At 44.8% G+C, this 144,179-nt stretch overlaps 2 protein-coding genes across 2 annotated transcripts; one reads left to right on the plus strand and one right to left on the minus strand.

Moving 5' to 3' along the window:
- Nucleotides 1–37,039: 37,039 nt before the first annotated feature.
- On the minus strand, nucleotides 37,040–81,305 carry FAM199X (family with sequence similarity 199, X-linked). The gene is made up of 6 exons (XM_073599303.1): nucleotides 80,925–81,305; nucleotides 67,784–68,003; nucleotides 66,669–66,818; nucleotides 51,733–51,894; nucleotides 49,971–50,231; nucleotides 37,040–42,725 (listed from the first exon to the last, which is right to left on the minus strand). Exons 1-6 carry the CDS (start codon nucleotides 81,089–81,091, stop codon nucleotides 42,555–42,557), a joined length of 1,131 nt encoding a protein of 376 aa, XP_073455404.1. The 5' UTR covers nucleotides 81,092–81,305; the 3' UTR covers nucleotides 37,040–42,554.
- Nucleotides 81,306–85,782: 4,477 nt separating this feature from the next.
- COMMD5 (COMM domain containing 5) lies at nucleotides 85,783–119,169 on the plus strand. The gene is made up of 7 exons (XM_073599304.1): nucleotides 85,783–86,041; nucleotides 90,929–91,089; nucleotides 101,228–101,256; nucleotides 105,376–105,426; nucleotides 109,260–109,355; nucleotides 112,051–112,126; nucleotides 115,672–119,169. Exons 1-7 carry the CDS (start codon nucleotides 85,885–85,887, stop codon nucleotides 115,771–115,773), a joined length of 672 nt encoding a protein of 223 aa, XP_073455405.1. The 5' UTR covers nucleotides 85,783–85,884; the 3' UTR covers nucleotides 115,774–119,169.
- The last annotated feature ends 25,010 nt before the right edge of the window (nucleotides 119,170–144,179 follow it).

Raw genomic sequence — 144,179 nt, forward strand, 5'->3', positions numbered from 1 at the left:
GTTTTTCTCTGGAGCTCTGGATCTTGGGGGCGGGTGGTGCCTGAACCTCCAGAAGTACCCGTGGAGTATTGTGGAAGTGACCCACTGATCTGTGCAAGTTTTCACCCAAACTTGAGCGAAAGTCCTGAGACGAGCCCCCACTGGACCGGTTTGGGTGGGCAGGAAGTCAAAAAGACTATTGGTTTTCGGTTGTAGTAAATGTAGTCTTCAGTTTTCCCATCTTTAAGAAGGTAGCCTGGGAACCTCTCCAGCCTCTTCTATATTCTCTCCCTGGCCTATATGACCTGGTGTCCTTGTTCCTCTGTTGAAAGGAAGAGCGAGCTGCAAACTTTTTCATCCTGCTCCCATCCTGAGTTATTAGGCCACTCTTTCCCCCTGTTACTCAGATAACGGCCATAACAAGCTTTTCGCCAAGAAGGGCTTTTCCGTCATAGGGTATACGGCACCATGTTTGTTTGGTTCTACCCAATGTGCCATGGTTTTACCCAATGTGCTCTTCTGGCGGTCGCTGAGTAGCATGGCTCCTGCGGAACATCTCAATGTATCGATGGCAGCTTCAGCCATAATATCTGAAGCCAATTTTAATCATTTTAATCAAGGGCTTTAATAATCTCATCTGACTCGATACCCTGCTTAAAAGCTAACTCGATATTATCAGTCCAAGCCTTTGTCTCTCTGGAAACCGAAGTCAGAGCTACTGCTGGTTTACAAGCCCCTCCAGCTGCTTGATAAGCTTTTTTGAGGTCTGCGTCAATTTTGCGATCAAGCACGTCTTTAAAGGAAACTGCATCTTCTAAGGACAGTGTTGTATTTCTTCCTAACCTTATGATAGAGGCGTCTACTGATGGTAAGGCTCCACCCCACTTCCCTTACCTTGGGCTGGCTCCATAAAAAAAAAAAGCATGAGTCTGTTCCTACAAGAGGGAACCTCTCCCAGCTCTGCACCAAGATGGCCGCCGACAGCTTTATGAAGCCACCGTCACATCTCACGCCACGTGGCTCCGCCTCTGAAGGGGATAAACAAGTCCCGGGAGGCGCGTCCATGATCCTGCAGGTTTGAGGACAGGAAAAAGAATGGTGTGTGGGGGGGCTGACTCTTTCTTTTATAGAGTTAAAATTGGTCCTGTGGGTTGATTGGGGGCGGAGTAACCAACCATGTGTATGCTGCCATGAAGGCACCAGGAAAGCTCTATTTGTGGGAAAAAAGGACATCAATTTTGCATGACCGTGCAATTGTCAGTTAACTGCTTGCCGCCCGTCATCCGTCATATGACGGTCAGGTGGCGCGGCTCTCGCTCTGGGAGGGGTCATATGACGCCCTGCCCTTTAAACAGGGAATGTGCGCGATCGTGCGCGCGCATCCCTGTACCCTCGGTGGCGGCGTGTCACGGAGGCACAAACAGAAGGGGGGGAACAGCCATTGGGCATGGCTGTTTACCACGTGATCGGCCGTGATGAAGTCACGGCCGATGACAGATGGTACTGCCCCCATTGTGCACGGGCATGCACGCGATTGGGAGCGCGCCGCACATGCACGTCGGTGGCGGCGTGTTCCCAGGAACACTGCTCGTCACCGACGATGGTAAACAGCCATTGGCCGGCGGCTGTTTACCACATGATCGGCTGTGATCCCGACACCCACCAGTGACCATCAGCCATCACCCGTCACCCTTCAGTGACATCAGCCATTACCCGACACCCATCAGTGACCGTCAGCCATTACCCATCAGTGACCATCAGCCATCACCCATCAGTGACCATCACCCATCAGCCATCACCCATCAGTGACCATCAGCCACCACCCGTCACACATCAGTGACGTCAGCCTTTACCCGTCACCCATCAGTGACGTCAGCCATTACCTGTCACCCATCAGTGACATCAGCCATTACCCGTCACCCATCAGTGACCATCAGCCATTACCCATCACCCATCAGTGACCGTCATCCATCACCCATCAGTGACCGTCACCCATCAGCCATCACCCATCACCCATCAGTGACCATCAGCCATCACCCGTCACACATCAGTGACGTCAGCCTTTACCCGTCACCCATCAGTGACCATCAGCGGTGCACCCATCACCCATCAGTGACCGTCAGCGGTGCACCCATCACCCATCAGTGACCGTGGCCTGTCACCATTCTGTGACCATCACCCATCACCATCCGTAGCCTGTCACCCATCAGTGACCATCGCCTGTCACACCATCATCACCTATCAGTGAACATCACCTGCCCCCCATCTCACAGCCCATCAGTGACCATCACCTGCCACCTGTCACACAGCCATCAGAGTCATGTCCAAAAGAGTTTACAACAGTGAGGAGGCGTTCCAGATCCTCTCCATGACTGATGAGAGCAACGGGGAGTTCTCATCAGATTCCAATTCTGATTCCGAATCAAATTCGGCATTTGAACTGAATAGTGAATGGGCAAATGATTCGGAGGAAGAATGGGTCCCTCCTAAAAAGAGCACAGCACTCTGGAAACCAGGATTATATTCCCAGGCCCAGTACCAGCACTGCCGCCAGCAATAGGCCCCAAGAACAAATTGGCAGCTCACTTGAGAGTGGAAGCAGGCAACTCTGAAAAAACAATGTAAAAAACAGCAAGAAGCGCCAATCTAAGTGCAGTATCATAAAACTTTAATGAGATTTTATAAACGGACAACAGCCAAATGGCTACTCACAAAGATGAAATAAGTTAAGGCAAGGACAAGTGATGGGTCCAGGGACGTCCTCCTCAGATGTGGGCAAAGTGCATGGTGCAGGTTCTCATGGAAGCGCTGTCCACGTTGTGATGTGCAAATGGTTCACGGGGTCACCGCTGGGCGCTGGGCTGCAAAACGATGGAGGTGTCCGCAAAGACAGCCAGCATCTAGGCGGACATGGAGAGCCAGAGCCGTCGCAGTAGACAGAAACCGGAAGACGGGGGGGCGTGACCGGATGCCAGAGTGAGAGGCGGTGTTAGCGGTCTCCCTCTGGCCTGATGCCTCCGTGACCATCCGCACCAGCTTGGCGGATCAAGCCCAGCTGGAAGCACTTTTCGTTCGCTGCAGAGCCTGGGGCCCGTTTGGCTGCCTGGCTCCCCTCAATCTTGCCTGTGCCTGCAAGTGCCGCTGGAACGCCGTCGCTACTGTTTGGACAGCAGCGCCAACGACCCCCTCTTTGGAGTGGCGAGGAGCGGCGAGGAGCGGCGCGGAGCGGCGAGGAGAGCGTGAGACGCCGGCCGTGTTTGGGAGAGTTGCCGGGGCGACGGCTCCGACGCTAGAGGCTCCGGCGGCGTTCATTGACAGTGGAAGAAGCGACCAGTGGGGAACGTCCCTGCACTGCCCAGGTAGCCTGGCAGTACTAAGGTATTGAGCATTACACAGGAGGCGGACTGTCTCTGCTTTTCTTCTCTCTCTCTCACTGGGGGCTGAATTACTGCCCGAAGCAGTGGGGTCGAGGTTCAGGCAACCTATCCTGCGATTAAAAGGTGGCTTTTCCTTGTGGGGGAGAGGAACACCCTGCTGGCTGAAGCTGGTATGCACAATTAAAGCAAATGTTTATTTATGGCAGAGAAAACAACAGCTTGATAATACGGAATTGTCCATCATACTAGGCTGGGTGCTAGTCCTGCTTGCAACCAAATATTAGAAAAATATAACTGGGACTGTGTTATTATTTTGACCTGAGAAAAGGAAGGGAAAGGCTAACTTGACGAGCCGTTAAAACCCCATAATTGTTCTCCTTTGGATTATATAACAAGCCATGACTAGAAAAAAAGGAGAGGAGCCGCAGCAGCACGAGAATACTAGTTCTCAAATCACTCGTACATGAAAAGAAAAGGGGAACCAGGCAGCAGCAGCAGCAGCGGCCAAGTTGGAAAAGTTTGCGCATCCCTCGACCTTATCACCATCTAAAAGCACCTCCCACCAGCAGGAGAAATCTCAAGTGGGGGGCTCTGGGGACAGGAAGAGCTTAGGAAAAGGGCCGACGGTAACACACACAACAAAAACCGCGAGCAATAAAGGCTCTGCGGGCGAACCCTCAGGAATGGCAACTAGCATTGCCGCCGAGCAAAATATATCTTTAACAGCGGAGCCTACATTGAAAGATGTCCTATGCGCTGTTAATTCCTGTAAAGCCTCCCTAAGTGAACTGTGCGACCAGCTGAAGGGGTTAAAGGAAGAGCTAATTACAGTAAGCCAAGAATTACAAAGGACTGCTGCTAGAACAACTATTCTAGAGGAGAGGATGAGCCAGGTTGAGGATGATCTGGCCCCACTGAAGCAAGAGCTTAAAGCAATGAAGACGCAGGTTGACCTGCATAAAGCTAAGATGGAGGAAATGGAAAATAGGTCTCGCAGCAACAACGTACGGGTGGTAGGCTTACCGGAGCGGTGTGAGGGTCCCCACCCCGAAGAGTTTATGGAGAAGTGGCTTAGGGGAACATTCGGGACGGAAACCTTTTCGCACCTTTTTTCCATTGAAAGAGCCCACAGAGTGCCAACTAGGCCCCCGCCACCAGGAGGATACCCCAGACCAATAATTATGAAACTCCTCAACTACAGGGATAAGGTCACATTGATGCGCAGGGCTAGAGAGAAAGGGGAAGTTTCACACAACGGGGCAAAAATCTTATTTTTCCCCGACTACTCCCCAGACCTGCAGAAACGAAGGGCCGAATTTAGGGACATTAAGCACAAACTACGGGACTACAAAGTAGAATATGCCCTGTTGTATCCGGCACGCCTGCGCATTACTGCCCTAGGGGCTACTCATTTCTTTGACACAACGACAGGGGCAAAAAAATGGCTCGAAGATAACAAAACGACTTTACAGAGCTAGGGGTTCTATAAGGCTGGTTAAATCATTACGCTTTATTTTGTTTTGGTTTCCTTTTTTTTTTTTTTTTTTATCATCATATAGCGGATGGCACGGGGGGGGGGGGGGGGCAGGGGGGGGCGTGATGGATGGAAGCACGGATGAAGAATGTGGTTTTACTAGGCTTATACACTTTAAGCATCGATCTGATGTTTTGGAATTGGGTTGGGGGAGGGGGAGAGGGGGGGAGGAGTTTGGAAGTGTGTCACGATGCACTTGGTCAGTATATGAGTGAGGAGTTTTTTTTTTTTTTTTTTTTGAATGGTTGGAAGGGAGTAAAAAGGTCACATGCACAACCCTTAGGGCTGGCCTAGCTAGGCAGGAGGGGGAGACACGAAAAGGGGTGGGGAAAGGGGGGATGGGTCAGGTTAAAGTTGGGGGGGGGGAGGGGGGTAGGTCAAATAGAGGGAGGGGAGGGGGGTGCACAATAAATTATGGGGTTAGATACTGTGGTGAACGAAAGGCACACGTATTCAGGGGGAGAGGGTCTACAAAAATAAAGCACATTTGCACATGTTGTTTACATTTACAATTAAATAACACTAGAGGAGGGGGCGGAGCGGTCCCTGGACGTGGGGGCCCTCACCCCCTCACCCTATTTTTCTTTTTTCTTATTTTTAATATAACCACAGAGACTATGGCAAGTTCTGTAGACACAATTGCACAAATGAATTATTATTTATTATTAAATAATATATTATTATATTATTTTTTTGAGGGGTTAGTTATTTTTTTCTTTTCCTTTTTTCTTTTTTTGTAAATGCCATCTAAAACCTTAAAAATAGGTTTGTGGAATATTAGGGGTATGAGTGACCCTGTCAAGAGGGCAGCTGTATTTTTGGTGATGGAAAATTATGGTGTCGAACTGGTTTGCCTGCAGGAAACCCACCTCACTAACGAGACTAAATTATATGTTCGGAGCAACAAATTCCAAGAACAGTATCACTCGGTTCATACCTCTTATTCAAGAGGGGTGAGTATCTTGGTGAGGAGAGGTACCTCATTTTCCTGCAGGGAAGCTAGGATAGACACGTTGGGAAGGTATGTCTTTCTGAGTTGTGTTGTGGAAAATAGACCTCTGGTGATAGCAAATGTTTATATCCCTCCTCCGTTTAAAACAGAGATCATGCTGGATCTGTTGGAGTTTGTGGATGGTATGGTGGGTATTCCTATAATAGCGGTGGGCGATTTTAATGCAGTTTTAGATAGCAGCATGGATCGATTTCCGCCTGTGTCCCGCGCGGAAAGAGTACCAGAGGGGCGATTAGCCCAACTGCTTGTAGAGATTGGATGGCGCGATCTGTGGAGATCTCATAATCCAAATATTCGGCAGTACTCCTGCCACTCAGGGTCATATTCTACTCTCTCGCGCATAGACATGGCAGTGGGTAATAATGAAGCCTTGCGATTAATAGGAAATATAGAATACAGACCGAGGGGAATATCGAACCACTCACCCCTGACTTTAACTCTAAATCTAAGCATCGGAACCAGTCAGAAGAGGTGGACAATAAACCCACTATGGCTGGACCTGATCAGTAGTCCAACAGAAATATCCTCCAAGTTAAAAGAGTTTGTAACATTTAACTCAGGCACAGCACCGGTAGGAGTGGTGTGGGACACCCTAAAAGCATACCTTAGGGGACTACTGCACCAGCAGGTCGCTATGGCAAAAAAAACATCAAGGGACTGGGAGGCGAGGGCCAGCAGGGAAGCCATGGAAGCAGAAGTGCAGTATGTGTTAGACCCAACCCCAGAAAAACAGGAGATTTGGCTCAACAAACAACAAGAGTATAAGGAGGTAATCAACAGAAGAGTAGAGAACAAGAGACTTTTCCAGAAACAAAATTATTTTGGGGAGGGAGAGAAAGTAGGCCGGATGCTCGCCCTTTTAATTAGGTCCAATCTATTCTCACCAACCATCTCCTCAATTAAAACATCGGCTGTAAATATTACATCTGATCCGGTCGAGGTTTTAGAAACTTTCTCCATATTTTATAGAGACCTGTACAGGTCCCGCCAGGGCTTGAACCAGCGCGAGATGGACAGGTTCTTGGAGGGAGTAGACCTGCCCATACTCTCGGAGAGGGATAGAAGCGAGGTGGATTCCCCTCTGACCCTGGAGGAGCTACAAAAGGCAGTCGCAGAATTGTCATGTCAGAAATCTCCGGGCCCGGACGGGCTACCACTGGAGATTTATAGGAAATATGGGGAGATTCTGCTCCCGGAGCTCCTAAAAGTGCTAGAGCAGACGACCAGGGATGGTAGGTTGCCCTTATCAATGTCAGAGGCTGATATAGTAGTGATCCCAAAGGAGGGGAAAGATCAATTGGAAGTTTCTTCATATAGACCAATATCACTGCTGTGCACAGATGTCAAGATCATCGCAAGGGTGCTGGCATCCAGGCTAAATAAATGTATTGACAAACTGGTGCACCCGGACCAATCGGGGTTTATCCCCGGTCGGTCCACCAGCACAAACATCAGAAGAGCTTATCTGAACCTACAGGTACCAACAGAGAATGTGGGATCCAGAGCCATATTGTCTCTGGATGCTGCCAAGGCTTTCGATAGCCTAGAGTGGGAATACCTCTGGAGGGTGCTAGAGAGGTTTGGATTCGGTCCTGTATTTATTAACTGGCTAAAAATTTTGTATAACCATCCAAGGGCAAGGCTCAAGATAAACGGTGAATACTCGGAAAGCTTTCCCCTCGAAAGAGGGACAAGACAGGGATGTCCCTTATCCCATTTGTTGTTTGTATGGCCATGGAACCATTAGCGGGAGCAGTGAGATCATCTACGGAAATACAGGGATTTCAAAGAAAAGGGAGAGAAGAGAGAATAGCACTTTTTGCAGATGATATCATATTTTTCCTGGGGGGACACGACCTCCTCGTTGGAGAAAGTGATGCATCTAGTAGAGGATTTTGGAAAGTTTTCGGGATTAGTTATCAACTGGGAGAAGTCATCGCTTCTACCGGTAGACTCAGTGGCCAACTCCACTCCAATGTGTCTGCCTCACCTGAAGATCACAGAGAAAATGAAATACCTTGGCGTGGTGCTGTCCAAGGACCCCGGTACGTTTATCAAGGATAACTTGATCCCCCTCTTACTAAAATTTAAGAGGAAACGTGATATTTGGAGCAGACTCCCCTTGTCTGTGGCGGGCCGAGACAATTTGATAAAAATGGTCTGGATGCCGCAGTTGTTATACCTACTTCATAATTCCCCAGTTTGGATTGGAGGGAAGTGGTTTCAAAAGATTCAATCCCTTTTTAGGGAATTAATATGGAAAAAAGGGCAGGCTAGGATCGGCCTACAAAAACTGCAGCGCCCAGACACTGAGGGGGGACTGGGGGTTCCACAACCATTTATGTACTATCTGGCAGCCCAGCTACAACAATTGGGAGGATGTGCCACTGAGAGAGGGGGAAACAATAACGTTAAAATCATTCTACAGGGGAATCCGCACAGCTCATTAGTGGGAGCACTGGAGGCAGACTCGCTACAAGGAGAAATCCCGACATTTAAAATGATCACCAGGGTCTGGCAGGCAGCTAAGAAAACAATGGGGTATAAAGGAATATCAGAACATGCGCCATTGTGGAATAATAAGCGATTGCATGAACTATCAACAGTAGATAGGAATAGATCGTGGGAAAGTTGCGGGATAAGCCGGTTGATACAACTATATGAAGGGGATACTCTGAAATCCTTTGAGGACCTAAGACACGAGTATGGGATACCAAACCAGGTATTCTACAGTTACTTGCAGATCAGGCATGCTCTTAGCAAGCAGTTTAGTAGGCAACCCCCAGTATGGTGTAGGACCCCACTCTTACAGACAATAATTAAATCAGAGACCACCAAAGGTTTAATTTCAGAGATATACTCCCAACTAACAAAGAGAGGAAACACAAAGGCAGGCCTATCAGGGGGAAGGGGTAAATGGGCGGCCGATGTGGGGGAGATAACGGACGAGCAATGGGAGAGGATTCTTGAGTTTGGATCAGAGGTGTCGGTCTCTCCCTCACAAAAAGCCTCCCACTTGATGCTGCTACACAGATCTTACTACACACCAAAAAGGCTGTTTATGTTTGGCCGTAGAACCAATGACGAGTGCCCTAGATGCAGAGGAACAGGCGACCTAATTCACATGGTTTGGAGGTGCCCAAAACTAGTAAGGTACTGGACTGAGATTATAAAGAAAATAAATGCTACGTTTAGAGTGGACTTAGAGCCCGATCCCAAAATCTGTGTGCTGGGCTACGTCAGTAGTGGATTGAGGGATAGAAGTACAGCCGTAGCGATAGCAAGATGCTTGTTTCAAGCTAGAAAATTAATTGCACAAGCATGGCAATCAAGCACACCTCCAACCCCGGAAGTTTGGGTCGGAACAGTTAACTCCACAATATGGAGCGAAAGGACATTCTACATAAGGCTAGGCAATTATAAAACGTTTGCGAAACTATGGAACCCATGGGTCCAAGCAATGCCATGCTCTTTTCCAGTGTTACTTCAGTGCCGAGGGCAATTGTCTTTTCACCAAGGCAGAGATGTTGCACCATAGTCTAGAGACCCGAAGTTAAGAGAGAATAAGGGAAAAAATAATAGCTAGATATAAGGTGTGCATCGGAATAGTGAGCGCAGGTTAATGGGGGGAGGGGGCGGGGGGGGGGGGGTTCACTAGTTTGGGCAGTTTGGAAAAAGTAAGGAAAAACACTGGCATGTATGTAAACAGTAAAAGATTGCGTGGCCGGCTGGCCGGGACATATATGGCGGGTGTGATCTTTTTTTTTTTTTTCCCTTTTTCTTCTTTCCCGTTTCCTTTATGTCACACTTTTGTATAATTGTAATCTTACATACTGAATGCATAAATTAAGAGAAAAGTCTGAATGGCCACAATGATGTGACTCGGCAAGAGACAAATATGACCATCAATCTGAAAGATGTCTCTGAATCAAGGTAACTGAAGTGGTCGAAAAAAAAAAAAAAAAACGGAAGACGAGCGTGGAACGCAAAGCACTGATCCAGGAACCAACAAAGCGTAAGTGACGTATGGACGTGTCGGATGACGCGTTTCAATGCTTCCGCATTTTCTTCAGCTTTGTCCAATCATAATTCTGAGAATTTCACCCGGAAGCGGATGTTGCTATGGAGATCAGTCTTGGCCCAGGAGTACTGGCAGAGTGACCGACCAATAGAGGCTGGGCTCGCTGTTGCCTAGTAACTGATTCCATAGCTCTCATAAAAGGACACCTGTTGTATTAGCCTATCGGATCTGAAGAAAATGCGGAAGCATTGAAACGCGTCATCCGACACGTCCATACGTCACTTCCGCTTTGTGTGTACACGGCATTAGGTTTTGATTTGTTAGTCCCATATGTTAAGTCCATCTAAATCTATTAGTTCATCTAACACCACTCTCTTCAGACAATGCTGCTGTCCAAGGGTATCTCAGTTAGTCCTCCATAGGTACAGGAAGTCCTCCATAAGACAGGAAGTTTGTTACTGCATAAATCACCAGGTGAAAATAAAGATTAAAAAAGCTAACTGAGAAAAGCAATGCAGCCATTACATGTATGGATTAGTAATCTGCAATATATTAAAAAATTTAGTTTTTGGATTTAGATACACTTTAATTGCTTCAATACCGGACACCTTTACCCCCTTCCTGCCCAGGCCAGTTTTCAGAGCTATCGCACTTTGAATGACAATTGGGGGTCATGCAACACTGTAGCCATATAAAATTTTTATCATTTTTTTCACACATACAGCTTTCTTTTGGTGGTATTTAATCACTGCCGTTTTTTTTTATTTTTTTGCAAAATAAACTAAAAACAACTCAAAATTTTCTTCGTCGGTTATAAAATTTTTCAAATAAATAATCTTTCTTCATAAATTTAAACCAAATGTGTACTGCTACATTTTTTTTTTGTGGAAATAACCCAAATAATTTCTTGAGACCCAAAAATGCCAGAACAGTACAAATATCCCCAAAATGACCCCTTTTTGCAAAGTAGACAGTCCAAGGTATTTAGTAAGAGGCATGGTGAGTATTTTTATAGCTGTAATTTTTTTTCACGATTTTTTAGAATATAAAGAAATTAAAAAAGAAAAAAAAAAATCACAGTTTTTTGCATACTGTCACCAGTGCAGTACAGCTGCATCATATGACTGGTGTGGTGGTGATCAGGGACACTTACTGGTGACAGTATGTAAAAAAAAAAAAAAAAAAAATTTTAATTTTTTTTGTTCTTTATTAGGGATGAGCTTCGTGTTCGAGTCGAACCCATATTCGACTCGAACATCGGCTGTTCGATCGTTCGCCGAATTGCGAACGATATGGGCCGTTCGCGCCAAATTCGTGTGGCGCGTCACGGCCCATAATTCACTGCGGCATTGCAGTGCATTGCTTGCTGATGATTGGCCAAGCATGCACTATGACCCGCATGCTTGGCCAATCACAGCGCCGCCTTAACAGAGAGCCATAACTGGCCAAAGCCAAGGAGGCTTTGGCCAATTATGGCTCAGGGGATTTAGTACACGCCCCACACTATATAAGGCCGCCTGCACGGCGGCCCTGTGCAGTGTGTTCCGGTGTGCTTAGAGAGAGAGAGAGACAGTGTCATTTCAATTGAGTTAGCTAGATTAGGCAGGACAGTCAGTCAGTTAGCTGCACTTAAAGTGTATTGTGTATATATATGCATCCCAGGTGTTGCATATATATATATATATATATATATATACACTGTATTCAGTTTAGCTAGATCCGTTCCTGTTATCTTCTAGACTATTTACATTTAGTGCAGTGCGTCCTGCTCACAGTGTTCAGCTAGATCCGTTCCTGTTATATTCCTACTGACAGGCAGGCTTGTCTTGTTACAGTATTTTGAAGAAAATTACTGGTGTTCTTTTGATCCTATTAGTACCACAGTCAGGCAGCTAGACTATTTACATTTAGTGCAGTGCGTCCTGCTCACAGTGTTCAGCTAGATCCGTTCCTGTTATCTTCTTACTGACAGGCAGGCTTGTCTTGTTACAGTATTTTAAAGAAAATTACTGGTGTTCTTTTGATCCTATTAGTACCACAGTCAGGCAGCTAGACTATTTACAGTTAGTGCAGTGCGTCCTGCCCACAGTGTTCTGCTAAACCTACAAGTAAGTGGGGTGCGTCCTGCTCACAGTGTTCAGCTAAACCTACAAGTTAGTGGGGTGCATCCACCCCACAGTGTTCAGCTAAACCTACAAGCTAGTGGGGTGCGTCCTGCTCACAGTGTTCAGCTAGATCCGTTTCTGTTATCTTCTTACTAACAGGCAGGCTTGTCTTGTTACAGTAAATACAGCTACCTGAAGAAAATTGCTGGTGTTCTTTTGATCCTATTAGTACCACAGTCAGGCAGCTAGACTATTTACAGTTAGTGCAGTGCGTCCTGCTCACAGTGTTCTGCTAAACCTACAAGTTAGTGGGGTGCGTCCTGCTCACAGTGTTCAGCTAAACCTACAAGTTAGTGGGGTGCGTCCACCTCACAGTGTTCAGCTAAACCTACAAGCTAGTGGGGTGCGTCCTGCTCACAGTGTTCAGCTAGATCCGTTTCTGTTATCTTCTTACTGACAGGCAGGCTTGTTTTGTTACAGTAAATACAGCTACCTGAAGAAAATTGCTGGTGTTCTTTTGATCCTATTAGTACCACAGTCAGGCAGCTAGACTATTTACAGTTAGTGCAGTGCGTCCTGCTCACAGTGTTCTGCTAAACCTACAAGTTAGTGGGGTGCGTCCTGCTCACAGTGTTCAGCTAAACCTACAAGTTAGTGGGGTGCGTCCACCTCACAGTGTTCAGCTAAACCTACAAGCTAGTGGGGTGCGTCCTGCTCACAGTGTTCAGCTAGATCCGTTCCTGTTATCTTCTTACTGACAGGCAGGCTTGTCTTGTTACAGTAAATACAGCTACCTGAAGAAAATTGCTGGTGTTCTTTTGATCCTATTAGTACCACAGTCAGGCAGCTAGACTATTTACAGTTAGTGCAGTGCGTCCTGCTCACAGTGTTCTGCTAAACCTACAAGTTAGTGGGGTGCGTCCTGCTCACAGTGTTCAGCTAAACCTACAAGTTAGTGGGGTGCGTCCACCTCACAGTGTTCAGCTAAACCTACAAGCTAGTGGGGTGCGTCCTGCTCACAGTGTTCAGCTAGATCCGTTCCTGTTATCTTCTTACTGACAGGCAGGCTTGTCTTGTTACAGTAAATACAGCTACCTGAAGAAAATTGCTGGTGTTCTTTTGATCCTATTAGTACCACAGTCAGGCAGCTAGACTATTTACAGTTAGTGCAGTGCGTCCTGCTCACAGTGTTCTGCTAAACCTACAAGTTAGTGGGGTGCGTCCTGCTCACAGTGTTCAGCTAAACCTACAAGTTAGTGGGGTGCGTCCACCTCACAGTGTTCAGCTAAACCTACAAGCTAGTGGGGTGCGTCCTGCTCACAGTGTTCAGCTAGATCCGTTTCTGTTATCTTCTTACTGACAGGCAGGCTTGTCTTGTTACAGTATTTTAAAGAAAATTGCTGGTGTTCTTTTGATCCTATTAGTACCACAGTCAGGCAGCTAGACTATTTACAGTTAGTGCAGTGCGTCCTTCTCACAGTGTTCTGCTAAACCTACAAGTTAGTGGGGTGCGCCCTGCTCACAGTGTTCAGCTAAACCTACAAGTTAGTGGGGTGCGTCCACCTCACAGTGTTCAGCTAAAGCTACCTGTAGAAGGTTGGTGGTGTTCTCATACTACAGGCAGGCAGTTGATTTTGCTAGCTGCAGTATCAGTACATATATATATATATATATATATATATATATATATATATATATATATCCCAGCTTAGTGCAGCTACAGGCCATTAGTATGTCTGGAAGGCCAAGAAGGAGAGGCAGACAGTCACAAGCCAATAAGAGAGGGCAAGCAGGCTCTGTGTCTAGTGCTGATCGTGGAGACGGTGCATCCTCATCAGCATGTGGCCATGGGACACGCTTGGCCTTTTTTTCGGCAGCTGGCCATGTTGAGCCGCAACATGCGGAAGACTTGGTCGAGTGGATGACCAAGCCGTCCTCATCCTCCTCATCCTCTCTCACCCATGCCCAGGGTACTTTGTCTGGCAAAGCAGCGGCCTCTTCCCTTGGCTCAATGTCATCAGTGACTCCTTCCCTAGCCCCACCATGTCCTCCTGAGGAGTCCCTCGAACTGTTTGACCACAGTGTTGGGTACATGCTCCAGGAGGATGCCCAGCGTTTGGAAGGCTCTGATGATGATACTGAGCTCGATGAAGGCAGTAACACGAGCACGGACAGAGGGGGTGCCCAAGAAGGACAGCAATCTGGCAGTCATGCTCCCCCTGCTGCAGCATACTGCCAGGTTTGCTCCAGTGATGAGGAGGGAGGGGATGATGAGGTCACTGACTCAACGTGGGTGCCTGATAGGAGAGAGGAGGAGGAGGAGGAGGCGGCACATCACCAATGAGGCAGGATGCCCTCCAGGGGCCAGCCTAAGGGCAGCACATTGACTGCATCACACCCCAAAGCTCCACATGTGCAGGGCGCTGCAGTCTCTGCGCGTTATTCAAAAAGTTCTTTGGTGTGGGCCTTTTTTGAGATGAGTGCATCAGATCGCACCGCTGCTATTTGCAACATATGTCTCAAGCGTATCTCGCGTGGCCAAAACATCTCCCGCTTGGGTACCACATGCTTGACCAGACATATGTTGACCTGCCATGCAGTTCGTTGGCAAGCGTATCTAATAGACCCACACCAAAGAACAAAGAGGACCTCTGCTTGCTCCTCATCAGCTGAGATTTCCAACCCCACTAGACCTTCAGTCCTCTCTGAGACCTGCACTGAGAGGAATGAAGGTGTAGAATTAGGTGTGTCACAGCCACGTACTTGTGGGCAATCTGATTTTGGTACACCGACGTCAGATTGTACCAGGCAAATTTCCCTGCCCCAGCTGCTGCACCGCCGAAAGAAGTTTGCTCCCAGCCATCCACATGCCCAAAGGTTGAATGCTAGCTTGGCAAAATTGCTAGCACTTCAACTGCTGCCTTTTCAGTTGGTAGACTCTGCCCCCTTCCGTGAGTTTGTGGAATGTGCGGTTCCTCAGTGGCAGGTACCCAAACGCCACTTTTTCTCACGGAAGGCAATTCCGGCTCTCTACCAGCATGTGGAAGGCAATGTCCATGCCTCGCTGGACAGGGCGGTCAGCGGTAAGGTGCATATTACCGCTGACTCATGGTCCAGCAGGCATGGACAGGGACGTTACCTAAGTTTCACGGCGCATTGGGTGACTCTGCTGGCAGCTGGGAAGGATGCAGGACAAGGTGCAGTAGTGTTGGAGGTTGTTCCGCCACCACGCCTCCAAAATGCTAATGATTGTCACACACCTCTCTCCTCCACCCCCTCCTCTTCTTCTTCCTCCATGGCCTCTTCCTCGGAACCAGCGGTGCTCCGTAGTCGTTCAAGGGGCTACGCAAGTACGCAGGCCAAAAGATGCCATGCGGTGCTTGAGCTGGTGTGCTTGGGGGACAGGAGCCACACTGGGGCAGAGGTTCTGTCAGCTCTGCAGGGGCAGGTTCAGAGGTGGTTGACGCCACGCCAACTTAAGGCAGGAATGGTGGTTTGCGACAATGGCACCAACCTCCTCTCTGCCCTCCGACAGGGACAAATGACCCATGTGCCCTGTTTGGCTCACGTCCTTAACTTGGTGGTGCAGCAGTTCTTGGGCAGGTACCCGGGCTTACAGGATGTCCTGAGGCAGGCCAGGAAAGTCTGTGTGCATTTCCGCTGGTCATATAATGCCAGTGCTCGGCTGACGGACCTCCAAAAGGAGTTTAACCTGCTCAAGAACCGCCTAATCTGTGACATGCCCACCAGGTGGAACTCAACGTTGGCCATGCTGCAGCGGCTGCACACGCAGCAGAGGGCCATCAATGAGTACCTGTGCGACTATGGCACCAGGACAGGGTCAGGGGAGCTTGGTTTTTTTCCCCACGCCAGTGGGCCATGATCAGGGATGCATGCACTGTCCTGTCACCATTTGAGGAGGCCACGAGGATGGTGAGCAGTGACAGTGCATGCATCAGTGACACTGTCCCCCTTGTCCACCTGTTGGAGCACACGCTGCGTGGAATAATGGACAGGGCACTTGAGGCAGAACAGAGGCAGGAAGAGGAGGACTTCCTTAGCTCTCAAGGCCCCCTTTATCCAGACAGTGTTCCTGCGTGCCCGCCGATCACACAGGAAGAGGACGAGGAGGAAGAGGAGGAGGAGGAGGAGGAAGATTGTGTCAGTATGGAGGTGGAGCCTGGCACTCAGCATCAGCAGCAGTCTTTAAGGGATCAGTCCCAAGAAACACATGGACTTGTACGTGGCTGGGAGGAGGTGGCTGCGGACCATGTCGTCCTTAGTGACCCAGAGGACTCCGGACCGAATGCCTAAGCAAACCTACGCTGCATGGCCTCCCTGATCCTGCAAAGCCTGCGTAAGGATCCTCGTATTCGTGGTATCAAGGAGAAGGACCAATACTGGCTGGCAACCCTCCTTGATCCACGTTACAAGGGTAAGGTTGCGGACCTTATCTTGCCATCGCAGAGGGAGCAGAGGATGAAACATCTTCGGGAGGCCTTGCAGAAAGGTCTGTGCAACGCGTTCCCAGAGACTGGGAGGTTACAAACTCCTGTTTCTGGACAACGTGTTGCTGAGGCTTCGGTCAGTCAAAGAAGGAGCGGTGGAGAAGGTGGCCGTCTGACCGATGCGTTCAGACAATTTTTTGGTCCACAGCCCCAAGGTATGATCGGTTCCAGCAACCATCGCCAGCGTCTGTTTTACATGGTGCAGGAATACCTAGGGGCAAGATCAGACTTGGACACCTTTCCCACCGAAAATCCTCTGGGTTACTGGGTCTTGAGGATGGATCACTGGCCAGAGCTTGCACAGTATGCAATTGAGCTACTGGCCTGTCCTGCATCCAGCGTTCTTTCGGAACGCACATTCAGTGCTGCTGGAGGCGTGGTAACCGATCACAGGGTGCGTCTGTCCACTGACTCGGTCGATCGACTGACCTTCATAAAAATGAATGAGTCTTGGATCACCACCAGCTACCAAGCACCTGATGCTGATGTAACCGAATAATTTTTTTTGAAATCTCAGATCCCTTCAAAGACTGCCTATGCTGATGCTGAGTGACTATCCCTGAGTAATTATCCTCTTCCTCCTCAATCATCACGCTGATAGCTTGTAAGAACATTTTTGGTTCTGGGTGCCACCACCAGTGCCTAAGGCACAATTTTTCAGCCCCTGTTTAACAGGGGCGTGTAATTACGATTTTTGATGTAATACTTTGCAGCAGGGCTCGTTCCTGCATTCCAACTAGAGTGTCTGTGAGGGGTTGCAGTGTTGTGGCACCAGCACCAGTGCCTAAGGCCTAATTTTTCAGCTCCTGTTCAACAGGGGCATGTAATTACAATTCTTGATCTAATATTTCACAGCAGAGCCCTGTGAGGGCTTACAGTGTTGTGGCCACAGCAACACCTAAGGCCCAAATTTCTGCTGAGTATATAGGGCAGGACCCTACTTTCAAACAACTAACTTACAAACGACTCCTACTTGCAAACGGAAGGAGACAACAGGAAGTGAAATCTACCCCTAGGAAGGGAAATTCTCTCCTGTAAGAGTTAATATGGGAAAAACATTTCTCCTTTCCACTGATGCTTTCCAATCCATTGGGACAAAAAGTGAGGTGAAATCTTCTGAAGAGGAGGAAAGACAGCAAAACAAATGTCACAGGGGTGATAACCCTTCCCTATGTTTTCCAAAAAGCTTAAAAAAGATTTTTTGGCTGGAGCTAAACACGTTAAAAATGTACCCGTTCAAAATTACAAAGAGATTCTACTTAACAACAAACCTACAGCCTGTATACTGCTGTTCAGAGTATATAGGGCCTGGTGGCCCCACACCTTTCCTTATTTTAATTTGGGTGCGGGGTTCCCCTTATTATCCATACAAGACCCAAAGGGCCTGATAATGGACTGGGGGGTACCCATGCCGTTTGTCTCACTGATTTTCATCCATATTGCCAGGAGTCAGGACCCGACATTACATTAAACCCGCAAGCAGTTTTAAATGAGATTTTTTCCTTTAAAAATGACATTTGGTGCAGGGACTGTTCTAAACACGGGAAACACGCGTCACTTTACAGGCATACTATAGACACCCCTCAGGTACAATATTTAAAGGAATATTTCACTTTTTTTTTTTTTACTTTAAGCATCATTAAAATCACTGCTCCCGAAAAAACGGCCGTTTTTAAAAGTTTTTTTTGCATTGATACATGTCCCCTGAGGTAGGACCCGGGTCCCCAAACCCTTTTTAGGACAATACCATGCAAATTAGCCTTTAAAATGAGCACTTTTGATTTTGAACGTTCGAGTCCCATAGACGTCAATGGGGTTCTAACGTTCGTGCGAACTTTCGGTCCGTTCGCAGGTTCTGGTGCGAACCGAACCGGGGGGGTGTTCGGCTCATCCCTATTCTTTATTATATATTTTTTATTTTTTTTACATACGGTGACCAGAGCAGGACAATGTTACCAAAGTAACACTGTACTACTCTGGGGAGGTGATCAGGATTTTTTTTCTTTACACTATAACTGCATGTTACAGTTAAAAGCAATCATTTTTTTCTGAATGAAAACTACTCATTCAGTGTTTACTATTGTGATTAGCTCTGATTGGCCACAGCTAATCACATGGTACAGGTGGGCTGTGATTGGCCCTGTCCGTACTATGTGATGACTGTGACCAATCACAGAGTTCATCACAATAGTACACAATGAAAGGCATGTAACAAAGCCTTTCGTTGTGTACAACTGTCATGTGATCTGCTGTGATTGGCCACAGCGGTCACATGCTACCGTCAGCAGGCCGGTACAGTGATCAGACATCGCCCATGTCCGGTGGACATGGCAGGTGACAGGTTTCATTGGAGCGCGGCTCGTGGAGCACAAGCCTGGGAGGACGGCATGTGATGTCCCCCCAGGACAACAGTGCAAGGGTTTAAAGTGGTATTAAACCCAAAACGAAAAATGTAATATTTGTAGCTTACAAATCTCATTAGATGGGGGGGCTGCATTAGTTTTCTTTTTTTAGGCTTTTTCCCCTGGTGATCTGGCCAGTAACACATCTCCTGTATTTTACAGACACCTCTCTGGATGAATGAGCTCAGGATGCAGATTTGGAAAGCAGCATTGTCAGTCTGGGGGGAGGGGAGTGTTAGAAATACTGGCAGATTTAAATACAGTAACAAATTTAATCCAGACTCTAGCGCACACTTTATAATCAGTTACAACAAATGTTTTTTTACAAAGGTTTTACATTATTAAATAAAAGCTGAGCATTTTAAGCACCCCTGTCCGTGTTAAATGGTTTGTATCATATCCTGTAAATGAATACATCTGTAAGACAGCTTGTTCTTTTGAAAAAAACAAACGACTTACTGGCTGGATCACCAGATTAAAATAGAAGAAAGCAAGCCTAAAAAAGGAAAATAATGCTGCCATCAAATCTAACTGGTAAGCTGCAATATAATAAACATTTGCTTTTGGGTTTAGTACTGCTTTAAGTCATGTAAAAATAGGCAGATATCGCTAGACTCATTGGGGGAAAATTCTGCATGTTTACGACCAGCATGGGTTACAAGATAAAGCCTGCGGATGCCTAGGAATCTAAAGGTGGCCAAAGATGTATCCAATTTGGACCAGTTCCCTGCTGACCCAGATAAATTTTGGTCCATGTGTCTACGTTTGTGTAGACTCCGCCCTTGTTCCTACCCCATATGACCCCACTCCATGTTCTGTAACTAAACAATCAATGAAGGAGGTAACTTGACTACACCTCTAGTAACAGGATCCAAGGGACCAAGTAATGTCTACCTCCTGGATATAAATTAACCATCACTCCACTTATCCGTTATGGGATAAGGAGTGTGTTCCTCTAGATAACTAGCAACATATATCAAAAATTGGACTAAAGGTCCGCAAGAATTCATCAGCAAGGAACAGCTGGTTTTACAAAAATACAAATAGTATATATAGCAGAGACCAGCTGTGGAAGTACTAAAAATAATCATAGACCCAGTAGAAATGATAGCTCAAAATAAGGATCAATGTGATAGTCCACTGGTCAAAGAGTATTCAACAATTGATAGTTTGCCTGTCACTCTCCCAGGATGTATGCATAGTTCACTTTGCCATTGGCCATATGAGACTGTAATGGAAGATATGTTAGAACCAAGTTCTGGGACAGTCATAAACCCCTGGGAAACAAAAGGGTCCCTCGCAGCCTAAGGCCCAGATCCTGGCAGACTTCCTGGCTGAGGAAAAAGCCCTTAGAGGGGCTTCCTTCATGACTGAGCCAATACTCAAACCTGCTGCAAGCAGATCTAGCTCTGGACTCTTGTCAAGAGGTGAAATCCATGTGAAGGAACATGGATGTAGGAACAACTTGTTGTCCGATTGGGCCACAGAATATGAATTACCCCTGGAAGTTCTGAAACCTCGAAAATAAAGACTAGCTGAAACACTAGAGAGATTTCTATCTACACAGGACATGATCATCTCTACCTCTCTCGGTAGACTGAACCCAGGGCCGTCTTAATGAGTGGGCATCCTTGCCCAGGGGCCCCAGGTGTGCATGGGACCCCATCAGGGCTGGACAAATTAGTATTAGCAGCGGGGCTCAGCAAGCACCGGCAGTCTGGCAGGGGGCGCAATTTTCTGTTCTGCCTGCCAGCTGGGCTGTCACCCTTCCTGAGCCTCCTAGAGTGAGTCACTATATCTGTGATCGATCAATGCTGAATGTCGGTGGCTCCGCCTCCAGGCTCCACACACTGCCCAGCTGGAACTTTGTGGCTGGGAGCGGGTCTGATGCACAGTGAACGGTGTTGTCTGCGGCTGTGCTGATCCTGTAACTCAATATCTCACTCACCCAAATCCTGTGAGTGAGATATTGAGAGACAGGATTCAAAGTGAATAGCCACAGGGGTGCTGAGTGAGAAGAGTCCTTGTAAAGTAGCCAATCCCTGACATGCCTGTGCTAGCAGCTCATGATTCTATTAAGACGGCCCCGACTGAACCTGCAGGTTCTGACTTGCCTCCTAATATAGTACACCACTGTCCTGTTTGTTCCAGAAATCTGAAATGTTCAAAATACCTTCCTGAATAGGGGAGTTCCACTGGCCATAGTTCTGCGTCACAGAAGATTTACTACTGTGCTGCCCAAGGCTTCTTCTGTTTCTCTGTGAGATATGAATAGCTTGGTGCATGACCACTGTTGCAGAAAAAAAATTCTAGACTGGGAGCCTCTTCCACAAAGCCTTCTTTAATGTAGGAATGAAAGAGACCATAGTCCCGATCATCACCAGGTATTGAGACGTTGACAGATGAAGAGAGGAAAGCCAGAATAATCCAGCGCCTTACCACTGGTATGCTCTAGTGGCAGAACTAATGTATTCCGAACCATGCTAAATAAGGCTCCCAGATACACTAGGACTTGTGTAGGTGTCAGATTACCCCCTTTTTTTTATTACTAGCCAGCCAACCTCCTGTATGGTTCTGAGAACCCCTTTTGTGTTTTGAAAAGGAATAGCTATGGAACCTACCCAACATACCTGTAAGCTGCATGATGTATTTGTGACGGGAGGGCCCGTGGAACCCAGAATCCCTTGGAAAGGTTGGAAAACCCTTGTTTCAGCTCCCCATGCACCTCTTATGTCTAAGTCAGCCTGTGCCATCCTGGCACAGGGTGACTGAGAACATATATCTTGGATTACTTAAAATGGGACAGTAATATTTATCAACAATATCTCCCAGGGTATATGTAAAGACTAATCTTGGTTTGTTCGATTCTGAACTCAACATGTTAGTTGAGAGAGCTGATCACATTGGCCTCTGTACAATGTAGGAGAAGGGCCGACTCCTGCTGGAGCTCCTACTATTGTGAGAAGGTGTCCTGTGTTTATACTTATGATAATATATAATCTACTGTGTGAAGCTCGGTGACAAGTCTGACCTGTAGTGAAATCCTGATTAATAATAACAATGCTCAGGAGGGCACAGAGTCACATCGGCTGCTTTAAGGGATTATTTAATTAGCTCATGTTAATTAGGTTTCTGATTACAGTTGTATTGAGCAGGAGGGGGACCTCCTCTTCTACTGTATATAAGACTTGTATTTTGGTTCTAATAAAACAGTCCATGTTGAGCAACTAAACAAGTATTGCTTTGTTTTGTGCTTGTGAGCGGTTGGAATATCTGATATCTATATTCAGACTGGGAGGAAGTGGTATATGACGAAAGCACTCAAGCGGAGTGTGGGACATTTCGTTACATTGGTGGCAAGCAGTGGGACGCTTCCTACAGTCTGAGACATCCAAACTTATAATAAATTTAAAATATTACAGCGCTGTCTAAAAAATATATATATTTCCAGGTAAGACAAGGTTATGATCACCCGTCTGTTCCAGGAGATATAAATACTGGGATCTTGCTGCAGTTTAAAAATATGAGATATCCACAATTAGCAAAAGAGACTGTGGCTGGGTCCTAAGCCAAAAAGCGGAATTGATCTCCTGATAAGAGATCTGGGCAGCTGGTAAGAGGCTGTGATTTTCCAGGTAGAAGGACTTTCCTACCTTCACATCACTATTTTCTGCGGTGTTTTCCAATTTGATGTCACCATTTTATATAAAGGAGAGACTCTTTTATATAATGACCATTAATCAACCAACATTATCATCAGCTCACTTCTCTTTATAATTAACAAATCTCACATGGACTTTGTATTACTTCGAGTTGTGATTTCCTTTACGATGTGATTATTTGCAACATCTTTGTGAGAGAATAGTGTAAGGCATAGTGATTTATTTAATTGCAATCTTTTATTCAGGTTATGCAGCACTAATTGTGAAATGACAATTTTTTTTTTATCTCATGTAGCGCAGTTTCTTCATTTTACACCCAAACTTCCACCTGGATCCAAGGTTCGGATAGAAAGAGAGGAGAGGTACAGATACCAGCCACCATGGAAGAGGAATTCAGAAGGAGGTTGCGAGAGATGCAGATACAGCATAGAGGACCAGTATCAGAGCAGGTCCTGCTGGGATGGTTAGATCCTATCCGCTGCAAACTCTGGAAGGAAGCGCTAGCCCGTGAGCAGTGACACCAGGGAAAAGTTCTCCCCTCCATCCAGGAAAGGTACTGGTCACAGTATGGATTCCAGGTGCTGTTTTTGGGAGAAAAAACGCACAAGGAGCAGACAGCTGAATTAAGCAGGCTGGTCTGGGCAGAGATGCGGCTGGATGAGAGCTACAGAGCCCTCCGGTGGCATGCATCCCAAGCATGCCCTTGGATAGCGCATGACAGCCCAATGGAAGGCTTTGGCTACGGCGGCCTGGGACTGTTGTATGCAGTGCTGGGAAAAAGTCATCCGGTGCCCAGGGCGAAGATGGAAAACTGCGCCCCCCCTGCTGTGAAAGCTACTGCGCCTACAAATGATGGAAATACTGGAAAAAATGTTTTATACTGGTATTGATGGTGATCAGCGACTTATGTATGGTTCACACTGGGGCCACTAAGTCGCCTGACACACCCCAGAACGCAAAACGAGTGTGGATGAGCCCTAAGGCTTTAAGGTGAAGCAGAGAGACAGAACACACAGACCCTGCATTCTTTTCTCCCAGGTAGAGATCTAATGTAAGAAACAGGATTACTGCTGGTTTAAAGGAATGCAAGTCTGTGTTCGGTCCCTCTGATGATGAAGATCTTTCACAGCCCGGTGTCAGGATGAACACGAACAGATCATAAGCGCAGGTCTTCCTCAGATCCTGTTCCCCTTTCTCTCTGCTGCCTACACTAAACAACCAACCTACCATGCTGCTGCCCCTCTCCCTATCACTGACTATCCATACTGCTGCTTTCTTTTCCTGAAGCAAAGGAAAAAAACTCACTGTGACTCAGAGGAGCAGAGGGGTCATTTTAGCCACTTCCTCCTCCTCTGGAACTGCTGCTTAAAGTTGTTCAAATCTGGCGGTAGTGGAAAGGGGAGGGGCTGGAGTAGCATGATAGGCTAAGAATTGGCACGTGACTGCACAGATCCCTCCCGATGCTGACCAAGCACTGGTATGACATAATCCTGCTGTGAGTTTTGCCAGCATAGCTTTCTGAGCATACAAGCAGGGGCGGGAGCGCTGCTCACTTCAGAAGCCGGATCTGCTGCAGTCATTATGACAAGCAGGAGACCTGGTCTGTGCTTCAATTGGCAGCAGATGGGCGGCCTGGCTGTGCGAGCGCCACTCGCAATAACATTGGTGTCAGAGAGGAGAGGGAGGGGGGAAGAAATCCACTGCAGGAGCTGACAGGCGTTCTCTCACTTGTGAGATTACTCCACCTGAAAGAAGTGAGGGGCAGGGCAGGACTGGTCTCAGGCTTGTGCCGGGTGCAGGAGCGCACTCGGCACATGCTGTTGTTATCTATGTAGCGCGGCCGGTACACCAGCACTTCTACTGCGGCCCCCCTTCCTCCAGTAAATGGTCCCCCCCCCCCTTGTACCGGCCCTGGTTGTATGTGAAGCTGACAGGGGACCCTGACTTAGTCCATCATGCTGTTGGGCATCTGGGCCGACTGCCCAGCATCCCTGAGGTATACAGGTGGAGACTGAAGTCCCATCCACCTTTACAGGAAATCCCTCCTCTGTTAGTTGAGGGCAGAGGCCAGCAGCACTCGGCCCTGTTGCTAGCCCTTCTGCAGAAAACCCCACACCATCTGCTCTGGCTAACTGTTGGGGAGGGAGGGTGACTGCCCTGGCTCCCTGGAACTCTGTAGTTGTTGCCGGTGCTGGGCAGAGGTTGGTAGCACTTGGCCTGGTTGCCAGCACTTCTGCTGGGTTTATGCTAGGGGAGACAGCAGGCACATCCACTGACACCAGATCAAGCTGCAGTTGTGAGGTGCCGATTGCATTCTCCTTGGGTCCTGATCTGCTGCTCGGGAGTGACCACCGCCTCCTCAACCTGGGCCTCCAGAACTGCCACAGATGTGGGGCAGAGGTCTTGGACCCTCTGTCTGGTTGCCAGCACTTCAGCTGGGTTGGTGTCATCATTCTAGGGCGCTGTCTGCTGTTGGAACTCCCTTTCACTGGTATTGTCTCCCAGGTGCACGAACCCTTGTTGGGGAGGGGAAATGGCTGCTTCTCCTCCCTGCATCTCTGAAATCCACTGGGAAAGATGAACCATCACCTTCTCACCTCGGGCCTCCGAAACTGCCATGGGTATGGAGCAAGGGTCTGCAGTACTCTGTCCTGCTGCCAGTTCTTGAGCAGGTGATGCATAATCTATAACATCCTCTGATGAACAGTCCTCAGCAGAAAAGTCTATCAAATCCCCTGTCTCTGCAACTAGTGTCTGGGGATAGAGGTTCACCATCTCCTGTCCGTGGAACCCAGAAGATGTTACCGGTGCTGGGCAGAGGTTAGCAGAGCTCTGCCCTGTTGTCAGCACTTCAGCTTTGGGGATGGCAATCTCCAGATTTTCCACTGCTGATTTTCTGGCATGTTGGTATTTCCTTGATAGTCCCAGGTAAAGGGAGCCCAGCCCTGGTGCTGAGCAGAGTCTAGCAGCCGTCTGTAGGCGATCTCCAGCTCCCATTCCTGAACAGCCAGAAACTCTATATCTTCCAGTGCCCAGTGCACTTCTGAGACGTTCAGCAGCCCTTCTCTGAAATCCATGATTTCGTCCAACCGCCACTCCAAATCACTCCCAAAGTTAGGGTCCCCTGTCAGCTTCACATACAACAGTCCCAGGCCGCCGTAGCCAAAGCCCTCCGTTGGGCTGTCATCCGCTATCCAAGGGCATGCTTGGGATACATGTCACTGGAGGGCTCTGTAGCTCTCATCGAGCCGCATCTCTCCCAGACCAGCCTGCTTAATTCAGCTGTCAGCTCCTTGTGCAGTTTTTCACCCAAAAACAGCACCCGCAATCCATACTGTGACCAGTACCTTTCCTGGATGGAGGCGAGAACTTTTTCTGGGTACCGCTGCTCACGTCCTAGCGCTTCCTTCCAGAGTTCGCAGCGGATAGCATTAAACCATCCCAGCAGGATCTGCTCTGATACTGGTCCTCTGTGCTGTATCTGCATCTCTCGCAACCTCCTTCCGAATTCCTCTTCCATGGTGGCTGGTATCTGTACCTCTCCTCTCCTGCTATCCGGACCTTGAATCCAGGTGGAAGTTTGGATGTCCCAAACTGCAGGAAGTGTCCCACACTCCACTTGAGTGCTTTCGTCATATACCACTTCCTCCCAGTCTGAATATAGATATCAGAAATTCCAACCGCTCACGAGCACAAAACAAGACGATACTTGTTTAGTTGCTGAACATGGACTCTTTATTAGAACCAAAATACAAGTCTTATATACAGTAAAAGAGGAGGTTCCTCCCTCCTGCTCAAATTACTCTAACAATACACCTGTAACCAGAAACAGAATTAACATGAGCTAATTAACTAATCCCTTAAAGCAGCCGATGTGACTCTGCGCCCTCCTGAGCATTGTTATGATTAATCAGAATTTCACTACAGGTCAGACTTGTCACCGAGCTTCACACATTAGTATAAACACAGGACACCTTCTCACAATAGCAGGAGCTAATTACAATTAACAATACAAACAGTGATCCCCCCCCATCCTCAGCCTAGGAGGCAACAAACTATAGTAGGAGTAGACTGTCCGGCTCCTACCCAGTTATAGAGGCCAATGTGATCAGCTCTCAACTAACATGTTGAGTTCCGAATGAAACAAACCAAGAATAGTCTTTACATATATCCTGGGAGATATTGTGGATAAATATTACTGTCCCATTTTAAGTAATCCAAGATATATTTTCTCAGTCACCCTGTGTCAGGATGGCACAGGGTGACTTAAATTTAAGAGGTGCATGGGGAGCTGAAACATGGGTTTCCTAACCTTTCCAAGGGATTCTTGGTTGCACGGGCCCTCCCGTCACAGTGGCAAATTATGAAATCTCCGAAGGCAGCGCACAATTCTCTTCTTCTTTAATGGGATAATAATGAAGCTGCTCTGCTGGTGATACTGATGGAGTTATTGCAAACGAATTTTCAAGGGCTTTTTTTTCTAGTGATATCAAGAATATTATTATGCCTTTTTTTTTTTTTTTTTTTTTTTTTTTTTTTGGGCAAGTTACCACAACACCATTATCCTGTAGTTTCTAAGATCAAAGATGTGTCCCTTGTCAATTTTACATTGTATATTTTTAAATTTAACTGCCTACTCCCAAACTGTCATTTGAAGTAAAACGCATAGCCAAGTATTATTCTACACAATTGTTTTATTGTGCATTAAAAAAAGAAAATAAAATTAGATATGCTGCTATCTGCCAATAGAACTTAACCAAAAAGTGCATTCTATGCATTCAAAAATATAGAAAATATATCAAATCAAATCATTATTCAGCCAAAAAATATTGTCAAAGCAATAACTCAAAGGCCAATAATAAATAACACGTTATCTCCTTCAATTCAGCAACATGTCTGGTTGACGAATGGCCTTTCAGAAACAAACTGAAAAGCACAAATCAACACTCAAACTTCTACTAACACAATATTAGCAGAAGGAGCCCAAAGGGGGGCGCGAAAGAGCTGAAAAACCACGTAGTACGTCACTACGTTCGTAATTGTTGACCAACAATTGTGTGGCCGTGTGTGTATGCAAGACAAGTTTAGGCCAATGCCCTTCGGACAAAATTCTACGGTTTTGTTGGCCAACAATTCGATCATGTGTACAAGGCTTAAGTCTCATCTGACCAAAACATCTTTTTCCATCTGGCCTCTGAATCCTCAAGGTGCATTTAAGGTGGTGAGATGAGACTGACATTAAACTGAATTTCCCTTAACAGTAACCACACGTGTGCCATCTTATAGACTGGTAACGGATGCACAATAAGTCAGAACCTATGGATCCTTTCTGAAAAGTGATATTAGCTCTCTGTGCGTGGGAAGTTTCCTTTTATATTTCTAGAAAAAAAAAAAAAAATTCACAAAAATTAAAGTTTTTTACTTTATAAATGAATGAATTTGATTAAATGTATTGAAACCTCATGTACAGTGATTAGCTAGCATCTTCATCTTCTGAATCATTATTCCACCTGGGAGTTTTGTCACAACTCCATTAGGATGTTCTAAAGCAGTCTGTCCTAAAGACAGGTATTATTAGTGCTCCCTCCAGTGGGCAAATAGTATAATTAAAAAAATCATGACAGAATTAAAAAGTAAATCTAGCAAAAACGTTTTTTTTATGTTTTATGTCCAGCTGTGTTATGCAGTGTATTACATATGAATTCCAAGGCTTTGTTTCTGAAATTAGTTCCCTACTGACAACCATGTAGAGTCACAGTGTCTTTGGACAATACATTTGCAGCAATCAGAATTCATTTTTTTTTTCTTTCTTACAATGAGAACAATGCTAGTCTCTATGTATTACAGGGCATTTTCTACATGGCAATAGCTATCTTAAAGGGGACGGGGCCTGCTGTCTGCCTTAATGGACACAGCAGTGGGACTCGTGAGGGTGCCCCTAGGGGAAGCGGCTCTTCGTGGGAGCACCCGATGAAGAGGAGGAGTGGGGAGCACCACCGGGGCACCCCAGAAGATCAGGGCTGCTCTGTAGAAAACCCTTGCATAGCGTAGGTAAGTATAACTTTTATTTATTTTTATTTAAAACAAACCTTTACAAAACACTTCAAGTCTTGTGTACCATAGGGAAGAGGAAGAAATTCTGTCATAGTTTATGGTCTGTGTCTTCACTGAAAATTTTAGTTGTGTTAGATGTGAGCCTCCCCTATTGGAGAGATTTACCCTCACTTTGTCTTGACCATCTTTATTATGACTGTATGTACTCCAAAAAGAACATATCTAGTAATAGAAATGTGAAAGGTGCCTATTCTTCCCCATACTATCCAAAACAGAAAAATCCAAAGTTAAAAACATATCAGTAACTCTCCAGGACAGCACATGAAGTAGGCACTACATCCAAAAGGAACAGGAAATACACCAGAAAATATCTAAAAATGAAGTCCCTCTGTTGAGCTGATCAGTATTAGATGAGAAACGAAGTACATGATCTGAAGCAAAACAGAACATATCACACATAACATATCTTCCAGGACATCCTGCTGGAAATAGAGTTACCAGCAAGTCTAACTCTAGATTTCCCAAATCGTCTTCCAGGACAAGCACACGAGGATTAGCAAGACCAGTGAGAGATCACCTCCCACCAGGTGGATCATGAGTAGTGCAGATATGGTGAATCCAGCTAAAAGTATTTCACAAAAGTGTGTACACCCCTCACATTTTTGTAAATATTTTATTATCTTTTCATGTGACAACACTGAAGAAATGACACTTTGCTACAATGTAAAGTTGTGAGTGTACAGCTTGTATAACAGTGTAAATTTGCTGTCCCCTCAAAATAACACCATTAACCACTTGAGCCCCGGAAGGATTTACCCCCTTCCTGACCAGAGCACTTTTTACAATTTGGCACTGCGTCGCTTTAACTGCTAATTGCGCGGTCATGCAATGCTGTACCCAAACGAAATTTGTGTCCTTTTCTTCCCACAAATAGAGCTTTCTTTTGATGTTATTTGATCACCTCTGCGGTTTTTATTTTTTGCGCTATAAACGGAAAAAGACCGAAAATTTTGAAAAAAAATGACATTTTCTACTTTTTGTTATAAAAAAAAAAATCCAATAAAATCAATTTTAGTCATACATTTAGGCCAAATTGTATTCGGCCACATGTCTTTGGTAAAAAAAAAATGTCAATAAGCGTATATTTATTGGTTTGCGCAAAAGTTATAGCGTCTACAAACTAGGGTACATTTTCTGTAATTTACACAGCTTTTAGTTTATGACTGCCTATGTCATTTCTTGAGGTGCTAAAATGGCAGGGCAGCACAAACTCTCCCCAAATGACCCCATTTTGGAAAGTAGACACCCCAAGGAAATTGCTGAGAGGCATGTTGAGCCCATTGAATATTAATTTTTTTTGTCCCAAGTGATTGAATAATGACAAACAAAAAAAAAAAAAAATTACAAAAAGTTGTCACTAAATGATATATTGCTCACACAGGCCATGGGCATATGTGGAATTGCACCCCAAAATACATTCAGCTGCTTCTCCTGAGTACGGGGATACCACATGTGTGGGACTTTTTGGGAGCCTAGCCGCGCACGGGGCCCCGAAAACCAATCACCGCCTTCAGGATTTCTAAGGGCGTAAATTTTTGATTTCACTCCTCACTACCTATCACAGTTTTGAAGGCCATAAAATGCCCAGATGGCACAACCCCCCCCCCCCCCCCCCCCAAATGACAGCATTTTGGAAAGTAGACACCCCAAGCTATTTGCTGAGAGGCATGTTGAGTCCATGGAATAGTTTATATTTTGACACAAGTTGCGGGAAAGTGACACATTTTTTTTTTTTTTTTTTGCACAGTTGTCACTAAATGATATATTGCTCACACAGGCCATGGGCATATGTGGAATTGCACCCCAAAATACATTTAGTGGGATACCACATTTGTGGGACTTTTTGGGAGCCTAACCGCGTACGGGGCCCCGAAAACCAATCACCGCCTTCAGGATTTCTAAGGGTGTAAATTTTTGATTTCACTCTTCACTGCCTATCACAGTTTCGGAGGCCATGGAATGCCCAGGTGGCACAAACCCCCCCCCCAAATGACCCCATTTTGGAAAGTAGACACCCCAAGCTATTTGCTGAGAGGCATGGTGAGTATTTTGCAGCTCTCATTTGTTTTTGAAAATGAAGACAGACAAGAAAAAAAAAATTTTTTTTCTTTTTTCAATTTTCAAAACTTTGTGACAAAAAGTGAGGTCTGCAAAATACTCACTATACCTCTCAGCAAATAGTGTCAAACTTGTGTCAAAATATAAAAAATTCCATGGACTCGACACGCCTCTCAGCAAATAGCTTGGGGTGTCTACTTTCGAAAATGGGGTAATTTGGGGGGTTTTGAACTGTCCTGGCATTTTATGCACAACATTTAGAAGCTTATGTCACACATCACCCACTCTTCTAACCACTTGAAGACAAAGCCCTTTCTGACACTTTTTGTTTACATGAAAAATTTTTTTTTTTTTGCAAGAAAATTACTTTGAACCCCCAAACATTATATATTTTTTTAAAGCAAATGCCCTACAGATTAAAATGGTGGGTGTTTCATTTTTTTTTTTCACACAGTATTTGCGCAGTGATTTTTCAAACGCATTTTTGGGGGAAAAAACACACTTTTTTAAATTTTAATGCACTAAAACACACTATATTGCCCAAATGTTTGATGAAATAAAAAAGATGATCTTAGGTCGAGTACATGGATACCAAACATGACATGCTTTAAAATTGTGCAGTGGCAACAAAATAAATACATTTTTAAAAGCCTTTACAGGTTACCACTTTAGATTTACAGAGGAAGTCTACTGCTAAAATTACTACCCTCGACCTGACCTTCGCGGTGATACCTCACATGCATGATGCAATTGCTGTTTACATTTGACGCCAGACCAACGCTTGCGTTCGCCTTAGCGCGAGAGCAGGGGGGACAGGGGTGCTTTTTTTTTTTTTTTTTTTTTCCTTTATTATTTTTTTGCTTTTTTATCTTATTATTAAACTGTTCCTTTCATTTTTTTTTAATCATTTTTTCATGTTATCCCAGGGAATGTAAATATCCCCTATGATAGCAATAGGTAGTGACAGGTACTCTTTTTTGAAAAAAAATGGGGTCTATTAGACTCTAGATCTGTCCCCTGCCCTCAAAGCATCTGACCACACCAAGATCGGTGTGATAAAATGCTTTCCCAATGGCGCTGTTTACATCCGGCGAAATCTAAGTCATGAAATGCTCGTAGCTTCCGGTTTCTTAGGCCATAGAGATGTTTGGAGCCACTCTGGTCTCTGATCAGCTGGCTGAATCACCGGCTGCATTCTCAGGTTCCCTGTTGAGACAGGAGAGCCAGAGAAAAACATGGAAGACGGTGGGGGGGGGGTCATTCCCTCCCACTGCTTGTAAAAGCAGTCTAGAGGCTAATTAGCCGCTAGGATTGCTTTTATATGAAAGCCGACCGCTGGCTGAAAAGAAAGATACCAAGATGATACCTAAACCTGCAGGCATCATTCTGGTATAACCACTCAAAGTCGTGAATTGCGTACCTGAAGACAAAAAAATGGTTAACAATAAAACACAGTAAATGGTAAAGTATAAAAAATTGCATACCTGAAAAGCAAACGTGATAAAACATAACAATAAAACATTATAGAATACAGTAAAAAAGAGAACAATATAGAGAGGAGAGAGAGAACAATAAAACGACAACTATTTTTTTTTATTTTATATACAGTATTTTTTTGTGTTTTTTTTCTTTTTTACACTTTTTTTTTTATAACTGTAACTTTTATAACGGTAACCGGTTCCAGGTTCGGGTCTCTCAAAATGCGATGGCATCTTGGGAGACCCTGTGAAAGTGTGCCTAGTTTGTGCAATGCTGTACACTACGCTAATACTCAACTAGTGTATGGTAGCGTTCAAAACATTCACCAATGCAAAGACCAGGATTATCAGGACAGGAGGGACAATAATCGCGGGTGTAACGCCTATATCCGCACTTGCTGCAGACACATCTTTTTTGGGGGGGTTCGTTGGGTAGGGGTACTCGGGAGGACATAAAAATGCCTCTCATGCAGCCGACTGCATTTGGTTGGGGATGTGAATGGGGGAAGTACAGGTGCTGCAGCGGTGGGTTCCCAATTATTAGGATTGGCGAATGCAGCAGGAAGGGCATTATGGGCACAACGGCCTGTGTTTGTCTTCTTCTTGGTGGCAGCGGGACACTACTTGTGCTTGCCACCTCACCAGCTTGAACTGCACTTATGGGACTCACCACATCACCAAGTGTTACTGCAGTGCTGGTTTGACTACGACCGGGGTGTACTAGGCCGCTGGTGCTTGCCAGTTCACCAAAACGCTACCAAAAAAACTGTTAGCAATCGCAGTGATCAGGGCTGACTATGCGAATGCTGCAGTTATGCGTTTAGTGTTTTGTAAGTGACAGTGATCGATCAATACTGCACTTGAGTGGGCTGGGCCGGGCCGGGCGGGGCGGAGGGGCAAAACGCAGGTTCTAGCAGGTATCTGGGCTGATCCCGCTAACGCTGCGTTTTTGGGAACCCTAAACTGCTGGGGACGCTAGTACAGATCTGATCGGATCAGATATTGATCCGTTCAGATACTATACCACTAAGGCAGGTGTATGCTGCGTGCGTGGGCGTTAGCGGTACTGGCGCTAATCTGACGCTGCCTGGGGCGACGCATATCACCGCCAACGATCAGGGGGCTAAACCTTTATTCGGTAATAAACGGCGGGTGCCCTGACACTATAAAAAATAAACTAACTAACCAGTGTCACCGTAACAGTTATACGGTGATCAGTGGTGAAAGGGTTAACTAGGGGGCAATCAAGGGGTTAAAACATTTATTAGATAGTATATGGGGGTCCCTGTCGCTATAAAATGCTGACGGCGAACCTAAATATTTACCTCCCTAACTAGCGTCACCAGTGACACTAATACAGCGATCAGAAAAACGATTGCTTAGTGACACTGGCGACGGGGGGTGATCAAGGGGTTAAAACTTTATTAGGGGTGGTTAGGTGGGTACCCTAGACCTACAGGGGGCTAACACTAACTGCCCTACCACACTAACTGTCACAAACTGACACCATGCAGTAATCAGAAAAAAAAAAAAAAAAGCTTGGTGTCAGTGTGACGGGGGGGGGGGGGGAGGGGTGATTGGGGGGTGATCAGGAATCGGGGGGTGATAGGGGGTTAAAGAGTGCCTGGCATGTTCTAGTGTGTGTGTGTGTGTGTGTGTGTGTGGGTGTTGGTGCACTCACAGTGAAGTCTTCTCTCCTCGGAGCCGGAACGGAAAATACAGAGCCAAGGAGAGATGACATCATTTCCTTTGCTGCTGTTTAGCATACAGCAGCAGAGGAATGATTCCGATTGGCTGGGAGCGATCGCCAGGGGGGGGGGCCACGAATGGATGGTCTCCCCCTCGCCTCTCATCGCTCCCAGACCAAAGCCGAACGCGGGAGGCAGATCACGTACAGGTACGGGATTCTGCCTGCCCGTGCCATTCTGCCGACGTGCATCGGCGTGAGGCGGTCGGCAAGTGGTTAAGGTCTAAACCGCTGGCAACAAAAGTGAGTACACCACTAAGTGCAAATGTCCAAATTAGCCACTTTCCCTCCCCGGTGCGATCTGACTTGTTAGTGTTACAAGGTCTCAGGTGTAAATGGGGAGTAGGTGTGTTAAATTTGGTGTTATCACTCTCTTATACTGGTCACTGGAAGTGCAACATGGCAAAGAATGCTGAGGATCTGAACAAAAAAAAAAAAAAAAGAAGATTGTTGCTCTACATAAAGATGGCCTAGGCTATAAGAAGATTGCCAAGACCCTGAAACTGAGCTGCAGCATGGTGGCCAAAAACATACAGCAATTTAACCACTTGCCGACAAGCTCACGCCAATATACGTCGGCAGAAGGGCACATACAGGCAGATTAAGGTACCTGTACGTTGCCCTTTAAGAAGCGGGTTGCGAGCGTGCACCCACCGCGACCTCCGTGAGTGTGATTGCGGGTCCCGTGGACCCGATGTCCGCGGGGATACCTGCGATCGTCTCACGGAGAGGAAGAACGGGGAAATGCTGATGTAAACAAGCATTTCCCTGTTCTGCCTAGTGACAGGACACTGATCACAGCTCCCTGTAATTGAGAGCGGTGATCAGTGTCGTGTCACACATAGCCACACCCCCCACAGTTAGAATCACTCCCTAGGATACACTTAACCCCTTCACTGCCAGTCGCATTTACACAGTAATCAATGCATTTTTAATTGCACTGATCGCTGTATAAATGTGAATGGTCCCAAAATCGCGCCAAAAGCGCCCGATCTGTCCGCCATAATGTTGCAGTCATGATAAAAAAAAAAAATAATAAAAATGCCATAAAACTATCCCCTATTTTGTAGACGCTAAAACTTTTGCGGAAACCAATCAAACGCTTATTGCGATTTTTTTTACCAAAAATATATAGAAAAATACGTATTGGCCTAAACTGAGGGAAAAATGTTTATATATTTTTTGGGGATATTATAGCAAAAAGTAAAAAATGCGTTTTCAAAATTGTCAGCATTTTGTTTATAGTGCAAAAAATAAAAACTGAAGAGGTGATCAAATACCACCAAAAGAAAGCTCTACTTGTGGGGAAAAAAGAACGTCTATTTTGTTTGGGAGCGATTGCTGCAGAGGCGGGGGGTCAGCCTGTCAGTGCTCACATCATACGCCGCACACTGCATCAAATTGGTCTGCATGGCTGTCGTCCCAGAAGAAATTATCTTCTAAAGATGATGCACAAGAAAGCCTGCAAACAGTTTGCTAAAGACCAGCAGACTAAGGACATGGATTACTGGAACCATGTCCTGTGGTCTGATGAGACCAAGATAAACTTATTTGGTTCAGATGATGTCAAGCGTTTGTGGCAGAAAGCAAGCGAGGAGTACAAAGACAAGTGTGTCTTGCCTACAGTCAAGCATGGTGGTGGGAGTGTCATGGTCTGGGGCTGCACGAGTGTTCCCGGCGCTGGGGAGTTACAGTTCATTGAGGGAACCATAAATGCCAACATGTACTGTGACATATTGAGGCAGAGCATGATCCCCTCCCTTCGGAGAGTGGGCCGCAGGGCAGTATTCCAACATAACGCCAAACACACCTCCAAGACGACCACTGCCTTGCTAAAGAAGCAGAGGGTAAAGGTGATGGACTGACCATGCGTGTCTCCAGAACTAAACCTTATTGAGCATCTGTGGGGCACTCTCAAACTGGAAGGTGGAGGAGCACAAGGTCTATAACATCCACCAGCTCCATGATGTCATCATGGAGGTGTGGAAGACTCCTCCAGTGGCAACCTGCAAAGCTCTGGTGAACTCCATGCCCAAGAGGGTTAAGGCAGTGCTGGAAAATAATGGTGGCCACACAAAATATTGAAACTTTAGGCCCAATTTGGACATTTTCACTTAGGGGTGTACTCACTTTTGTTGCCAGCGGTTTAGACATGAATGGCTGTGTGTTGAATTATTTTGAGGGACAGCAAATTGACACTGTTATACAAGCTGTACACTCACTACTTTAAATTGTAGCAAAGTGTCATTTCTTCAGTGTTGTCACATGAAAAAATAAAAAGCACTGTCATCAATTACCCCATTCCCCATCACGAGGGCTTCCCCTGATCCACCCCCCCCCCCCAGCACTGCCAGATACCATTCCCCGGCCCCCACCACCACTGATTACCCCGCCCCCTCAGCCCCAGCAACCAATGGGTGAGCAGAAATGATGTGCAGTAACTTCTGGCAACCAAATCAGCAAGTAGAAATTATGTGCTGCAACCTAGCCGTGATGGTATGCTGTAACCTCTGGCAAAAAAAATAAAAAAATAAATCACAATCACTGCCTGATTTGCTGCACTAAACTGATTGAGTTTAGGTATTTTCTGTCTCAGAGCAGGTAGAGAGCAAAATTGCATTGGGGGGGGATGTTTGACCAGGGTCCAATCAATATTAAAGACAGGCAGATATCCCTACACAGTATTGGGGGTGGATACAGGGCTACCTACACCAAATTTGTGTCCTTATGGCACTGTTGTAAACCCAAGTGTGTGGAGGCTGAGCATTAGGGTGCTGGATATAACTATGGTACATGCAAAAATGCTAGGGAATGCCAACGTTTGAAATTGGTCCTGCATCCAGCACCCGTACTGTGGAGTAGTATAGTGTTGAAAAAAAAAAAAATAATAAAAATTTACAAGCACACAGCCATGTATTTTTCTTTTAAACTTTAACCCATAGGGAGTAATTCCATCAAAAATCACATTTGTGTTGCAGACTAGGTCTAAGATTTGACTTGCATGTGTATTTGCTTGCATCTATCAAATAAAAGACACACATGGCAGGGATGAATCAGTTTTATTCCACAGAATAGAATGCACCATTTTTCTCAAAATGACAAATCACTTTACAAGGAAAATTGACACAAAAAAAATAAAATAAATCACAACAAAAATTTCTAGCTCTGGGTACATATACATACTGTACAAGTAAGAAAAACATCTTAGCATTAAGCCATCGGTTAAGCCAAGGCTTCCTTTCCTGACTAAATTATACATGTCAGTTTCAAGTTTTGCAGTTGTCATGTAACCGCAATCAAAACTGTAAGACTTCTTCACGTGAACATTACAGGCCTGGGTTAGTGACTCTATGGTAAATGGGGATCGGTGGTCTCTGAGCTTAGCAAGCACCTAACACATCCAGGAAATAAGAAAAGTAAAGAAGGACAGAGAACACACTGTTCTTCGCTCTGGTAACATCTTGTTTCCTGTTATGTTCAGTTCACACATAAAAAACGCATCACCAAGAGCAGAGACACCCATTTACAGACCTGCAATAGCCACAGACAGGTTATCAATGCCCATGAGCAGAAAGCCAGGGCAACGAGTGGTCATATACAAGGACTTTTCTTTAAAACCATCTGCAAATAACTTTTGTACATGCAATTTCTTGTGTATTTACACGATTGACAATATCTACAAGTCAGGCATTTCTGAAGAGCAGTTTCCTGCCATCTTCCACTTAACTATAAAGTTTATCGGAATTTCATAAAATGACAATGCAGATGGAATATAAAAAGGAGGTGTCTGCATACAATATTTTGCAGAATGAGTCATATGTCTGTGGACATGCTCACCTTTATAAATAGTAAAGATATGTTATTTAACAAATTAAGTATACATAATATACACAGTATGTAAGTTTCCATACCACAATAAAAGCACAAAGCAGAACCTTTGACTAAGTAAGATTTGATATCTAAAGTAAATCTGAAATATTTGATGCTTGCACATATTGCTAAAAAGCAGAAACAGCTGTGCAAGGATTATGAACATATAAAACACGGAATAAGAGCAACACATACTCTGACCAAATTGTTAGAGGAGATAGTTGCATTTAAGTGGATTACTGTACAAAATAAGGTGCAATGATAAGCTCCATCTAGGACTTCAAAATGTATATAAAGCATATTAAAATTCAGAGCATTCCATTGTTCAGCACATGTATAAAACACAATTTTCTTATACCCACCACCATCACACCCCCAAGGGTCATTTTTTTTTTTTTTAATTTTAACTTGGACCCTTTTCACACTGGGGCCACCCATACGCTAGCGGTATTTTAAAAACGGCACTGTTTAAGCAGCGCTTTTTGGCCGCTATTGGGGGTTTTTTATCCCTGGTTAGCGGCCGAAGGGGTTAAAAATGCCCGTGTTGCGGCGCTTCCGAAGTGCTGCCCATTCATTGCAAAGGGCAGGGGCATTTTGGGAACGCTGTATACAGCGCTTCCAAACTGCCTCAAAGGTGCTGCTTGCAGGACTTTTTCTAACGTCCTGCAAGGGCACCGCCCCAGTGTGAAAGTACTCGGGCTTCACATTTGGGCGGCCTGAGAGGCAGTATTCAGGCACCATTTCTAGCGCTAAAACGCATGAAAACTGCCTCAGTGTGAAAGGGGTCTTACTGCAATCTTAGAATTGGAGTGTTTTCATGTATAACAATACAAATGCTATACTGTTTACTCAGCAGTTTTTCAGCCATAGAACACAATTTTCACTACATCCTCGTGGAATATAGTACTGCTTCTAATCCCTCCCACATGTTCTTTTTGAACAGTAAGGCTATTCATCTGTTTGGATCAATGGGAATATGCAGGAGAGAGGCCAAGGCCAAACTCAACACTACCAGAGTGGAAAAACTTGACAGCTGCCCAGGTTTCAGATCACCTGGTCTAAATAGAGTGCATGTAAAAAAGGTATGTGCAGGCACCATCTGGTGCGTACATTACGGCACTTTAATAACTGTGTGTTTGCAGTTTTTTTCCCAAAAGTAAAAAGCATAATAAAAGCACTTACCTAAAAGGGTAAAACTCAAAATTAATTAAATGTACATATGAAAAGACTTTTCAATCATGTTTGATCATAGAAAAGTGTTTGTCTAGTTTTTCAACTATCAAGTAAATGCAAATAAAGAGTTTACTAGCAAGCCTGACACAGTGTAATAGGTACCTTAAGGTGTCATTTTCACCTTTATTGATCTTCCACTGAAGCTCAGTATAAAATACCAGTACTTCCAGCTAGAGGGCATATGTGCTAACTCCCCCTGAACCCCCACAATACAGTAATTGGTGGCTAAGCACAGTCACATGGAGAGAGTGACTAGTCCTATGCGAATAATAACTTTCAGAAAAATCAGTATTTACATAGGATTTCAAGTAGCTTTTAGGAGGCACAGAAAAGGTGGGAGCAGTTAAAGCATCAGACTTAATTTAAAGCAAGTAGAACTCCAGGATAAACTGCACTATTAAAAGATACCTCCAACGAAGATTATGCAAAGTCTGTAATAATGCTGATACCCACAGCGATGTTCTTCTGGCATGCAGCTGATAGCGCCAGCCCTTGTATATAGCGCGAGGATTGTGTCACTTATCCTCCATTTGCTCTCCCTTTGTCCATTCACAAAATGCCTTGTGTTCTGTTTACCAAATACAAGTTGTTCTGTGACGGACAAGCTAAAATCATGTCATCTACTTGGCCCTCCTCTGCTGTTGTCCATTCAAAGACGGTCTTATAGTCTGTCAACATAATACAGGACATTTTTGGTAGTAAACAACTTGTCCCCTACACTGTATTAGACAGAACTATCAGTCGCAGCATCAGAAGAGTGCTTAGGATAAACTGTCATTTCTACATTAAAAAGTAGTGCTGCAGACTTCGCATACTTGTTAGAGGTACTTTATTTCAATTGTGCGGTTTGACAAAAACAAAACAAAACAAAGAAAAAAAACAAACTGGCATTAAGCTTTACATTTTTTTTACTGAAACTAGTACACTAACCATTTTATATTTAGCACAACCCTTCTTAGAATTAGGTTCTCGGGCACTACCTTTAACCCCTTGGTGCAGATCGGGTGTCACATGATCGGAAAGCTCCCGAACGCAATCAGCGCTTGGGAGCTTTCGGTTAGCTGCCGGTAACGGTGCCAGGAGCATGCATGGTGCACGCTCTTGGCAGACTGTTTTGCAATGTAGCACGCAAATATGTGGCCACTCCACGCTAAAGGTCCACCTGCCGAGAGGCTGCATATTTGCACGCCGTTGGCACCAGGAGGTTCATAATCTTTTTCATTTGAAGGATAACAAAGCCATCAACAAACATAAAAAGAGCAGAAAAGAAATAATGCTGAATATCAAATATGAATAAAGTCCACGCATTTCCCACAGAACAGAAATGATCAGTAGAGATACTGTAACAGGGCTACAGGCCTCCTCCACTATGAGCAGCAGCTAATATACCTGGAGCGCAGAGACATTAGTATATACATATATACAGTTAAAGTAGTTTGAAAGTTTCCATCTTGATAATGTCTGAATTGAGCAAACCCCAAAGAAAGTACAGTGTTCTTCCTAAGTCTGTGCCAGATTTCTAAGACTCCACATTTTAGAGGGCAGCATACCCATTTAGTAAATGATTAAATAGTTGATCTATTATATTTCTCAGTTTAGCGTGTAGATCTTCAACAAAGTGGTGAAAGATGATTACAAGACACTTAAAGAAGAAAGGGGTTCCAAGTCACTTCTGACAGCAGACAAGACTTACTGATAACCAGCACTGCAGGGAATAACTAGCAGAATGCGGAACACAGCCAATATCTGGCATTTATTCAAGTATATTTAGGTCTTTCAATGTGCGCTTTCCCAATATTCTACCAATTTTTGATGTGGCTTCTGTGTACACTGATTTGCAGACTAGCTGAAGCTTATGTGAACATGGCTTTACAATACAAGATTTCTCTTTACCGGGTAGAGCAGTGGTTCAACTCCTGTCCTCAAGACACACTAACAGGCCAGATTTTAAGTATTACCTTGGAGAGATGCAGACTAGAATACTGCAATCACTGAGCAGCAAAACTATATCACCTGTGATGTATTTCAGTTATCTTGCAAACCTGGCCTGTTAGTGGGTCCTGAGGACCGGAGTTGAGAACCACTGGAGGTAGAGGAATGGCTACACTAATTAGCAACTTGTACAATGGCCCAGTCACACGTGTGTTTTACAGCAGTGAAACGCATGTGCCAACAGTACAGCACAATTAGCAAGTAAAAGCCATTCATTTAATGGATTCTATTAACACCATTGTGCTAACCTTTAAAAATGTTCTGCAGACTGAATCTGTTTTTTAAAACCACGTAAAGCGATAGTCAACTCTTTGGCAGGGGGAATAAAAAAAAAAAGTTTTCTCTTGCAAGGCAATATAATGTGCTAGTATGCACCACATACTAGCACATTATGAAGGACTTACCTTAAAACAAAGCCCTTCAGCAGCAAGCTGTCACCGCTGCAGAGGCTTCCATCCCCACCTGGTCTTCCTACCGTCTTCGGTCGCCACACTGACCGAGCTGCGATGATGTCGCTACGACGCATCTGCGCGGGAGTCCTGCGTCTGGCACACAGCTCTGAAGGAACAGCACAGGTATGCGTTTCTTCCGAGTGCATGCGCCAGTGATTTCACCAGCTGCTGCTTGCTAGAATATCTCCTAAATGGTGCATGGTTAGGATATGTTCATTTTACCTACAGGTAAGCTTTATTATAAGCTTATCTGTAGGTAAAAATAAAAGCAAGGCGTTTACTACCACTTTAAGTAGATAATTGCAATGGATGGTTTACACATAAAAATGACGGGTCTTATCTTTAACATTTTACCTAATAAGCATTGCTGTGAAAAAAACAAAAAAAAACACCTGTGATGAGAACTAGAACATCTTGCATTGGCATTGATGACTGACCTAATATAAATAAAGCCCTATACACCTGATGAGAAAACAATACAAATTCCTGCGATGATGTATTGTATTCTTTCGTTTCCAAGCATGCGCAGTTCTGGTCACTTGATTTTTTTTTTTTTTTTTTTTTAAACGGACAAATACTGTATTGATTGAAACACCAAAAATTGCATGTTTTGTTATCGTACGAGAAACATTTTCAGGTTTGTCCCTTTATATAATCTTGCATGAACTGTATTGATCAGCTCTCGAAAGCGGCGTATCAATGATCAGATTACTGGACAACTGCTCCGGAAGCAGTATTTTTCATCTGGATTTTCTCATTGTGTGCTCTAGTCATAAGAAAGATAGGATCTGAGACTACAGATGGACTAAAAGATTTCAGACAAAATCCAAACTAGCTTCTATACTCTACTTTGGTGGCAAGCAGGAAACACGGGCAACAGCACACATTGGGAGACCTAAAAATTAGATCCTACAGAAAATGATAGGAGACCCAATTTTTCCATATTTGATTCTACTTAAATACCCTGGCCTTATAGAAACTTATGAAGAACACTGCTATGTTCACCCTCGTCACATGAGTACATCTACATCTCCTTCATGATCTTCCTCATTAACTTTAAGTGACAACACTTCTTCATTTAGGAACAAGCCGCTGAGTCTCTCCTTTCGAGCCTGCCTCTGCTCCTTCAGCTGTCTCTTCCGCAACGCTTTCTGCTGCAGTTTTCTCTGTTTAGATCGTTTCTAAATAAAACACATAACATACAAAGTAAATTAGGATACAGAAAAGCATATAGCAATACAAAACTAAAAAACATATCAAATACATTACCTACTACTAATTTACACTAAGCAAAGAAAGACGATCTGCATATCCAGAAGCAAAACACAGAACTCATTTTAATAATCTGGTAGTGAAACATAAAAAAAAAAAAAAAAAAGGGTTGAACTTTGACCCAGTTTTTATATAAACTAGGGCTGCAACGATTATTTTCATAATAGATTAGTTGGCTGATTATTGAATCGACTAATCGGATACTAACCTTAAAGTGTGGTGTATAATTTAGTTAATATGTAAAGTTTTAAATAAAGGGCAATTTATTCTTAAATATCTCTATGCAGTGGTAAATGTAAATAACCAACTATATGGTTCAGGAGCAAAATCTCTAACCCACTGAGAATAACAGACAGAAGAGATATACTGTATATACTATTAGAGGTTGAATCTGGTAAATATCAGACTCAGATCAAATTTTTGATTAAAAATAAATAAATAAAAAATTAAAGACTCTTGTTGATTTTCAGACAGAACTGTAATATTATGTATGACAGACTCCTTTGTCATAGGCAGGTGGTTTGATAAAAGCTACCTGCGTCTGCTGTTACTTATGCCGGCCATACAAAAACAAAGTCTTCCTTTCGAAAAAAAAATTCATTTTAAGAACGTTCATTGATTTTCTAATTATTAGTGGGGTCAAAACGGCGTTCGTTTTGGACCACAGTGATGGGAAGATTTGAAGGAGCAGAATAGAAAACTTCTTGGTCAAAGGAATTTTCAGACAGTGTATGCGGTTTTCGTTCAGAAATTACATTCATTTTAAAACTGAATTTTAAAAACAAGTGAAATTTTCAAAAGGACATTCTTTCATTCAGCGAATGTACAAAGATTTTTCGTATGAATATTCTCGTCCGAAGATCGATACGTGTATGGCCACCATAAGGCTCTGTTCACACCTATGCAGTTTGCTTTTGATCTGTTTCTGCAGTGCTTTTGCTGTGCATTTTGCATTTTTTGCACATGCAAATTTTGCTGCGATTTGCGTTTTGCATTTTTTTATGCTTTTTTTTGGCCAATGTGTTGTTGTGCAGAGTAAAAAAAAACACAAGTCGCAGCAACAACGCACTACATGCTTTTCTGCGGCTTCTCTATTGAAGTCTATTGAACCAAAAAAAAAAAATTAAAAAGCACCGTTGTGTTGACAAAAGCCCTTGGCCTTTTCCAAATACGCAGCGGCTAAAAAAAAAAAAAAAAAGCATAGATGTGAACGTGTCCAATAGGAAACCATGTTAAATGAACTGTAAAGAATAAAACACCAAAAAAAACTAATAGGTGTGAACCAGGCTGATTATTCCCCACTGATTATTAAAGTCGTCCAGCCTGAGCTCATTTGGCTGGACTTATCCTAAGAGTCACAGGATTGCAAAACGTTTTGCACTTCTGTGACCCGTTTTCAGCAGAGAGTGGTCTGAAGTCCTACAATGCCCTTGTGGAGTGGGCTTTAATCCCCGGGAGGATCTTTGTTTACTGTCTTATACCCCTCTGCTATAGCTAGCCTAATCCACCTAGCTATGGTGACTTTAGAAGCTTTTTGCCCCTTACGTTGTCCGGAAAAAAGAACAAAAAGTGAATCTGAGATTCTGAATGGATTGGTTACCCTTGGATACACCTCCTCACATCTAATAAATGAAATTGTTTTTCTTTCTCGTTTGAAGCCTCCTGACAGAAAGAAGGGAGGACAATATCTTTTGACCTATGGGAATTAGATGCCACCTTTGGTAAGAACCCAGGGTCTGTCTTTAGGATGACTCTGTCTTCTAGAATTTGGAGGAATGGCTCTCTGACAGAGAGAGCTTGGATTTCAATAACTCTATGGGCTGAAGTGATTGCCACAAGAAGTACTGTCTTGAATGTAACCAGTCTTAGAGAGGTTCAAAAGGCGACCCCAAAAAGGCCTTTAGAACGATTGATAGATCCCAGGATGGAGCTATGTTAACTCTGACTGGTTTGCGTCTAGAGATTGGTTTACAGAACCTAGCAATGAAAGGATCTTCTTGTAACCTTTTCTCTAAGTATACACTTAGGGCAGCTATCTGAACCTAAATAGTACTAGGAGTTGATAAAAAAAAAAAATGATAAATTTTGGTGTCTATCTGAATCGCCATCCGAAGAAATTTCTGGCATTCTTTCCTTATTGGGATATGTAGATAGGCATCCCTTAAATCCAGGGTAGCCATAAACACCTATTTTTGGAGAAGATTCCTTATCGAGTAAATGGACTCCATCCGAAATTTTTTGTATCGGATGGAGAGGTTCAGAGGTCGGAGGTTCATGATTAGTTTGAACTTCCCAAAAATGTGAGAGTAAAAACCGTCCCCCTGTTCCTGAATAGGGACTGGTGTCAATACCTCTTGATCCACCATTTCCCCTATTAGCAAAGGTAAGGCCTTGGCCTTCTCTGAGTGTCTTGGAAGCTTTGTCACAAGAAACTTTGAGGGTGGATCGCTGTGAAATACCAGCGTATACCACTAACCTTCCTCCCACAGGAACCCTGATGTCACTGGGGTTTAGGGTTTGGATTGGGGCGGTTAAAGCGGAGTTCCACACAAAAATGGAACTTCCGCTTTTCGGAACCCTCCCCCCCTCCGGTGTCACATTTGGCACCTTTCAGGGGGGTGCAGATACCTGTCTAAGACAGGTATTTGCACCCACTTCCGGCATAGACTCCCATGGGAGTCTATGCCTCTTCCCATCCCCACCGCGCTGTCTGCTGGGAACACACAGCTCCCAGCAGAGAGCGGGGACCACTTGGGACGCGCAGCGCGACTTGCGCATGCGCAGTAGGGAACCGGGAAGTGAAGCCGCAACGCTTCACTTCCTGATTCCCTCACCTAGGATGGCGGCGGCAGCTGCCGAGAACCGAGCGGGTTCTCGGCGTCCCCTGCCGACAGCGCTGGACCCCGGGACAGGTAAGTGGCCATGTATTAAAAGTCAGCAGCTGCAGTATTTGTAGCTGCTGGCTTTTAACATTTTTTTTTTTTTGGCGGTGTGGGTGAACCCCCGCTTTAAAAAGTATGCTGCCTTTTCCTTTCCCTTTTTGGGTTTGAACTCCTTCTCTGACTTGGAGGGTTCCTTTAAGGGACGAAAAAATTTTCTTTGAAAATGTTTCTTTTTAATCGGAAAGGTTTTCTTTTTATCCGCCGTTCTAAGGCGGTATCTAATTCAGGCCCGAAGACTAAATCTCCTGTAAAGGGGACACTGCACAGGCGTGTTTTGGACGCCGTGTCTCCCCCCCAAGTTTTCATCCATACTGACCTCCTGGCTGCAACAGAAAGCGCCGCAGTTTTAGCCGTAAATTTTACGGAATCAGTGGAAGCGTCAGAGATGAAACTTGTCTCCTTGAAAAGCATAGGGAAGGTTTTCAAGAGCTCCCCCCTAGGCGTGCCTGCTTTTAAGTGTTCTTCTAGTTGAGACAACCAGAACTTCAGATTCCTAGCAACACAAGAAGTGGCTAGAGCTGGTTTTAAGCCCACCATAGAAGCATCCCAGGCGCACTTTAAGACTATGTCTGTTTTCCTGTCCATTGGGTCCTTTAAATGACCCATATCCTCAAAAGCAAGGTCAGACTGTTTTGAGACTTTGGACAGAGGGGCGTCTAGTTTAGGATTTTTATTCCAGACCGTCTCTGGGCTCTCATCAAAGGGGAATCTTCTTTTAAGGGAATTAGGAAAGAAGACTTTATCTGGCTCGGCCCATCCCTTGCGGACAAGGTCAGAAAGCACTTTATGTATAGGGAATACCTTAGCTTTCTTTTTCCCCAGAGCCTCATACATTTTATCATGTCTGGTCAATTGAGTTTCTTCCTCATCAATTTCCAGCGTATCATAAATAGCGCTCAACAGCTCGTCTACATCCTCAAGAGACAGCTTGTATTTTGCTGCTTTGTTAGCTACAACCTGATCCTCATCTTGGTCTGAGTCTGCGTCAGAGGATTCAAGGCTAACTAACATGGGGCTATGCTCCCTGACTGTACGGAGCTCCCCAGAACTGGGTGTTGTAAGGCATGGTGAGGAGGGAATCGCAGCTGCTTTACTGGTGGAAGCAGATGTGTTTACATCTGTGATTAACTACCGGAGAGATTTAAAGGTTGATGCCATCTCATCTTTAAAGGAGCCAAGGAATTTTGCCAAGGGAGAGTCTGCCTCTGTTTTAAGTAAGCCTGCAATACACTGTCTGCATAAGGCTTTGTTAGAGCCTGAGGACAACTTATTTCCACAATTAGGGCATTTTTTGCGGCCTGCCTTGTCTTCCCTCGTGGCCTCCTTAGCCTGAAAATAAAGAATAAATGATCTTAGCATCAGAAATCCTTTAAACTCTCATTAAAAAACACCTGTGCTGCAACCACCGCTGCATAAACCCGGGACTGTGAGGTAACCACCACCATGGGGTACTACAAATCCCAGCCTTACAACAAAACCCCAGAAAAAAACCACAGTAAGGGCTTGCCCAGCAGCCTACCTGGGTCTGGCTGGTGCCTGCATCCACCGGAGTGTCCTGGGGATTAGCCTCCATGGTCCCCCTCTCGAGCTCCGGATCCCGCCGCTAGTCCGGTATGGCTGGACGCTGGTCAGGATTTGTAGGCCCAGCGTGGGCTTTCTCCTTCCTCTTTGTGCCTCTAGAGACCCGGAAGTCTCGGCACACAGCGATGACGCGGTTCCGCCGGAAATGACACTCGGCGTCTGACCCCTACCGCCATTACAGCAAGGAGCTGGGATTGAAGAATCCAGCTACACTGCTCCTGGGGGGAACCTGCATCAACCTGCCACTGGCACACCTCGGCACTGGAAAGAGGGGGGTAACGGGTCTGCTCCTGTCAGCTGGACGCTACCCGAGCAAAAAGAAATAAGGTAGGACTAACCTGGAGACCGCTGGATAGGACCCGGTCCCCCTGTGCGGCTCTGCTCCCCTCAGGCAACCCCTGAGAGATAGAGTCCTTCTCCTGGTTCCTGGCAACATGTTCCTCCGACGGAGGAAACACAAATGACTGACCTGGGACCTGAGGGACCGCCTTTTGAACTGTTGGCAATGTGTTTCCTGGGTCGATGGGAGGGACTCCATCTCTCAAGGGCTGTCCTGGAAGGCAACTGGGGAAAAAAAAATTAACTGCCAAAGATTTGAGAAAAAAGCGTGAAGCTACCAGGAACCCGTTATCCTCCAGCGCTGTCATATTTCAGAACTGCAACCTACCTGGAGTGCACAGAAGTACAAGGTGTTCAGTGCTCAGCGACCTGGCCAAGGTAAGGTAGGCTGAAACCCAACCACCACTGAACAAGACACACAAGTTAAAACGTCAAGACTAGGCCAAGAAATCTGAAGACAGATTTTTCAAAAGGTTTTATGGACTGATGAGATGAGGGACTCTTAATAGACAAGATGAATGGGCCTGTGGCTGGATCAGTAATGGGCACAGAGCTCCACTTCAACTCAGATGCCAGCAAGGTGGAGGTGAGGTACTGTTATATGCTGGTATTATTAAAGATGAGCTAGTTGGACCCTTTTTGGGTTGACGATGGACTCAAAATCAACTCCAAAACCTACTGAGTATTTAGAGAACACTTTCTTCAAGCAGTGGTACAGGAAAAAGTCTGCATCTGTCAAGAGGATTGATATTTGTGCAGGACAATGCTGCATCGTATGCATTGAAGTTACTCCACTGAGTAGCTAGCCAGTAAAGGACTTAAAGTGTTGTAGAGCCCCCAGAAATTAAAAAAAAACAAAAAAACAAACACAACCACCTGCAAGATAAAGGCATAATGAGCTAGTACCCTGCTCCGGCCACATTGCTCCCAAAGTTACTTCCGGGTATCGTGGGCTCCGGCGCTGTGATTGGCCGGAGCCACGATGATGTCACTCCCACGCATGTGTACAGGAGCCACCGGTAACGGCATGCCATTGCTTTAGTGCGCATGACGTCGGCACATGCTGATACAGGAGATATCTCCTAAACCGTGCAGGTTTAGGAGATATCCAGGGTAGCTACAGGTAAGCCTTATTTTAAGCTTACCTGTAGTCAAAAGTGGTTGTAAAGGGTTTACAACCACTTTAAAGATGAAAGAACAACAACATGGTCCCCTTCCTCACCTGACCTAAACCCTATTGGGAACTTCTGTGCCCTTTTTAAAAACGGGAGATTTACAGCGAAGGAAAACCGTACACCTCTCTGAACAGTGTCTGGAAGGCTGTGGTTGCTGCTGCACAAAACAATGGGTGGTTATATTGGTCACTGATTTTTTTTTTTTATGTTGTAAATGTTGAGATGTTTATTGTTCTCACTTTAAACAGATGCAAACAAACAAGTGAGATTGGAAAATTTTCGTTTTTTGTTTAGTTGCATTATAATTGTGCACACTAATAATTGCCCAATAATTGTGCACACAGATATTCTCCTAAGAAAGCCAAAACCTCACTTATACTTTCCAAAAAAGTCAGGTTTGATGTTTGTTAACATTTTGGGTTGACCGAGAGCACTGTAGTTGTTCAATAATGAAATGGATCCTCAAAAATACAACTTGTCTAATAATGGTGCACACAGTGCATATTTTCTGAAAGCAGACACCCTAGAGAATAAAATAGTGGTAGCTCCAATTGTTAATGTCACATGATATTACAGCAAAGGCAAAAAACACACTAAAGGTAATTTTAGGGAGCACAAACACTTTGTTACTCAATTTTTTGGTAAAATATAAAAGCAGAGGTTGCATTGAGAAAATAGATACCAAACATGTCAAACCTTAAATCTGCACGCACCCGCAGATTTAAAATGGCGACAAACTATATTTTCTAGAGGCAACCCAATAAAAGCTCCCTATAGGTCATCAGTTTAGGTCTACAGAGGTGGTCTGGTGCCAGAATTATTGCTCTTATTCCAGCGTGTGTGGTAATATGTAACGTGTATCGTAATCAATGTTTTCAGGCATGGTTTTCAGGACCCTGGACGTCTCCCTTGTGCTCTACTGAATGTAATACAATGCAGATGTAAAATTGACCTGCCTGACACCCGGAAATGCATGTGAAATGCATCAAGCGACATCCCTGATTAATTAGGTTTGCACATTACTCCCTTAAAAGAAGTTAATGATTAAAGTCAGTCTCATTTACCTATACAACAATCAATTTATAGGAAACGTTGGCAATTAGAGAAATATTTTTACCTTTGAATCTCGTATTCTTTCTGCTGCACTGGCAGACAGATTGCTGTCACTGTGAGTTCGACTCATGTTGGCACTTGAGTTAGAAGCTGAGTGACCACCACTAGAACCAGTGCTGCTGGCTGTGCTGACCATACTGGCACTACTGCTACTCACGCTGGCTCCGCTCACACCACTTGTACTGGCTGTACTGTAACTGGTTCTTTTCCAGCTCTCTCGTGTGGATCGCTGTCGAGGACTATGCTCCTTGATATAGCTCCTGACCTGGGAACAAGAATAAAACCACACTTGTCATGCAAATGGGAAAGGGAAGCATACAGACCTAAATCAGATCAACTACAAGGGTCGACCGATCAAATCTAAAATAGATCTACCAATCATTCACAACTCTTGCATTTCTACCTTAAAGGATAAAGGATTCTTAAAGGATGCGTCTTCAGACACATGAGGACCACAAAAGGGTCATGCAGCATACAGTCAGGCATAATTCTCTGCCCAGGGTCACAGGTGCAGCTTACAGCCCACTGCCAGCAGCCTCTCAAAATCAGGGACAGCCTGAAATATGCAACAGCTTTACACCAATGTATGCACATCCAAGTGGTACAAGCTTACAGGAAAACATGCACTGCCCCAAACAGAATACTATTTAAAAGTACTTGAAAATAAGGTTTTACATACAAAATGTATTTACTTCATAATAAAAAGCCAGAATGTGGGCATCTCATATTTTAATGTTCTTTAGCACTAGTCAATACTTATTCAGCATTTTAAAACATTGCAATTTCACTAGGTCTTCACTGTATACAGTGATCTTTCCTGCTGCATTAACTCTAGCCATTACACAAAACTAGAAATGGCAGACCCCACACTTTTAATCTGCTTCATCTTCTACAAGAAATGGTCAAACCCTACATGCCAAGGGGAGCACCCACAGCAGGATCCAGTGCAAAGCAACAATCTAAACACAAATGTGGTCCAAGCACAGTCCCCCAGGGCACTGGTGGGGAGTCCAGTCCAGCAATCCAGAAGCTGCATAAAAAGCCACAGTGGCTATGGTGTACCTATGGGATGATAGAATAATCTTGGAACCCAATGATTCCCCATTCCTGTGCTATGTACTGTGAATTGTCTATAGTCAGAAATGTTCCAAATTAGAAAAAAAACAAGTCTTGCCTTGCCCATTAAAGGTTCAAGCTTCACCTGTCATGATGAGCATACCCCAGACAGGGTCTAACTACATGTGTTGCAACAACATGCCAAAGCGAGTGCCTAATACAGGACTCCAGTTCCCAAAGCAAACATTACAGGCTGGCCCCACACAGTGCAGAAGAGGTCCGTCAACTAATAACACTCGCAAAAAAAATTTGAGTCTTACGGAGTGAGTTGGGTTATATGAACATGCATTTGGGGCGGTCCTAGTAAAAGTCTATTGCCAGTGTCCACTTGAGGGCGGTCTGCATAACCCATAATTCCTGTATCCTGTACTGTACAATTAAGATAGGATTAAAAAAAAAAAAAAAAAAAAAAAAAAAAGAAGAAGGGGAGCTAAAGTCACCAGTATGCACAGAACCAAACAGACTACAGCATGTCAGCTTTGCATGTCAGCAATCTTATTGGATGGAGATCAAAACCAAGAGCAGTATCCAGTTTCTGCAGCATATGTGGTGTCTGATAACTTCATATTCTTCTAAAGAATGCGTTTTATGAAAGTTTTTGGTGTCATCTTCATTACATAGATTATCTATACGAGAGCTGACCAACAAACCTGTTTCAGTTTTTCATCAGTCAGACAGTTCAGTTCGATGATAAACTCGCTGTCTGTAGGAGAGATCTGCGCTGAAGGATCAATTATCTTTATAATGTCAAGCTGTTCTCGTAGACCCATCTCTGTGCTGACCTTTCGACTGAGATATTCAATGTATTCAACCTAGGAGAACAAAAGTATTAAAGATTAGAAAACCAGAAAAAACAAAAAAAACAAACATTCATTCACACATTTCACTGAATTTGTAATAAAAAAAAAAAACCCACGCACACACCACTTACTGGGCTTATGCAAGAATCACAAGATTCTGCCTTTGATAGCTAAATGTTATCCAAAGTCTGACCAGCAAGTGAAGGGAAATCTCCCAATTTCCTGTTTTACTGAGAGGTATCAAAACAGAAGTGAGAGGGACCTATGGGGTCATAGGTAATGCCATCATGTTCCCAATAGAATTAGAAAAGTTTACATCTTGTCAAAAAACTTATGGCTGAGTTGGGTCACAGTGCAACTTTCTACAGAAACACTATACTCCATATTTGCACATTAAGGCACACTTATCCCCCAAGTTTTCCCCTCCTGTGCATGTATGGAGCAAGCAGGCAACAAGCTTTAATGGCAGAAAAGACAAAGAACCTCTTCTGCCATAAAAATCTACCTGCAAGCAATTTTTCTATAAAAGCAACTAGTTCTACTTTGACTTGACATAATCCAAACTTCAATATTTCATGGAAAATTTTGAGATTATATTGCATTTGTGTGACTACTACTACTTGCCATGTGTACACTGCCAGTGTCCTAGCCATAAGTCATTTAGGAAACAGGGCACGCATCAGCTGACATTCTGGCAAGTAGGCATTGCTGTGATCATTACCATCCAGGCACCAGAAGTCCACAATCACTTCATGAAGAAATGGGTAGAAGAAATTCAATTTGTGCCATATGGAAGAACCGACAGACAATTTAAAGGACCACTATACACACACACACACACACACACACTCCAATGTATGGAGCATGTGGCTGCATTTTTTGCAACTGTACATTACTCATCTCTTAACAGTTGTACAGACAGCTGTGTGTGTTCAGAGCACAAATAAGGAAAGAATAGTCCACTTTAACCACTTGACGACCAGCGATATACAGGTGCGTCTCTGGACTTAAAGTCTAACGTTACCCCGGCAGGTCTGCAGCTGCGGGCATCATTCCAGTATCATTTTCTGAGCCAATGGTCGGCTCTCTTGTAAAGGCAATCCTAAAGGCCAAGTAGCAACAGGATTGCTTTTACCACAAGCGGGAGGTGCCTTCCTGCCCCCGCCACACACACACACACTTTTTTTGGGCTGTTCATAGAGGCAAATGGAGACCAGAATGGCTCTGTTTGCCTCTATGACAAAAGGAACTTGGAAGCAATGAGCATACATCACTTCCGGTTTCCCCAGATGTAAAACAGCGCTATTTTTAAAAATGAAAAGCATTTGATCACACAGATCTTGGTGTGATCAAATGCTTTTAAGGGCAGAGGAGGAAGATCTCTCCATAAAGAGTACTTGTCACTGCCTATTGCAATCACATAGGATATTTACATATTTCCTGTGATAATAAAAGTGATGATTAAAAACATTTTTAGGTTTTTGTTTTTTTTTTGTTTAAGCACCCCCGTCCACAGGCGAAAGCACGCACAGAAACTAATCGTCCAACACCACGCAAGTCACACCCACAAATGTAAACAGTGTTCAAATCACACGTGCAGTTTTGAAGTGAGAGTAATAATTCTAGCACAAGACCTCCTCTGTAAAAGCTATTAACTTTTTTTTTTTTTTTAAAGCGTCACCAATGGAGATTTTTTTAAGTACTGTAGTTTTTCACCATTTCACGAGTGTGCGCAATTTTAACCCTTTCATGACTAAGCCTATTTTTGAAATTTGGTGTTTACAAGTTAAAATCCGTATTTTTTGCTAGAAAATGACTTAGAACCCCCAAACATTATATATATTTTTTAGCAGAGAATCTAGAGAATAAAATGGCGATTGTTGCAATATTTTTTATCACACGGTATTTGTGCAGCGGTGTTTTAAACGCAAATTTTTGGAAAAGGGACACCTTCATGAATTTTAAAAAATCCAAACAGTAAAGTTACCCCAATTTTTTTATATAATGTGAAAGATGATGTTACGCCGAGTAAATAGATACCAAACATGTCACCCTTTATAATCGCACGCACTCGTGGAATGGCGAAAAACTACGGTACCTATGAATTTCCATAGGCGACGCTTTAAAATTTTTTTACGGTTACCAGGTTTGAGTTACAGAGGAGGTCTAGGGCTAGAATTATTGCTCTCGCTCTGACGATCACGGCGATACCTCACATGTGTGGTTTGAACACCGTTTACATATGCGGGCGCGACTTCCGTATGCGTTTTCTTCGCTGCGCGAGCTCGCGGGGACAGGGGCACTTTAAAAAAAATTAATTTTTTTATTTTATTTATTTTTTTAACATTATAAATCGTGTTTTAAAAAAAATTTTTTTTTTTTTTTTTACTTTTATTGCTGTCACAAGGAATGTAAACATCCCTTGTGACAGTAATAGGTGGTTGCAGGTACTCTTTATGGAGGGATGGGGGGTCTAAAAGACCCCCCATCCCTCCTTTACACTTCAAAGTATTCAGATCGCCAAAAACGGTGATTCTGAATACTGTGTATTTTTTTAAATTTGGCGCCATTGGCAGCCGAGTAAATGGGACGTGACGTCATGACGTCGCTTCCTCGCTTACAACGAGAAGGCTGGAACGAAGCCGCCCACAGCTTCGTTCCAGCCCGCCCCCAGCCGCCGAAGGTACCCGATTGGACACCGGGCCTCCCGATCGCACGGGAGGCCCGGTAACAGCGGCGGGAGGGGGGGGTTGTCCCCTCCCGCTCCTCCGGTATAACAACCGAGCGGCTTTTAGCCGCATCGGTTGTTATACACGGGTAGCCGATCGCCTGCTGTAAACAACGGTACTGGGATGATGCCTGCAGCTGCGGGCATCATCCCGGTATAACCCCGGAAAGCCGAGTACGCATATCTGCGTACGGTCAGCGGGAAGGGGTTAAACACGTTTCTTCCGCTAGAACTCTCGGGATGAGGTGAATCGGTGGAAACGCATAGGCCAAGTTGAAGGTCCAGGGGGTCTGTAAAAAGTCTACCGCCAAGGTTTGATCTCCTGTGCATAGCGAGCAGAAACTGGGAACTTTTGCATTCTCTTTGTTTACAAATAGCAGCTTACTGGGGGAAACCAGAAGTGGCACTATGTGGTCGAAAACTTCCGGGTGCAGAGACCACTCTTGGATTTGAAACTAGCTGTCGACTCAAGAAGTCTGCAGTGCAGTTCTTCTCCCCCTTCAGGTGTATTGCGGAGATGGATTCTAGATTGGATTCTGCCCACTGAAATATGTGCTTGGCCACCAACATTAGCCAAGGACTTCTAGTGCCTCCCTGCTTGTTTATATAGGCTACTGCCCTCATTGTTTGAACAGACCTGTAGATGGTGACCTTGTACCATGTCCTAAAACGCTATTAGAGCTCTAAGGATAGCTGTTAGTTCCTTCCAATTGGAAGATAATTGTTCCTCCTCTGGCGTCCACCCGCCCTGGGCCCAACAAGGGTTGAGATGGGCTCCCCAACCCCAACTGCTCGCATCCGTGGTAAGTGTGGATGTGATAGGCAGGACCCAGCGTACCCCCTTGTTTAAATTTTGTGTCCTTCCACCACCAGAGGGAACTTTTACTTTGGTGGGGATCGATACGTAATCTTCCAAGATCTTTGTCCTTTAACTGTTCCAACACAAACCTCTGAAGGTCTCTTTGGTAGAACCTGGCCCAGTGTACGGCTGGAACTGCTGCTGTCATAGGTCCTAATGCTGACATCACCTCTCTCACTGTACATTTGGTGCTGGTTTGAAGAAAGGACATCCTCTGCTTCAGATTCAATATCTTTTCTTCCGACAAGACTATCCTTTGGACAGGATCTTGTAGCCCAAATACAGAATATTCTGTGTTGGGGTTGTTTTGGACTTTTCCAAACTGATTATCCACCCCAATTGACTCAGGCTGAGTTGTGTTAACTCTAAGTCTTGACAAAGTTGTTTCTCCGAGTGGGCCATGAGGAGCAAGTCGTCTAGATACGGAATGATCGAGACTGACTGAAGGCTCAATGGAACTAGTGCTTCTCCGAGAACCCTGGTAAAAATTCTCGGAGAGGACGACAGTCCGAAGGGAAGTGCTCTGCACTGAAAGTGATAAACTTTGGTGTGTATCCGAATCGCCATACGAAGAAATTTCTGGCATTCCTTCGTTTTTGGTATAGGCAGATAGGCATTCCTTAAATCCAGGGTAGCCATAAACACCTCTTTTTGGAAAAGATTCCGTATCGAGTAAATGGAGTCGATCCGAATGGAGAGGTTCAGGGGTCCGAGGTTCACGATTATGAGATCTGAACTTCCCTGGCTTTTTTTTTTTTTTTTACCACAAAGACATGCGAGTAAAAACCGTCCCTCTGTTTCTGAATAGGGACTGGTGTCAATACCTCTTGATCCACCATCTCCCCTATTAGTAATGGTAAGGCCCTGGCCTATTCTGAGTGTCTTGGAAGTATTGTCACTAGAAATTGAGGGTGAGTCGCTGTGAAATTCCAGCGCATAACCTATTTTTATTATGTTTAAAACAAACTCGTTTGAGGTTATCTTTTCCCGCTGCGGGAGAAAATTTTCTAATCCTCCTCCCACAGGGACCCTGATGTCACTGGGGTTTGGGGTTCTGACTGGGGCTGTTAAAAAGTACACCCCCTTTTCCTTAAAGGCCCTGTCCAGTACTTTTTGGGTTTGAAGTCCTTCTGTGTTTTTGAGGGTTCTTTTGACGGACGAAAAAACTTCCTTTGAAAGTTTTTCTTTTTAGTGGGGAAAAACCCTAGTTAGACTTACCGGTAACGGTATTTCTACGAGTCTTTCAGGACAGCACCTGGAGAGAGCGCAGCTCCACCCACTTTTCCCAGGAAACACTGCAGTCAGTTTTTTTCTTTAAAGACCGGACACTTCCACCATGGCCTCAGTTGTTCATAGAGTACCTCCAGCCATGCTGAAATTAGATAAGCAGAACATAGCAATAACACCACATCTTTATAAACCAATTAAGGCGGGTCATCGGTGCTGTCCTGAAAGACTCGTAGAAATACCGTTACCGGTAAGTCTAACTAGGGTTTTTCTCCCCTCGTCTTTCAGGACAGCACCTGGAGATGAGAAAAGAGTACTTACTCTAGGGTGGGACCACCGCCTGCAGGACCTTCCTGCCAAACGATTGATCCGCTGCTGATAGCAAGTCCAACCTGTAGTGGCGGGTGAAGGTGGAGAAGTTTGTCCACGTGGCCGCTTTACAGATCCGACCTGGAGAAGCCCCTGCTCTTTCCGCCCAGGACGTTGCTACTGCCCTTGTTGAATGGGCCATTACCCCTGTGGGAGGATCAGCCCCTGCAGCCCTGTAGGCTTCACTGATCACCATTCTTAGCCATCTGCCTATAGTGCTTTTAGAAGCACAATGACCCTTGCGTAATCCAGAAAAAAGAATAAAACAGAATTTGTCTTCCTAAACTCTCTCGTAATCTCTAAATAATGGAGTAAACATTTTCTCACATCCAGGGAATGAAAAGCCTCCTCAGAGTTGGATGGTGTAGGACAAAAAGTAGGTAAAACTATCTCTTGTGCCCTATGAAAAAAGGTTGCGACCTTTGGCAAGAAACCCGGGTCAGTTTTCAGCACTACCCGGTCTGGAAATATAAAACAAAAGGGCTCTATTATAGATAGAGCTTGCAACTCACTTATTCTTCTGGCTGAGGTAATTGCTACCAAAAGAACCAGCTTAAGCGTCCATACTTTTAAAGTCGCTTCCTGTGTAGGCTCAAAAGGTGTTCCGATCAACCCCTGTAGCACCAGAGATAAATCCCACTTAGGGAAAGATCTGAAAGGTACCGGCCTAAGCCTGGACAATGCTTTGAAGAATCTAACTATAAATGGTTCTTGAGATAATTTTCTCTCAAGAAACATCGACAAGGCAGCTACCTGAACCTTCAGGGTACTGGCTGGCAGTCCCATCTCCATACCCTCATTGAGAAACTCAATATTGAGGGCAATTCCTGTGGTGAACATTTTTTAGTCATGCACCAGGAATTAAACCGTTTCCATGTCTTAAAATAAATACCCCTGGTAACCTTCTTTCGGCTACTTAACAGGGTTGACACCAGCTTATCTGAGAAGCCCCTTCTTTTTAGCAGCTGCTCCTCAGTAACCAACCTGTCAGCCTGAGCTGGTTGATATCTGGATGTTGAAGGGGTCCCTGTGATAGTAGATCCTTTCGAAGTGGGAGAACCCAATGTGGTTCCACTGCCATCCTCTGTATGGTTGCAAACCAGGGCCTCTTGGGCCAAAAGGGAGCCACTAGGATCATACTTGTGGTCTCTCGTAGTTTTTTCAACACCAAAGGGATCATTTGAAAGGGGGGAAAGGCGTAGCACAAGTGGAAGTTCCATGGTTGCGCCAGCGCATCCAATCCTTTCGCCTGATCTTGCCTGTTCAGAGAGTAATAGGCCTTTACCTTTGAATTCTTGTGGGATGCGAACAGGTCTATCTGCGGAGTTCCCCATTTCTCTGTTAATTCCTGGAATACCTCTTTGTTCAGACTCCACTCTGCCTCTAGTATCCTTTCTCTGCTTAGAAAGTCGGCCACTAGATTCAGCTCTCCTTTTAGGTGTACCGCTGTTAGGGACTTTACGTTGCCTTCCGCCCAGGATAGCATCTGAACTGACAAGGCTAGCAAGACTCTGCTTCTCGTGCCCCCCTGTCTTGTAACATATGCCACTGCTGTGGCATTGTCTGATAGCACCTGAACATGGTGACCCCGGACTATCTTCTCGAAAGCCCATAGTCCTAGGAGAATAGCTCTTAGCTCCCTCCAATTGGAGGATCTCCTGGCCTCTCTTTTTGTCCAATTCCCCTGAGCCATCTGTCCTTCCAGGTGGGCGCCCCAACCCCAGGAACTCGCATCTGTTGTTAATCTCCTCTCCTGGGGAAACCACCAGAGCAGGCCTTTGTCCAGATTGGAGTGACTCCTCCACCACCAGAGCTTCCTCTGAACTCGGGGGGATATTGTTATCATTTTTTCTAGGGACTCTCCATAAGACCAATTTTTCAAAATTGTCTGTTGAAGTTCCCTTGCGTGCAAACGTGCCCACTGTACTGCCGGTATTGCTGCAGTAAGGAGCCCCAAAACAGACATCACTGCCCTGATAGAAATTGGCAGGTTTGTCTGAGCCTTTTTTACAGCGTTCTGAAGCTTTACTATCTTTTCCTCTGGGAGGTAGGTTTTTCCCTCTATGGAATCGATAGTGTAACCTAGAAAGGTTATTGCCTGTGACGGGATCATGTTCGATTTTTCCTCGTTTATTAACCACCCTAGGCTCTCCAGATGACTCCTTGTCCTTTGCAGATCTCTCTCTAATATGTGCCTTGTTTTGGCAAATATTAGCAGATCGTCTAGATATGGGACAATCGAGATTCCTTCTATTCTGAGAGGGGCTAAGGCCTCTGCCAGAATCTTTGTGAATATCCTCGGAGAGGATGACAGCCCGAAAGGGAGAGCTCTGAATTGCAGGTGTATGACAGACCCCTCTATCCTGGTCGCAAATCTGAGGTGTTTTTGTGATGCTGGGGCTATAGGCACATGGAGATATGCATCTCTCAGGTCTATGGATACCATAAAGCAGTTTAGGGTCAGGAGACCCTTTACCGAAAAGATCGTATCCATCTTGAACTTCTTGTACCTGACCGCTCTGTTGAGAATCTTCAGGTTCAGGATTAATCTGAACTTGCCTGAAGGTTTCTTCACCAGAAAGATGTGCGAATAACACCCCTGTTCTACCTCGTTGGGGGGAACATTTACTACCACCTTCTGTTGAATTAACTCCTGAAGAATTGCCGACATCGCTGTAAGCTTTTCTGGGTCTTTGGGAGCCTGAGTTATATAAAACCGAACCGGAGGGGATTGGGCAAACTCCAGTCCGTAACCCTCCCTTATAGTTTTTAGGATAAATGGACTGTCTGTTATCCTCTGCCACTGTGGGAAGAAGGTCTAAAACCTTTCCTATCCCTAGGCAGCAAGACGCTTTCTATCCAGGCATCAGCTGCCTCAAGGACACCTCCTCCCTCCTCCTCCCCCCCTTCTGCTGCCAGGATCACACGGCTCTCCACTCCAAAAGGATCTCTACAGTTTGCAGCTGTGTTTACACACTTCTCCTGAGACAGGCACATCTAACAGCACCGCAAAAAGAAAATACAATCTATTTACATCCATAGAACACCTGGGTATGGAACTTGGAATAATCAATTGTCCATCACAGGACACATCCTCCTACTAGCAACACCACCTCTCCCCATGTACACATGTCGGCCTAATGGCCCATACAGACTGTGCTCCAGTTCTCCTGGCTCTGATGAAGAGGTTTTCCTCGAAACGCGTCAGCCTTTCTTAAATACCTGCCTCAATATGGGCACACCCCAATTTTAACTTCCTAGTACTTACTTTACCTGTTTTTCCTTTTTTTTTATATAATATTATGTAGTATTTGTATGATTTTATATCTATATGACTATATGTCTGTAGTCTTTTACATAAATAAACCATACATTTCCTGATGTAAGCGTCTGATCACGCGCTTTCCACCCATTCCTACTAAACAGTCCCACAGACGGGGGACCGTCACTGGCTCTTTGTACTTGGGGTAGGGGGGCGAAAGAGTACCCCTGGCTTGCCCCTGCCTCTCTGAGACCTCCAAGGTCTTTTATATCTATATATAGTCTCCTTTGAGTCTGAGGTTTTCCGAAAAGGACGAAAATTTTTGTTGCCCTGAGGAACCACCTTTTTCTTAATGGGGAAGGCCTTCTTCTTGTCGGCTGTTCTCTCAAGAATGGCTTCAAGACCTGGGCCAAAAACCAAATCCCCCTCAAAGGGTAAACCACATAACTTGGTCTTAGAGGCTGTATCCCCCGTCCAAGTCTTGACCCATAGAGCTCTGCGCGTTGAATTGATTAGAGCAGATGATCTGGCCGACATCCTAACTGATTCCGCCGAAGCATCTGCTAAATATCCAACAGCTTTCATAAGCACTGGCAAGGTCTCCAAAAGATCCTTACGAGGTGTACCTGCCTCGATATGAACCTTCAGCTGTTCCAACCAGTGCTCCAGGTTTCTGGCTACCACTGTTGATGCCATCGCTGGTTTTAGATTTGCTAGGGTGGAATCCCAAGCTTTCTTTAGCAGGGAGTCAGCCCTCTTGTCCATGGGATCCTTGAGGATACCCATGTCCTCAAACGCAAGGTCAGTGTTTCTCGACACTTGAGAGAAGGCTGCATCCAGTCTAGGCTTTTTGTTCCAGACTTGTGTGCTGTCTTCCTCAAAGGGAAACCTGCGTTTGAGGGATCTAGAAAAGAAGGGGGCCCTCTCTGGGTCCTTCCATTCTCTTTTAATTGTTTCTGACAGAAACTTGTGCACCGGAAACATTCTGTGTTTCACTTCACCCATGCCTTGAAACATCTTGTCGTGTAACGACAGCTGGGCTTTGTCCTCTGTAATATTAAGAGTAGTGTGGATAGTTTTTAGCAGATCATCCACCTCCTCTAGAGACAATTTATATCGAGAAGAAGAAGAAGAAGAAGATTCCTTCTCTTCCTCTGCTTCTTTCTCCGATTCCGTAGCCACGCTACGATTTTCCTCCTCCGAGTCACTGTCACCCCCTATATGCGGGAACAGAAGACTGGGAACGAGGTACTGAGCTGCCTGCGGCTGGATGTTTGTCCAGGTTCCTCCTCCGAGTCACTGTCACCCCCTATATGCGGGAACAGAAGACTGGGAACGAGGTACTGAGCTGCCTGCGGCTGGATGTTTGTCCAGGTAGGATTTAAATGACTCAAAAGTATCCGCCAAATCCTTCCTAAACGAGCTCAGTAAATCCTGCTGAACCACAGGTGCACTAGGAGTGGTTTTCCTCCTTCACTAAGTCTGCAATACATTCTTTGCATAACACTTTTGCCCAGGACTCTTTAAGCACATTTTTACAAGATGGGCATTTTCTTTTAACAGAAAAAGACGAATGTTTGGTCTTTTCTTTTGCCTTCTGAAATACACAAACAGAAAAACACCCATAAACAGCATGCTGAAAAGGACTGGAAGAGCTAACACTTTAACCCCCCTCCTTCACTCAGCCAGTAAATCCCCCCACAGATTTACTTCACAATCTTAAAACACATTTACTTCCTGTTTCAATACAGAGGAAGAATGCTGCAGGCTCTTTAAAATTTTTACCAAAGAGGGAACTAAAACATGCCCATAGAGTAAGTTACAGAGACACACTGTCCCCGCATACCTGGGCCTGGCTGACTTGTGTGGCTCCTGCCACCACCGATTGTTCCTCCTCCATACTGTCAGGATTTCAATGGCTTTTGGTGCTTGTTTTTTAAACTTTCTTGGTCCGCTCGCCGCTGCGAGGGCCGGAAATGACGTCAGCCGGAAGAGACCTGCCCTCCCCTCCTGCGTTCCAGCGGCCGGAACCGGAAGCCGCGTCGCTAGATGTCCCGCCCCCGGCCGTAGTGACGCGCTCGCCACCGGAACCCGGAAGGCTGAGCTATGGGGATAAAGAGGAGACGCCGCTCCTCCCAAGCTAGCCGCCGGTCTAAAGGAGCGGGGACCCCCAGCAGCCTGACCCTCGCCGGGTATGAAGAGGGGAGGACGCCGGAGCAACCTCCGCACGTGAAGGGAGGAAGCTGGGCTGGCCTGACCATCAAAAAGACACAAATACCGGTATGCCCCAAACTCTCTCCACCTGGAGACAGCGCAGCACACCCCCCGGTTCCCTGCAGCGCTTCCACCATGGCGGAGGAAACACTACAACTGAGGCCATGGTGGAAGTGTCTGGTCTTTAAAGAAAAAAACTGACTGCAGTGTTTCCTGGGAAAAGTGGGTGGAGCTGCGCTCTCTTCAGGTGCTGTCCTGAAAGACGAGGGGAGAAAGTTTTCTTTTTATCGCCCGTTCTTTCTAATGGCGGTATCTAATTCAGGCCCGAAGTCTAAGGCTCCTGTAAAGGGGACACTGAACAAGCGTGTTTTGGACACCGTGTCTCCCCCCCAGTTTTCATCCAGACTGACCTTCTGGCTGCGACAGAAAGTGCCGCAGTCTTAGTCGCAAATTTTACGGAATCAGTTGAAGCGTCAGAAATGAAACTTGTCGCCTTGAAAAGCATAGGGAAGGTTTTTAAGAGCTCCCCTCTAGGAGTGCCTGCCTTTAGGTGTTCTTGTAGTTGTGACAACCAGAACTCCAGATTTCTAGCTACACAAGTAGTGGCTAGAGCTAGCTTCAGGCCTGCCATTGATGCATCCCAGGCCCTTTTTTAAGACTACGTCTGTTTTCCTGACCATTGGGTTCTTAAAATGACCATATCCTCGAAAGCAAGGTCAGACTGCTTCGACACCGTGGACAGTGGGGCGTCTAGTTTTGGATTTTTATTCCAGACAGCCTCTGGGTTCTCGTCAAAGGGGAATCTTCTTTTAAAAAAATTTGGAAAGAAAGCTTTCTTATCCGGCTTGGCCCACTCCTTACGGACAAGGTCAGAAAGTACATTATGTATAGGGAATACTTTCACCTTCTTTTTCCCCAGGGCCTCATACATCTTATCATGCCTGGACAACTGAACTTCTTCCTCATCAATTTCCAGTGTATCATAAATAGCGCTCAACAGCTCGTCCACTTCCTCAAGGGACAGCTTGTATTTTATGGCTTTGTTAGCTACAGCCTGATCCTCATCCTGGTCTGAGTCTGCGTCAGAGGATTCAGGGCCCCGACTCTACGGGGCTCCCCGAAGCTGGGTGTTGTAAGGCCTGGTGAAGAGGGAATCACAGCTGCTCTACTGGTGGAAGCAGACGTGTTTACATCTGCGATTAACTCCCTGAGAGATTTAAAGGTTGATGCCATCTCATCCTTAAAATGAGCTAAGGAATTTAGCCAAGGGAGAGCCTGCCTCTGATTTTAGTAAGCCTGCAATACACTGCCTGCATAAAGCTTTGTTAAAGCCCAAGGATAACCTGTTCCCCCAGTTAGGGCACTTTTTGCGACCTGACTTTTCTTCCCTTGGAGCCTCCTTAGCCTGAGAATAAAAAATAGATGATCTTAGCATCAAGGCTTTACCCTCTTTAAACACCCGTGCTGCAACCACCAAACTGCATATTCCCAGGACAGCGAGGTATCCACCACCATGGAGTACTACTAGTCCCAGCCTTACAACTACCAACATGAAGAAAGCTCAGTACAGAGCTTGCCCAGCAGCCTACCTGGGTTTGGCAAGTGCCTGCATCCGCCGGAGTGTCCTGGGGATTTGCCCCCATGGTCCCCCCCACCCCGCCTCTTGCTCCGGATCCCGCCACTAGTCCGGTAATGCTGGACGCTGGTCGGGAATAGTAGGCCCAGCCTGAGCTTTCTCCTTCCTCCTTGTGCCCTTGGAGACCCGGAACCAGAAGTCTTGGAGCACAGCGATGATGCGGTTCCACCAGAAATGACGCAAACTGCGTCTCCAGCCCCCATGCAAGGAGCTGAGATGGACGAATCCACCTACACAGCTCCTGGGGGAACCTGCATTGCCCTGCCACTGGCAAACCACCGCACTGGAAGGAGGGGGGGTTAACGGGTCTGCTCCCATCATGCTGGACGGTACCCGAGCCCCAAAACAATAAGGTAGGAACTTCACTGGAGCCGACAGATAGGACCCAGTCCACCTGTGCGGTCTCCACTCCCTTCGGGCAGCCCCTGAGAGATGAAGTCCCCCTCTGGTTCCAAGCAACATGTTCCTCCGACGAAGGAAACACAAATGACTGGCCAGGGACCTGAGGGACCACTTTTTGAACTGTGGCAATGTGTTTCCTGTGGCGATGGGAGGCACTCCATCTCTCAAGGGCTGTCCTGGAAGACGACTGGGGAAAAAATGCTTATCTGGGTGATCCACTAAGAAACAAAAAGGCTTTTCCAGCAATGAATGGACAGGAAAGGTATGCACAGCTTGAGGAGGCTTTAGGGAACCAAAACACTCAGTTAAGGGTACATAAATGTGGAGCAGACCATTCAGCAAGAAATTGCACCATCAATCTTACAGATTGTGAAAGCTGATCCACCCGCATTTGATGCCTCAGAAGGAGTCATTAGCCTCACCATGGTCCCCTGAGGGAATTCATCTTCTCCCGCCCCCAGTTCCTCAGTTTGAGGGTCCTAGATAATGGAAGAGAACCTGACGCATTTTGTCCCACCCTGGGATGCGATTAAAGCAGCTAACCTTTTCTTTTTTTTTTTTCAATCCTATCATGGCTGAGGAAAAGACCTTTTTAGTAACATAAACAGGGGCTGCAGTGTTGAAAACAGTTGCAAACATTTCATGGCCCTGATGCTCACTCTGACCAACTACCCCCTCTCAGGGGAGGATGCCATTGTAGAGATGAGTAGGCTTTCCAGAGCTTGAGGGAGACCCTTTTAGCCCTTTTTTGGGGTTGTTTCAACCCCCCTTCTGACCTTAGCCCGATGCACAAAAGCAGAGGTACTATCAGAAGAAATCGCATCCACTGCTTAAGCAATAGTTCAGCCACTGCCGCTGCTATTAATGCGCAGCCTGAAGCAAATAGTAAATGCCTGTGTCACCAAACCACTTTTATGCCCCTCTTAGCTCTTGTGTCCCTCCGACAACTTGCAGGCAGCACAAATTGAGTTTTTACAACACACTTCTGCGCCGGCGATGGAGGACGCCAATGCCGCGCTAAGCCCCGCCCCCTCCGTTCTCTTTTCAAAAAAATAAAAATAAAGAAGAATGTTCCCGCGCAAGCCCGGGCCTCCAATCCTCCGGGATCGGCTTGTGTGGGAAGGAGGAATGGTGGGGAGGAGACCTGAAAGCCACTGCCGTGCAGCCTTGTGAAGAGGGGGAGAGTTCAGCCCAGGTGGGGGGGGGGGGGGGGGGGGGGGATTCGACGGGGGAGATTGGTGAAGCAAAAACCCCCCCGAACTTACCGGAGGTCTGCCTGTTAGCCGGAGGAAAAAAGCCTGCTGCTTCTGTGACACAGTGTGATCTCTGTGCAAAGCATGAGAAGGTACATGCTCCATACAGCCCCCAGTGGTGACACTTAGGCATGACAACATTTTAATATTTTAAAGGAGACATTTCATAAGAAAATGTTACAAAATTTCTTAGAAAAACTTCACTTACCTTTCCCGCCGCAGGGTTTTCTGTGGTAAAAACCAACAGACCCAATCTTCACCCTTCACGGTGGGTTCCGTTAACAAACCTTCAGGAACCGGGGACCCTCAGGGAACCCACACTCCTGGCCCTGTAATAGCACCCCGCCAGTAAAACTTTATGGCTCTAAAATACCAAAGTACTGGATCCCAGGATCTAGCTCTCTAAAAATAGGAGTTGTTACAGGTAAAACCTCGTTTCTTTGGACACGAGGCCTGGGTACCATTCAATTCAGCCTAAAAGACACTTTGAATGGATCCGGCTGCATAGCTGACCCCAGCAAGGATTGCTCCAGTGGAGCTCAGCACAGCACATCTTTACTCATGACCAACACCTTAGATACTGGTGAAAAAACTGGAGGTACTCCCAGTAGTGGGAGGGATTATATAGGGAGTGCACTTCCTGTCTTAGGGCGTGCCAGTGTCCATCACCTGAAGGTGACCTATAACCCACATGTTAACCACTATGGCTCTGTGTCCCCTGATGTACAATAAGAAACTCCAGTATTAGTACAGAAAGATTTACAATAAATCTTGAGAGCACTAAACAGGTTTCTAAACCAGAGATGAAAAGATATACAGTGTGTTGTTGGTATTACCTGTTCATCGTTTGTCATAGCACTCCATGGGAGTTCATCCAGATTCCGGTGTTTGTTCTTTTTCTTGGAGGGGAGGCAGGGAGAGCTGGGAATGCTGGGTATCACATCAGATAGCACATCACTACCACTTGCTATGTCACTTCCAGGTAACTAGAGAAAAAAAAAAAAAAAAAAAAAAAAAAAAGGGGGGGGGGGTTAATCTTAATTCTGCGCAGTTGAAAGGCAGGGCATTTCTGAAGGCTCCAAAAGCATGAAAAGAAGGTAATGGAAACTAAGCAAAAAGGTCCCATGTGGCATTTTATAGTGTTTACTATCCTGAGAGTGAAAGGGGATGTCTTACTTTTGTAGATATAGATACAATGGTTTGCTTTATAGACTATGTTCACCTTTTGTAAAAAAATAAAAAAGCACATTATAAAAATAAAAGCACATGATTTTGTTACTACCGTAGTTACTGTCAGACTCCTGCACTAAGCCCATACCTCCACACATCCTGAGAGTTATGGAGCCGGCAGAAGTGTCAGGGAACGCGGACATGTGATTGGAGTCCCAAACACGTGTGCGTGCCCTGCATTAGTAATAGGTTACTAAATGTAAACTTATCAAGGTTTCTATGGATTTGAGGTTACGGTTATAAAAGCTAATCACAGTGTGAACAAAAATGAACAGTTTATTTGCAGAGCACCCCTGAGATTCATGACAACCTATAAAGCATACACAGAGACCTACCTTTTCTTCTCCCCTTTTCCAACACACTAGTCAGTGAGGACACCCATCACACATTATGGTAAAGAGGGACAGATGAAGTATATGGGAACAGATATGTCCCAGAGCAACCATGAGGGACTTGGCCAATATATGCATTACAGGTCACCATGGATTTTAGGAGTACAGGGGTGCTTCAAGTCCTTTATAAATTTTAAAATCTAGTGATTTTAATTCAGATTCCTGCTGTGCACGTTTGCAGTATGGCACACGCTGCGATAGCTATTCAGGGTGACTTCTAGAATGAAATCAGTTTTTTTCCTGCAGTAGCTCAATTTTCACTAAAACTTTTGAACATGAGCAGGAGCTCTAGGTGGGTTTCACTTGTAAAATTTTACTCTGCAAATTACCTGCCATTCAAACTCGCTGTCAGACCAGTCCCAATATGTACTGATGGATGATGAGACATCACTGCACACACTTCCCTCTGGAAACAGATCAAAGGAAGTGAAGTCTTGGTCATCCAGAAGGGAATAGCAATCATCCTGATCCCCAACAGAGACCGAGGAAAATAATTCCTCACTGCATTCAGAACTTGCCACACTAGTTCCACAAGATGTAAGATTCCACCTGTAAATTACAAGGACAGACATTAATGCTTAGAAATGCCTTCACAGGATAACAGAATATTAACATGTTCCAGGAGCTCACTGTCCACCTGGGACCTGAACATCTTTATGTCAAGCAAATACAGCTCAACCCCAGCAAGACTTTTAGTTCAGAAAACATAGGTCAGTTTTAAAGAATACCTTTCCTGAGATAAACAGTGACACAGCCATGGCTGATTTTCATTCTGCAAATGCTAGTTGTCAGTTCCATGCCGGTCATGCTGACCCTCTGCAGTTAAGTTTGGATGTTACCGGATTTGCAAACTTATTCCAAGTCAGTGATCAGAAAGTAACACAGCCAGAGGGTTAGCAGAACAACCAGGAAATGGACATTTTCAGAAGGTGGTCAGCATCGGCAGGCCTATGGTTCTCCCAGGAAGTAATCTTTTTAAAGCAGACCCAGCATCAGATCTACTTTATTCATGCATGTATCCGATGACTGCCATGTGCAGCAAAGGAAAAAAAGTATTTGATCCCCTGCCGATTTTGTAAGTTTGCCAATGACAAAGAAATGATCAGTCTATAATTTTAAATGGTAGGTTTATTTTAACAGTGAGAGACAGAATAACAAAAATATCTAGAAAACCGCAATTCAAAAAAAGCTATAAATTGATTCACATTTTAATGAGTGAAATAAATATTTGACCCCTTCACAAAACCTGGCTTAGTACTTGCTGGCAAAACCCTTGTTGGCAGAGAGGTCAGACGTTTCTTGTAGTTGGCCACCAGGTTTGCACACATCTCAGGAGGGATTTTGTCCCACTCCTCTTTGCAGATACTCTCCAAGTCATTAAGGTTTTGAGGTGGACGTTTGTGGAAGGAGGAAGCTGCAGGTTCGAGCTACCATATTTTCTATGGGGTTAGGTCTGGAGACTGGCTAGGCCACTCCAGGACCTTAATATGCTTCTTCTTGAGCCACTCCTTTGTTGCCTTGGCTATGTGTTTTGGGTCATTATGCTGGAATACCCATCCATGAGCCATTTTCAATGCCCTGGCTGAGGAAAGGAGGTTCTCATCCAAGATTTGACAGTACATGGCCCTGTCCATCATCCCTTTCATGTGGTAAAGTTGTCCTGTCCCCTTAGCAGAAAAACGCCCCCAAAGCATAATGTTTCCACCTCCATGTTTGACGGTGGGAATGGTGTTCTTGGGGTCATAGACAGCATTCCTCCTCCTCCAAACATGGCAAGTTGAGGCCAAAGAGCCCGATTTTGGTGTCATCTGAGAACAACACTTTCACCCAGTTCTCCTCTGAACCATTCAGATGTTCATTAGCAAACTTCAGACGGCCTGTACATGCGCTTTCTTGAGCAGGGGGACCTTGCAGGGCGCTGCAGGATTTCAGTCCTTCATGGCTAGTGTGTTACCAATTGTTTTTTTGGTGACTACGGTCCCAGCTGCCTTGAGATCATTGACAAGATTCTACCGAAGTTCTGGGCTGATTTCTCACTGTTCTCATGATCATTGAAACTCCATGAGGTGAGACCTTGCATGGAGCCCCAGACCGAGGGAGATTGACAGTTATTTTGTGTTTCTTACATTTGCGAATAATCGCATCAACTGTTGTCACCCTCTCACCAAGCTGCTTGTAGCCCATTACAGCCTTGTGCAAGTCTACAATCTTGTTACCGACATCCTTAGACAGCTCTTTGGTCTTGGCAATGGTGGAGAGATTGGAATCTGATTGCTTCTGTGGACAGGTGTCTCTTATACAGGTAAAAAGCTGAGATTAGGAGCACTCCCTTTAAGAGAGTGCTCCTAATCGTAGCTGGTTACCTGTATAGAAGACACATGGAAGCCAGAAAACTTGCTGATTGATAGAGGATAAAATACTTATTTCACTCATTAAAATGCAAATCAATCTATAACTTTTTTGAAATGCGTTTTTTCTGGATATTTTTGTTATTCTGTCTCGCTGTTAAAATAAACCTACCATTAAAATTATAGACCGATCATTTTGTTGTCAGTGGGCAAACATACAAAATCAGCAGGGGGATCAAATACTTTTTCCCCCCTCACTGTATACCAGTCTAGCCCCGCGTCCGACAACTGCCAGGTATACCAGTCTAGCCCCGCGTCCGACGACTGCCAGGTATACCAGTCTAGCCCCGCGTCCGACGACTGCCAGGTATACCAGTCTAGCCCCGCGTCCGACGACTGCCAGGTATACCAGTCTAGCCCTGCGTCTGACGACTGCCAGGTATACCAGTCTAGCCCTGCGTCTGACGACTGCCAGGTATATCAGCCTAGACCTGTGTCTAGATGACTGCCATGTATATCAGTCTAGCCCTGCGTCTGATGACTGCCATGTACACTCACCGGCCACTTTATTAGGTACACCTGTTCAATTGCTTGGTAACACAAATTGCTAATCAGTCAATCACATGGCAGCAACTCAATGCATTTAGGCATCTAGATGTGGTGAAGACGACTTGCTGAAGTTCAAACCAAGCATCAGAATGTGGTAGAAAGGGGATTTAAGTGACTTTAAACAGTCATGCCCCATGGTATGGTTGTTGGTGCCAGACAGCTGGTCTGAGAATTTCAAAAGCCTACTGGGTTTTTCATGCACAACCATCTCTATAGTTTACAAAGAATTGTCAGAAAGAGAAAATATCCAGTGAGCGGCAGATGTGTGGACGAAAATGTCTTGAATGGGCAGACTGGTTTGAGATGATCGATAGGCAACAGTAACTCAAACCACTCGTTACAACCAAGGTATGCAGAATACCATCTCTGAATGCGCAACACATCAAACCTTGAAGCAGATGGGCTACAGCAGCAGAAGACCAAACCAGGTGCCACGCCTGTCAGCCAAGAACAGGAAACCGAGGCTACAATTCGCAAAGGCTCACCAAAACGAGACAATAGAAGATTGGAAAAAACGTTGCCTGGTCTGATGAGTCTTGATTTCAGCTGCGGCATTCAGATGGTAGGGTCAGAATTTGGCGTAAACACGAAGCCATGGATCCATCCTGTATCCTTGTATACACGGTTCAGGCTGGTGATGGTGGTGTAATGACGCAGGGGATATTTTCTTGGCACACTTTGTGTCCCTAGGTACCAACTGAGCATCAATTGATTATTGTTGCTGACCATGTCCATCCCTTTATGACTACAGTATACCCATCTTCTGATAGCTACTTCCAGCAGGATAATTGCACCATATCACAAAGCTCAAATGACCGCCATGTATATCAGTATAGCCTTGGGTCTGATGACTGCCATGTACAGTCATGGCCAAAAAAAAAAAAAAAAGAAGTCACCCCAGCATTTCTGTCAGATAATGCACCACTTCGCCCAGAAAATTGTTGCAATTACAAATGTTTAACCACCTCCCACCCGGGCCACTGCACATATATACGGCTGGGTGGGCGCTTCTTCCTGAGTGGACGTTCAGGAACCTCCCTCAGGAGGGGGATCGCGCACATGCAGCGGCGCGATCCCGATGTGCTCGTGTCACCCAGACATGGCGCATCTCTGATCAGCAGGAGGGCTCTGTGATTGGCCCTCCTGATCACATGATGGCTGTGTCCAATCACAGCCATCATGTGACATAAATAGAGAGCCCATTGCTAGGCGATCGGCTCTTCTCACACAGAAGTTGTCAGTGAGGAGGCAGAAAAGAGCGGATCGATGCAGCCAGCCAGTGATCAGAGAGTATGAGCTGTTTATTTTTTTTTATAATTTTTACACACTGATCACCGGCCCAGTGTCCCCAAAACACTTTCACCACACACGTCACCCACATATGTAACAGTAGAATCATATATCCCAATGATCATCTGCACACATGTCCTTGATCACCTGCACACATCTGTACATGATCATCTGCATACATCTGTCCGTGATCACACAAACCAATTATTATACACTTAATGGGATTTTGTTTTACCAAAGACATGTAGCAGAATACATTTTGGCTTAAATTTATGACAATTTTATTGGATTTCTTTTAAAATAGAAAGTAGAAAATATTCGGGGTTTTTTTTCAAAATTTCTGCTTTTTTTCGCTTATATCGCAAAAAATTCTTGAATAGAGTCGTGAATAAATACCACCAAAAGAAAGCTCTATTTGTGTGAACAAAATGATAAAAATTTCATTTGGGTACCGTGTTGCATGACCGCGCAATTCTCATTGAAAGTGCGAGAGCGCTGAAAGATGAAAACCCTAGTTAGACTTACCGGTAACGGTATTTCTACGAGTCTTTCAGGACAGCACCTGGAGAGAGCGCAGCTCCACCCACTTTCCCAGGAAACACTGCAGTCAGTTTCTTTAAAGACCGGACACTTCCACCATGGCCTCAGTTGTTCATAGAGTACCTCCAGCCATGCTGAAATTAGATAAGCAGAACACAGCAATAACACATCTTACAACCTTAAAACTTAGGGCGGGTCATCGGCGCTGTCCTGAAAGACTCGTAGAAATACCGTTACCGGTAAGTCTAACTAGGGTTTTCTCCCTTCGTCTTTCAGGACAGCACCTGGAGATGATAAAAGAGTACTTACTCTAGGGTGGGACCACCGCCTGCAGGACCTTCCTGCCAAACGACTGTTCCGCTGCTGATAGCAAGTCCAACCTGTAGTGGCGGGTGAAGGTGGAGAAACTTGTCCACGTGGCCGCTTTACAGATCCGACCCGGGGAAGCCCCTGCCCTCTCTGCCCAGGACGTTGCTACTGCCCTTGTTGAATGGGCTACTACCCCCTTAGGGGGCTCTGCTCCTGAAGCTTTATAAGCTTCGCTGATGGCCATTCTGAGCCATCTACCTATGGTGCTTTTGGATGCTCTATACCCCCTCCGTGGACCAGAGAAGAGAACAAAGAGCGAATCTGATCTTCTAAAATCTTTCGTTATCTCTATATAATGTAATAAACACCTTCTCACGTCCAGGGAATGGAAAGACCTCTCCTTAGCACTGGACGGGTTAGGACAAAAGGTAGGGAGAATTATCTCTTGTTCCCTATGAAATGCTGATGCCACCTTTGGCAAGAAACCCGGGTCAGTTTTTAGCACTACCCGGTCTGGAAAAATATAACAAAAGGGTTCTCTTATGGAAAGAGCTTGTAACTCGCTTACTCTCCTAGCTGAAGTTACTGCTACTAACAGGACTATTTTTAACGACCATAGCCTGATTGACGCTTCCTCTGGAGGTTCAAAAGGTCCTTTGATTAGACCCCGCAGAACCACAGACAGGTCCCATCTAGGAAAAAACTTAAAAGGTATTGGCCTAGCTCTGGCCAATGCCTTGAAAAACCTAATAATAAGCGGCTCCCTTGATAACTGCCTCTCAAGAAAAACCGATAATGCAGCTACCTGCACCTTTAGGGTGCTAGCTGCCAACCCCATCTCCATTCCCTCATGGAGAAACTCTAGCACTGGAGCGATTTCCTGTGGCGAAAGTAACCTAATCGCACACCAGCTATTAAATCGTTTCCACGTTTTGAAGTAGATGGCCCTGGTAACCTCCTTACGACTGTTCAGCAGGGTAGAGACCAGTTTATCTGAAAGGCCCTTATTTTTTAACATCTGCTCCTCAGTAACCAACCTGTCAACCTGAGATGCTGGGTATTTGGGTGATGAAGGGGGCCCTGCGTTAGGAGGTCCTTCCGAAGCGGAAGCTCCCAATAAGGTTCCACCGCCATCCCCTGTATTGTTGCGAACCAAGCCCGTTTGGGCCAGAAAGGAGCCACCAGAATCATAGTCGTGTTCTCCTTCTGTAGCTTTCTTAAGACCAAGGGGATCATCTGAAAGGGGGGAAAGGCGTAGCACAACTGGAATTTCCATGGCTGCGCTAATGCATCCAATCCCTCTGCCTGATCCTGCCTGTTTAGTGAGAAGAAGGCCTCTACTTTTGCATTCTTTTGGGATGCGAAAAGATCTATTTGGGGCATTCCCCATCTTTCTGTTAGTTGTTGGAAAGTCTCTACATTCAGACTCCATTCTGCTTCCAGTACTCTTTCTCTGCTCAGAAAGTCTGCCATAAGGTTTAAATCTCCCTTCAGATGTATCGCTGTTATGGAGTTTAGCCTGTCTTCTGCCCAGGCTAGAATCTGGAGTGCCAAGGATAGCAGAGCCCTGCTCCTTGTTCCTCCCTGCCTTGATATATAGGCCACCGCTGTGGCATTGTCCGATAGGACCTGAACATGATGGCCCCGGACTGTTCTTTCGAAGGCCCATAGACCCAAGAGAATAGCCCTCAGCTCTCTCCAATTGGAGGACTTTCTGGCTTCCCAGTCTGTCCAACTCCCCTGAGCCATCTGCTCGTCCAGGTGGGCGCCCCAACCCCAGGAACTTGCGTCTGTTGTTAATCTTTTCTGCAAAGGAAAACTCCAGAGCAGACCCCTGTTCAGGTTTGAGTGGTTTCTCCACCACCAAAGCTTCCTCTGAACCCGCGCAGGTATCCTTATTAATTTTTCTAGGGACTCTCCATAGGACCAACTCGTTAAAATTGTCTGCTGGAGCTCCCTTCCATGTAGACGTGCCCACTGCACCGCTGGAATAGTCGCAGTGAGTAGCCCTAAGACCGACATAGCTGCTCTTATGGAGATTGGCATATTTGTCTGCGTCTTCTTCACTGCCTCCTGAAGCTTCTCCCTCTTCCCCTCGGGGAGAAAAATTTTCTCCTGGATGGAATCTATTGTGTAACCCAAGAATAGTATGGTCTGAGATGGAATCAAGTTTGATTTCTCCTCGTTGATTATCCATCCTAGACCTACCAGGTGTCTCATTGTCTTTTCCAGATCTCTCACTAACAGGTCCCTTGTTTTGGCAAAAATTAGTAGATCGTCCAGATAGGGCAGGACTGATACCCCCTCTACTCTGAGTGGGGCCAAGGCCTCCGCCAGGACCTTTGTAAAAATCCTCGGAGAAGATGACAGCCCGAAAGGGAGAGCTCTGAACTGGAGATGAAGGGTAGATTCTCCCAGTTTTATCGCAAACCTTAGGTGTTTCTGAGATGTTGACGCTACTGGTACATGCAAGTATGCATCTCTCAGGTCTATGGAAGCCATAAAACAACCCGGGGTCAGGAGATTCTTCACTGAGAATATTGTGTCCATCCTGAACTTCTTGTACCTGATAGTCTTGTTTAGAATCTTCAGGTTCAGGATGAGCCTGAATTTTCCTGACGGTTTCTTCACAAGAAATATGTGTGAATAGCACCCCTGTTCTAATTCCCCAGGGGGTACGTTCACTATCACCTTTTGTAGCATCAAGTCCTTCAGGATAGCTGTCATTGCTAGTGACTTTTCTGAGTCCCGGGGAGCCTGTGTTATGTAAAAACGCACAGGAGGAGGTTGAGAAAATTCCAGCCTGTAACCCTCCAAGATGGTCTTTAGGATAAACTGGCTGCTTGTTATAGTCTTCCACTGTAGAAAGAAGGTCTGTAACCTTGCTCCGACAGTTGGGTGACCGTCACTGGGTTTTTGGGCTTGTGGTTGGGGTGCGGAAAAGTACTCCTGACTTACCCCTCCCTCTTTGAGACTTCCAAGGCCTTTTGTAGCCTGCCTCTTTGGTATCTGGGGTCTTTCGAAAAGCACGAAAATTTTTGTTGCCTTGCGGAAGTACCTTCTTCTTTATAGGGAAAGCCTTCTTTTTGTCAGCTGTTCTGTCAAGAATAGCTTCCAGCCCAGGACCAAACACTAGATCACCTTCAAAGGGTAAACCGCATAATTTTGTCTTTGAAGCAGTATCCCCTGTCCATGTCTTGACCCATAACGCCCTGCGAGCTGAGTTTATCAGAGCTGTGGATCTGGCTGACATCCTGATTGACTCCGCTGAGGCATCTGCTATATACCCTACCGCTTTTGATAACACCGGTAGCGTATCAAGCAGATCCTTACGAGGCGTCCCTGCCTCAATGTGGATTTTCAGCTGCTCCAGCCAGTGTTCCAGATTTCTGGCTACCACAGTTGAGGCCATGGCAGGCTTCAAATTTGCTAAAGAAGAATCCCATGCCTTCCTTAATAGGGAGTCTGCCTTTTTGTCCATGGTATCTTTAAGGATACCCATGTCCTCAAAGGCCAGGTCAGTATTCCTAGATACCTGGGAAAAGGCTGCGTCTAGTCTTGGCTTTTTATTCCAAATATGCGAGCTATCCTCATCAAACGGAAACCTTCGCTTGAGGGATTTAGAAAAGAAGGGGGCTCTCTCTGGATCCTTCCACTCCCTCTTAATGGTCTCTGATAAAAATTTATGTACAGGAAAAACCCTATGTTTTTCCTCCCCGAGGCCTTGGAACATCTTATCGTGTAGGGATAGCTGAGCCTTATCCTCTGTGATGTTAAGGGTAGTATGAATTGTTCTCAGCAAATCATCTACCTCCTCAAGGGATAACTTGTACCTAGAAGAAGGAGAAGAAGCTTCATTTACTTCTTCTGCTTCCTCCTCCGAATTTAGTAAAATGTTACTTTCCTCCTCCTCTGAGTCGCTGCCCCCTCTGGATGCTGAAACAGAGGATAGAGAATGTGGCACCACACTGCTATGCGCCGTTGGACGCCTATCTAGGTAGGACCTGAAGGACTCAAAGGTGTCTGCCAGTTCCTTCCTGAAAGAGCTTAGCAATTCACTTTGTTGAGCTGCAGGACTAGCAGGAGCTGTCTCCTCCTTAACTATGTCCGTAATGCAAGATTTGCATAATACTTTGGGCCAGGAATCCCTCAGTAACCCCTTACAAGAGGGACACTTCCTTTTAACAATAGGGGAGACATGCTTGGTCTTTTCTTTAGCCTTCTGCAATATCCCAAGGGAAAAAAGACAATAGCTGAACCATATTTCACAAACAACAGCTTACATGCTGTATAAGGAACACAGAAAAAAACACCACCAAGGAAGTTAACCCCTTAACACCCATGATCTGTTCCACAGCCGGTGAATCACCCCACAGATCCACCTTAAAACATAATTAATCACTTATCCCTCCTTTAGTACTCAGGACCAAGTGATCTGCAGGCTCCCCACTTTTTTTTTTTTTTTTTTTTAGGGAAGGGATAATATATAAACATTATAAATGCCCATAGAGTAAAGACAGAGACCAGTATCCCTGCTTACCTGAGCCTGGCTGATTGTTGTGGCTCCTGCTCCTGCCACCGCCGTCTGATCGTCCTCCATTATTGACAGGACACACAGCGGCGTTTGTGCTCTTTTATTTGATTTTCCCGGGCCGCTCACCGCTGTGAGGGCCGGAAATGAAATCAGCCATGGAGACCGCCCCCCCCTCCTGCGTTCCAGCGGCCGGAACCGGAAGCCGCGTCGCGCCGCTCGAGGCCCCGCCCCCGGTCGGAAATGACGCGCTTGCCATCCGAACCCGGAAGGCGTGCGGCCCGTGGAATAGACGCCGCTCTACTCCACAGCCCTGCCACCGGTCTGTAGGAACGGGACCCTCGCAGCCTGGCTCTCGCCGAGCATGAAGAGGAGGAGGCACCGGAGAATCCCCCACGCGTCAGGGAGGATGCTGGGCTGTCTTGGAAAAGAAGAAAAAACGATCCGGTATGCCCTAACTTTCACCACCTGGAGAAAGCGCAGCACACCCCTGGTTCCCTGCAGCGCTTCCACCATGGCGGAGGAAACACTACAACTGAGGCCATGGTGGAAGTGTCCGGTCTTTAAAGAAACTGACTGCAGTGTTTCCTGGGAAAGTGGGTGGAGCTGCGCTCTCTCCAGGTGCTGTCCTGAAAGACGAAGGGAGAAAATTGGCCTGTGAAGGAAGGGGGTGAAGTGCCCAGTATTGAAGTGGTTAAGCACGCTCATGTTCATTTCATTTGTGTGTATTGGTATGACACAGAGTGGAGAAACAAAAAGACAAATCTGACACATTCCTTGCAAAACCCCAAAAATGGACTGGACAAAATTGCCATCTTCTCAAAATTGTAAGAAGTAATTGTATGCTAAATTTGTGATGTTCCTGGTAATTTGTAATTAAACTCACATGTACCAATTAACAGGTACTGACAATATAGAAATCACACCGGCAAACAATTAAAAATAGTGAAAAATTGACTCAACCTTTCTATTGTGTAACTCTGTGTGTGCCACACGGAGCATGGAGAAGAGAAAGAGCAGCAAAGAATTGTCTGAGGATTTCAGAACAAAAATTGTGGAAAAGCATGGACAATCTCAAGGTTACCAGTCCATCCCCAGAGATCTTTAGTTTCTGTGTCCACAACATTGTCAAGAAGTTTACAGCCCTTGGTACTGCAGCTAATCTCCCTGGATGTGGACAAAAGAGAAAAGCTGATCAAAGATTGCAAGGAAGGAATGTTCAAATGGTGGAGAAAGAACCTCGATCAACTTCCAGACAAATTTAAAGTGACCTTCAGGCACAGGGTACAACTGTGTCAGCTCGCACTATACGTCACCATCTGAATGAAAAGGGACGCTATGGTAGAAGACCCAGGAGGACCCCACTGCTGACACATACAAAAAAAAGCCAGAGTTTTCCAAAACTTACCTGAGGAAGCCAAAATACTTTTGGGAGAATGTGCTGTAGACAGAAGAAACAAAATGACAGCTTTTTGGTAAAGTCCATCATTCTACTGTTTTCAGAAAAATAAACGAGGCCCTTAAAGAAAAGAATACAGTCCCTACAGTCAACCATGGTGGAGGTTCACTTATATTTTGGGGTTGCTTTGCTGCTTTAAGCACTGGATGCCTTGACTGTGCGCATGGCATTATGAAATCTGAAGACTACCAAAGAATTCTGGGGTGCAATGTAGGGCCCAGTGTCAGAAAGTTGGGACTCGGTCAGAGGTTATGGGTCTTACATCAGGACAATGACCCAAAGCACACCTCAAAAAGGACCCAGAAATGGTTCAGGACAAAGTGATGGAGAGTACCGAACTGGCCAGAAAGGAGTCCAGATCTAAATCCCATTGAGGACCTGTGGAGAGATCTCAAAACAGCAGTTGGGAAAAGGAACCCTTCCAATCAGAGACCTGGAGCCATTGGTGAAAGAGTGGTCCAAAATTCCAGTAGAGTGGTGCAAGAAACTCATTGATGGTTACAGGAAGCCATTGAATTCAGTTTTTTCTTTCAAGGGGTGTGCTACCAAATATTACATTGAGGGTATCAATCATTCTGTCCATTTTTGGAGTTTTGCGTGGAATATGTGCCACTTGGCTTTTTGTTTCTCCACTTTTTTGTGTCATAGCAATACAAACAAAAGAAATAAACATGAGAATGCCTAAACATTTGTAATTGCAACAATTTTCTGAGCGAAGTGGTGCGTTATCTGACAGAAATCTAGCCCCCGCGTCTCACGACTGCCGGGTACATCCGTCTAGCCCCCGCGTCTCGCGACTGCCGGGTATATCCGTCTAGCCCCCGCGTCTCGCGACTGCCGGGTATATCCGTCTAGCCCCCGCGTCTCGCGACTGCCGGGTATATCCGTCTAGCCCCCGCGACTGCCGGGTATATCCGTCTAGCCCCCGCGACTGCCGGGTATATCCGTCTAGCCCCCGCGACTGCCGGGTATATCCGTCTAGCCCCCGCGACTGCCGGGTATATCCGTCTAGCCCCCGCGTCTCGCCACTGCCGGGTATATCCGTCTAGCCCCCGCGACTGCCGGGTATATCCGTCTAGCCCCCGCGACTGCCGGGTATATCCGTCTAGCCCCCGCGTCCCACGACTGCCGGGTATATCCGTCTAGCCCCCGCGTCCCACGACTGCCGGGTATATCCGTCTAGCCCCCGCGTCCCACGACTGCCGGGTATATCCGTCTAGCCCCCGCGTCTCGCGACTGCCGGGTATATCCGTCTAGCCCCCGCGTCTCGCGACTGCCGGGTATATCCGTCTAGCCCCCGCGTCTCGCGACTGCCGGGTATATCCGTCTAGCCCCCGCGACTGCCGGGTATATCCGTCTAGCCCCCGCGACTGCCGGGTATATCCGTCTAGCCCCCGCGACTGCCGGGTATATCCGTCTAGCCCCCGCGACTGCCGGGTATATCCGTCTAGCCCCCGCGACTGCCGGGTATATCCGTCTAGCCCCCGCGACTGCCGGGTATATCCGTCTAGCCCCCGCGACTGCCGGGTATATCCGTCTAGCCCCCGCGACTGCCGGGTATATCCGTCTAGCCCCCGCGACTGCCGGGTATATCCGTCTAGCCCCCGCGTCTCGCCACTGCCGGGTATATCCGTCTAGCCCCCGCGACTGCCGGGTATATCCGTCTAGCCCCCGCGACTGCCGGGTATATCCGTCTAGCCCCCGCGTCCCACGACTGCCGGGTATATCCGTCTAGCCCCCGCGTCCCACGACTGCCGGGTATATCCGTCTAGCCCCCGCGTCCCACGACTGCCGGGTATATCCGTCTAGCCCCCGCGTCCCACGACTGCCGGGTATATCCGTCTAGCCCCCGCGTCCCACGACTGCCGGGTATATCCGTCTAGCCCCCGCGTCCCACGACTGCCGGGTATATCCGTCTAGCCCCCGCGTCCCACGACTGCCGGGTATATCCGTCTAGCCCCCGCGTCCCACGACTGCCAGGAATATCCGTCTAGCCCCGCGTCCCACGACTGCCGGGTATATCCGTCTAGCCCCGCGTCCCACGACTGCCGGGTATATCCGTCTAGCCCCGCGTCCCACGACTGCCGGGTATATCCGTCTAGCCCCCGCGTCCCACGACTGCCAGGAATATCCGTCTAGCCCCGCGTCCCACGACTGCCGGGTATATCCGTCTAGCCCCGCGTCCCACGACTGCCGGGTATATCCGTCTAGCCCCGCGTCCCACGACTGCCAGGAATATCCGTCTAGCCCCGCGTCCCACGACTGCCAGGAATATCCGTCTAGCCCCCGCGTCCCACGACTGCCAGGAATATCGGTCTAGAGTACAGCCCCATGCCCTGTGCTGTATGTGGGAATCCTGAGTGTGTGGCCTGCTGTACACCCACCTGTTGGAGTGGAATCGGTGGAGGGGGTCGGTACGGTGACAGGAGGAGAGCTGACAGCCGAAGTCGCTGCCATCCAGACATCCCTCCTCGCTGATGCTGCCTCTCTGGGAGAGGAGGGGGAAGGGCTCGTCGGGGGCCAGGAACTTCTCATACAGGCCCTCAGACATGGTGCACACGGGCGGGGGGTCCGGCCTCCTATGTACGGCTCACATGGGCCGACCACTCATCTCAGGGAGTCTTCCCTCCGCTCAGCGCTCACTCGGGCCTGTAAAAATCCAGCTCATCGGCTCAGCAGCATTGCCTTGGAATAAGGCAAATGTCGCAGCTTTTCCCGGGACTAGCAGAGATAGGCCGACCCTTCTTCCTGTCTGTGTGGGGTGTGCGTGCGGGGACGGGCGCCACCTACAGGCCGGGAGAATCACTACATGGAGACAGACGGGAACAGTGTCCGCTCAGCGCTGGCAATTAATACACACAGCCAGAGACTGGACCACTATTCCTCCATAGCTCCCAACTGTCCCTGATTTCGAGGGACTGTCCCTGATTTGGAGTGATGTCCCTCTTTCCCCATCATTTGTCCCTCATTTTGGTCTGATCTATAAAGTTGTATATAAAATGCACTTTTTATCTTTCAAAAAGTGTTTCCCAGCGCTAAACAGTGTTGCCAACCGTCAGTATTTTTACTAGCAGCCAGTAAAAAACAGGCAATGTTTTCATGCCAGTAAAAGGTTGCCAGTAAAAAATGATGGCTGTGACGCTGGGCTTGGTCCAGCTGAGACCATCCGAGTGCCTGCTACCATGTGATCGGGCGGCTCTGGTGGAGGCGGTGCCTGAGCATGTCATGTGATGTCATGGTGCAAGGGAGCCAAGCAGAGTGGCCAGAGCCTTGTGTGCGGGTCCAGGGCCGCCATCAGAAATTTTGGGGCCCCTTACACAGCTTCAGACATGGGCCCCCTGGAACCGGGGGGGGCGAAAAAGTCAAAGTGTCATCTCACCTCCTCTTCCCTCTATGGTTGCCACCTCATCCCTTTAAACCCGAACACATATTAATTACACAGGTTCTGTGGCTGATTAAGGTGGTAATTAAACTCACTTGGTGCCTTATCTGCATTTAATTAGCCTCAGAACATATGTAATTCATAGGTGTTCGGGTTTAAAGGGATGAGGTGGCAACTCTACTTCCCTCTCCTGCAGCAAGTTGAGAACCGGGGGAGGTGCTGCCCCCCTAATGGCGGCCTTGGCAGTCTATGATGGTGGGTCAGTGTATAGGGGGCAGTCTATGATGGGAAGTCTATGATGGGGGGGGCAGTGAATAGGGGGCAGTCTATGACAGGGGGGGGGCAGTGAATAAGGCTAGGGGGATGAATGGATGGGAAGTAGTGTATGCCATGGGGAGTATCTATGAGCTGCACATCTGTATACTGGCTCTGCCCATGATGTCTGCCATACATTGGCACATCCATTCCCTGAGAGGTGTCACACAGCCATGAGAAGGGTATGTGGCCACTTACCGCTCTGTCCTCCTCTTGTTGGGTCCGTCATCCAGGCCTTCCTGCTATAAAGAGAACAAAACACACACTGTTACCCCGCTCGCAGAGCCCCCCCGGGCCCCACAGCCAGCACTATGCCCTGCACAGGCGCCAATCCATTCCCCCGCCCTCCCCTCTGCGCATACCATCATGCTGAAAGGATCATTGGCAGGCTGGGGACAGACTCCACCAAGGATCAGGGGAGGAGAGATCGCCGCTGGGACATGTGATAGGAGGAGGGGGCCCAGCTGAATGACAGCTGGACCGAACTGCATGTCTGCTGGTGGGTTAGATTATCATGTGATCATTTTCTCTCCTCTCTCCAGCCGTGACATGAGAGCGGGGGGAGGAACTGCCGAAATGAAAGTGTTTTCTCGCCTCTCAGCTGCGAGCTGAGAACGGGGGGCGGCTGAGCCCCTGGGAACATTCGGGCCCCTTACAGGTGTAATGCCTGCAGGGCTGGTGCAAGGATTTTTGACACCCCAGGCAAAACCTAATTTTGCCGGCTCCACCCCTAAATCCACCTCCTTTGCCCGAGCATCAGTGTGACAGAAGCCGGTGTCTTGTCGAATACAGTCCCCTATCCAGAAGTGTCCGCCCTGTACTGCGCAGGCGCAGTACGGAGGACAAACGAGACGCCGAAAGTCTCCGAAGTTCAACAGCTGATCATCAGCTGTACACGGCGCCTGCGCATTTATTCTTACCCTATGTCCAGGATCATTCCCTACTATCCAAGTGGACATAGAGTGAGAATAAATAGTTGCCGAGCGCAGCGAGGCCGTGCCCGAAGCGTGGCGAGCGAAGCGAGCCCGCGAGGGGCCCTCTTACACAGCCATGGTCAGCTGATCAACTTCGGACATTTTCGGCATCTCCTGCTGCTCCGTACTGCGCAGGTGCTGCGCCTGCGCAGTACGGGGCGGACACTATCTGATAGGAGGACACTATATGTCAGAACACCGGCACTAGAGGAAGCATGCGGCTGCATTAGAGAGCACTGATCATAGAGGCGCACAGTGGATGTTTGCTTCCGTTCCATCAGGACATGCCGCCCAGTGCTGCGCCTCTATAATGACACTACCGAGCGTCTGCCTGAGTAACATGCAGCAGAGGCATGCCCTGCATCCCCCTAGATGTGCATGTTTTATACCTTCAGCGCCCACTAGAGGTTATAACATTTATCACAGAGGTATTTATAATACAGCACCGAAAACGTACATAGCACGGAGACGGATGGTAGAGAAACCAGCGGCCAGGCACCATAGGCAGCAGTACGCCCTAGGCGGCTGCCTAGTTTGCCTAGTAGTAGCACCGGCCCTGAATGCCTGTACCCCCCTGATGGCGGCCCTGTGCGGGTCTGCAGTATTGGAGCAAGGCAGGCTGGGACCGGGACCGTCAGTGCTGTGTAGACTGGAGTGGACTGGAGGGACCTCTTGGCTTGGAGAGAGACTGTCACTGTGACTCAGGAGCGGACGTGTTGTGTCGGTGAGGTGTCACCATCATCTGTGCTGCTGCATACTGTCGCTGTGATAGTCAATTTTATGTGTGTGTGTGTGCGCCCATTCTAATTTCTTACACTCCTGAGTCCTGTCCCTGAGCCACTTACTTACTATATTGAAAATAAAATAAGAAATATGTTTTTTGCCTTAAATCATATTGCTAATTGCATATTGTATTTGTACTCTCATTTCCACTTTTAGAAATGCCAGTAAAAACTTGGCTGTGCCAGTAAATGTTGGGTGTTGTGTCAGTAAATTTCAATCTGGTAGGTTGGCAACACTGGCGCTAAACCTTCATCCAAACTTCATAAAACTTCACCCAAATTATAAATTGCTGCATTTGTACATCTTAAAAGCCAATACAAAGGAATAGTGGGGGTAAAAAAGCCCTTGTGGATTTAATTAACCTTTTTTTTGGTTAATTCTCCTTTAAGGGGGTGTGGCAGGGGGCATGGACTATGCCTACATACATTTGCTAGTAGGTGTCCCTCATTCCCATCTGAAAATAGGGTGACCACATTTCCAAACTGATATTCAGTGACACCCACCCCCAAAAAAAGATGATTTTTAATACTTTTTTTCACATTTTTTTTGGGGGGGGGAGGGTCACATCTTTAGCTCTGAAAGGTTCATGCTGGGACCTGTAGTCCTTTACCTACAAAAAAAAAATATTTTTACAAAAAAAATATTATTTAAACCCGCAAGTGATTTTTTTTTTACCACTATTATTCCTTTATAATAGCTTTTGAAATTTACAAATGCAGCAATTTAGAAATTGGATGAAAGATAAAAAAGTGCATTTCATATACACCTATATAGATCAGACCAAAATGAGGAAGAAAGAGGGACAGAGGGACTTTGTTCCCAATCAGGGACAGTTGGGAGCTGTTTTGGGTGCCTTGCAGTCATCTGGGGGCCCTCCAAACTACTTCTTAATTACAGGCAGGGTTGCCAACCTCCAGTAAATTTACTGACAGTTTGTGAAATTCTGTAATTTTTTTACAACTGCCAGTAAACATCAGGGGCTGATCATTTGTATGCCGTGTTGACTTTTTAAGTGTAAATCAAGCAAATGACTTTGTTATAGTTATTGTCAGTGTTTCCATATCATGTTTATACTGTTTAAATATTCACTGTGTAATTTCTCAGGTTGTCAGTAAAAAGTGTGCTCCGCCAGTAAATTTTCCATGTTTTGTCAGTAAAAAAAAGCTGCTGGAGGTTGACAGCCCTGATGGCAGGCACAGCTATGGGTGTCACCTTTTAGGCCATAGAAAACTGAGGACACTGCGGTGGATGTTAGGTGCTGTGATGAAACCCGGTTGTACTTGAACTGAAGTGAGTTATGGATAAAGAGTTATAGTTAGACCAATGTGGTTTAGTCATAATGAGCATAGTAAAACAGTCACGTTTTCATTAAAGTAAACCTTCCAGTGAATTTACGTCTGCATGACTAAATTCCTGACAAGTCCCAGCATACAGACACCGTATAATAATCTCACATAAGAGCTCCACCTTTTATCATTAAAATGCATTTTGTGAGTCAGGTGTTTTTTTTTTTTTTTTCTGGGATGTCCTATTACAGACAAAAAAGTGTCCCTATACATTTTTTGATAATCTTGGCCACTATGATGTTGATGTAACCCTGACCTAGTCCTGATCAAAACTGACCTGAAATGCTGAAGAACTTTGTCAATTAGCTGTGAAATTAAAACTTCAATTTTAATAGCACCAAGCTCTCCAGTGGAAGGTGGGAATGTTAGCTGCAACGCCTGAGCTGTCCACCAGAGGGCGCCGCTAATGACATCACAATGGCTCTGTCTGGAAACATTTAGCTGCTCCTATAGTTCCGACAGAAGTCACATGACTGGGGCCAGGCGGGTCACGTGGGTGCAGGGTTGCCTGTGCTGGGTTGTGTGATGAGGAGGAGAGAGGAAGATGGCTTCAGTCCGGTCCGTCCGTTCCTATTCCTCGTCTTCTGTCATTAACAATGATAGGATCAGCTACCTGGGAGCTAAGATCCCCCCCGAGGTGGAGGTCATGGTGAGACATGTGAAGGATCTGGATAAGGAGACGTTCAGGAAGATCCTGAAAGGTGTGTGGAACTTCCCTCCATTCTATTCATTCACTCAGAGGCCCTGACAAGTCTCTGCTGTCCAGGATCCCATCCCTCCTGGTTCCTAAATGAAGGCAGGTGTGCTGTACATCCAATTCTTCTAATGAACTCAACTCCAGGAAGGTGTCGGGGAGGGGGAGGGGTAATAGATGCACCCTAAAAAAATCCCCCCCTCATAGAGGTGCACTTACCTCCATCTGCTGGCCGCAGGTCCACTGTTTGCATTCAGCGGTGGGAGCCTTGCACATTCCAGCCTCATAGACTTCTATAGGATTGTGCCCCAAAGCCAGAGAGCATTGTAGATAGAAGTGTGTGGGGCTATAATAGACAGAGAGATCTGCAACGTCGGATGTAAACAAACAGCTGACCTGTGGCCATTAGATTGAGGTAAGTATACGTCTGTGGAGGGGGAGGTAGGTGAATGAAGGGAGGCAATGGGAAGAAGTGAAAAGCATTTTAAAGTGCGCCTATCCTTTAAATTTACAGCAGACGCTGCTTTACAACTCAAAACGTTTTATTGGCCGCGGCACGGTGCAAGGTGGTGGATTGCTCGGCGCTGAAAAAAGGACTACGGTTGAACGCACACCGCTCACACACCAGTGCAACGCAGTGTTTGTCAGCCGGGCACACAGGAGACCAGGCATTTTACCTTGTTGTTCAGTGGGACTGTGCTGGAATAGCCATCAAACGCAGTCCCACCATATCTGGTGTGAATGAACCTTTTTAAAGAGGTTGTAAACCTCCAAAAAAAAAGACAAAGGCATAATGAGCTAGAATGCATTGCATACTAGCTCATTATGAAATACTCACCTTAAAACGATGCCCTGGATCGGCCTTGACATGTTTCCCGGAGTTACTTCCGGGTTCACGGGCTCTGGCACAGTGATTGGCCGGAGGTGCAATTACGTCAGTCCAGTGCATGCACACAGGAGCCCCCAGTCACGGCACGGGCCTTTTAGAAATGGCACAAGCAGACTGTTCCTTCAGTGCGCATGCACCGCTGCCGTCGGTGGCGTAAACAGTAAATATCTCCTAAATGGTGCAAGTTTAGGAGATATTTACAGTACCTACAGGTTAGCCTTATTATAGCTTACCTATAGGTACAATTAAAGAGGAAGACTTTACTTCCACTTTAAACGACAGGCAGGGTTTTTATGACCGAAGAGACTTTTAATAGTCTCTTCTGACAAAAATGCTTCCCTCTGCCCGTCATCAGTAATGCACACTGAGCTGAAAGTGCACAACTCTGCCTACAATGCAGGACCCAACCTGTGTCACTGTAATTTGACTCCCATGGTCATGCGTGAGAGTGACATCATCACAACCCAAGCGTTGAAGGAGGTCGAGCACACAGAACCTGGAAAGAAGACTGGGTGAGGATAGATGCGCCCGGGATCAGCAGGATCGGTCGAAGCTCTGGAGGGCACATTATGACAGGTAAGTCAGCCAGCCATAATATGCTAATATGCAGTGCATATGAATACATAGCATTACCCACCTGAGGATCCATCTAGGTACAAAAAAAATATGATTTTAAGGCTCTATTCACACTTGTAGGACTCCAAAACCACACGACTTTGGGGGGGGGGCAACTTCAACACAACTTTGGATGGGTGCGACTTGGACTTGACTTGTCCCTCTGCAAAGTCGGACCCACGGTTGCATGTATAACATTCAAGTATGACTTTTGTGCAACTTTTGAGGGTTAACATTGAAGTCTTTGGTTCTCAAGTTGCATGAAAGTCAGAACAAAGTAGTGCATGAACTACTTGGAAGCCACTGCGACTTTAAGTTGCACATATTTGGTTATCATTGGAACACATGGGGTAAGACTTGTCATGCAACTCTGTCCAAAGTCACGTGATAAGGTGTACAAGTGTGAATGGGGTGTAATGCAGCCTTAAACACTCATTTTTTTGCTTTTAAAGCTGTATTGCACCCCAAAGAGACTTGTACTTGCCTAATCCCTTGTTCCCCTGGCAGCCAGTCTTCTCTGATGCTTCTATTTGTGGGCAGCCCCCCAACATCCTTGCTTACAATGCAGGACTGCTGGCCCTGCATTATGGATAATGACATCACAGTTGCGACAGCAGACTGGAGCACCAAAAGGGAAGAGTCTGTAGGAGACTGGTTGCATGGAAGGAGCAATGGATAAGGTAAGTCAAAGGTGCTTCAAACTGGTACCCTAGATAGAAATGCACTTCTTAACCCTTGCAGTGTGTCTGTTCACTGGGAATCCAGGTATACAGATGAAGTACATAAATGAGAGCAGTTTTATCTGCCAAAGGATTTGTATTTCTGTTCATCCAGTCCTCATATTTGCACAGCTCTGCCACACACTGTGGGAGGGCAGAATTTTATATATATATATCATTGATTTTTATCCACCCTGCAATACAAAAGCTATACCTCTGCTGGCACACTTTCTTGCTGCTCTGGCCCTCTGTCTGCTCTATCGGACTGCACCGTGCAGACATGCACACTTCTGACTGCTCCCTTGCACCTACATAGACTCCTCAGGAGGGTGGGGCCCAGAACCCTGGTCCTGTTTCTACAAAAAGACCCCTTCACACCTGTGCCAGCTATTCCCAAAATCTGATCCCAGGACTGGAGATTTTATCCCACCCAGATCACTACAAAATCTCTGCGTTCCAAGGCCCCAAACCAGATATTTCCAACCCGTGAGAAAACCGTTTCCTCCAAAACAAGCATCCTGCAGCCCCTCAAGCTGCCTAGTTGAGAATCCTGGGTGATATACACCATGAAAGGGAACCATACTGTCACAATGTTCTTTGTTCTGATGTCACATCTGAGGTTTACAACCACTTTAACAGTCCAGTATAATTGATATGTTGGTGTCTTTTTCTTTCATGTCTCATGGGGTTTTGTTTTCTTAAAGAATCATACTTACCTAGGTGGATGCAGCATCGGTCCCCCAGCGCCTCTAACACTAAGAACTGAGTGATCGAACATTACTGATCACTCAGTTCTCACAGCTCCATGAGCTGCTTTGGCCCCGCGCTGGGCTGTGGAGAAGGCAGGAGCCCTTGGCTCAGGCTCTCAGCGCTTGCTTAGAGGCTGAGCCGGGTGCTGGTCCAGGCATGTGGGCGGATCCAGACTCCAACTTTGCAATCTCTGTGATGTCAGCCAACAGCGGGCTTCGTCTGCTGAAAACGAGTGACAGGAGTGCAGAGCAAGATTCACTCTTGTGATCCACAGGAGGAGTACAGCTAAATGAGCTTTGGCTGTACTTCTTTTTAAGTTTTGGAATGGAGAAAGATTAGAACATCAATAAGGCTTTTACAGCTGTCTGCACCGCTGTTAGGCTTGGTTCACACCTATGCAGTTTTCTTTTAATCTGTTTTTGCAGTGCTTTTTGCTGTACGTTTTTGCACATGCAATTTTGTTGCGATATTTCTTTGTTGTTGGACATATTAACCTCAAATCGTGGCAAAAACTCACGGCATGCTTTTCTGCAGCTTCTCCATTGAAATCTTTTGAACCACAAAAACAAAAAAAAGCACAGTTTTGTGTTTACAAAAGTCTGTGACCCTTTTCGAAAAATGCAGCAGCTGAAAAAAGCATAGATGTGAACGTGCCCCATTGGAAACCAGGTTTAAATGAACTGTAGTGCGTTTGGGGGAAAAGCACCAAAAAACACATAGGTGTGAACCAGGCCTTATAGAGATTCACCCTCTGTACTTGTCCTGATTACCGTTATCACTAAAAGTAAAAGAAAATCCCAAACTTTAGGTTGTCTCCAGGACAGTAATAGAAGAGAAATTGTCCAATGGGCACACTAGTTCTGGTGACCCTTGTGACAACCAGACATTCCCTCATTTTGGAGAGATTTCCACTCGCTTCCTGTTTTGAGTATGGGACAGGAGGTGCAAGGGAAAAATCTCTCCAATGGGACACAGATGGCACAAAAAAAGATTGTAACTCCCTTATTCTATCCAAAAGAAAAAATGTTGCTTTAGTGCTTTAACCTCTTGCCGCCCACTGTCAAATGATGGCGGGGCAGTGCAGTGCGGCTCTCATTCTGGGTGGACATTGTCCCAGAACAGACACGGCGTGACCCCCGATCTCTGTAAAGAGCCGATGACACGGCTCTTTAACCATGTGATTGGCTGTGTCCAATCACAGCCGGTCACATGTAAACACGGAGAATCTGCTAATCGGCTCTCATCGCCTCACACTGAAAGAGTGTGTGGCAAGGAGAGCTGTTCAGTGGCATCTCGTCGCAGGGGACAGCAAGACAGGTAATCGTGGCACTGATCATCAGTGCCCTGATTACCATAAAGCATTAGTGATGCCAATTAGTGCTAGCTTTCAGTGTCGCCTATCTGTGCTCATAAGTGCGGCATATTAGTGTCTGCCCATCAGTGCAGCCAAATCGGTGCAGGAGAAAAATTACTTATTTACAAAATTTATTGACAGAGACCTAAGAAACTTCTTCTTTTTTTACAAAAAAAAATAAATAAATCCAGCAGTGATTAAATACCACCAAAAGAAAGCTCTATTTGTATGAAGAAAATGATAACAATTTCACATGGTTACAGTTTAGCATGACCGCACAATTGTCATTCAAAGCGTGACAGTGCTGAAAGCTAAAAAATGGCCTTGGCAGGAAGGGGGTGAAGAAGCACCCGGTATTGAGGTGGTTAAACTGCCACTTGAAGCAGCACCAGCAAGTCCGGTGTGCTGCACATTTGACAGTAATTGGTATTTTTCTTCTTTATGGCTTGCTGTCCTATTAGCTCAGATGTATCATCTGGTCAGTGCTGACAGCAGTCTTCATTTGCATTCTGCACTACACTTACACACTTTGCAAAGCTCCATGACTTTTTTTGTTTTCTCTTTTAGCTGTGGTGGGTGCTCTTGAAGGAAAAGACTGTAGAGAAGCAGTGAAAGTAATACAACAAAATACCTCGCTATCTCAAGAACAGCTTAGTTTTATCATTGCTGGAGCTTACACACTGCTGCGAGTGGCACTCCGACTTCCAGTATTGACCCTTAAACAAGAAGTAAGTCATTTCCAACTGAAACGTTGGCTTGAGGGGGGAAGTACTATGTAAAGTTATTGGCATCTTTGTAGCTAGGGTGTTAAGGTCCAGTGCTTTAAAGAGGTTGTAAACCCCCCCCCCCCATAGAAGGTTAAACAGCATAGTGCTTGTGCTGTCTAATCTGTCCCTCTCTATGTTGAAAAAAAACCTGGTTGATCCTGCCTGTTCCTGTGTCCCTCCTTAGTGTGCTGACCACAGTAATCATGGCTGCTGATCCATTGTATGACAGTCAGCTTGCGTGCCTCCGTTATCCCGCTTCTCTTCTCTCTCCCCTCCTTCTTGTCCTGCTTCCCGAACAAAATCAAGTGGGGCTGATTGACTGAGGTCCATATTGTAACATCATCAATCTGCCTCATTCATAGGACACGGCTACCTGTGAATGGCTGAGCAGCGCTCACCTCAACTTAATTTTCTTTCAAGAGCGGGTTGGGAAGTTCCTGTCTCGTTGCTGGAACACAGCACTGTATATAGCTGAGGCTACATACAGTGCTGACAGCCGATGCTTCTGTTAGTGTAGTAAATAGTTCATTTGGACCAGTTAGAACCTGAAGTTCTGCTTTAAGGCATGAGAAAGCCAAACGCAAATCCTTATAAGCAGAGATACAGGGCTAAGGAAAAAAGTGTGAGACTTTAATTGAAATTCTAAAGCTGGCTATACACTGGTAGATTTTTGAAGGGACATTTCATACCAAAGATCTCATCAGTACATTCAGTGACTTGATAAATACTGTATGAAATTACTTGCATACACTGTTAGAAATGTGTTCATTCAAGCAAAAATTTTCCATCCTACTCCTTTTGAATTTTCTCATCATTGGAGTCGAAAACAAACTTTTATTTACCCCACTAACCATTAGAGATTTAAAATGAGCGTTCTTGAAGTGGAACGTCACTCACCCAATCAACATTTGATTGTTTTTAGGCAGTTGGCATTAGTAAATGGATGGGAAAGTATTTTCTATAATAAGCCGCGCTAAACCTTCATAAGTGAATTTGTGCAACAAACGCCTATAGCGTTACACTTTGATATATAAAGTGACTCCGTGCAAACGTCGAAAAAATCATTAATTATCGCATTGTATCATATTCATAAATAGTCCACTGTGTTGGGTTGATTTTTAAGATGTGAGACTGACACATAGTACACCCAAAAGTCGTGGTTGAGAAAGATGTAACCTTCGCCTCTACACACGCTGCCGCTTACCAACTCCAAATGATCTCCTATTACAGGAGATCAAATGTGATTGTGGCTTAATACCCAGCCCGGGCCTTTAAGGAATGGAGCGTTAATCCCAGCGTCCTCCAAGGCATTGTCCCTCAAAGGCATGTATTGCCAGTTGATCCCCATAAAAAGATTAACCACTTGAGCCCCGGACCATTATGCTGCCTAAGGACCAGAGGTCTTTTTCCAATTTGGCACTGCGTCGCTTTAACTGCTAATTGCGCGGTTATGCAATGCTGTACCCAAACGAAATTTGCGTCCTTTTCTTCCCACAAATAGAGCTTTCTTTTGATGGTATTTGATCACTTCTGCAGTTTTTATTTTTTGCGCTATAAACGGAAAAAGACCGAAAATTTTGAAAAAAAATGATATTTTCTACTTTTTGTTATAAAAAAAATCCAATAAACTCAATTTTAGTCATACATTTAGGCCAAAATGTATTCGGCCACATGTCTTTGGTAAAAAAAATGTCAATAAGCGTATATTTATTGGTTTGCGCAAAAGTTATAGCGTCTACAAACTAGGGTACATTTTCTGGAATTTACACAGCTTTTAGTTTATGACTGCCTATGTCATTTCTTGAGGTGCTAAAATGGCAGGGCAGTACAAAACCCCCCCAAATGACCCCATTTTGGAAAGTAGACACCCCAAGGAAATTGCTGATAGGCATGTTGAACCCATTGAATATTTATTTTTTTTGTCCCAAGTGATTGAATAATGACAAAAAAAAAAAAAAAAAAAAATATTTACAAAAAGTTGTCACTAAATGATATATTGCTCACACAGGCCATGGGCCTATGTGGAATTGCACCCCAAAATATATTCAGCTACTTCTCCTGAGTACGGGGATACCACATGTGTGGGACTTTTTGGGAGCCTAGCCGCGTATGGGACCCCGAAAACCAATCACCGCCTTCAGGATTTCTAAGGGTGTAACTTTTTGATTTCACTCTTCACTGCCTATCACAGTTTCGGAGGCCATGGAATGCCCAGGTGGCACAACCCCCCCCCAAATGACCCCATTTTGGAAAGTAGACACCCCAAGCTATTTGCTGAGAGGCATATTGAGTCCATGGAATATTTTATATTTTGACACAAGTTGCGGGAAAGTGACACTTTTTTTTTTTTTTTTTTTTTTTTGCACAAAGTTGTCACTAAATGATATATTGCTCACACAGGCCATGGGCCTATGTGGAATTGCACCCCAAAATACATTTAGCTGCTTCTCCTGAGTATGGGGATACCACATGTGTGGGACTTTTTGGGAGCCTAGCCGCGTACGGGGCCCCGAAAACCAATCACCGCCTTCAGCGTTTTTAAGGGCGTGAATTTTTGATTTTACTCTTCACTGCCTAACACCGTTTCGGAGGCCATGGAATGCCCAGGTGGCACAAACCCCCCCCAAATGACCCCATTTTGGAAAGTAGACACCCCAAGCTATTTGCTGAGAGGCATGGTGAGTATTTTGCAGCTCTCATTTGTTTTTGAAAATGAAGAAAGACAAGAAAAAACTTTTTTTTTTTTTCTTTTTTCAAATTTCAAAACTTTGTGACAAAAAGTGAGGTCTGCAAAATACTCACTATACCTCTCAGCAAATAGCTTGGGGTGTCTACTTTCCAAAATGGGGTCATTTGGGGGGGTTTTGTGCCACCTGGGCATTCCATGGCCTCCGAAACTGTGATAGGCAGTGAAGAGTGAAATCAAAAATTCACGCCCCTTAGAAAGCCTGAAGGCGGTGCTTGGTTTTCGGGGTCCCGTACACGGCTAGGCTCCCAAAAAGTCTCACACATATGGTATCCCCGTACTCAGGAGAAGCAGCAGAATGTATTTTGGGGTGTAATTTCACATATTCCCATGGCATGTTTGAGCAATATATCATTTAGTGACAACTTTGTGCAAAAAAAAAAAAAAAAAAAAAAAAATTTGTCTCTTTCCCGCAACTTGTGTCGCAATATAAAATATTCCATGGACTCGACATGCCTCTCAGCAAATAGCTTGGGGTGTCTACTTTCCAAAATGGGGTCATTTGGGGGGGTTTTGAACTGTCCTGGCATTTTATGCACAACATTTAGAAGCTTATGTCACACATCACCCACTCTTCTAACCACTTGAAGACAAAGCCCTTTCTGACACTTATTTTTTACATGAAAAAGTTTTTTTTTTTTTGCAAGAAAATTACTTTGAACCCCCAAACATTATATATTTTTTTAAAGCAAATGCCCTACAGATTAAAATGGTGGGTGTTTCATTTTTTTTTTTCACACAGTATTTGCGCAGCGATTTTTCAAACGCATTTTTTGGGGAAAAAACACACTTTTTTAAATTTTAATGCACTAAAACACACTATATTGCCCAAATGTTTGATGAAATAAAAAAGATGATCTTAGACCGAGTACATGGATACCAAACATGACATGCTTTACAATTGCGCACAAACGTGCAGTGGCAACAAAATAAATACATTTTTAAAAGCCTTTAAAAGCCTTTACAGGTTACCACTTTAGATCTACAGAGGAGGTCTACTGCAAAAATTACTGCCCTCGATCTGACCTTCGCGGCGATACCTCACATGCATGGTGCAATTGCTGTTTACGTTTGACGACAGACCGCCGCTTGCGTTCGCCTTAGCGCAAGAGCAGGGGGCGACAGGGGTGCTTTTTTTTTTTTTTTTTTTTTTTCTTTATTATTTTTTTGCTTTTTTATCTTATTTTTAAACTGTTCCTTTCATTTTTTTTTTTTTTAAATCATTTTTATTGTTATCTCGGGGAATGTAAATATCCCCTATGATAGCAATAGGTAGTGACAGGTACTCTTTTTTGAAAAAATTGGGGTCTATTAGACCCTAGATCTCTCCTCTGCCCTCAAAGCATCTGACCACACCAAGATCGGTGTGATAAAATGCTTCCCCAATTTCCCAATGGCGCTATTTACATCCGGCGAAATCTAAGTCATAAAATGCTCGTAGCTTCCGGTTTCTTAGGCCATAGAGATGTTTGGAGCCACTCTTGTCTCTGATCAGCTCTATGGTCAGCTGGCTGAATCACCGGCTGCATTCTCAGGTTCCCTGTTGAGACAGGAGAGCCAGAGAAAAACACGGAAGACGGTGGGGGGGGGGGGGCATTCCCTCCCACGGGTTGTAAAGGCAGTCTAGAGGCTAATTAGCCGCTAGGATTGCTTTTACATTAAAGCCGACCGCTGGCTGAAAAGAATGATACCAAGATGATACCTAAACCTGCAGGCATCATTCTGGTATAACCACTCAAAGTTGTGAATGGCGTACCTGAAGACAAAAAAATGGTTAACAATAAAGCACAGTAAACAATAAAGTATAAATAATTACATACCTGAAAAACAAACATGATAAAACATAATAACAATAACAATAACAATAACAATAAAACACTGCAGAATAGAATACAGTAAAAAAAGAGCAGAACAATAGAGAGAGAGAATAGAGAGAGAGAACAATAAAACGACAACTATTTTTTTTTATTTTATATATATATTTTTTTTTTTTACACTTTTTTTGTAACTAACTTTTATAACTGTAACCGGTTCCAGGTTCGGGTCTCTCAAAATGCGATGGCATCTTGGGAGACCCTGTGAAAGTGTGCCTAGTCTGTGCAATGCTGTACCCTACGCTAATACTCAACTAGTGTATGGTAGCGTTCAAAACATTCACCAATGCAAAGACCAGGATTGTCAGGACAGAAGGGACAATAATAGCGGGTGTCACGCCTATATCCGCGTTTGCTGCAGACACAACATCTTTTTGGGGGGGGTTCGTTGGGTAGGGGTACTCGGGAGCACATAAAAATGCCTCTCATGCAGCCGACTGCATTTCGTTGGGGGATGTGAATGGGGGAAGTACGGGCGCTGCAGAAGTGGTGGGTTCCCAATTAGGATTGGCGAATGCAGCAGGAAGGGCACTATGGGCACGACGGGCCTGTGTTTGTCTTTTTGGTGGCAGCGGGACACTACTTGTGCTTGTCACCTCACCAGCTTGAACTGCACTTATGGGACTCGCCACGTCACCAAGTGTTACTGCAGTGCTGGTTTGACTACGACCGGGGTGTACTAGGCCGCTGGTGCTTGCCAGTTCAATAAAAAGCTTCCAAAAAAACTGTTAGCGATCGCAGGGATCAGGCCTGACTCTGCAAACGCTGCAGTTATGCGTTTAGTGTTTTGTAAGTGACAGTGATCGATCGATACTGCACTTGGGTGGGCTGGACTGGGCCGGGCGGAGGGGCAAAACGCAGGTGCTAGCAGGTATCTGGGTTGATCCCGCTAACACTGCGTTTTTGGGAACCCTAAACTGCTGGGGACGCTAGTATAGATCTGATCTGATCGGATCAGATATTGATCCGTTCAGATACTATACCACTAAAGGAGGCGTATGCTGCGTGCGTGGGTGTTAGTGGTACTGGCGCTAACCTGACGCTGCCTGGGGCCGGTGCTTGCTAGTTCACCAAAATGCTACCAAAAAAACTGTTAGCGATCGCAGGGATCAGGCCTGACTCTGCGAACGCTGCAGTTATGCGTTTAGTGCCTTGTAAGTGTCAGTGATCGATCGATACTGCACTTGGGTGGGATGGGCTGGGCCGGGCGGAGGGGCACAACGCAGGTGCTAGCAGGTATCTGGGCTGATCCCGCTAACACTGCGTTTTTGGGAACCCTAAACTGCTGGGGACGCTAGTATAGATCTGATCGGATCAGATATTGATCCGATCAGATACTATACCACTAAGGGAGGTGTACGGTGCGTGCGTGGGTGTTAGCGGTACTGGCGCTAACCTGACGCTGCCTGGTGCTTGCTTGCCAGTTCACCAAAATGCTACCAAAAAAACTGTTAGCGATCGCAGGGATCAGGCCTGACTCTGTGAACGCTGCAGTTATGCGTTTAGTGTTTTGTAAGTGACAGTGATCGATCGATACTGCACTTGGGTGGGCTGGGCGGAGGGGCAAAACGCAGGTGCTAGCGGGTATCTGGGCTGATCCCGCTAACACTGTGTTTTTGGGAACCCTAAACTGCTGGGGACGCTAGTATAGATCTGATCAGATCAGATATTGATCCGATCAGATACTATACCACTAAGGGAGGCGCATGCTGCGTGCGTGGGTGTTAGCGGTACTGGCGCTAATCTGACGCTGCCTGGGGCGACGCATATCACCGCCGGGCGATCAGGGGGCTAAACCTTTATTAGGTAATAAACGGCGGGTGCCCTGACACTATAAAAAATAAACGAACTAACCTGCGTCACCCGTAACGGTTATACGGTGATCAGTGGTGAAAGGGTTAACTAGGGGGCAATCAAGGGGTTAAAACATTTATTAGGTAGTATATGGGGGTCCCTGTCACTATAAAACGCTGACGGCGAACCTAAATATTTACCTCACTAACTAGCGTCACCAGCGACACTAATACAGCGATCAGAAAAATGATCGCTTAGTGACACTGGTGACAGGGGGTGATCAAGGGGTTAAAACTTTATTAGGGGGGGTTAGGGGGGTACCCTAGACCTAAAGGGGGGTGATACTCACTGTCCCAACACTGTAACTGTCACAAACTGACACTATGCAGTAATCAGAAAAAAAAAAAAAAAAAAAAAAAAAAAACCTGCTGGTGTCAGTTTGTGACAGGGGGGGGGGGGTGATTGGGGGGGGATCGGGGGGCGATCGGGGGGGGGATCGGGGTGTTTTGTATGCCTGGCATGTTCTACTGTGTGTGTGTGTGTTGTGCACTCACATTGATGTCTTCTCCCCTCGGCGCTGGAACGGAAAATACCGAGCCGAGGGGAGATGACATCATTTCCTTTGCTGCTGTTTAGCATACAGCAGCAAAGGAGTGTTCCCATTGGCCGGCGGCGATCGCGAGGGGGGGGCCACGAACGGATGGCCTCCCCCTCATCTCGGATCGCCGGGGAACAGAACGGGACCGCTTCGGGCACCGGGGGGGGGTCCGATCGGACCCCCCACCCGCGAGAGGCAAATCACGTACATGTACGTGATTTTGCCTGCCCGTGCCGCCTTGCCGACGTAAATCGGCGTTAGGCGGTCCTTAAGTGGTTAAAGCTTCCATAGTGTAAAATCTTATGTAACTTTATTAAATAAAAGGGAATATTGCACTTAAAATTAGAACGATAAAAAAGTTGCAGTATAAATTAGCCTGCTAGCTCTCGATTGCAACCCGTCACTCCGGGACCTGCGTGAACGTAATGACATCGGCACATCGCTCCCCCCGATGCATTTCGTCACACCTGACGTCCTGGGGCACGAGTGGCGTGCTGACTCGCTGCCTTATATTCATCCAGTCGTTCAGAAACCACACCCCGGTTTGAGCTGTGGGTGATGCTTCACCAATTCGCCATCTTGCAAGTGGGCAAATGCCCACACTCTACTGTATTAGCATTATTAAAAGCAATGAACAAAAAGATTGCTCTTTTCCAAAGTCAAAACTATCTCGCCTATCTAGACTACACCAGAGCAACCCCTTGGTGTTATACAAAACTGTGAATGTTTTATTCGATCAAAAAAAATATTTTTTATTAATTAAAAATGATACAGAAGTTTACCTTACAGTTCTTACTAAGGATTTCAATTTAAAATATTGGAATATTAAGAGTCCCCTTTCAAATCCAGTTAAGACTAACAAATAAGGACGAAACCGTGCCTTTTAAGCAAGTAGATCCAAACTCGCTATATGCATGGGTGCACCCTCATTTCATGCAGAAAAAATGGAAAAGGAAAAGAATGTAAAAAAGGAACTGCATCTGTTATATGCGTAAATTTGCTAATCACTAACTAGTACTATCAGAATGAAAGTGAATTAAATCATATCTATGGGGACACGCACAACTTTCAGTCTCTCTGCCTCTAGTGGTGGAAAGAAAAGAGGAAAAGGTTTGTTAGGATATTCAATCCAAAAGCCCTTGTGTAAGATGTTGAATCGAAAAACGACCCCTGGTGATACTGAGTTGAAACTAGTTTGAGATAATCTCATAAAAAATAGTGTGTCAACACCATGATCGTCCAATAGAAACTGATTACAAATAGTTTATTAAAATTGGTGCATTAGTGCCCTGATCCACCTTTTAAGACCCTTAATTTAAGGCTTAATATTTGGATATTATAATCCCCCTTCGAACCCAGGGTGGGCTAACAAACAGAACTAAGGTGAGCCCAAAACGTATTCTTGGAGTCACCCAATCATATGAAACCCACCAATCCAAGTGGTGAGATAGGAAATTGTCTCTGTGGCATACCAACTCACTCCAAAGTTTGGCGACCCCCCCCCCCCCCCGCTGATCATAACTTAGAACTAATTTATATTAGGATCGATTATTCGAACAATCAAGGACTGGGAAAGTATATTCTACTTCCTTGTGTTAAACTTTTTTTTTTTTTTTAATTCCGTTACTTCCTGATTTTTTTTTTTTTGCCTAGGCAAATTATGTCCTAAATCCCAGGAGTCTTCAGGAGGAGAGGAGGAGGGGTTTCTGAGCTAAGCACGCTCTCCTGCCTGCATACTTGAGCTAGTGGCAGATGGATTCCAGGAAGTAAATGTTACATGAATCATCTGCCCTTACTCAAGATGGCCACAGCCAGAAATGCAGCTTAGAAATTTTTGACAAACGGGTGCAAGAATGTGCCTGTAAGTACCTTTTAAACTTTTGCAGTTCGTTTTATTTGCTGAGGAGCCCCTTAACCCCTTCCCGCCGAGCGTACGCAGATGTGCGTACTCGGCTTTCCGGGGTTATACCGGCATGATGCCCGCAGCTGCAGTGTATCTATTTATCTATTCAGGTATCTATTTACTCAGTGTAACATCATCTTTCACATTATACAAAAAAAATTGGGGTAACTTTACTGTTTGGATTTTTTAAAATTCATGAAAGTGTCCCTTTTCCCAAAAATTTGCATTTAAAACACCGCTGCACAAATACCTGATATAAAATATTGCAACAATCTCCATTTTATTCTCTAGATTCTCTGCTAAAAAATATATATAATGTTTGGGGGTTCTAAGTAATTTTCTAGCAAAAAATACGGATTTTAACTTGTAAACACCAAATTTCAAAAATAGGCTTAGTCATGAAAGGGTTAATTTATTATCTGCATAGGCCTCAGCTTCTTTTCACCCCCACACTATTCATCCATCAAATGCAAGAGCCTTTGTTGGCCAGTGAGGCTCTGACACTAGATTGTTGAAGGTGGGAGGGTTATTAGTTTACATGGAAGCTCCCCTCATCGCCATTCGGATTAAAGAAATTATATTTTCAGATTGTTTTTTTAAAGGGGCTGTAAACCTTCGTGTTTTTTCTAATCCAATGCATTAAGGTGAAAAAACACCTGGCAGTGACCGGCCCCCCAGTCCGTCCGTCCCCCCACCCCCCCCCCCCCCCCCCCCGGTTTACTTACCTGAACCCTGGAATTTCACACGCTGGAGACACTCTCTTCCTCTGGCCGGAGTTCTGGGCTCTTGATTGGATAGACTGAAAGCAGCGCAGCCACTGGCTTCTGCTGCTGTCAATCAAATCCAATTACATGGGGGGGCGGGGCCGAGTCCGGCATTCGTGTCTATGGACGCAAATTCTGGACTCGGGAGTGTGCCTGCAAGGTGACCCCCCCCCCCGGGAGAGCGCTTTTCTTGGGGGTTATCTGATGTGGGGAGGAGCCGCTGAGGGACCCCAGAAGAGGAAGTTCGGGGGCCACTCTGTGCAAAACGAGCTGCACAGTGGAGGTATGTATGATATGTTTGTTATTTAAAAAAAAAATTAAAAATTAGCCTTTACAATGACTTTAACCTTTTGCAGCAGATTCCATAAAGTATCATTCATGCTGTTTGTGTTTTTTTTGTTTTCTGATGTATTTTCATAGGCATTTAAAGAAGACTTGAAAGAATTAAGGTAAAACCCATGTAAAGCCAGAAAAAGTGCTTGTTCCTTTCCAAAGTATATTCGGTATTCTTTCCATTTAAATCACATTCTGCAGCTCCACTTATCAAACAGAAGTTTTCAGTAAGAAAATAAACTAATAGGTACAGCACTATTATAGTGCATAAATATAATCCATAGTGAACGAATATCAGTGCATATAGTACATAAATAGTGCTAATGTATATGTCCAATTATCATAAAGTTCATCACAACGCAATAAAGTGTCCAGTGCTCCAATTTCCTTATAAATGTAATCGCACAAATAAAGCCCACCGCCGATGTCAACACTCAGATCTGTATTCCTCTGATGCTCATCTCTGTGTATTGCACACAGCCTGTGTCTGTGAATAAACTTTCAAACAAACAACAACTCGCCAGATGTTTTGATCCATTCCTACAAAGTGGGTCAAAATATGCGTTTTATATTATCCTAGGAATAGCTTTTCCCTATGCACTGGTCTCTGTGCCTCTTTTATAATATATCCAGTCTTATGGCTCTTTGCTTTCCATTCTCCCTTATTTCCTCATCAAAGCATACCATATGGATAACAAGAAGGGCCCCATAGCATAAAATCCTTTTTTTTATTTAAAAACATATAAAAGAATTACACTCACATATGTTTGTGCCTCGTCTCAGCTGGTTACAGCAGCTTAGTATTGTTTAGGAGCCGGCTCCTCTAGCTAATTGGTGTGAGCAGGTCATTGGGGATGACTAATGACGAAACGCGTTGGCAGGACTAGATGCTGGTCTCATCTTTTACAGGAGACCCACTTGCACCGATCAACTGGTGGAGCTGGCTCCTACGCAATATTGAGCTACTGTAGCCAAGAGGAGGCACAAACATATGTGAGTGTAATTTGTATAGGTTTTTATTATGTTTTAAAATAAATAGTATTGTATGTTATGGCACCCTTCCTGTTCTCTGTGGTATGCTGTGATGAGGAAATAAGGGAGAATGGAAATCAAAGGGCTATGAGACCATACCCAATGCAATAGAGGCACAGAGAGCGCTGCATATTTGTGTGATTTTTTTTTTTTTCATTTGTAAGGCAAATGCACTTTTGCACTATTTATGAATTCTAAGCACTAATATTAGTTTACTCTAGATTTATTCTATCTATGTCTGTACCTATTGGTTTTTTTATGATATCTTGTAGAGCACCTGACGTGTGAATGCGCTTTTAGACCCCTTTTACACTGAGCTGCGTTGGGCATAAAGCGCCACTCGTTTTAGCGGTGCTTTTCAGTCGCTAGCGGGGTGCTTTTAACCCCAAATAAGGGGTTAAAAAACGCTTGTGTTGCGGCGCTTCTGAAGTGCTTTGGAAGCGCTGCCCATTAATTTCGATAGGCAGAGCATTTTGGGAGCGATGTGTACAGTGATCCCAAACCGCCCCATAGATGCTGCTTGCAGGACTTTTCCTAACGTCCCACAAGCGCACTTCCCCAGTGTGAAAAAACACACACAAAAAATGAATGGGAGGCGGTTTTCAGATGTTGTTTAGATGCTATTTTTGGTGCTAAAATGCCTGAAAAGCGCCTCGGTGTGAAGGCGTCTTACTCACTGTATCTGTTAAGGTAATCACACAGCATTGTCACCAGCCACAGTGTGCAATATGGAGGGTAAGAGGTGTATAATTGATTCACAGAGCTATTCTTCCTGTGAAACTACATTTACACTTAATTTGGGTGAATGATGGCAAAATGGAGTAATATGAAATATTCTCTCCAGGTCAGATGTTCTTCATTCATAAGAATATCTTGAATCCGAAAAATACCATATTATGGCAACTAGATGGAGCTTATGATCGTAGGAAAAAAATACTTATTCCCGCCATTCTTATGAATGAAGGCATTCACACAGAACGTATGTATATGCAGTTTTGCAGTACAAATTGTTCTGAAAATAGTTTTCATAAATACACCCCTAGGTATGGTTGCTCGTGGTATCCAATCATCTTCCAGCTGTCTGCAGAGCAGAACTGAAAATAAAATGTTTCTGAGGCACCTATATTTCTGGTACATCAGCTGTTAAAGTGGTAGTAAACTGTTATATTTTTATTTTTACCTACAGGTAAGGTTATAAAGCTTACCTGTAGGTAACATTAATATCTCCTAAACTTGCACCATTTAAGAGATATTGTAGCAAGCAGCAGCCGGTGACGTTTCAGCACATGCTCTGAAGGAACGGCATACCCATGCTGTTCTTTCAGAGCTATGTGCCGCGGCGGTGACGTCATCGCGGCTCGGCCAGTCAGACGGCAGGTGCCTGCTAACCCGGAACGAAGACCGGGTGAAGATGGAAGCCTCTGCAGCGGTGACAGCACGTCACTGGAGGGCTTCGTTTTAAGGTAAGTATTTCATAATGTGCTAGTATGCAGTGCAGGGAAAAATAACTGCGCTGTGAACTATTGTTTCCCAATAAGCAGAAACTCTGCTGTGCAATGTACACCGAAAGAAAAATGTGGTAATATATAGAGCTGTGCTCTCTAAACCAATATAGTGAAAATATATGACAGATATAAACCAATATGCTAATAACGTGTAAACCAGTGATGAGCAACCCGTATGTAGTGATGATGATAATCCATTACATAATCACATCATATACACCAGTGATAAAAAAAAAAAAAAAAAAATCCATATATATTGATATTCGTCCACAGGAACTGGTATAGGTTAGAAAAAATTATCTAGATCGGGTAGCATAAAAAAATAACATGCCACCCGTGCAGACAAAGGTGCATATAATCATTCGATGGGAATCCTCATGATGATAATGAATCAGACTGACAAAGTGTTTATCCACCACCGCATAGATAAGGCGCTTACCAGCTTGCACAAGCTGAATCACTTGTGGCTAATACCCAACCAGGGCCTATTCCTCCAGGTGGCAAATCGGACCAGATGAGCTTTCATAACACACCAGCAAAGTGGATATTCATATCCTTCCACTACATTCAAGGATCTTCCCTCAGGCAATGGAAAAAGACACACCCGCCGCTCCACATGGGGCCAGGAAGCCTAATGATCCAGTAGGTGCTCGCCTCCGCACACAATGAATTTAGAAGAAATGGCCGCACACCACTGTAGATCAAAATCCTTTTTATTTGGACATCCCAAAAACTACAGGAATCAGAATGCTGGGTAAACGCGTTTCACACACTTCACGTGCGCTTATGGCCCGTACACACGATCCGAATATCGTACGAAAACTGTCATCCGAGGTGGAATTGTACGATTTTCGGATCACGTGTACACTACTTTCAAGAGCCGACAGTTCATCTGATATTATTAAACCGGACAAGCATGAAAATTTTCCTCGTACGATACCAGATCGTACGATTTTCGTTTAGTCAGTATAGTTGTCGTCCAAAAATACAACACTCATATGACATCACTTCCGATTTTTTTTTTTTTTTTTTTTCTGGCGTACGAGAATTTTCATGCCTTTATTTACCTGTTCAATTTCTAATTGCGACTATTAAGCTAAAAAGGTCATACGATATTCAAATTGTGTGTACGGGCCATAAGTCATGTTCATAGCTTACTGGGTCATGCATGCAGAGTTATGCTGGCCATACACTATATGAAAAATCGGCCGAACACATTTTCGAAAAACGAACGCTTGACCGTGACCGCAAACGATCGTGCCATCATGTAATGACCAATAAATCATTCAGTGGACATAAATAAATAATTTTTTGTTCGTTTTTTTACATATACCTAGTGCAGACAGTTCAGACAGGAAACGCATTAACCTTGCAATTTATCGTACGTTCGGCAGAAATTTTCCAAACTTGCCATTCGTTTTTTTTTTCAACAAAAACGTCACAAACGATTATCGATTTGTGCCCATTAACTTGCCGAAAAACGAACGAAGTGTCTATATGAACGATTTTTTGGCCGATTTTTCGTATAGTGTATGGCCAGCACTAGAGACACAGTGGCGCTGAACTGCTGGAGTTAATTTTTCATATTAAGCTAATGGTTGGTTGCTAGGACCATTACAGAGATGTACTTGTACTATATATGCTCTGAGATTGCTGTTGTTATGTCTTCATCTATGTGTTTTTTTGTTTTTGTTTTAGAATTCCTGATGATTTTATCGGTGACTTTTCTAATATTGTTTATGGAAACAGGTATAAAACTAAATTAAACAACCTGCTAAATGTTTTATGTACACATTACTAACGCTTCATGTACACTACTGCTGGTAAACGGATATTTAGGAGCAGTTGGGTGTTTTGGGGGTTTTTTTCAGCTGCCCCTGAACTCTCCTCTTTTATCTTACCATTAGGTGTACACAGGGTTTATAGTCCTTTCTAGGCAGTTGAGTTTCGAAGCATTTTTTGGAAAGCAAAAAAATGTGTTCAGAACGGATGTTCAGAGGCATTTGAAACGCAAAATCCCTGTAACAGCTTGTAAACGCTGTAACTCGCATTTAGCCATGTTTCGTTTACAGGCATTTCTCATTTTTGATAATTAAAAAAGAAAAACGCTTCTAAGCGCAAATGCGGCAAAACGGACATTTTTAAACGTCTGTTACTCTGTCAAGTTAAATAATTCAGGAGAGGTGTTAAGATGTCCCGTGTACATTAAGCCTAAGGCCCATTTCACATGGGGCTGTCCGTTTTGATGGACTCTGCTTGCTCTGCAGGGATCGCTCTGTTGATCCCCGCTGAGCTGGTGGATGACAGGTCTGTCTCTACCCACTGTGCAGGGACGGACCTGTCCGAGCCCTGCTCTCCTCCATGGGGGATCGGATGAAAACTCATCCGCCTGTCCTTTTTCATCCGATCCGCCAGATGCATGGAAAATAGGGTTTCCATCCGTCTGCATTTAGCGGATCGGACAGCGGACATGTCACCGCTGACATCCGTCGCTCCATAGAGGTGCATGGAGCATCCGTTCAGGTCCGCCTGAAAAAAATGACAGGCGGACCTGAATGGTCGGCATGCGTGAAAGAGCCCTAAGAGATGACGATTCTTGACAAATCTGGTTGCCAGGCAGATTTGATTGCCAAGCAAGACAATAATTACACTGTCTGTTTTCTGAAGCAAATTAATTGTTATTAAGCCCTGGTTCAAATTGAGACCGCGCTACTTCACTTGAAGTAGCATCAATGTAGCAAGGTCACAGCGATTTCAGGTGCTACTTGATAGACATCTGTGTGGCTTCATACACAGATGTCTATTGAAGTCGCACCGGAAATCGGCAAAAAGTAGTGCAGGAACTACTTTTGTAAATCGGTGCGGCGCCACAAAATCGGTCTTGCACCGATTGGAACAGTGCCATTGCCGCCAATAGGCTGCGACTTGTCATGTGATTTGATCTCAGTCGCATGACAAATTGCTCCATTGTGAACCTAGGCTAAAGTGTGTTTTTAAAGCTACTGGTTCCATTTTGGAAAGAGTAAGGTATTATTAAAACCCTGTCAGTTTTTTGTAATTGGTGTCTCATTTGAGAGATTTCACTTGGCTTCCTGTTAAATAGATACAACAGGAAGTAAAAGAAAATCTTTGACATTTGTCACTAGAGCAAGTGTCCCCACTGGAAGATTCCTCTCTCCTATTACTCTTTCAGTAACAAGTCAAATTTTTTGATTTTCTTCTCACTTTCAGTCCCAGTGACTGCGTTCACCCATCACAAATGTAAATCTTCCCTAGCGAGGACATAGACATCAGAGTTACCCTTAACCAGAATTAGAAAAATGGCTTTATATACTTTATCAATATTTGTGTGTATTTTTTATTTTTTTTTATACATTTCCTAATTACCTCTCAAAACAGAAAAATACCCTGGAAATACACTAGGGGTAATTTATTAAAATACATTTTTTTACTTAGCTGAACATGTGTTCACTTTAACATCCAATCATTTTCAGGCACATTTTGTGCTCATATTGGATGGTTGAAGTTAAGTTCATATTACAGATCTAAGTGAAACATTTAGTATGTTTTAAGTAAGTTTAGCCCACCCAGCTATCATGAAAAGTCTGCTTTATATTTATTTATATATATATATATATAATATACTGGGGTCCAAAGACATGCTGCCAGGTTTATTGGTTCCTGAGTAAATTGGCCCTAGTTATTCTGTACAAATTGGCTATGCACATGCGTTTAAGACATTCTGCATGCTGGACCTAAGCCTTAGAAATTGAGGGGGGTTAACCACTTAAAGACCAGCCTTGTTTTGGAATTTAGGTGTTTACATGTTTAAAACAGTTTTTTTGCTAGAAAATTACTTAGAACCCCCAAACATTATATTTTTTTTTCTAACACCCTAGAGAATAAAATGGCGGCCATTGCAATACTTTTTTTCACACCATATTTGCGCAGCCGTCTTACAAGCGCGCTTTTTTTGGAAAAAATTCTCTTTTTTGAATAAAAAAATAAGACAACAGTAAACTTAGCCCAATTTTTTTTTATATTGTGAAAGATAATGTTACACCGAGTAAATTGATACCCAACATGTCACGCTTCAAAATTGCACTCGCTCGTGGAATGGCGTCAAACTTTTACCCTCAAAAATCTCCATAGGTGACGTTTAAAAAATTCTACAGGTTGCATGTTTTGCGTTACAGAGGAGGTCCAGGGCCAGAATTATTGCTCTCACTCTAACGATCGTGGCGATACCTCACGTGTGGTTTGACCACCGTTTTCATATGCGGGCGCTACTCACGTATGCGTTCACTTCTGCGCGCAAGCTCGTCGGGACAGGGCGTTTTTAAAAAAAAAGTTTTTCTTATTTATTTCACTTGATTTTATTCATTTTTACAAAAAAAAAAATTGTGTCACTTTTATTCCTATTACAAGGGATGTAAACATCCCTTGTAATAGAAAAAAGCATGACAGGTCCTCTTAAATATGAGATCTGGGGTCAAAAAGACCTCAGATCTCATATTTACACTAAAATGCAATAAAAAAAAAGTCATTTAAAAAAATGACATTGAAAAAATGTGGCTTTAAGACGTATGGGCGGAAGTGACGTTTTGACGTCGCTCCCACCCTGCAGTGTCATGACGCGATCGCCTCCACCGCTGCCGATGGCTCCGGTAAGCGGTGGAGGGCACCGGATCGCGGCAGGGGGGTCCCTCTCCCACCACCGATAAAAGTGATCTTGCGGCAAATCCACCGCAGAGATCACTTTTATCTTGTAGCCGGCCGAAAGCGGGGATACCTGCCATAACAACGATATCCGCCGCCAAAGTTAGGACGTATATGTACATGCGTCGGTCGGCAAGTGGTTAAGGAAAGAAATGACGACCTACTTAAAAAGAAAAAAAAAATGCCAAGCATATTTTATGGAAAAGGCTCTCAATCATATCCGATATGGTGCCCAAATAGCTGGCTCATATTATCGCCAGGAGTTTAATATAACTAAATGGATACATACATACATTAGAGATGTTTGCACAATATTGACTTACTCTTTCCTAAAGAATTTAAATTGCAGCTTAGCAGTCATTAGATGTGGTGGCTGCATTATTATTTATTCGAACTAAGAACATTTTCAGCAAGTACAGAAAAACAATATTGTCTGAGCTATGTAAACTACTAATCCTAACCCCATGTAATGGAGATGAACAAAGGCAGGGGAAGTAAAAGTAAAGGGGGGGGGGGGCCTAAAAAAAAATGTAAAGACTAGCTATGATGTCGTTCTAGAAAATGTAACTAAGAATTTGTCCTGTTGCAGTGATGACAGTGCCATACTCTCCATTGCCAATCCACAGTTCTGTTAGACACTGTTTTCTGAAAATGCATCACCGATGCAGGACTTTGAAGCGCTTTCATGAAAACGTATGGTCTAATGGCAATCAGTGGGAACGCACTTCAAACCTTTTGTAAAAAAAAAAAAAAAAAAAAAACACATGTAAATCACGCTGCACTCAAACTGCAGCTCACCAGTGTGAACCTGTCCTTCTGTAAGTTAAATTTTGTGGGGTTTTTTTTGTTTTATTTTGTTTTAGGCGTCCAATTCTTGAGGATTCAGCTTTAAAACAAGAGATTAGGTTACCAACTGTGGAAGATTTAAGGTGGAGAGTTGATGTTGCAATTTCAACCAGGTAATTATGTGTGTATAATAACTTTTTTCATTTCGTACATAGCCATATCCATTAAAACAATGCCATGGAAAGCATTACTATTGTTTCTAGAGTATTGTTTACAGAACCATTATAAATTATTTAAAGTAGACCTATGCTTAAAATCCAAAGTCTGGCTATCTAACGGGGATTCATCAGCACATTACATTTTATAGTGACAAAGCAAATGCGCATACAGTTGTGCTCATAAATTTACATACCCTGGCAGAGTTTATGATTTCTTGGCCATTTTTCAGAGAATATGAATGATAACACAAACTTTTCTTTCACTCATGGTTAGTGTTTGGCTGAAGCCATTTATTATCAATCAACTGTGTTTACTCTCTTTTTTTAAATCATAATGGCAACAGAAACTACCCAAATGACCCTGATCAAAAGTTTATATACCCCAGTTCTTAATACCGTGCATTGCCCCCTTTAACATCAATGACAGCTTGAAGTCTTTTGTGGTATTTGTGGATGAGGCTCTTTATCTTCTCAGATGGTAAAGCTGCCCATTCCTCTTGGCAAAAAGCCTCCAGTTCCTGTAAATTATTGGGCTGTCTTGCATGAACTGCATGAGATCTTCCTAGAGTGGCTAAATGATATTGAGGTCAGGAGACTGAGATGGCCACTCCAGAACCTTCATTTTATTCTGCTTTAGCCAATGACAGGTCGACTTGGCCTTGTGTTTTAGATCGTTGTCATGTTGGAATGTCCAAGTACGTCCCATGCGCAGCTTCCTAGCTGATGAATGCAAATGTTCCTCTAGTATTTTTTTAATAACATACTGCATTCATCTTGCCAACAATTTTGACCACATTTCCTGTGCCTTTGTACCTCACACATCCCCCAAAACATCAGCGATCCACCGCTTTCATCATAGGTCTTGTTGACTCCTTTCCAAATGTAGCATTTATGGTTGTGGCCAAAAAGCTAAATTTTGGTCTCATCACTCCAAATGACTTTGTGCCAGAAGGTTTGAGGCTTGTCTCTGTGCTGTTTGGAGTATTGTAAGCGGGATACTTCGTGGCATTTGTGTAGTAATGGCTTTCTTCTGGCGACTCGATCATGCAGCCCATCTTTCTTCAAGTGCCTCCTTATTTTGCATCTCGAAACAGCCACACCACATGTTTTCAGAGTCCTGTATTTCACCTAAAGTTATTTGTGGGTTTTTCTTTGCATCCAGAACAATTTTCCTGGCAGTTGTGGCTGAAATTTTAGTTGGTGTACCTGACCGCGGTTTGGTTTCAACAGAACCCCTCATTTTCCACTTCTTGATTAGAGTTTGAACACTGCTGATTTGCATTCTCAATTCCTTGAATATCTTTTTATATCTATTTCCTTATTTATACAGTTCAACTACCTTTTCCTGCAGATTCTTTTGCTTTCCTCATGACTGAGAATCCAGAAACATCAGTACAGCACTGGATGAAAGATGCAAGGGTCTGTCAGGAGTCCAGAAACGCATTGACCTTTTATACACACACACACACACACACACACACACACACGCACACACACTAATTACAAGCAAACAGGTGAGGATGGTTACCCTAAATAGCCATTCAAACCCCTTTGTGTCAACTTGTGTGCATGTTATCAGGCCATAATCACCAGGGTATGTAAATTTTTTTATCAGGGTCATTTGGGTACTTTCTGTTGCCATTATGATTCAAAAAGAATAAACACAGTTGATTGATAACTTCAGAAAAACACAAACATGAGTGAAAGAAATGTTTTTGTGTTATCAATCACACTCTCTGAAAAATGGGCAAGAAATCATAACTTCTGCCAGGGTATGTAAACTTAGGAGCACAACTGTATTTGTGTGTGTGTGTGTGTGTGTATAATATATATATATTAAATAAAATCTAGGAAAGATTCCTCCCTCCCCCCTTTAAAATCACATTTTGTTGCTTTGTAGCCTGCAATTAAGAAACAGTTTCTGTTTTATCCAGCTGTATTTACTAAGTGAAACCTATACCATCCAAGTGAAAGATATAACACCAACTTGTCCGCATTTTTTTTTAAAAAAAACAGAATCACTGGGTTGGAAAAGGGATCCCCACCCTTCCTAAAAATGACTTGTAAACTCAATCAGGTGTAGCTAATCATCTTCTCAATTTGACTTTTTTAACTGTGATCAGCTGTGATCATTTTGATTAGCTCAGCATGAAAAGGGCTTTCCTAGAGCATTACAGTCCCTGGTAGTGCAACTGAAGCAAATAATCAACTACGGGTGGCAAGGCACTGTCAAAAGATCTCCAGAATCAGGAGTAGATTGTCAATAACACATTAAAAGGGCAAAGCCGATAATAGTATGGCATGGGTAGGAACAATGTTTTGTTTTTGTAATATTTTATTTTTTGTTTTGTTTTTTTATTTTTTTATTTATTTATTTTTTTTTATTGCTCCGAACTGCTCAGCTATACCATACAGTTGCAGGGCACATGTAGAAATACTAATCTTTTTAATTCTTGCATTTTATCTCTGGATAGAGTTGTTGCCGGAGATTATTTTGGTGGTTATGTTACCAGTTTAAGTGCAAACGGTGTTTAATGGAGTTATGTTCTCACAAAAATAATTTCTCTCTTGGGTTTATAAATGAATTTTGCTCCAGGCATCATCTTGTTTTTAATGCACATTAATATCTTTTTATTTTCAACCTACATAGTTCTCTTTCAAGAGCCCTGCAGCCTTCCATCTTAATGCAGATGAAGCTGTCCAATGGGGAGTCCCATCGATTTGAAGTAAGTCTGTTATGTGTTAGAAGTGTTATGCAGTTACATTTTTCATAAAGTAACTCATGTTATGTTAGGATTAGTTTTTTTTTCCAGTTGTAGAAACGAATTGTTTAAAAGTACCAACTGCCCAAAAAAAGTTCTCTGTTGCTGTGAAATCAACCCCCGAAGTCTCCTGGGAGACCAACATTTAAAGAGTGTCCATCTCTTGGGTCATTTACTGTACATTTCTCACTGGTTCCACCTGCTAACAGCCATGTCATTCTTCAGCACACAATGGTATGGCAGTGAGCAGGAGGAAACAGTGCAAGCTAAGGGGGACCCAGGAGATCAACACTACCAGAAGCGTTGTTTTCCCAGCAAACTTTGGTAAACCATTTCATAGCAACAGAGCAGAGTTTAGAAGCGCAGGTGGCTGGAAAAGTACTTTTTTCTGTTTCTGCTTTACAGGTAGGTGGTCTTAAAGGTGTTTTACAGTAAAATGTATTTCTTCAAGAAAACTTCTTTCAGGGTTGCTGACGCCAAAACTGAACTTGGTAAATAAATCAATGGGTAGGGGCGCTGTACAGCGCCTAAAAGATGCGGCTTGCAGGGTATGTACATCCAAATCAGAGGAAAGGTTTAGGAGTTACAGCTCTTTGGAATAGCCATCCCCCCCCCCTTTTTCAAGGGACCAAAAGTAATTGGACAATTAAATCAAACGCTGTTTCATGACCAGGTGTGGGCTACCCTTTCGTTATTTCTTCATCAATTAAGCGGGTAAAAGGTCTGGAGTTGATTCTAGTTGTGGTATTTGGAATCTATTGCTGTGAACCTATATCATGCGTTCAAAGGAGCTGTCCACGCAAGTTAAACAGGCCATTGTAAGGCTTCAAAAATGAAACAAATCCATCAGAGAGCAGCAACATTAGGAGTGGCCAAATCAACAGTTTGGTACATTCTGAGGAAAGAACAACGCACTGGTAAGCTCAGCAACATAAAAAGGCCTGGACGTCCATGGAAGATAACAGTGGTGGATGATTGCAGGGTCCTCTCTGGTAAAGAAAAACCCATTCACAACCTCCAAACAAGTGAAGGACTACCTCCAGGAGGTGGGCGTATCATTGTCAATGTCTACAATCAAGAGAAGACTTCAGGAGAGCAAATACGGAGGGTTCACCACAAGGTGCAAAAACCATTCATAAGCCTGAAGAATAGAAAAGCCAGATTAGACTTTGCCAAAAACATAAATTTTTTTTTTTTTAAAAAGCCAGACCAGTACTGGAAAAGCATTCTTTGGATGGATGAAACTAAGCTTAATCTGTACCAGAATGACGGTCAAAAAAAAGTGTGGAGAAGGCTTGGAACAGCTAATGATCCAAAGCACACAGTTATCTGTAAAACATGGTGGAGGCAGTGTGATGGCATGGGCATGCATGGCTTCCAGTGGCACTGGGTCATTCGTGTTTATTGATGTGACAGAAGCAGCCAGATGAATTCTGCAGTGTTTAGAGATACGGTCAGCCTAGATTCAGTGAAATGCAGCAACCCAGGAGCTTTTGAAGGAAAATAAGTGGAATATTCTGCAGTGGCCGGGTCAATCACCTGATCTCAACCCAAATGAGCATGCATTTCGCTTGCTGAAGGCAAAACTAAAGACAGAATGAGCCACAAACAAAGAACAACTGAAGACATCTGCAGTTAGAGCCTGGCAAAGCATCAGAAAGGTGGAAACCCGGTCTTTGGTAAATAGAAGGTTTTTCCTCTTAACTGGGATTTTAAAGGGCGGAAGTCTCAAAGAATATATCAAAAAGTGTAAAAAATATATAGTTTTATTATATCAAAAAGTTAAAAACATGACACATATTAATGAAAAACAAAAATGAAAACAAAATGGATGCCAAAATTTACAAATGATGGTGATACTTGGTGGTCTTTGGTAATGTCCATGGATTCCAGACTTTAGGCAGTCATTGCCAGTAAAGGATTCTCAACAAAATATTAAAAAGGACATTTTTTTTATTATTATATTATTTGAGCCCCTAAAAATAGGGGGGGGGGGGGTTACTGTGTATAAAAATGGTTGCAGTTCCTAAAATTTGTACTTGATATTTAACCCCTTGAATTACAGCTGAAAGTCTGCACTTCAAATTCATTTTGATTGATTAGTTTTATTCTGGTGGCATACAGAGCCAAAAGTATGAAAATTGTGCCTCTGTCCAAATATTTATGGACCTAACTGTATATGTAGACTCTCTATCACACACACACACACCAATGGCCACTACTCCATACTTTTACTACTAGACCTCTCTGCGGCCTTCGATACTGTTGCCCCACCCCCCCATGGCTTTTCCATCAAAATCAATAATGCTACTATCGGTCCCTCCCTCACGCCAGGCTACTAGATGTAATCTTAGTCTCCGACCTGTCCTTTCAGCACCAAATCCAATCGCTCTCAAAAGCTTGTAGACTTCACTTCTGTAACATCTCTAAAAGACACCAAGCTACCCATTCACTCCCTCTCGTCTTGACTATTGCAACTCCCTTCTCATAGGCTATCCCCTCTTCAGTCTATCATGAATGCAGCTGCCAGACTTCTCTACTTTACCAACTGCTCAGTGTCTGCCACCCCCTACACTGGCTTCCAATGCCCCAGCAAATTAAATTGTCATTAATCCAACCACCCACACCTTTTTCAAAATATTTTTTTTTTTTTTTTTTTTTTATAATCTTTATGTAGCCATGGTGTTGGCACTACTGACAAACAATCCACCAAATCACCCCACTGCCGGACTTCATGCATCCTTTCCAGAGACAATGAACAGTCATTTGCAAGCTTTGTTTTTGTTGTTTTTATTGGGGGGTACAACTTGGATAGGGATTGGGATATGGGATGCCCACAGAATTAATCATTGCCATCATATTTACAGGTTTCAATATACTTTGATCATATTTAGAGCCTTAAGATTCAATTTGCACACTTGACTAAGTAGAAATCTTCTCCTGCAGCTCCCTGCAGACTGTTACTCCCTCTGCATCTCCTATGCAGACTATTGCTCCCTGCATCTCCATGCAGACTGCTGTTACTAAGAGATCTCCATCCATCACCGTGTGAGGGACAGAAACGTCACTTTTGACCATGTAAAAGTAATGGTCTTAGTTCTCTTCACCACCTGCCCAAACTTGCTTCTCCTTGCACACTTGGTTTCCTCCTGCACGACTTGTTATTACATTAGGGTATAACACATCCTCTTCTAATGGGTATGAAGAACACACTCTGAATAAGCCCCTCTACTGGCTCTGGTGACTCGCTGCTACTAGGCCTGAGGCCTGCAGAACCTTTACCCGGAAGCCTAGTAGGTTAAAGTCCATCTTCTAGGAAATGGAACAGGCGCCAGGGGGTTTTTTTGAATCTGGCACATGGTATGTGAAAGCGCCATAGGGCCAAAAGAGTGTAGTTGTTGGGGGTTTATTGAATTCCTGTGAATGTGTTCAGTCAAGGTTTGTGACAGTTGAATTTAAATCTGTGCCAGTTATTGGCCTAGTAAAATGTAATTTGTTTGCTTTTCCAGGTTTCAGTTGCCAAGTTCCAGGAACTGAGATATAACGTTGCTCTGATTCTAAAGGAAATGAATGACCTGGAGAAAAAAAACATTTTAAAAATCCAGGACTGATTTTTATTGTGCACTTTACACAGGATCCTGCCTTGCTAGTACCAAATCGGAATGCCTATATATATATATATATATATATATATATATATATATATATATATATATATATATATATATATATATATATATATATATATATATATATATATATATACCTACGCAGGTTTTGGAGATAGTACATGAATAGAAAACAGAAGCTGTGGAGAGTAACGGTGTGTGCCATACTTATTGCAGCACTGAATTAACAGTATGCAGAGGCCCAGACCAAGCGGTTATTAGTCTGGCTGGTTATATCATTGGTGATAAAGTGGCTAGACATGTGGTCCTCATGTGGTCTGTGACATAACTAAAGGGTCCAAGTATTATATTCTGCATTTTTTACAAAATCACCTTTAAATGAAAGGATATCAACACAGCATTGTAGTAACATTACAGTACACATATTGGCTCTGAATATAAAGTGACAAGTGATGACGCCAGAAAAAAATGCATGTAATATAGAGTGAAGCTGCCCCCTTAAGAGTGGAGGAACCACTCTAATTGAATAAATAAATTTGTGCAAAAAAAGGTTGTGGTGCTACCTCATATGTAAACCTTCATCTTAAAACATAAGTGTTATACTCATACCCTACGATGCCAGCATTGAAAAAAAAAAATCATAAAACATTTATAATATAGTCAAAATCAATTTCTCCAATATATCTTCACAGAAAAATTCCACCGTAGAAGGAAAATCAGAAACCTTCACCGCAGAGTGAACAAAATACAAACTCACCAGAGCTTTAAAGTAAAAAGCCTTGAATAAAAAGTTTTCTAATCGGGCAGAAAAGCTCAGGAAAAAACATTAAGGCTACTTTCATACTGGGGCGGGCATCAGCGGTAAAGCGGTGCTATTTTTAGCGCCAATTTACCGGCGTTTTAGCGGCGCTATTTGGCCGCTAACGGGGCGCTTTTAACCCCCGCTAGTGGCCGTAAAAGGTTTAAAACCGCCCGCAGTTTGACGGCGCTGCCTCATTGATTTCAATGGACAGGGGCGCTTTAGGAGCGGTGTATACACCGCTCCTAGAGTGCTGCAAAGATGCTGCTTGCAGGACTTTTTTACCGTCTTGCAAGCGCACCGCTCCAGTGTAAAAGCACTCGGGCTTTCACACTGGAGACACAGGAGAGGCTCTTTACAGGTGCTATGCAGGCACTATTTTTAGCGCTGTAGTGCCTGTAAATCGCTTCAGTGTGAAAGTAGTCCTAGTATATGGTGTATATGAGTATAGCACTTATGTTTTAAGATAAAGGTTTACATATGAGGTAGCGCCACAACCTTTTTTGCACAAATTTATTCATATTGGCACTGAAGCAATATTAACTATCAACTGCTCACCTTTACATAAAATGGGCACCAAGGTGTGTGTGCATTTCCATTTAGTGCTAATTGATCCAAGACCTGACTGTCACACGAACATTCTTTCGCCATATGTTTTACCCGCTATTTGGATCAATATGATGGCTGCCAGAAGCCAACGGCCCTGGTTATGGAGGAAATTACTGATTGCAGAGAGAATACCGTGAAGAAAAAAGATGAAGACAGTCCAAGCCACCACTGACCAACTTGTGATGGGAGCTGATTGTATCCAGGTGCTAGGGATGTTTCTGGAAGACTTGGTGAGGAAAGGAGTATTGCAGTCACTGTGCCAACTTAGCAGCTTACCACTTTTTGGGCAGGTTGTTATCCTATCCTCTATCCAGGCTCTCTGATTGGAAACCCTTACTTTACTTTTTGTGCACACAAATATGATAAACAAGAACAATGATTCTTGCTTAGACTTCTGATGCTGCATTGCCCAGTCTACAGACAGAAGGAAAAACATGCAGCGGGTTGCTGTCAAAGGTAGGCAGTTCTATCACTGACTCTTCCACCTGAGTGTTTCTTCTATTAGGTCTTGACAAGCCACACAACATCTGTGGTCTGAGCAGGGATCATAAACTCCAGTGTTTGTAACAAAAATATATTGAAGTATTTCTCTTCATCACCTGGCTGGTGCTTGAGGACAGCAAGGTAAGATGCCTTGGAATGCTTGTAATTTACAGGTTGAGTACCACTGCATTAGATGAAGGGAAACAAATTTTGATTGGTTGTTATCGGTTACTGTACAACCCTTATTCTAGGCACTGAGGTCTTTAATAAATAAACTCCATACTTCCTCAGGCATTCAGTAAATAAAAGCAAAACTGCCACATGCCTCCACTGTATTTTAGTATAAATAAGCTATGTGTCCATATTATAAATTTCTGTGTCCAGTTAAAAATCTGCTCAGATTAGCTAACGCATAAGGAAATTCAGCCTTCTGGAGCACCTTTCTGGCCTCCTGTGCCAATGATGCTTGAAAAAGTCAATAAACGAGTATTCGTAGTGCTCGTTTTGTATGCATGTGCTCTTGCATGTACATATATAGGTTTAAGATGGCTAGATATGTGCCATCTAAGTTATTTTTTACAGGATTAAAGTTGCCCTAAAGCAGGCCATAGATGGGGTGATTTTCTTTCCTGCAACCACAGGCTCTAATTCCTCCCACATAGCTAACACAGTGATTATTGCTAGCGGCTAGAGCCTCTGGTAATAAATGCATGCCGATAATCCAACATGCTGGTTGTGCCCAAGTCGATCAATGGATTGACTTTGGTAGATTCCGCTTGCCCATAGTTGGTTTGAATCTCGGCCGGTTTCTGCTGAGCCAGCTGAGATTCAAACTAACTATGGCCGGCTTAAGTGTGTGGTCGGTGCACAGTTCATTATTGGTGTGTATGCATTCTCCGTCATGTTTCAATCTGATTTCAGTGATGAGCTGTATAAACACAACCCTTTAGTATTTTGAGGACTGTATGTCTCTCATACCACTTTATTACATACAAGTAAATGGAAAGAAAGTTGTGGCTCAAATAAAAGGATTGTGAGACAAGGCAGGAAGATTTGTCATAAGACAATTTGCAGAAAAAATTTCTTAAAACATGTAAATATTAGATTAATGTATAGAATACAGTTAACCTTCATTTAAAGGGTCTCTGTCATGAAGCAAAACAGTCAGGGTTGAAAGTCATGGCTTGATTGAAGTGCAGCATAAAGGTTGCTGTACATTGACTGAGCGTGTTTATCTTTAGTACTTCAGAGCTAGTATGGGCAATGTATGTCAAGTAGAGACGACTTCCACAGAGTCACACAGATGTTTTTCATTATGTAACGTGCCTGAAAAATCAACTTTTGGGTACAGAGCATCGGACCAATTTTCAAATTCAATTTTATCATTCTCTGATAAATATGTTAACATATTTCATCATCTACTTGGACTATACCTACATCTATTGTACATATATTCTTGAAAAAATAAAACCTTTCTAATAAATGCAGGTTTATGTGCATCTGTCCTTTTTATTTTGTACATTTCTCTGCAGTCATCTAAAGCTTATTTATTGTTGTATAACAAAGTAGTAGATACAAAAAACTAAATGGTATATACAAATGTATGTGCCACGTATATGCAGTTCATTCAGTCTATCTAAAACTGAACCCTTTCTTCTGAGCTTCCTTTGACTGGCTTAGGTGGTCAGATGTCATGATTACGGGCTCAGTCAGAGGAAGCTTTGTATTAATTTGTACAATACAGTACAATGCTCACTGAATGCCTGAGCAATGCCAGAATGAGATGAGGCCAAATGTAGATGAGGCTACATGCTGTACAGTGCACACAGCCGCTGCACCTGTTGGTAAATAGTTCATTTTGACCAGCATGGTCCAAATGAACAATTTAAACTTCACAAAAACACAGATCGGCTTTAAATCTGTGTATTTATTCCAAATGCGAGCAGTAATTCAACATGACTCTGCTTCTGTGCAGGACCTTCCTGTAATACATACCAGTCACTGCTGTTCTGTTTTTGTGCAGGGTTGACTGGTCTTGTATCCAGGGCCCTGCTGTAGTTTTCTCCAGGCAGTCTGTAGTGGGTGAGCTTTCTCCATTTCTTCCACAGCTCTGCTCTTGGCACAGGCTATGTGCAGCACAGAGATGATGTCCCTGCTACTTTTTCTAGGTAACATCTGGCATTGCAAAGGCATTTGGTGCACAAAAAGTGGATTTAGAATTTACAGCAGGTAAAACAAGTGTTGAACATGTCACCAAATTTTAGCAACGTCAGTAACAACCCATGCAATCCATACATACAAAGAAACCAAAACATATAAATTCAGAAATTAATTTCTGTAATAAAACAGACTGACACAGGGAAAAAGTATTACGCTTACTGAAATGTATTTAATACTTTGTACAAAATCTTTTGTTGGTAGTGACAGCTCCAAGATGCCACCTCTATGGAGAAACTAGTTGTCTGCATTGCTCAGGTGTGATTTTGGCCCATTCTTCCACACAAACCGTCTTCAAATCTTGAAGGTTTCTTGGGCCTCTTCTATGAACGCTGATCTTTAGTTCTTTCCATAGATTTCCTATTTTATTCAAGTCAGGTGATTGGCTAGGCCATTCTAACAGCTATATTTTATTTCTTTGAAACCAATTGAGAGGCTCCTTGGCTTTGTGTTTAGGATCATTTTCTTGCTGAAATGTCCACCCCCATTTCTACTTCATCATCCTGGTAGATGGCAGCAGATTTTTATCAAGAATGTCTTGGTACATTTTTCCATTCATCCTTCCTTCAACTATATGAAATTTGGTAGTACCATATGCTGAAAAACAGCCCCACACCATGATGTTCCCACCTCCAAACTTCACTGTTGGTATAGGGGTGTTTTTGGGGTGATGTTCAGTCCTATTTGACCTCCAAAGATAGTGTGTATTATGGCATCCAAAGAGTTCAATTTGTGTTTCATCATCTTACCAGACTATGTTCTACCAGTATTTCACAGGCTTGTCTAAATGTTGTGCAGCAAACTTTAAAAGAGCTTCAACATGCTTTTTCTTCAGCAATGGATTCTTGTGTGGTGAGTGTGCATACAGGCCATGGCCCTGCTGTCACTCAAAGTCAGTGAGCTAATGAGGAGATAGAGGGGTGGGGCTAAGCCGTGGCTCGGTGTCTGTATGAACACACAGATCAACAGCTTGACTCGGGTGCCCCCATAGCAAGCTTCTCACTGTGGGGGCACTCAACAGGAGGGAGGGGCCAGAGAAGAGGAGGGTCAGGGCTGCTCTGTGCAAAACCACTGCACAGAGCCAGTAAGTATAACATGTTTGTTTTTAAAACAAAAAAAACAAGACTTTACTATCTCTTTAACCGGTTCCCGACCGGCTCGCATACACATACTGCGGCACAATGGCACCACTGCATATACGGGGTTCCTTTAAGAGCCGCCAGAGGGTGTGCGTGCACCTGCTGCACAGTGGGGGACTCGATGTGCATGGCCAGCGGTCACGATCGCGTGCACGAGCGCCAGCACAGGGATTTGTGTGTGTAAATACACAAATCCCTGTGCTGTCAGAGGAGAGGAGACATGTCGTTTGTTCCTATGTAGGAACAGCGATATGTCTCTTCTCCTACTCAGTCCTATCCCCATACAGTTGGAACACACATTTAACCCCTTGATCGCCCCCTAGTGTTAACCCCTTCCCTACCAGTGTCATTTACACAGTAATCGGTGCATTTTTATAGCACCGATCGCTGTATAAATGTCGGTGGTCCCAAAAATGCATAAAAAATGTCTGATCTGTCTGCTGCAATACCGCTAAAAATCACATATCACCGCCATTATTAGTAAAAAAAAAAATAATAAAAATGCCATAAATCTTTTCCATAGTTTGTAGACACTATAACTTTTGCGCAAATCAATCAATATACGCTTATTGCGTTTTTTTGGGGTTTTTTTTTACCAAAAATATGTAGAATAATATATATTGGCCTAAACTGCTAAAGAATTAAAAAAAAAAAAAAAAAAAAAACATTTCTGGGGATATTTATTATAGCAAAAAATATTGTTTTTTTGTTTTTGTTTTTTTTATAAATTGTCACTCTTTTTTTGTGTATAGCGCAAAAAATAAAAAACGCACAGGTGATCAAATAGCACCAAAAGAAATCTCTATGTGTGGGGAAAAAAAGGATGCAAATTTCGTTTGGGTACAGCATTGCATGACCGCGCAATTACCGGTTAAAGCAACACAGTGCCAAATTGTAAAAAGTGCTCTGGTCAGGAAGGGGGTAAAACCTGCCGGGGCTGAAGTGGTTAAAGATTTAAAGAGTGGTTTTAAAAAAAAAATCACTTTCTATGTAGCACTCTCTATTTCTTTGATAACCTTTTTGGCACACTGTGCTCAAAAGGTTGCCTACCCCTGCCTTAGGTGATCTGTTGCTCAGATGTCAAAAGTTTTCAGTCCTCCTAAAGCAGGGGTAGGCAAGCCTCGGCACTGGTGCGGCAACCCCCGGCACGCAAAGCCTCTTTAGCCGGTGTTCTGCCGAGAAAGTTCCCCTCGGTGGATAAGGACCCCCCTCTACTGCGCAGGAGGAGCCGGCGGAAATAGCCGAAGTCGAATAGAATAGAAATCAGCTGTACACGGCGCCTATAACAGAGGGCCGCTCGCCGCGCTTTGGGCACGACCTCGCTTCACTCTGCACTTTTTTATTCTCCCTCTAGGTCCATTTGGATGGTGGGGCTTGAACCTGGACCCAGGGCACAGGCGCCGTGTATAGCTGATTGAAGTTTTTCAGCTTCGGCCATTTTCGGCGGCTCCTAGTCGTTCTTACTGCACAAGTGCTGCGCCTGCGCAGTACAGGGGGGTCCTTATCCGCCGGGGGAACTTTCTCGGCAAGACACCGGCACTTGACTCCCTCCCCATCAGCAGAGCAGTGCAGGGAAGTGTCAGTGAGACACTAATGCATTCCAATTTCAGAATTCCCTACGCCGCACTGAGGGGGAGGCACTGTGCTCCCACACATGGTAAAAGATGGGAAACATTGTTTGGTTCTCTTTTTTTCCATGGAGCTGCGATCGTCAGCTTTTGTGGGAAGATATTGGGTGCAGTTCTGCCGGTGGGGGGGGGGGGGGGTTGTGGTCCCTGTTTCCAGGAGGAGGACTGTCATTGGCCACTGCTAAATTCAATCACAGTCCTGCTAGCCCCACCCACCATCTGGAGGAAATGACTCGCTTGGTTGCCACTACCAATCTCAGAAAGAAGGGATTTCACTGATTGAGAAAACCACAATCAGGTGACAGTTGTGGAATTACTGTTGATCTTCTGGGAACTTTGTTGACATTATTCCTAAACCCCTGCATTCTGTGTCCCTTTAAGCCACAGCCAGTATTCAGCACAATGAAAATCACATTCAACTTTTCCTGTGGCGCAGAGTGCCACACTTTTTTTCAGCTGCGGGGGCCCAACTTATGATCTTGCACACAGGCCCACTGCTTTCAGAAAATGCCCCTGACCTCATCATTGCGTATCCATTCTAGATGCTTGTATGTGACATCACATACATCAGCTACATCACATACAAACACGTGGGCAGGATGCGAGAGGTGGATCAACAGGTTGTGTGTGCCAGGACAGGTAGATGTGTCTAATCTCTGCTTCCTTTCACCACTTTGCATATCATAGATGAGAAGAGGGCCCAGCGGTGCAGCTGATGACCAGGAGGGTACAACGGTGGGGAAAATGAGCAGGGGGGGTTCAGAGGTGGGAAAGATGAGCAGGAGGGTACAGTGGTGGGGCAGATGTGCAGGGAGGTACAGTAGTGGAAGAGATGAGAAGGGTTCAGCAGTGGAACAGAAGAGCAGGGGGTATATTGTAGGGGAAGATGAGCAGGGGGGTTCAGTGTTGGGCCAGATGAGCAGGGGGTTCAGTGTTGGGCCAGATGAGCAGGGGGGATTAGTGTTGGAGCAGATGAGAAGGGGGTTCAGTGGTGGGACATAAAAGCAGGGGGGTAGAGCAGTGGGGCAGATGTGAAAGTTGGTGTATTGGTGTGGACAGATGAGCAGGGGGTTACAGTGGTGGGGCAGGAGAGCAGGGGGAACAGAGGTGGGGCAGATGTGCAGGAGGTACATTGGTGGGGTAGATGAGAAAGTGGGTTACAGTGGTGGGGCAGATGAGAAGGTCATTCAGTAGTGAGACAGAAGAGCATGGGGATACGGTGGTGGAGCAGATGTGCAGGGAGTTACAGTGGTGGGGCATATGAGAAAAGGGGGTTACAGTGGTGGGACAGAAGAGTAAGGGGGTATAGTGGTGGGGCAGATGTGCAGGAGGTACAGTAGTGGGAGGGATAAGAAGGGGGTTCGACAGTGGGACAGAAAAGCAGGGGGGGGGTACAGTGATGGAGCAGATGAGCAGGTGGTTACAGTGGTGGGACAGATGAGCAGGGGGGGGGTTCAGTGTTGGGCCAGATGAGAAGGGGGTTACAGTGATGGGAAAGATGAACGGGGGGGGGGGGTTCAGTGTTTGGGCAGAAGACCAAGGGATACAGTAGTGGGACAGATGTGCAGGAGGTACAGTGGTGGGGCAGATGAGCAGATAAGTTCAGTGCTAGGACAGATGAGAAGATGGTTCAGCGGTGAGACAGAAGAGCATGGGAGTATGGCAGTGGAGCAGATGTGCAGAGAGGTACAGTGGTGAGGCAGATGAGAAAGGGGGAATATTGGTGGGGCAGATTAGCAGGGGGGGTTACAGTGGTGGAACAGAAAAGCAGGGTGGTACAGTGGTGGGACAGATGAGCAGGGTGGTACAGTGCTGGGGCAGATATACAGGGGGTTACAGTGGTGGGGCAGATGAGCAGGGGGTTACAGTGGTGGGGCAGATGAGCAGGGGGTTACTGCGGTGGGGCAGATGTGCAGGGGGTTACAGTGGTGGGACAGATGAGCAGGGTGTTACAGTGGTGGGGCAGATGAGCAGGGGGGTACAGTGGTGGGACAGATGAGCAGGAGGGACAGTGATCTGAGGTGTGAAGGTGCATGAATTGGGGCTGATCTGAGGTGTGGAGTTGCAGGAATTGGGGCTCATCGGAGGCGTGAGAGTACAGGATGTTAAATTCTCACTACTAAAGTAGTTACAGCATTTACTTTATTAAAAAAATCCTTTTCGTGATTGAGAGTGTGAAGTTGACTTTTTTTTGTTATAAATTTGGCACACTGTGCTCAAAAGGTTGCCTAACCCTGTCCTAAACTGACAGAGTTCTGCCTCTGCAACATTGTATCAATTCTGTGTAGCAGTTGACTCTCTGGCAGTAGCTAATTCATTACACTTAATCAGGAATCTCTATACACTTTGTACACAGTGCAGAGGTCTCCCTTACAGCTGTGGCCAAAACTTTTGGGAATGACACAAATATTAACTTTCACAAAGTCTGTTGCTTCAGTGTTTTTAGATCTTTTTGTCAGATGATACTATGGTATACTGAAGTATAATTACAAGCATTTCAAAAGGATCAAAGGCTTTAAGTGACAAGTACATATGGTTTATGCAAAGAGTCAATGTTTACAGTGCTGACCCTTCTTTTCAAAACCTCTGCAATTTGCCCTGGCATGCTGTCAATCAACTTCTGGGCCACATCCTGACTGATGGCAGCCCATTCTTTCATAATCAATGCTTGGAGTTTGTGGGGTTTTTTTTGTTTACCCGCCTCTTGAGGATTGACCACAAGTTCTCAATGGGATTAAAGTCTGGAAAGTTGGGGGCGTGGCTTGACCTCCCTGGAAGATGGTCACCTGAGAGAAGAGCTCCCGTCGCTATCCAGCCTCTCCGCTCTTACGGAAGCTCCACAAAGCTCGCCCCGCTTTCTAACTATGGGCACAGCATCGCGAAACTCCTCCGCCTCCCGATCCCACTCTCCATGGAGACAGCAGGGCAACCTCAGCCAAAATCTTCCTGAGCTGTTCCGCACTCAGACAAGCAACATGGCGGCATCCCGCCAGACCCCGACACAGACCCCAGTGCCATCACCGCTGACCACACCACCTGTTATCCCCTTGTTTGAGCCAGGGGATCAGGCCACCCTCCACCAGCAGCATCCTAGCCTCCTGGATCTGAGAGCAGTGGCAGCAGACATCAAGGCATGACCCTGTCTGCAGCCATAGCCGACCTGAGATTAGACATCCGCGCCATTGCTAACAGGGTGCAAGATGTGGAAAAGGTGTCAGCACAACACGGAACGGTCCTCCGTCGAGTGACCCAAAAGGTAGACACTCACACCCTGCAATTGAGAGACCTCCAGCGTCATGTGGAGGACTTAGATAATAGAGGCATACGTCATAATCTGCGTGTCAGAGGTTTGCCAGAATCAGTTGATTCTGAACAGCTTGTTGCTACTGTTACTGGCCTGTTTAATAACCTGCTGGACAGACCAGTGCAGACACCAGTGGAAATGGAGCGTATCGATCGTGCGCTCAGGCCCAAAGGAAGAGAAACCGACCCCCCCCAGAGATGTTGTGTGCTGTATAGTGGATTACAAGCTAAAGGAGGAAATACTCCGCAAAGCGCGAAATAGAATACAGCTCTCACATGGGGGCGCTAACATCAACATATATCAGGACCTCTCTGGTATTACACTGCAACACAGGAAAGACCTAAAGCTGTTGCTGGACACCCTGCGCGCCAAGGGCATACAGTATAGGTGGAAATTCCCTTCTGGCCTCTCTGCCACCAACCACGGCCGCACAGCATTGCTACGAGTACCTGAAGAGCTACAATCCTTTTGCGAAACCCTGGACATCCCGGTAATGGAGGTTCCGAATTAGTATGCTGAATTCCACCGCCACCAACCGCCCAGTAGAGAACAACTACAAGAGGAACCGATGGAAGCCCAAAGCACCAGGTATCGCAGACACAGGTCCACCTCAGGCTCCAGGTCTCACGCATCCACCAGAAGTTCCTACAATGGAAGCAGCCTGACCAACTCCCCGCGATCAACAAGGGCCAGACGGGACTTGGGATCTTACCATGGACAATCTCCTGCAAACTGAAAAGAATACACAGCTAAGTTCGTGACTTTGTCTGTTTTTTTTTCCTCTTCCCCTTGCTTCGTTCGCTTTTGATCCTTTCTTTTGTTCTCCTGTTCCTCTGACTTGATCCCACTTGGTCCTCCTGCATATAGCTGCTCCCTCTGCCATTTAAGACTCTTGTTTCTCCCCTACTCTCCTCAGCACAAGGGATAACATCCTGTATGTATAGTTGCATCTACTACAGAGTGCCAAGGTTACGGGCGGTGCTGACCCTTTTGAGGCTTTTTGCAGATGTAAACGCCACATACAATCAATGACTGATTGATCCCACTGCCTTTCTAAGATGGTGCGCCCTGCAGCGCTTTATCACACCACCCCACAGGTTACGAGCAGGTGTGCCCTTGGTTATACCAGTACGGACTGTTTAAATGTTTAACGCCCTTCGTTTATAGGTCTCCAGGTCATGTGGAGACTGGGCTTTATTTACTCTATAGGTATGGGTCACACGAGTTAAACAAATGAACAGTTAAGGGCATGCTGGATTCCTCTCGTTCTTATTGTACCTCGTAACCGGGCCCAGGGTACCTCATCTATTGAGAGGACCCTTCCCACCTACACTCACCACATTTGCTTCCATTATGGGCTCTGTATCATCCCACCTATCCTCCCGCAATGCGGCTCTGATTACCTAGGGTCATCCCCACACCTTTTATGGTCTCCAGCATCCCCACGCAGATATACCTATAGCTTTCATGTACTGGATTTGGGCAGCACATTACATTCCCACACAATACTGGTCACATAGTTCTCAGGTTCCAACGTTAGTGTGGTATAAGAGTTTTGTATCTCACTGGAAGATAACAATTTATATCCTCGTCCTAGCTACTTATGCAACTTCACATGCAATGCATATTCCAATGAGCTCCTCTATAGTCCCTAGGCCCGGGGGCGCTTGACCCGATCTCTCTCCGGGAACCTGGAGATGTCATCGCTAACCCTGGTTACACCAGATAGTGCCAAACACACATCTAGGCCACCTTATCTAATGAGCATGGTCACATATATGTACGGCATAACCTGTTGCTGTAGCTAGAGTTGAGGGGTGCTCTAACTGTAATTTAAAATGTGTATTTAAGATTGTGTGCTGCCTCTTCGGGAGAAAAGACACGTCTTTAGAAAGGTATTAGCATTGTTTTAATGTTCTCATGGTTGCCATTATGAGTGTTTCTATGTTTTTCTACGTTCTTCTATTCCACTCTCATTGCTGACTTGACTTGCGCAGACAGCAGTGTGACACACACACCGTATCCACCCGAATATTGCATAACCCAGGCGATTACCACTGGAGATTGGATCAACCAGTAGGGGCTCATGATCTACAGACCAGGAATATAGGATATACCACACCTATATATGTGTTTATGTGTATATTTATACATATATACAACCCGCACGCTTCCCTTACACCTGTCCATATACCTGTCTCTGGAGTAGATAGCGGCGGCTCACCATGATATTCGAGTTTATCCTCCCCGAGTGATCTCTCTCAACCCCCACACAGTAGTTTATACTAGAGTGTGCCTTCCTAAGGTCGACGCACTCTACCTTTACTCTGTACCATACCGAATTCTCTACTCTAGAAGGAAGGGCTGGTCCCACACCTTATCGGTTCATAGATCAGGAGTAGGTTTCCCCTACCCCGAACCCTCGTCCACGCTCCTTTCCTGCCTCCCCCCACCCCCCACCCCTTTTTAAAGCTCCAAAACCTTCTGCATAGGCTGTGAGTGACATTTCCCCAACATCATGACCCCTCTCAGCACCGGAGGCCCTCCCCCTCATGTCAAGCTATACTCTTTAAATATCAGGGTCTCAATACCCCCCAAAAAAGGTCACAGCTGCTCCTTCTCCTAAAAAAGGCCAAAGCTGATGTGGTGTTTCTCCAGGAAACGCACTTCAGATCTGACAATGTCCCCAAACTTCATAATTCCTTCTACCCAATGGTGTTTCACACGACTAACGACACCTCCAAGTCCAAAGGAGTATCCATCCTAATATCTAAGTGTCCTTCGTGCTATAAGTGAGTAATAGTCAAAATGAACACATAAATAATTGATATGAAAAATATATATACAAAGTATATGTGTGATGATGTCTAAAAAAGATAGCTGCAAAATCTAAAAGTGTTCACACTGCACTTCAATGGGAATGTTAGAAAAGAGTGATCTTGCGCATTCAAATCTATTCACACATAGTGTAAAATGACATATAAGATGACATGAATCATAACTATTGAATAAATAAATAGTGAATGATCATATATATCAATAAATAATAAAAAAAAACAAAAAAAAAAAAAACAAGTGCTCAATAATAGTGCAATTAAGGTACAAGTTCATGAAGTATACAGATGACTGGCTTTGTCCTGACCATACAGGATGATAAGGTGATTCAGTGTGGAAATAAACAGATTGGTCAAAGTTCATACAGGTCCTCATGGAAGATTTTTCAAAATACCTTTTAGGCTCTCAGAAATCTCACCTTAATGATAATAAAAATAGGCATCATCATAGAATATCTGTTTATCACGTCACTGTATTTTCCAGACCATTCTTATCCGCTCATCCTGGCTTTATTTCATTCCTCTCCACCATTAATACAGCTCTTTAGCCTGATAAAAAATATACCTCCGAGGCACAACGGCCCGGTGGGGGAGAGAGGGAGAAAAAGGAAGCCTCCAATAGTGTAGTACGTTAGATAATACAATGATATTTTATTAGGGGGCTTCAGGGTGGTCTCTTACATATAAAACTTTAAAAACAAGCAAGTACAGCTGGAACGGCGTTTAGAGCGCCTCCTTACTAGACTTCCGGTTTATGTTTGCTCTCTGCCACGCCCTACGCGTTACATCACCGCTCGTGACATCATCTAGGGAACCGGATTGGTCAGAGAGGTGTGTTTTTTATATGGTAATACTGGAAGTATTGTAGCAGCCATTTTCTTGTGGTCCGCTGATATATATCAGCGCGGCCATCTTTTAGGTGGAAGATAAATATACATCGTGGCCATTGTTTTGTGGATCGGGCTCTAACTGTCATCAATGATGGTATATGGCAGTGATGCCAAATATATGTTGGAATTGGAATTTAAAATGTAAATTTTTTGTTGGACTCTGTCAACAGGGATGATTTAGAGAGAAGTGAACTAGAAATCAATATATTTAATACGGGCGCATCAGTCGTATACCATGGTACATAAGGAGATGCCCTATTACATACATATTATCTATAAATAAACATTGAACATTGGAAAAAACATTGGAAAAAACATTGATAAATAGATCAATAAATGGATATAATAATATAGGTGTATACTTAATGGAATCTGATACATAAATGGAACTACTATATATATATATATATATATATATATATTTTAAAATGATCAATAAAATTCACATAAGACATGAGTGTTATATATGCATATACTAGTAAATAAAATCAATAAATATAAAGATAGATTAAAAATTGCTAAGAAAACAGTTTAAGTCAAATTCGACATTCATACCTCTAGGTGTTAAAGTACGCATGGTGTGTATCCAATAGGACTCTCTTTCACTAATAGTCCTTATTTTATGGCTGCCTCTCCATGACCTTTTGTATTTTTCTATACCCCAGAATTGAAGATATGTGGGATCCTGATTGTGTACTAATGCAAAATGTTTAGATACATTATGTTTGGGATTTCCCTTTTTGATGTTTTGGATATGTTCTTTTATTCTAGTTTTGAGGGCTCTCTTGGTTCTCCCTACATATTGGAGTTTGCAGCTACATTGTAACACGTATACTACTCCCTCTGTATGGCATCCTATAAAATCTCTGATTTTAAACGTCTCTTTTGTAGTAATTGCTGTAAAATCTGTTCTTTTGCTCTGAAATTTTTGGGCATGTCTACATGCATAGCAATTTCTGCAGGGAAAGAATCCTTTTCCTGTAAAAAAGGAATAAGGTGCTTTAGGGGGAGGTTCTACCACCGATTTCACTACCATGTCTCTGATGGTAGGTGCTCTCTTATATATGATGTTTGGTAGATCTGGAAATATGTTCTTTAAGTCTCTGTCATTCTGAAGAATGTGCCAAGGACATTGGATTATCTTCGATACCTCTTTGTATTGTACATTAGAGTCCAGAACTAAACTTGGTGTCTCTTGTTGGGATTTTTTTTTAGGGTTATTTTCCAACATTTTTGTTCTGTCCATTTCATTGACATATTGAATTTGTTCTTCTATCCATGCGTCCTCATATCCTTTTACCTTAAACCTGGTTCCAATTAATCTCCAACTCCATGCTCAATGATATGGAGCACATTCATAAAATAAACACATGGCTAAATCACTACTTTCAGGAGAATGCATCCTCCGATACTCATCCGATGTCTCTATGGTTGGCACACAAATGTGTCGTTCGTGGAGCATTCATATCCTTGGCCGCGAAAAGGCGGAAAGCCAGACAAGCACCTATTGCCAACCTATGGAAGCGCATTCATTCTCTTGAAATGAAACACAAACAATTAGTAGCGGAGAATACTTTTCAAGAACTGTTGATGGCCAGGGAAGACCTCCTTGAGGAACTAGGGAAATCGACCAGACGTAAATACGCCCTTACACAGCAAATTTATTACGAATTTGGAAACAAATCAGGAAAATTACTAGCCAGAGCTCTTCAAAATAAACAAGCCTCCTCGACCATCCACTCTAATTCCGACCCTTCGGGTAACAAAATAGAAACTTCGACCGGCGTTGCAAATCAATTTAAACAATTCTACTCCAAACTCTACAACCTGCCCACCCCCCTGACGACAGATCCATCTCAAGCCAGAAAGAAACTGATAGCAGACTTCCTAACCCAATACAGCCCACGACCCATCTCTGATGAAGAAGCGGCTAATTTAGAGAAACCGATCACAGGGGAAGAGATCATCGAAGCTCTTAAACAAATGAAACCGGGCAAAAGTCCGGGCCCAGATGGCTTACCCACAAGTTATTACAAAACATTCTCGGATATGCTTACCCCACATTTACTAAAAACTTTCAACGCACTGCCCACTTCCCCCACTAAACACTTGGACATCCTTGAGGCCCACATCACTGTGATACCTAAACAGGGCAAAGATGCAACCCTGGTCCCAAATTATAGGCCTATATCGCTCATAAATGTTGACGTGAAGCTGTACGCAAAAATTTTACTCCCCGCTTTGATCTCATTGGATCAAGTAGGTTTCATCCCCGGCCGAGAGGCACAAGATAATACCCTGAAGGCCATCAGCATACATCACTGGTTGTCATCATCTAACACACCTTTTTTCCTTTCCCTCGACGCGGAGAAGGCGTTCGACAGAGTGGCCTGGGGCTACAAGGCAGAAGCTCTACGCAAAATGGGGTTTCGCGACCATATGCTACAATACATTCTTGCTCTGTACCCATCCCCGACGGCAAGGATTTGGGTCAACGGTTACCTGTTGGACGCCTTGTCCATGTCAAACGGAACTCAACAGGGGTGCCCCCTATCCCCCATTATATTCATCCTGATGCTGGAACCTATGCTTCGGAGGCTTAGAGCCAACACGGCCATCAAAGGAATTTTGATTAAGAATAACCAATACAAATTGGCCGCATACGCTGATGATATCCTTCTATTCCTTACGGATCCCATAGCTACAATTCCCAATCTCTTAAACGACTTCTCCCTGTTCAAATCCCTCTCCAACCTCCAAATTAATTGTGTTAAATCTAAGGCTCTCAATATCACCTTGCCTGACTCTGCACTGTCACACTGTTAAGCGAACTTTCTGTTTAGCTGGGAAAAGCATGCCATCACCTACCTGGGGATCCAATTGCCAGTCAAATTAGTGGATCTTTACCCCAGAAATTTCCTTCTCGTTCTTAACACCATACGAAAGGACCTTCATGACTGGATTAAGGGCACCTTCTCCTGGATTCGGAGGGCTTCTGTCTTGAAAATGAATATACTCCCCAGACTTTTATATCTGCTGCAGACGGTACCGATCAAGCTTCCCCCATCTTTTTTTACTACTTACAAAAACTTATACTTGAAATTCATTTGGGCTGACAAGAATCCGCGTATACGCTGGGAGAAATTAGTGACACCTAAAATGAAGGGAGGTATTGGTCTCCCTGACATACAAAAATATCACTGGGCAGGGCATGCCATATGGCCAGAACTGTTGATTGGCACATTCATAACAGACTTAAAGACTGGATTGGCCTAGAGGAGGCATTCTCCCCCCTGCCAATACATCATTTCTCTTGGATAAGCCCACACGGAACCTCGCAAGAGATTACGACACACCCCCTAATAGGCCCTACTTTGCAATTTACAAATTTTTCGTACTATCTGCAAAAAGATGAATATCGCTTCCTCACCTGGACCACTGACTCCTTTAGACCGTAATCTGGACTTTCCACCGGGTATAAAATACCTGCGTAACATCAACAGACCTGTAGAAAACTCCATCAGAGCTAGCTCCTTCTTTGACAAGGGGGAGTTGGTCTCCTTCCAATCCCTCTCATCCAAATTCCCGGACATGGACATACCCTTTTTTAATTTTCTCCAAATTAGACACTTCCTGTTCAGCTCCTCTATGACCCTCCATTGGAGCAGAGATCAAACACCATTTGAGAACCTTTGTACACGGTCTGAACCCCAAAGGCATGTCATTTCTGAGATGTACGCATTGCTATTCACTAAGATCTCTACTAAAGACGATCTGACCTGCCAAAAATGGGCGGAGGAGCTGGACATTGACCTGTCTCAGGAAGACTGGGATCATATCCTTTCACGCATCCACAAGGGCTCTCTGAATGTGTCCGCACAGGAAAACGGATACAAAATTTATTCAAGGTGGTACAGGACTCCCGATAAAATACACAAATTTCACAGGAGTGTCCCCCACTATGTTGGAGATGCAACATGGCTAAGGAGATACACTGCCTTACTTCAAAAATCATGACCTACACTCCGGACTTTAACCCTTCCCAATACTTACTCCATCACACATTTCCCTAGGGGCATACAGAAAATGCCTCATACTACATCTGATTAATGCAGCAAAACTATGCATACCCACCCACTGGAAGGCTACCTCCCCACACAGCATACCAGAATGGCTCCGTCGAGTGGGAAGGATAGCTGAGATGGAGGATTTAATACACCAGGCAAAGGACACCTCACCCAAATTTCATAAAATATGGGCTTGCTGGCTTCATTTTAAAGAATCCACGGAATATAGCTCACTACTTGAAACTCCATAGCTTGACCTTAGGGGTTGAATCCGCCACCTACCTCATGTGCTCGGAAATGGTTAACACTCCCACCCCCCATCACCCTCATATCCTTCCTACCCCTCACCTTTCCCCTCAACCCCACATACAGCTATACATTGGCTTCACAGACGCCATTTTAGTACACTACCGTCACACCAAGAACGTTCGATAACATCTAGATGGATCCGTATTCAATGACCTATTTTGTATAAAAGAGATCACGATCAAGAGACAAGTAGATTGGTCACTTGAATCAGGTAAGCAAACCCTCCACCCACACACAGTTAGATCCCGACAGGGGTGTGGGGGTGATGTAGTTGACTACCGGCTCTCACTGAAACACTCTTGACATAAATCAGCACAGAGCCCTCCAAGAAATACTAAAGCACCTTCTCATCTCTAATTACCTATTGTAGGTTTACGGGCTATAGCTGAGATTTATGGTTAGTAATTGATTATTTGTATTTCTTCTACACTTTATAGGTATATTGTTGATAATCTTGTTGTGCATTTCAAGACTGAATGAGCTGTAATAATACCTCGCTCCATGCCTGCTTGTATGTACTGTAAAACTCTTCAATAAAAACATTGAAATAAAAAAAAAATGCTGCTTAAAAAAAAGTCTGGGAAGTTTCCTGGTCATGGACTCTAACTTTTGATATTTTGTTCCCCGAGTCACTTCATGCTGGAAAAGGCATTGTTCTTCACCAAACTGTTCTTGGATGGTTGGGAGAAGTTGCTCTCGGAGGATGTTTTTGTACCATTCTTTATTTGTGGATGTGTTCTTAGGCAAACTTGTGAGTGAGCCCACTTCCTTGGCTGAGTAGCAACCAAACACATGAATGGTCTCAGAATGCTTTACTGTTCGCATGACACAGGACTGATGGTAGCGCCAGTGGCGGCTGGTGAAGTTTTAGGATGGGGGGGCGCCAGACCCCGCCCTTCCTTTTTGACCCCTCCCACTTGGTGAAAATGGGCGTGGTTTCAGTTAAATAGTGGGCGTGCCTCTAAGGTGGTGTGGTTAGCATCTGAGATGAACGAGGGATGGAGGGAGAGGGAGAGGGAGAGAGGGACAGCAGGCCCAGATCCTACACAACAATAGAAATATGTGTATTCTAGAAAGTTTAACAATCAGCAGATAAAGATACTCCAAACACCTTGTGTTAGCACTTCAATCATCCGGGCACCATGGTTGTTATGGTGTCAGGATGATTGAAGCGCATTATTTCTATTATTACATTGTAATATAAAATTAAATTATTCAACTCAACATAATGCAGAATCAGTGGGAGCCCTGAGCTTGTCACTAGCCACGTCGCCTGCCACCAGATGCCATCAGGCGTCCCCAGCAGAGTCCGTCCTTACATGCAGCCTGTGTCACATCAAATGCAGCCTCTGTCACATCAAATGCAGCCCCTGTCACATAAAATGCAGCCTCTGTCCCCCCAAATGCAGCCTCTGTCTCCCCAAATGCAGCATCTGTCTCCCCAAATGCAGCCTCTGCCCCCCCCCAAAGGCAGCCTCTGTTCCCCCCCTAATGCAGCCTCTGTTCCCCCAAATGCAGCCTCTGTTCCCCCAAATGCAGCCTCTGTCCCCCCCCAATGCAGTCTCTGTTCCCCCAAATGCCTCCCCAAATGCAGCCTCTGCCCCCCCAAATGAAGCCTCTGTCCCCCCAAATGCAGCCTCTGCGCTCCGAGCGTGTCACTAGCCACGTCGCCTGCCACCAGATGCCATCAGGCGTCCCCAGCAGAGTCCGTCCTTACATGCAGCCTGTGTCACATCAAATGCAGCCTCTGTCACATCAAATGCAGCCCCTGTCACATAAAATGCAGCCTCTGTCCCCCCAAATGCAGCCTCTGTCCGCCCAAATGCAGCCTCTGTCTCCCCAAATGCAGCATCTGTCTCCCTAAATGCAGCATCTGTCTCCCCAAATGCAGCCTCTGCCCCCCCCCAAATGCAGCCTCTGTTCCCCCCCTAATGCAGCCTCTGTTCCCCCAAATGCAGCCTCTGCCCCCCAAATGCAGCCTCTGTTCCCCCCCAAATGCAGCTTCTGGTACCCTCCAAATGCAGCCTCTGTCACCCCCCAAATGCAGCCTCTGTTCCCCCAAATGCAGCCTCTGTCCCCCCCCATGCAGTCTCTGTTTCCCCAAATGCAGCCTCTGCCCCCCCCAAATGCAGCCTCTGTTCCCCCCAAATGCAGCCTCTGCCCCCCCAAATGCAGCCTCTGTCCACCCCCCCCCAATGCAGCCTCTGCCCCCCCCAAATGCTTCCCCAAATGCAGCCTCTGTCCCTCCAAATGCAGCCTCTGCACCCCCAAATGCAGCTTCTGCCCCCCAATGCAGCCTCTGTCCCCCCAAATGCAGCCTGTGTCCCCCCAAATGCAGCCTCTGCCCCCCCAAATTCAGCCTCTGTCCACCCCCCCAATGCAGCCTCTGACCCCCCCAAATGCAGCCTCTGTTCCCCCAAATGCAGCCTCTGTCCCCCCCCAAATGCAGCCTCTGTCCCCCCCAAATGCAGCCTCTGTTCCCCCAAATGCAGCATGCCTGTGTCCCATTAAATGCAGCATGCCCGTGTCCCATTAAATGCAGCCTCTGCCCCCCCAAATGCAGCCTCTGTCCCCCCAAATGTAGCCTCTGCCCCCCCAAATGCAGCCTCTGTTCCCCCAAATGCAGCCTCTGCCCCCCCCAATGCAGCCTCTGTTCCCCCCAAATGCAGCCTCTGCCCCCCCAAATGCAGCTTCTGTTCCCCCAAATGCAGCCTCTGCCCCCCCAAATGCAGCCTCTGTCCCCCCCCAAATTCAGCCTCTGTTCCCCCAAATGCAGCCTCTGTCCCCCCCAAATGCAGCCTCTGTTCCCCCAAATGCAGCATGCCTGTGTCCCATTAAATTCAGCCTCTGCCCCCCCCAAATGCAGCCTCTGCCCCCCCCCAAATGTAGCCTCTGCCCCCCCAAATGCAGCATGCCTGTGTTCCATTAAATGCAGCCTCTGTCACTTCAAACCCCCCCCGCCCCGTTCTCCGCACAGTGGTACTTACCTTGCTGTTGTCCTCTCCTGTGGTGTCTCCTTCCCACTGGCAGCAGTGATGGAGCAGCATGCTTCCTGTTTCCTCTCTCGGGCGCAATGGGAGAAAGAAACAGGAAGTGACATCCAACTCAGGTCAGATGTCAATCAAATCTGAAGCGCTGAGTAGCTTCCGCCCGGCGCCTGTAGTATATATTACTATGGCCGGGCGGAAGCTACTCGGCGCTTCATAAAACGCCGCAAGGTGGGCTAAACGCCCACAAATGCAGCGCCGCATCTGCAATCTCGTGATTGCATGGACGTGGCGTTTCCCATAAGTGCACTGTGTCTGGCGTCGCACTGTGTCCGGTGTCCGAACACAGTGCACTTAAGGACCTTTTTTTTAAAGGGCCAGTATTAAAAAAAATTAATTTTTTTTGGACTTTTTTTTTTTTTTGTGGGTGCCTGGAGGGGGGGCGGCGCCCAGGCGCCCCCTATGGACGGGCCGCCACTGGGTAGCGCTCACCTTTTCTTCTCCAGACAAGGTTTTTCCGGATGCCCCAAACAATCGCAAAGGGGATTCAATGACTTTACCCCAGTCCTCAGCAGTCCAATCCCTGTACCTTTTTGCAGAATATCAGTCTATCCCTGATGTTTTTCCTGGAGAGAAGTGGCTTCTTTGCTGCCCTGGTTAACACCAGGCCATCCTCCAAAAGTCTTTGCCTCACTGTGCGTGCAATTGTACTCACACCTGCCTGTTCCTGAGCAAGCTCTGCACTAGTGGTGCCCCAATCTTGCAGCTGAATTAACCATAGGAGACAGTCTTGTCACTTGCTGGACTTTCTTGGGTTCCCTGAAGTCTTCTTCACAAATGCAGTGGAAATGTTTTTTATGGGATTAAGTTCATTTTCATGGCAAAGAGGGAGTTTTCAATTAATTGCAATTCATCTGATCACTTTTCATAATATTCTTGAGTATATGTGAATTGCCATCAAAAACTGAGGTAGCAGACTTTGTGAAACTTAATATTTGTGTCATTCTCAAAACTTTTGGCCACAGCTGTATATTTCCTCTTCTGGTTAAAGAGTTTTTGACCTATGGCATTAGAAAAAAATACCTTTTGGTTAAAGTGTTCAACAGTTCTGGTTGAAAATTCTTAAAGCGTTTTTCCCTTTTGGGATTCAATGTTAAGGCGTGTTATATTCTCCCTGCAGAAGGCTGCAAACATGTCTATTGCATGAATGCTGAGACAGCATTTTTTTAAAAAGAGATATACAGTATATCTCTATCTCTCCATCCATCCCCAAGTCTCCTCTGTAAAGGTTTTCATCCAGAATTCACACGTTTATTTGAATCCAATTAGAAAATGTAATCTTGGGTGACATATGATATAAAAAAAAAACTTCTGTGCGCAGCAGCGCCCCAGCCCCCCTCCCCCCTAAAATTTGCCTGAAACCCATCTCAATCCAGCGAGGGAGGGGTCTGCTCGTCCCCCACCCTTTCCTGACCTGATGGGCTGCATGCTTGGATAAGGGTCTGGTATGGATTTTTATTTGGGGAGGAGGACCCTACGTGTATTTTTTTTTCAGTTTTTCTATTGTCGGCTATGGTATTGTTTTGCAGGCAATTTAAATGTCATTTTGTTTTTCAAAAATGTCAGTTTTGCTGCAGCAGGTTCTTTACATGGTACAGATGCGCCACTTTACAGGTACTATATTTAAAGATATTTTTCATTTTTATTGTTTCACTTTAACCACTTCAGTCCTGGACCATTTGACTGCCAAATGACCAGGCCACTTTTTGCGATTCGGCACTGCGTCGCTTTAACTGACAATTGCTCGGTCGTGCGACGTTGCTCCCAAACAAAATTGACATCCTTTTTTTCCCACAAATAGAGCTTTCTTTTGGTGGTATTTGATCACCTCTGTGGTTTATTTTTTGCGCTATAAACAAACATAGAGGGACAATTTTGAAAAAAAAGCAATATTTTTTGCTTTTTGCTATAATAAATATCCCAAAAAATATATAAAAAAAAATATTTTTTTCCTCAGTTTAGGCTGATACGTATTCTACATATTTTTGGTAAAAAAAAAAAATGCAATAAGCATTTATTGATTGGTTTGCGCAAAAGTTATTGCGTCTACAAAATAGGGGATATTTTTATGGCATTTTTATTAATAATTTTTTTTTTTACTAGTAATGGCAGCGATCAGCTATTTTTATCGTGACTGCGACATTATGGCGGACACATCGGACAATTTTGACACATTTTTGGGACCATTGGCATTAATACAGCGATCAATGCTATAAAATTGCATTGATTACTGTAAAAATGTCACTGGCAGTGAAGGGGTTATCCACTAGGGGGCGGGGAAGGGGTTAAGTGTGTCCTAGGGAGTGATTCTAACTGTCTGGGGGATGGGTTAGCAGTGACACGACACTGATCGCTGCTCCCAATGAGAGGGAGCAGACGATCAGTGTCCTGTCACTAGGCAGAACTGGGAGATGCTGTGTTTACACTGGCATCTCCTCATTCTTCAGCTCCGTGACACGATCGCGGGCACCCGGCGGGCATCGAGTCTGCAGGTTCCATGGGCATGGTCACGTGCTTTCACACTGGAGCGGTGCTCTTGCAGGACGGTCAAAAAAGTCCTGCAAGCCGCATCTTTGCAGCGCTGTAGTAGCGGTGTGTACGCCACTCCTAAAGCACCCCTGCCCATTGAAAACAATAGGGCAGCGCCGCCAAACCGGCAGCAAAGAGCTGCCGCAGCAGCGCTTTGTGGGCAGCTTTAACCCTTTTTCGGCCGCTAGTGGGGGTCAAAACTGCCCCACTAGCGGCCGAATAGCGCCGCTAAAACGACGGTAAAGTGGCACTAAAAATAGCGCAGCTTTACCACTGGTGCCACAGGCTACTTTCACACTGAGACGCTTTACAGGTGCTACAGTGCTACAAATAGTGCCTGTGTAGCACCTGTAAAGAGTCTCTCCTGTGTCTCCAGTGTGAAAGCCTGAGTGCTTTCACACTGGAGCAGTGCGCTTGCAGGACAGTCAAAAAAGTCCTGCAAGCCGCATCTTTGGAGCGCTGTAGGAGCGGTGTATTCACCGCTCCTAAAGCGCCCCTTCCCATTGAAAACAATGGGGCAGCGCCGCTAAACGCCGGCAGTTTTAACCCTTTTTCGGCCGCTGGCGGGGGGCTAGCAGCCAAATAGCACCGCCAAAACAACGATAAAACAGTGCTAAAAATAGCGCCGCTTTACCGCCGGCGCCCGCCCACCCCAGTGTGAAAATAGCCTAAGTGATGACATTGCCTACAGTTGATCCAAAAGTCATCAAGCTTAGACCCCTTTTACACTGAGGCGCTTTTCAGGCGCTTTCACGCTAAAAAAAGTGCCTGAAAAGCTCATGGAAACCTATTTCCATTAAAATCAATTAATGCTTTCACACTGGGGCAGTGCGCTGGCAACGCAGTGGAAAAATGCCCCTCTCCATTGAAATGAATGGAAAGTGCTTCAAAAGTGTTTTACTGGCAGTTTAGAAGCGCCTCAGTGTGAAAGGGGCCATAAAGAGAGAAGGTTCCCTCACAGAAAATCGCTGCTCCTCCTTGGAAATCTCACTCAATACTCTCTGTTCATTGTCTTCCAGCTTTCTCTTGATGTCCACAAATAGGGCAGTGACCTCCTTCTTCTCGTCATTTGCTTTTTCATGTTGCTTTCCTTTATATGGTCCAGTATAATCTGAATTCTCTCAATTGCTCCTCTCTTTAGAGTCAGATTTTTTAGAAGATTCCATAGTTTCGCATAGATTTTCAAAAGCTTAATCGAGCAATTCTAGTTGGTGTCCTTTATGTTCCCAACCAAACAGGATGGACACAGGCAGGCAGCATCCTCCGGGATAGTAATATTCTAGAAGCTTTTGATGGGTAGAGCATTTTCTACTGCTAATGGATGCGGGTTCTGTTAGCATATGCACCACTATTTTGTTGTGAGCTTTCAGGTGTTCGCTTCACATAGAAGTTTAGTAATTCACACATGTCTTAACGACTACCACAGAAGAATCCAAGCTATATGTACAGAAGATAACATTTTTCTCCTGCTGCATAGATTTAAAATATTCCACAATGTTATGCAACTTCCTGTCCTTCTCCAGCAGAGGGCGCTCCAAATACTACTCTCTGCACTGTAGACAGAAATAAACACCAGACCCTTCCTGATTATCCAGCCCTTTCACAATGCAGTCATGGCAAAAGCTGTGTCCACATCTCAGGTATACAGGCTCTGTATAAAGTTTGAGGCAAATGGGGCAGCTCAGTTTGTCTCCTATTGCAGCAGACACCATTCTGCAAGGGAAAAAAAAGTAGCAATGAAACAAAGTCTGTGTATACATGGTGGGAACTTTCTCCTGTGAAAGGAAATGTTAATGCAAAATGTATGTATGCTCTACAGGTTTTTTTCTGTCTGTTGTGCAGAGTGGAATTCCCTTTTTTACTGTCCCAGAGGCACAAGAAAGAGAATGGAAATCTCCCCAAAGTCAGGACGAACTCCGTGTTCACAAGAGTAAGTTCTTTCCCAAATGGACAATTTCCCTCTCCTTCCTGTGGGTGAATCTTCCCACAAACCATGATAAAAACCTTACAGGGGTTCTAAAGCTGGCCATAGATCGCAATTTGTCCAGTGCAGCAAGGATTAAAATTCCAATCTATGGTTGATCCCTTGTTGGAAAATTTTCATTCGATCAGCTGATTAATGTATTCTGATGGTGTGAAAGTCCCCGCAGTCATAATACAACAGTAAATGGCAAAAAAGGTAATGTGGCGCTTACTTAAGTAATCAAAATAATAATAAAAACAATCTTTGGAAATTCCAGAAGGATAAATCCAGAGGAGATAAGCGTCCTTAAATTAATCTCTCATTAAATTGTATAGCAAGAGATTAGCAAACCAATGCTATAGCAATAAATGAATAAACAACTGTCTCAAACAGGCAAAAGAATGAATGGCTTGGTAGAACACTTGATGAAAAGATGACTAAAAGATGAACAGAATCCTAAGAATCATGATATAATGAACAATCAATAAAAATAAAATAGTTAAAAAAATATAAGGAATAAAAAACTAATAATAATAAATATATAAAAAAAATTGAATAAAGTGAATAATTAATGCAGCAGAAAAATGGGATGATCAATAATAAATAAATAAAGTGTTTCCAAAGTAAGTAAAACCAGCTAAGCAAATCGCAAAAAGATGTGCACAAATCGCAAAGGTGCAAAACAATGGTGCATGCAGGGAATGTGCAAAATAGGCAATCTGTGCGAATAAAACAGAAAAAACAGTGCCAATGAACATTAATATAAAATAAACGACATAATATAAAACTTAATGTGCAAAAGCAGCAAAAAAATGTACAAAAAATGCAAAAAAAGTGCAAAAATGTGCAAAAATAACAATAACAATGAAGTGTAGTTAATAGTCCGAAGTAGTCCAACAAAGTGCTTAATGCATAAATGGTGAAATCATCAAATAGTGAAATAAACACAAAAAAGAAGAAAAAATGGGGTGGAAAAAGTTCCCATACACAGTGCAATCTGATTATGACAATCTCCTTCAATGTGAAATTGCAATTCATCCAGAAATTCCAGTGACACTGTTCAACCAATCTCCAGTGTGTGTGGAAAGTAGTTCCCCCAGCCTCTCACCTTATATAAGAACAAAATAAACCTTAATGACAGGTCCACACTGGCCGATCTGCTCCACAGCCCCCTCAGAGACACAGCTCCTATGGATCTCCAATAACTCCACCAGATCAGTCTCCAGGGCGCCCCAGATTCTCAGCCAGATATCATAAAACCATTAAAAGAGAAGGGAAGGGAGGACTCCATAGTGTAGTATTTAAAACAGACTTGACTTATTAGAGGTAATGCACTTACAGTTAGAAGTAAAAAACGAGCGTTTCATATGACATTGATACCGATCCCGGCCGTGATCGGAAACAAGCGTCACCCGACTCTCTTCCCTGACGCGTTGCGTCACTGTTCACGTGCCTTTCTCAAAGTACCCTTTACCATCTTCCCACTCAGCCAAAAAAGCTGTTTATACAGTAATTCCAAAACTTGTGTAAGTATGGCAGTTTACATAAAACCTCCAAGCAAATCACAAAATCCAATGATAAATATGCAATGAATAGCTGCTTGAGAAATAAAAAAAAAATGTGATTAGATTTAGGTCAACTGTTTTCTAGTTCATACTTTGCTTTGTGCCTAAGGTCCTTCGGTACAATGTTGCACTAAAAAATAGGGCGAGATCTAGTGTGCTCCCAATGCTTCCTTGGATGCCTCAAGCTTTCGATGGATTTTCAGACTATGGGGTTTATTTACTAAAGGCAAATCCGCTTTGCACTGCATGTGCACTTGGAAGTGCAGTCGCTGTAGATCTGGGGGGAAGATTTGAAATGAGGGGAAGCTCTGCTGTTTTTATCATCCAATCGTGTAGCATAAAAAATGCTGTTTTTTATTTTCCTTGCATGTCCCCCTCAGATCTACAGCAACTGCACTTCCAAGTGCACTTGTAGTGCAAAGTGGATTTTCCTTTAGTAAATAAACCCCCCCCATCCGATAGCCAATTACAATCCCCACATAAAAGCATTGCAGGAGAACTGGCTAGCTAAAATAGTAGCACACTTCTCGCTACTACACAGAGGGGTTTATTTACTAAAGGCAAATCCACTCTTCACTACAAGTGCACTTGGAAGTAAAGTCGCTGTAGATCTGAGGGGGACATGCAAGGAAAATAAAAAACAGCATTTTTGCTTGTACATGATTAGATGATAAAATCAGCAAAGATCCTCCTCATTTCAGATCTTCCCCTCAGATCTACAGCGACTGCACTTCCAAGTGAACTTGTAGTGAAGAGTGGATTTGCCTTTAGTAAATCAACACCAGAACCTTTACTTGTAGACCTATTGCTTGCTCCTTTATATTGATCACCTTCATGATTCAGGGCATTAGAAATGCTTCTCAGAGCATACCTCCCAACATTTTTAGATGGGAATGAGGGACACCTACCAGCAAACATATGTTGGCATAGGACACGCCCCCTGTCACACCCCCCTTTAAAGCAGAATTAACCAACAAAAAAAGGTTAATTAAATCCACAAGTGCT

This window comes from Aquarana catesbeiana, linkage group LG09 (assembly GCF_042186555.1).
Source record: "Aquarana catesbeiana isolate 2022-GZ linkage group LG09, ASM4218655v1, whole genome shotgun sequence".
Classification (NCBI taxonomy): domain Eukaryota; kingdom Metazoa; phylum Chordata; class Amphibia; order Anura; family Ranidae; genus Aquarana; species Aquarana catesbeiana.

What these genes read in the sequence shown, in the direction of transcription:
- FAM199X (XM_073599303.1), bottom strand. Translation starts at nt 81,091, where the DNA reads ATGTCTGAGGGCCTGTATGAGAAGTTCCTGGCCCCCGACGAGCCCTTC. An exon ending in ACAGCGAGTTTGAATGGCAG is followed by an intron (nt 66,819 to 67,783) that starts GTAATTTGCAGA and finishes TTTTTTCTCTAG; the next exon opens with TTACCTGGAAGTGACATAGC. An exon ending in CTATGACAAACGATGAACAG is followed by an intron (nt 51,895 to 66,668) that starts GTAATACCAACA and finishes TTGTTCTCCTAG; the next exon opens with GTTGAATACATTGAATATCT.
- COMMD5 (XM_073599304.1), top strand. Translation starts at nt 85,885, where the DNA reads ATGGCTTCAGTCCGGTCCGTCCGTTCCTATTCCTCGTCTTCTGTCATT. An exon ending in GTTCAGGAAGATCCTGAAAG is followed by an intron (nt 86,042 to 90,928) that starts GTGTGTGGAACT and finishes TTTCTCTTTTAG; the next exon opens with CTGTGGTGGGTGCTCTTGAA. An exon ending in GATGTTGCAATTTCAACCAG is followed by an intron (nt 109,356 to 112,050) that starts GTAATTATGTGT and finishes CAACCTACATAG; the next exon opens with TTCTCTTTCAAGAGCCCTGC.